The 144,179-nt window shown below is 40.4% G+C and overlaps 6 protein-coding genes, 1 long non-coding RNA gene and 1 other non-coding gene across 14 annotated transcripts in view; 5 read left to right on the top strand and 3 right to left on the bottom strand.

The window, feature by feature from the left end:
• The window catches only part of LOC131474056 (C-terminal-binding protein 2-like), a 77,684-nt gene extending 60,605 nt beyond the window's left edge, over nt 1-17,079 (top strand). For 4 of the 6 annotated variants that reach the window (XM_058651786.1, XM_058651785.1, XM_058651783.1 and 1 more), the window contains 8 exons: nt 4,509-4,663; nt 8,555-8,699; nt 9,931-10,137; nt 10,645-10,859; nt 12,492-12,622; nt 12,729-12,856; nt 12,953-13,076; nt 15,339-17,079. In XM_058651786.1, the coding sequence (XP_058507769.1) occupies nt 4,509-4,663; nt 8,555-8,699; nt 9,931-10,137; nt 10,645-10,859; nt 12,492-12,622; nt 12,729-12,856; nt 12,953-13,076; nt 15,339-15,525 (1,292 nt within the window). In that variant the 3' untranslated portion in view covers nt 15,526-17,079. Of the gene's footprint in view, nt 1-4,508; nt 4,664-8,554; nt 8,700-9,930; nt 10,138-10,644; nt 10,860-12,491; nt 12,623-12,728; nt 12,857-12,952; nt 13,077-14,005; nt 14,107-15,338 lie in introns of all 6 variants that reach the window. The other 2 variants (XR_009242262.1, XM_058651784.1) reach the window with 2 other exon arrangements.
• Nucleotides 17,080-28,391: 11,312 nt separating this feature from the next.
• LOC131474241 (ubiquitin thioesterase ZRANB1-like) lies at nt 28,392-48,909 on the bottom strand. Its single transcript, XM_058652006.1, has 10 exons — nt 48,536-48,909; nt 44,694-45,739; nt 40,199-40,386; nt 38,478-38,631; nt 37,634-37,705; nt 34,915-35,113; nt 33,309-33,429; nt 32,806-32,935; nt 30,643-30,872; nt 28,392-30,204 (listed from the first exon to the last, which is right to left on the bottom strand). The coding sequence occupies exons 2-10, from the start codon at nt 45,652-45,654 to the stop codon at nt 29,986-29,988; spliced, it is 2,274 nt and encodes a 757-aa protein (XP_058507989.1). The 5' UTR covers nt 45,655-45,739; nt 48,536-48,909; the 3' UTR covers nt 28,392-29,985.
• Nucleotides 48,910-50,743: 1,834 nt separating this feature from the next.
• Nucleotides 50,744-62,160, bottom strand: abraxas2 (abraxas 2, BRISC complex subunit). The gene is made up of 9 exons (XM_058651548.1): nt 62,046-62,160; nt 59,703-59,793; nt 58,605-58,641; nt 58,075-58,141; nt 57,531-57,721; nt 56,379-56,501; nt 54,984-55,068; nt 54,760-54,877; nt 50,744-54,476 (listed from the first exon to the last, which is right to left on the bottom strand). Exons 1-9 carry the CDS (start codon nt 62,115-62,117, stop codon nt 53,917-53,919), a joined length of 1,344 nt encoding a protein of 447 aa, XP_058507531.1. The 5' UTR covers nt 62,118-62,160; the 3' UTR covers nt 50,744-53,916.
• Nucleotides 62,161-62,387: 227 nt separating this feature from the next.
• Nucleotides 62,388-69,354, top strand: eef1akmt2 (EEF1A lysine methyltransferase 2). The gene is made up of 6 exons (XM_058651549.1): nt 62,388-62,550; nt 63,594-63,659; nt 63,777-63,891; nt 64,037-64,144; nt 66,291-66,507; nt 67,488-69,354. Exons 1-6 carry the CDS (start codon nt 62,441-62,443, stop codon nt 67,583-67,585), a joined length of 714 nt encoding a protein of 237 aa, XP_058507532.1. The 5' UTR covers nt 62,388-62,440; the 3' UTR covers nt 67,586-69,354.
• A 4,115-nt stretch (nt 69,355-73,469) lies between these two features.
• On the top strand, nt 73,470-100,273 carry LOC131474323 (protein FAM53B-like). Its single transcript, XM_058652134.1, has 5 exons — nt 73,470-73,652; nt 88,287-88,546; nt 89,482-89,536; nt 91,299-92,173; nt 99,009-100,273. The coding sequence occupies exons 2-5, from the start codon at nt 88,466-88,468 to the stop codon at nt 99,369-99,371; spliced, it is 1,374 nt and encodes a 457-aa protein (XP_058508117.1). The 5' UTR covers nt 73,470-73,652; nt 88,287-88,465; the 3' UTR covers nt 99,372-100,273.
• Nucleotides 100,274-116,055: 15,782 nt separating this feature from the next.
• Nucleotides 116,056-129,393, top strand: LOC131473595 (uncharacterized). 2 transcript variants are annotated; one of them, XR_009242195.1, is made up of 4 exons: nt 116,056-116,190; nt 116,430-116,622; nt 124,104-124,205; nt 129,265-129,393. It is a non-coding gene; the product is annotated as an uncharacterized LOC131473595 (long non-coding RNA). The 2 variants fall into 2 exon arrangements; XR_009242194.1 differs by lacking the exon at nt 129,265-129,393 and adding an exon at nt 125,179-126,760.
• Nucleotides 128,747-128,818, bottom strand: trnaq-cug (transfer RNA glutamine (anticodon CUG)). The gene has a single exon. It is a non-coding gene; the product is annotated as a tRNA-Gln (tRNA).
• Nucleotides 129,394-140,321: 10,928 nt separating the features above from the next.
• Nucleotides 140,322-144,179, top strand: part of nkx1.2la (NK1 transcription factor related 2-like,a) — a 4,319-nt gene continuing 461 nt past the window's right edge. Inside the window, exons 1-2 of the mRNA XM_058650825.1 lie at nt 140,322-141,420; nt 143,158-144,179. The exon at nt 143,158-144,179 is cut by the window's right edge and continues 461 nt beyond it. Of these exons, the coding sequence (XP_058506808.1) occupies nt 141,198-141,420; nt 143,158-143,747 (813 nt within the window). The 5' untranslated portion in view covers nt 140,322-141,197 and the 3' untranslated portion in view covers nt 143,748-144,179. The remainder of the gene's footprint in view (nt 141,421-143,157) is intronic.

The raw sequence follows: 144,179 nt of genomic DNA, 5'->3' as shown, positions 1-144,179 counted from the left end.
GTGGACCAATTTTGGCCCACGAGCCCCACTTTGGGCACTTCTGATCCAAACATAAAGATTTATTATCCAAATTCACAAATGTCATTCTATATATATATATATATATATTTATATGTATATATACATATATATATATATATATATACATATATACATATAAATACTTTTTTTCTGTGACTGAGTGACTCAGAGAAGATTTCTTTCTTTCTTTCTGTCAAAACAAAACACCCTCCTGCAGAGCACTCCTCTAAATCACCGGTCAGGTATCCGAGTCATTAGGACCCTCATTAGGCATTAATTATCCGGGGATTCATCATGAGCTGGATGCAGAGCCACGTTCTGCCTTATTAGGCTGAATAAAAGCCATTAGCCACCAGGAAATAATTAATCAACAGCATTTTGACCCACTTCCTACAAGTGACACTGCTTCTTTTTCTTTCTTTCTTTTTTCTCTACCACTACCACCAGCTGCTTTCATTTCTGTAAAGTGACCAAGTGGCTGTTTTTCTCTCCTTTCATCCCTCTGTCTGTGTGTGTGTGTGTGTGTGTGTGTGTGTAGCTGCTGTATGATAGAGGTATTTTATTTCTCACTCCGTCTGAGCTGTGATAATGAACACTGCAGGAGTGTGATTGGAAGGTGCAGAGAGAGCCGCGGAGCCACAGGTGCGTTTGGTGAACGCTCTCTTCTCCCCAGAGCCGCCTCACTGACACTCGTGACACGTGAAAACACACACACACACACACACACACACATACACATACACATACACACACGTACAGAAAGAATATGTTCCTCCCTCCGCGGAGATAATTTGTGTTTTGTCACTGTTTACTCTGAAAAACAGCAACAAATAAGTGAGGTCACATCTTCCCTTTTAAACCTTTTCTTTGCTTTCTTCTCCTTTTGATTTGCGCCCTAGGCTTTTACTGCTTTTATTTAAGGATCACTGCACAATAATTAATGCCGATATAAATAATGGCTGTGATTTAACTACATATTTCCCTCATCTTTTAAATAATTTTGTGAGACAACGTTGTAAAAGGACTGGCGTCGCAGATATTAATTTTCTTCAGCTCATAAAATAAATACACAAAACACCGGAAAATGATTAAGGGGACACAATAAAACTGAGCTTAACATTTGTTTTAATATCGATAAATATGTCTTATGTTCCACAAAATTGTGTTCAAATGTTTCCTAAATCTTCAAATGTCTTGGTTTGTAGAAGAATAAACTAAAATCACTACAAAAATAACTGCAGAACAAGCTTAGTAATAATCTGCAGTATATTATAGTTTTACTTAAAGGGAGGAAAAAAAAGGAAAAATATCTGCATTACACATGAAGAAATAAATAAAACATCAGCATGAAAGTGTGATCAAAAACTGAAGCAGCAGAGGTGGAAATGTTCTGTAAGAAAATCTATTAAATAGGTTACATTTTTTTTAACTTAAATGATTAATCGAGAACCAAAAAAAAAATAAAAAATCAGCAAATGAATCGCTGATGAAAAGATTATTAATTTGACTGCTTGGGATTAGTTATTATTGACTGTCTGAAACCAAAACAAATCAGAATTACATTCAGCTGCTGCAAAAATCTGATTTATATACGTGGACATGTGAGAAGTTAGAGGTGAAATTATTGATAAAAACTGCAGAGGTCAGGTTGTTTTTGTTAAACCAGTACAAGAAAATATCTTCTTAAAATATGGATTAATAATCACTGAAACACATTTCCATTTGTGAAATAATCCAGTTTTTTTACAGGTGTACATTGTATATAATATTTTTTTTATTTTCTTGCATACTTTTTTATTTATATTCTATTTTTTCTGAGTATTGCTGCATTTTATTGCTTATTTTATATTTTTCTTTGCTCTGTGTGACAAAGAAATCATTAAAACTGAATCATTTCGGTTTCGGGACACACAAATCAACATTTCTCATGATTTTTTGGACATTTTACAGACAAAACATGTACTCAATTAATCGACAGATCCATTGAGTATGGAAATAATCAGTATTATACAGTGCTGTGTGTAAATGATGCTGCAGTTGTGTCGTTCACAAACATCCGTCCTTTATTCCCCCCGAAAAACTCAAGGAGTTCTAGAGAGACACAGAGAGAGTGAACCAGGCTTGATGTCCTCTCCAGCAGCGCAGATGCCACTAAATAAAATATTTCATAATCCTGCCCAAATCCTCTAATCACCATGACAACAGGCAGCAGGGAGCCCGAGAGTGGTGATGGTGGTGGTGGTGCATGGACCCCACCCCTCCTCTCCTTCTGCCTCTTTTTTTTAGTGGAATTCTGAGTCCGCACTGTCAGATTTCTTCCTCTCCTCCTCCTTCAGCAGCAGCGTCCCACTGGTTTCTTATCACACGAGAACATGTCGCATTGATTGTTAATTGGTGCTCAGCGAGAGTCTGACAATCAGTCAGCGAGTCAGATAAGACGCTCGTTTTTCTCTGCGTTTTTTTTTTTTTTTTTTTTGCCACTTTTCCTCCCTGAAGGATCATCACATCATGTCTTCAGAAGGCGAAGGCGACAGATGAGGGAAAGTCACAAACTCACTCTCAACCTATTATGCCGCTCTCCAGTTGACCAAGTTGGAGATGATCTTTTAAGATAGAGCTTTTATTTGAATAATAACATGTAGATGATGTGATTTGAGACACTTGTGCGCCTCCCTTTTTAGTTAACTAACTACTAACTACGAGGGCTGCAACTAACTAACTATTAATTCTTGATTAATCATGTGCTTGTTTGGTCTGTAAAATGTCAGAAAATGTGGATTGGTGTGGATCAAACCTGGAAATGATGATTTTCTCTAATGTCTTGATTCAATTGAAATGATTTATTTTGTTATATGGTGCAAAGAAACCAGAAATGATTCCCATTTTGTGTGTGTATGCAGTGCTCTGTTTTGTTCTGTTTGTGTGAAGCACCTTGTGTTTCATTTTATCTGCATGAAAAGCTCTACATAAAAAAAAGAGAAAAAGATTAATTGATAGACTGATTTCACTGGTGCAGAAATTGCCTCAGATCATCTGCCGTGCATCTGTCTGTGCGTGTGTGTGTGATGAGAGAGAGAGAGAGCTCATAACACAGAGCTGTGATCACAAAATGTCAGTGTTTTTCACAACCTGTGGATAAAACTCACCAATCACAACTGTGTTTCTAGTGAACCTGCTCCACCGCAGCTTTAAGTTTATAAAAACTGCTGTGGGTTTTTTTTTGTTTTTGTTTTATATCCTTTTCAGTGCTGGAAAAGAAGTTCTGTTGAGTGCTTACACATTCACACACATTCACACACACACATTTACACACAGGGGCACACATTTAAGACGTGCCAGCTTCTGTACAATGATAGGATAATGGAGGTGATGACCTCATGGGGTAAAAGGACCTGTTGCCTGGTAACAGTGTGGCTAACAGCGAAAGAGAGGGGTAGTCATATCTCTGGCGTTGTGGTATGTGTGTGTGTGTGTGTGTGTGCTTGTATTTGTTGCCTTTTCAGGACGTTTTCTGGCATAAACACCGACCTTGTCAGGACCAGTAGTCCTCATGAAGACCAAAACCTGGTCCTAATGAAGGCAGTACCTCATTTCTGAGTTACTTTTTAAGTTTAGGGCTAAAATTTGAGTTGTGGTTCAGTTAAGGTTAGGGTTAGACATTAACTACAGTAGTTATAGTGTTTAGTTTAGGCTGTCTAGATGAATGGATGTCCTTATAGCTGCACAAATCTGTGTGTGTGTTCTTGTATTTGTAGCATTGTGAGGACCAGAAATTGTATAAACCATACAGAGTGATGACATTTTGGCAAATTGGCTGTTCCTCACATCTTTAACCCTCTTGTGACCGTCATAAAATTCAGACCGCCTGGACTTATTTTGAATTTATGGCTGTGGAATTGTCAAAAATTTTTCCAAGATAACGTTCACTTTCAGTATCGGGCAGTTATTCAGCCGTTGAGGAATTACGGTACTGAGAAGCTGACGCCACAAACGTGTGACACGCTGGTGAATCTCGTCTGTGATTGGACGGTCGTTCCGCGGGAGTCCTGATCCTGAGGGCTACCGTAGTGACAAGTACTTGGGCGCAAAGCTCTGTTCTCTGCTTTCCGGTATCCTTCCATCAATCTTCTATCGTTTTATCCTCCACATGAGGGTCGCGGGGAGGGTACTGTGCCAATCTCAGCTGACAGATCGCCAGCCCATCCATTTTTGAATTTTCTAGATATCACAGTCGGTAACGGTCTAGGAGTTAACAGGCTAAGGAATGCATTATGTCTATGAGGGTCCACATTTCAAATGCTGCACAAAAGTGTGTGTGTGCCACTGATTTAGCCTATCACACAGGCAGTACACACAGTTCCAGTCTGGGTAAACACTTCCTGCTCTGGGAAGCATTTTCTACATTATTGCGATCTCTTTGCAGCTCACTTGACTGTGTGTGTGTGTGCCAGACATAAATAATTAACTCTCTCTCTCTCTCTCTGCAGGTATCCGGCCCCAGATTATGAATGGGCCTATGCACCCACGCCCCCTGGTGGCGCTGCTCGATGGGCGCGACTGCACTGTGGAGATGCCCATCCTCAAAGATCTGGCCACCGTCGCCTTCTGTGACGCCCAGTCGACACAGGAGATACATGAAAAGGTAAGGATTTTTATTTGGCACATCGATGTGAGCATTTATAAAAACAGGTCGAGGAGCGAGAATCACATTTTAGCCCCACCCCCTGAGGGTCTACCACTGTGGCTGCTTATGTTGTTTATTTAGTTTTTAAACTTTAATTACTTCTTGTTGATCTGTTGTCGATTTTTAGATTCCCTGTTTTGCTGCTTTAAGCACCCTGGAGCTTGTTCGTATTAATTTTAGAGTGGATAATAACACAGTGTGTCACGGCGTGTGCTTCTGTACCAAGCTAATCCTGTGATACTGGGCCATACGTTTTTTTATTAATTGTTATTAACAGTGAGGTTTGAATCCTTCTGGGCCTCATGCTGTCTGTGAGGAAAAAACTGGTGTTTTTTTTTCCAAGCTTGTTTCTGCAGCTTTTAAGACTTTTGTTTTAAGACTGTAAATCATTTTTTAAAAGATTTACAGTCATGAAACTGCATAGAATGAGCTGAAAATGTTTAAATGAAGTAAAAAGACACAAAAATGTCACAAAATGTCCTCGCTTTCTGTGGTTTATAATTTTTTTGGTCCTTGCCAACATGTATTTACAAGTTCACACACACACACACACACACGGCAATATCTGGTCAGTAAGACGATCTCCTTGTGAATACATTATATACTCACAAAGGACTTTTCAGCGAGTGTACTTGTTGGCAGAGTTCCCTTAACTATATCTTTACACTGAGGGTACAGGTGGGGGAGTCTACACAAACACTCACTAATAACATCAGTGAAAGTCTCGGTTGTGAAGTTTTGCTGTATTATGGTTTATGGACTGATTAAAGGAAACTGTCACTTTAATAATCAGTGGAAAGTGTAACCAGTGGCGACCTGCAAAGAGTACAAATGAAGTGGAAAGCACTCCTGGTCCTTAAACCATTGTAACACAGTGCTGTCCTTGGAAAGACAAAAAAAGGGGGCCTTTTGAATCACTGAACGATAGAGTGGTGTGTTTTACAAGAGTCTCTGACATCACTGTATCTGTTATCTGTTAAGTGCTGCTGTTTAGTGCAAAGTGAAACTGGTTAAAAGAACAGGAGTTGGGAATGTAACAAGAATTTCTTTTCTTTATTTTTACATTTCCTTTTTGAGGAAAAGGTGTATTGATTGATTGTAATTTCTGGTCACAATCCTGTGTTTGGAATAATCTTACATATTAAAGTGTTAAATGTGTTAATAAAATATGGTTGACAATGCAGCTTCAGATATTTCCTCTTGAACTTGGTAGCATTTGATCATATACTAGACAGTGGTTCTCAAACCACTGAGAAAATATTGAGATTTGTTTTATTTTTTAACGCATTTCCTCAACTCCACTCCAATCCCATACCCAGTAGAACAGTATTTCTCAAATTTGCAAAAATTCAGTGCCAAAACAAACGTTTATTTAGCCAGTCACCAATGAAAACTGACATGTAAAGTAATATACACATCCAGTTACTTCCAAGATCAAATTTAGATTAATTGTTCAGCCCTTCTGTGCAAGTCATTTTGGAGCCATTTTGTGGCTGGTAGAGCTCTTTATCGGACCAATGTTACCCCTTGTCTAAGAACACGATTTCTTTAGCAGTAAAAGCCCATTTATACTCCATTTTCATCCATTTTGTCCCTCTGTCCCAAACTTTATCTCCATCACTACCCTACATAACTCTGCTTTGGGCTACTTCTGCCATCTTTCTGTCAGCTGTCACTACCACGTCTTTCCTGTGTACCATGTAACGTTCCTTGCTACCTGCGTTTACTGAGGGCGTTTAAGCAGTTCCACACAGGTCATCCTTAAAAAAAAACAAAGCTTAGACTTACGATATCATTAATTTTATGCGGGGAATGTTCAAAAAGTCTGTAGGCCTAAACAACCTCATTTTAAAGCAGCATATTTATAAACAAGGTTTAGCATTTTGGTTTAGGTTCTCATATGTAAATGCTAACCAGCTAGCAAAACAAGAGGAAGTGTCATGTCATGCTCTGCTCAAGACATTAGCACTACAATTTATTTAACTAGCTAACATTAGCTTCCAGGTATCAAAATTAAAGCACAATTTTCGCATGAGAAGATTGATAATATCTACATGGTAATAATTAAGCTAATTATAAGGGGGAAAACAGCTAGCCATGATAATCCCGCTAGCTCTAAAATTCACTAAATATTAGTTGTAGATGGAGTGCGTGAATAGCTTAGCTTAGCTTAGCTTGGAGACAGACAGCCGGGTGAATAAAGCCGGGCTAAACCAGTGCTCCAACTCTAACATGTAAAGCTAATTATAGTTAAACTGTATATTCACACCTACTTAAACCACACAGGAATATTGGAGTATGACTTAACAGCTTTGTAAATGGGCCAGTACACTAGTGTACCATTAGCAGCAGAGCGTTGTTTTTGTTAACGGCTTTATGTGCTTTCTTTGCAATTTCCATGATTCCTCGCTGTACCGTAGGTAATTACACTGTGCTTGATAAACAACGTGAACTTACACATGTGCCGCGCCACGCCAGCACAAACTGCAGAACACGACTTCGACCAATTAGCGCCGTACAAATTCCATTAGCTCATTTTTTCCACTCCCGGTTTATGTTCCTGTTGCTTAACAATGTGATTCTGTGTAATTTTTCCAGCATTGTCTCCTGTAAAGCCTGCTTATTGACCTGCTCTGCTCAAGTAATAATTACATTAATGCCCGAGGAGAGCTTCAACCTTGATTCTAGCGTCCACCTTCCTCTATACGGCAATAAAAACGCATGAAAATTCATGGCTATGCTAATCCGGCTTGGTTAGGTTAATTCAGTTATCAGGTTGTGAATTTAAAACTGTTACGTTTAAATGGCCGTTGCCCGCAGAAGCTTCTTGCTTATGCTTTGTGGTTCCTCAGCAGCTGTCAGTTTACTTTATGGTGCTGCCCGCATCCACTCCGGGCTTGTTTGCATACAGTGTGAATGGATTGTGACAAAAACAAGCTTTGGCAAGCACTCATAATAAACAGGCAGCCACTTGTATTTTAGAGCACACATAAACAGTCCATTTGCATTTAGATGGAGAATAGCAGGCAAACTTGGGTCCAGGAAAATGAGAGGTTGGGAACAAACTCTTGACTTGTGTTGGTCGCGGCAAATCGCTAATACGTACTGTTGAGGAAAAATCATGGGGCTGATGACATTGTGAATATAATAATACAAAAAATGCACATCAAAATACAACAAACCATCCCTAACACAGCATGATCACTGAGGAAATACTGCTACTACTTCTTATAATAATATTAATAATGATAATTAGAGCTGCAATGGATTATTATTTTCCTAATCTATTAATCTGCGGATTATCTAGTATTTATTTGGTCCATCAGTGTCAGAAAATGTTAATTGTGATTCCCAAACCTGCAAATGATGATATCAAATGTCTTGTTTTGTCCACAAACCAAAAGAGGGACGGTCACTAATGAATGAGGGCGCTTTATTATTTGTGGTTTTATATATGAATCAAATTAAAAATCAGTTTTAAAAACCAGAGGCTGTATATAAAGATGGAGTTAGTCTGCTGGTTGCAGGGACAAACTCTTGTTATGAAGCCCTGAGGTGACTTTGTCCATTTTTACACACAGTCTGTGCAGGTAACCAGTGCAGTGATGCAGGCAGAGAGTATTGTGTGTATTGCTGTGCATTGTTTAAAAGTCTGGCTGCAGCATTTTGAATGAACTGTAATTTTCTCATGGCTCTCTTCTGCAGACCAGTAAATGGTGAATTGCAGTAATCTAGACAGCCTGTAATAAAAACACGTAGCATTTCCCCCACATCGTTATGAGTTTAAATGGTCTGATTTCGCTAATGTCTCTGTGGTGGTGGTTGTGATGCTCTCTAATGTCCTCTCAGGTGCTGAATGAGGCCGTAGGAGCCATGATGTACCACACCATCACTCTGACCAGAGAGGACCTGGAGAAGTTCAAGGCGCTGCGCATCATCATCCGCATTGGCAGCGGCTACGACAACATCGACATCAAGGCTGCCGGCGAGCTTGGTGAGGCTGAGGGACAGATGGAGACAAAAGAGGAGGAGGGGGGACGGATATAATAATAAAAACAAAAAAAAAGCTGTGATCGTTCAGTGGAGGACAGTTATCATGTGGAGAGGATAATGAAGGAGGAGGGTCATGTGTGCACATATGGCTCAGTCATGAGAAGAAATGAAGAATTAATCGCAATATGCATCATGGATAAGGGAAAGTGCACGTTTGGATTGGGGCCAATCCAAATGTTGCTTGATGTATTAACTTCACATAAATAACACATGTAACAAGCAGTATGATATACTGTAAACAGAATATGTAATGTAAGCATTCGCATGTGCAGAGCAGATGCTGTGACTGATATGGAGCTCAGATTCCCATTTGGCTTCTTTCTGCATATGATTGGTTTGAGAGGAGGAGGAGTTCAGTCCTCTGCAGTGTTATTTGAGATCTGAAGCCTTCATTATAGACACATTTACGTCCATTCGTCACAAACATTATCTGCGGATAATGCCCGACAGCCACCTCAAATTGAACATGCCCGGCAGTCACTTCCTGTGTGGACTGTTAGGAAAGTCCAATTTCCGGGTGTTGAGGTTAGAGAACGGCTTCAAGATACATTCAAGAAACCTTGTAAATATGATACCTTGTGGTAATAGTTGCACCAAAACATTGAATGAGCATCTTTTCACAGTCACACTGATCGTTATAATCAAAATGATTAGAAACAAATGAATACTCATCCTTATCTAAGTACAGATAAATTCACTTCACTTGTAAATCACATCTGTGAAGCATCTAGATCACTTATCATTTTACGCGTTGTGCCTTTTCCACTCGGCTAACATCTAAGTGTGCAGTGGAAAAGGATATAATTGGCTTTAATTTCCAGGTCAAATGATCAGTAACATACGTAGCCGTGAAACCCACGTGGATGTGCAAGTTTGTGTTCTACGACTTTATTTTGGTTCCAGAGTCAGCGCCTTTTTCATTGTGATGTTTTGATCCGCACCGTTGAAGCAGCAGTATAAAAAATTTCACTTTGAAAGAAGAACTGAATAGAAAGATATAAAAGTGTAACCACTGTAACATTGCCAGTGCTCTCAGTGGTATTTTATTTTTTATTACTGTGCAACCTTGGTTGTTTGTAGCATATTTGTGACTTAGCACACTGGAGGACAAAGCAATCTCTGGTTTTGCTTTAAAAGAGGCACATCTGTCATTGTCATTGTGTGTTTTCCAGGCATCGCAGTGTGTAATATTCCCTCAGCGGCTGTAGAAGAAACGGCAGACTCAACACTTTGTCACATCCTCAACCTGTATCGACGGAACACCTGGCTGTACCAGGCTCTCCGGGAGGGCACACGGGTCCAGAGTGTGGAGCAGATCCGCGAGGTGGCGTCAGGGGCAGCGAGGATCCGAGGGGAGACGCTTGGCCTCATCGGCTTTGGTGAGTCTACCTTCTTTATGGCTTTCACTGCGAGAGGTGATGAAGTCTGGAAGGTGCGTGCAGAGGCGTTCAGAGTTTATAAGAGCGCATGGCAACATACCATACGTGGGAGTGTTTGGACTTCAGGAACGAAAGCTGAGAATGTCCCAACCTGACCTGCTCATTGTGTCTCATCCTGAGAGGAGAGTGGGCAGGTTTGTTTTGACGACACCAACTGTATGGCGACGATGATCAGCAGAAACAGGAACGGCTTCTGTATCTTTTGGCTCTTATCTAAAAATTCCACTCACACATGTTTTTTGTTTGCAGTGGGAATGTATACAATAGGCAATATACTCAGTCAAAATCTGCAAGAGAAGCATGTTTTCATAGCTTCTGGCCATTAGCACAGGAAGGCGGGGGTGCTGCCGGGGCTGTGGCCCCTCCCCCGCCCCATAATAGCGTCAGTTTGTCATGAAAAAGACGACTTTGATCTGACTCCTCTCCTGCATTTTCTCTGCATCTCAGGTCGCTCAGGCCAGGCAGTGGCGATGCGCGCCAAGGCGTTCGGCTTCAGCGTGCTCTTCTACGACCCCTACCTCCAGGACGGGTTGGAGCGCTCGCTGGGCGTTCAGCGCGTCTACACGCTCCAGGACCTGCTTTACCAGAGCGACTGCGTCTCCCTGCACTGCAACCTGAACGAACACAACCACCACCTCATCAACGACTTCACCATCAAACAGGTCGGTCCCAGAAAGAGCTGAAGAATCCGCTTCCCTTTTTTCTCTGAGACTGAGGTGACGGAAGGTAGAGGAAACAGATTTTTCTGCTTCCCATTAAAAAATCCAACTTTGTCCGAGAGGCTGTCAGAGCGGGCAAATTATCAAGAGCTGATAAGCTTTGATTTGGCAATCGTTCTCTCTCATTACCGTCTGAAGCTGTGTGCACATTCTTTTTACGGAGTTAATGTTTCTCTGAGGTTGGTAGAACAGCTTTATGCCAGCGAACCGTTAGCTGACTTGGCCGGCCACTGGCATTCTTCGGCTGCCAGCGCTGCTTTGTTGGCAACTTCCAATCACTGGCTCTTTAACATGAGTGGTAAGGTACTTGGAACAACAACATGCAAAGAAACACAGGGGTTTAGAAAATCTCGGTGGAATTAGAATGAAAAGCTGGTGCGGGTGGTGGCAGAACAAAAGTAAATGTGTGCTTTCTTTGTTTGCAGAACTTTGTTTTAAAAGTGTGTGATTAGTCTGAGCAGCCTCACCACAACTGCTGTCAGTTACCAACAAAGCTGTCGGTGACAGAATGAAGGAATTCTACTGACCTACCAAGTCACAGTTGCCAGCAGACTGAAAACACGGCCAGTCTCTGCAGCTCAGTTAATCCTGGTGTGCACTTTAACCGCCAAAAGTGTAAAGGCTTATGATTTGGACACTGACTTTTTTAGTCTCCAAATTGGACGTTCATTCATTCACTTTCTACCACTTTATCCTCCACATGAGGGGAGCAGGGGGGAGCTGTCACAGCGGTCACACCCTGGACAGGTCGCCAGTCTATCACAGAGATAAACATTCACTCTCACACTCATACTTACGGTCAATTTAGAGTCCAAAATGACCTCTGCATGTTGGGAAGAAACCGGCAGAAAGGCCCTTTGTGGAACCGGGATCCACTGCACCACCATGTGTCCCAAATTGGACACGAGCCCCCACAAATTCTGCAGCTCTATGACAAATTCAAGGACCTGCACAAGTAAATCTACACCCTTATTCTCCTGGTCACTGCTGCCACCTGGAGGACATAAACAGAAGTGCAGATTTTATTCTCTTTGAGCAAAAGACACCTTCTGAAATTCATAGATGGATAGAAAGTGTGTTGAATATTGAAGCATCCGGTGTGAGATCTTTGTCTTTTTGTTAAACTTGTTGCCTTGTTAGTCTTTTCATGTACTGTTTTAATATTTCATATATATATCATATATATATATATATTTTTGTACATATGTATATGTACACATATATGTACATACATATACATATATATATATATATATATACACATGTATGTATATTTATTTAATATATCTGTGAAGCCTAATTAAGGACAAAGTTGGAACTGAATTCTTATATGCCACTTTTAACAGTGTAACATACAAATCAACGTTTTGTTACTTGTTCTTGGTTATTACACATAGTATTTTTTTTAGATTTAGGTATTGACATGCTCCAAAAAATGTGACAAATTATGAATTTTCAGTCAAAAAATTCCTCTCAACACAGAACTGAACCTGTGTGAGTGTCTATGGAATGTGACAGGTACATGAGAGAATAAAAATGTAAGTTATTTTTCTTTGCGTGTGGTTTTGTGTGTAGATGCGTCAAGGTGCTTTCCTGGTCAACGTGGCACGGGGAGGTCTGGTTGATGAGAAAGCTTTGGCTCAGGCTCTGAAAGAAGGCAGAATACGCGGCGCCGCCCTGGATGTCCACGAGTCAGAGCCTTTCAGGTGTCAACGATCACACACTTTCAGACAGTTTTAAACTCTTTTGCTTCACTGTTCAAACATTGTCTGTGTAAAAACACTCAATTCTGTTTGTTTTTTGTTGTTGCAGTTTTTCCCAAGGTCCCCTAAAAGACGCCCCCAACTTGATCTGCACTCCACACACTGCCTGGTACAGCGAGCAGGCGTCTCTGGAGATGAGAGAGGCCGCCGCCACAGAAATACGCAGAGCCATCACCGGTATGGAGACGTCTCTACGTGCACTGGTTACCTTAATCTTTTTTGTTTGTTTTTTGGTTCAGCCACTCACCGGTGTTCACTCCCTCCATAACACAGGCCGCATCCCGGACAGCCTCCGAAACTGCGTCAACAAAGAGTTCTTTGTCACCTCGGCACCGTGGGGAATGATGGAGCAGCAACAGCCTCAGATTCACCCTGAGATCAATGGCGCCGCCTACAGGTAGGAGTTGTATTTAGGTGAAGCAGGCAGGCAACTCACACTGCACAGAGATCACCTGTGTCATCTGCAGTGGTGGAGGTGTGGTCCAAATGTTCATATTTTTGACTTTCTCCAGGGGTTTAGTTGAGGTATTTTGAAGTGTGGTTTTATGAGGTACTTGAGGTACATAGTCAGTGTCTTACAAACAGCTGACTAAGCGAGGACTGGCAGGCACAAGCTCAAAGAAAACATTTCAAAAAAAGCCATTTAATGAAGGCTTTACCTGATAAAGTAGTGTTCACTACTTTAACTTCTTTATCCTACCATTTGGCAGCCTAAAGCAAAATCAAACTCAAGTCTTTGTTGATTTGTAAAGAAATAATTTTCCCACACCAAAGTCCATAGAGAAAATGAGTTATTTTAGCTTTAGCAGGACAATGGATTTCCTGGTCTACTGCTGCCTCATTTTATAAGTTTATGTTACTCACACAGTAAATTCACACGGACAATTTGAAACACCAAAGTCACAAAATGGCACATTCGAACTTAGTAATGGAGTCAGAAGTGGATCAGCAACTTCTCTGTGCTGTGATGTAAAATTGCTGTTTTTCTCTATGGGCTTTGGTGCAGGTTTGCAAAGCAACATAATCTTCAATTTCCTCAAGTTGTCTAATAGCAGGATAAATAAGTATGTTGAAGATTATTTAAGGTAAGCCTTTTGTTTAGTGGCTAAAATAAATGTTTTTCTTAGGCTGGTTCTCGATGCAGGGAGTGCGCAGAGCGCTGATTATGTTCAAGTACCTCATACGACCACATTTTAAATAACCCAAACTGTCCCTCTAATTGATCATTAGGCTGGGTCCTAGTTTTTTGTGGCACATTTCTACGTAGAATTTGGCCCAAGTGAAGTTATCCACTGGTTTCTCAGTCTCTATAATTGTCTCAACCAGACTGAACTGCTTCTCTCACACAGCCGAGTGAACCAAACCATGGTACAGGCCATAGCAACGGGGGGAATGCAGGACAAATTATATACGTAATTCTCAACCAGGTAAATGAAAACTACCACTGCTGACCCCACAGGTCAGAGAAAATGAAAAAAAAATATCATGAATAAAATCCCAAATCCCATTGAAATCTCTCTCTATATATAGCCCTTTTTTCCTTCTTCACTCTCATGTCCTTTTACTGTTCCCCACATCACTCAGCATCTCATTAGTGCCCCCTAAACTACCCCAGCACTGACCTGAAACACGACCACATCATCACTGTAGTGACGGGACATTTTTATTAAGACATTTGTATGTTTAAAGTTACCCGACACATTGGAAATAAAGAATTGAAATAAGGATCTTACTCTAAACTGCCTCGTTTCAGAGTCACGGGTAAAGATGGAGTGAGGGTGGGTCTCACATCATAGTTCACAACAAACTTCACGCTCCACCACTTTTAACTCCTGGTAGTGAAGGAATGGTTCACCCAAATTATAAAAAGAAAAATTCTATTTTGCTCAGCCATTTGGATAATATTTCTGCAAGTGTAAAGTAAAAAAGATGAAAACTGAACAAGAGATAAAAAGTTTCCATTTCAACATAAAAAGTCTTCTATTATTATATCATTATGAAATTACAGTTTCAACAATTATGACGTTAAAAATTTAAAAATTGTCCTCTAAGATGATGACATGATCAGATAAAAAGTCATTATTATATGTGACAGTTTCATCTTTTTCTCATATTTATGACTTTCTATTGTAATTTTGACTTCTTATCACAAAATCTCATCATTTAGGTTAATCTCATAATTCTGACTTTTCATCTCATGACTTGAGAATTTGAGAAATTTTACTAAGAACAATTGTTATCACCAAAATAAGTTGATGCTGATTATTGTGTTGATTTATTTTCTAAATACAATTGGAAAGAATGAAGTATCAAATAGAACCCAGATTGTCTAAAATCCCAAAGTAATTCAGTGAGAAATGATGTGTTTTTTTTTGTAATATGGGTGAATTTGGTCCTCTACAGCAGATTAGGTCCCTAACATTGTCTCGTGTTTTGCCTTCATACTGTTTTAACTTTGCACCATTTCTGTTCTTGTTTCACAGAGGTGATGATGGTTAGTAAGTCCACACATTGACTTTTGTAATCCTCGATAGAGCACCATTAAATAAAACTGTTGTTTTTTTTTCCATCAGATTCTGTGCTTTTATTGTGACAGGAAATCAAAAATGTGAACGTTTTCTGTTTCTCTTTCGCTAACCCCTTGTTTTCCCACCTCCAGATTCCCTCCTGGTGTGATAGGCATCGCCCCCGGTGGGATTCCTGGACCTATGGAGGGTTTGTTGCCCGGGGGTATCCCCATCACCCACACCATGCCGCCTGGCACCCACCCGTCACAGGCCACCTCCCCGAACCAACCCTCCAACAAACACGTCGACCCCATGAGAGAGCACATGACTGAGCCGTAGCCGTAACAGAGCGCTGGGGCGGGGAGGGTTAAAAAAAACGAAAAAAAACCGACATATACCAACTCAACCATCTCACCGTATGCTTGACTTCAGCCACCTGAACCAACCAGCACACACACACACCTTTTCTTTTTCTATGAAACCACTAAGCCCAAGTGAGGACAGTCGATGTTCACGAGCTGCCGCACTGAGATGGGACTGAAACCAAAACCCTTTCCTCCCTCCATCATCTCCTCTCCATTGATTCACATCGAAACATTTTCCTTTTTAGTCTCTATTTTCGAGTATATTTTAGGGAGATTCCTCCTGACGACGTCTGGGACACGTTTGACACGACCACGTGCAGGAAGGAAATCTACCCCACCCCTCCCTGGTAGGAAGAAAGAACTTGAAAGGGCAGATAGACTCCATTTGTCGTTCCTTCCTCCACAGTTTGTCTTGTTATTCTTTTTTTTTCTACTTTCGTCTGTTAATCCTCTACTCTGTGTTTCTTTTGCAAGTTAATATCTATTCAGTTCTGTTCCTCAGTGTGTGAAAATGAAAGGATTTACAGTTAAATGTATCGACGAGAAAAGAAAACGTCAACGGACGACGCCATCGCTAATCTGGACTCCATGTTTGGTGTTTCATGACTATGACCATGGCCCCTGAATGTGAGGCAGGACATGTGGTCTACACTTGAACATGTTTCAGATCATAAGGTTTAAAAAAACAAAACAAAAGATCATGGTAAAATGAAAACAAGGAGGATTAGGGTCAAATGTGAAAATGTTCTGGAAACAAAATACAAACATTTAAAAAGACAAGAATTCTGAATTAAATCTCAGATTTTTTTTTTCAGAATTTTTTTTTTTTTCCTCAGAATTCTGAGATTAAAGTCAGAATTCTTATATCTCGGAATTCTGATTTTTTTTCTCAGAACTCTTCAATCTCAGAATTTTGAACATAATCTCAAAATGTTTACTTAAAGTCAGAATTCTGACTTTTTTCTTTTTAAGAATTATGAATTTCGAACTAAATCTAAGTTTCTACGTTCTAAGTTTTACTTTTTTCTCAGAGTTCTAAGAAAAAGTCAGAATTCTGAGAAGTCAAAAAAAAAAATCTCAGAATTCAGGCAGTTTTTCTTTATTTAAATTTTTTTTAAATTTTGTTTCCAATATTTTTTTTTACATGTGGCTCTCAATCCTCTTCCGTAGGGACAAATGTAATTTGTGGTAATTTAAATGGAATAAGTGTGACACCTCAATGAGTCCTTTGCTCAGCAGCCGTTTAAATCTGTTTTAGCAGGAGTAGCACTGGTGTTAGACGTCACATTAACATGTGGCTCTGTTCAGTTCACGCAAATCAGAAAAATGTCACAGTGAACCAGCGTGCACCCTGAAACTGGCGAAGCTAAATGGATCTCAGTTGTCAGTAATTAGATTATTTACACCTGTGATTTACCTACTGTGACCTGTCAGAATAGCTGCTGTGCAGAGGACCCGTTCCATTTGTAACTTTTTTCTACTCTGTTGGGACTGAGATACCTACAACACTAAATTGGTATTTGTCATGAACAGTTCTGTGTGGACGTTGCAGCACTGACGAGCGAGTTAAACAAACAAACAAACAAACAAAATCAGTACATTTCTTTGTGACTCAGGAAAACAATGATTAACCTTTGAATCTGATAAGGAAAAAAAGTAAGTCTACATGTTTGGCTTTTCATGTCTCCATTGTGGTATATATTTTTTTTTATATATTAAATGTATGTTTATTTTCCAATGTTGGAGGTTTTCAGTCCTGTTAGGTTTGTATTGCCTTGATAAATGTTCTTATAATCATAGTCTTATGTGACCGACCCCACCCTCTCTTCCCTTATAGTTTCTTCTTTTTTTTTTTATTAAAATCATTTTTTTTTGGTTGTTTGTCTGCTCTAATGAAAGTCAGCTGTGGCTCTTTGGAGGCACCGTGCCCTCTGTGAACAGCAGCAGCCACGTCATCCCTTTAGCTCCACAATAATAGCAAGAGACGGCTGCTAGCGGATTGTTTGGTTTTTAGTGTGAGTATTTGTATTTGTTTCTTGTAAAAGGTGAACATATAGTATACAGTGCAGCTGGAAACAATAAATAAAAAAAAAACTTGCTGTTCTGATTGATGATCGGCTTCATGGGACTTTTCTCTTCCCCAGAGAATTTCTTTTTATCTATTTATCCCCTTTTTGTGTGTTTCAAAATCATTTAAAATGCAGCTTTATTCTCTTCCACAGAGGTTAATGTTAGTGTTATTGCTGTAGTTTGCTAACTAGCAAGCTAATCTTGTCCATTTATTTAACACTTTACCAGGTATTTCAAACATAAAAACACCATAGTGTCATGTCTTAATAACCAATTTTGAGTGATAAAAAAGTGTTTTGTAAAGTGTTTAAAAATGTGTTTTTAAATATGTAAAATTCAGCTTCATTCTCTTCCAGAGTTCTGTTAGTGTTATTGCTACGTTTGCTAACTAGCAAGTTAATCTTGTCGATTTATAAAAACACTTAACCAGGTATTTCAAACATAAAAACACCATAGCGTCATGTCTTAATAACCAATTTGGAGTGATAAAAAAGTGTTTTGTAAAGTGTTCAAAAATGTGTTTTTAAATCATGTAAAATTCAGCTTCTTTCTCTTCTAGAGTTCTGTTAGTGTTATTGCTACCTTTGCTAATTAGCAAGCTAATCTTGTCCATTTATATAAACACTTAACCAGGTATTTCAAACATAAAAACACCATAGCATCATGTCTTTATTTTGAGTGATAAAAAAGTGTTTTGTTAAGTGTTCAAAACATTCAGTTGTAAATCATGTAAAATGCAGCTTCATTCTCTTCCACAGGTTAATGTTAGTGTTATTGCTAAGTTTGCTAACTATCGAGTACATTTGATAAACATATGATGCAGGATTCTACACATAAAAACACCATAGGAATGTGTTTTTAAAAACACAAAGGACAGTACTACGTGTATATTGAATAAAATAATAATAATAATACTAAGTGATTAAAATTAAAAACAACTCTTTTGACTGAAGTTCGATGCTAGGAGCAGCCATTTTGAATTGTTGGATGTATCTCCTGGTTAATGTTAGCATTATAGCCAGGTTTGCTAACTGGCTAACTAAGCATATAACACCATAGCAACATGTCAAAGGACACCAGGACAATACCATGTGTACATTGAATATAAAAATCATTTTTTGTTGGTGTTATTTAATGTAAAAACTACTGTTATTGAGCTAGTGGCAGCGATTTTGAGAGTTTTTGAGAAGTTTATACCTTGAGATTACAATTTGACGATTGAAACTACCTGCCTGTGACTGGGATTATACTGTACATGTATTTTTATTTTTATCATAGTGCATAATCGTTGCCTCAAATGTTGCAAGAACTGAGAATGACATCACGCTGGACTAAGGTGAGTTCTTATTTCCATGGAGGATAGATAAATGTCAATGTTAGCACTTAGCTGGTTTTGCTAGCAACCTGGTCAATTTGATTGCATGGTATTTCATACATAAAATCAACACAGCAACTTTGTGGTTTTACCTAGGTTATTTTAGTTAAAGAAAACTGAAATTGGAAAAACATATTCTTTAAATGAAATAAAAATAAAAACTAGAGTAAAAAAAAAGATAACTAACTGAAACTGAATTGTGACAACTAACTAAAATTGTGGCAAAAATGTGCTTAGTTTTCGTCGGTGTACATTTAACAAGGCAATCAGAAATGGCTGACTTAACAACAAGCCTCTTTTAGCAACTGTTGGTCATATTGGCAAGTACGGAAACTCAAACAGACAGAAACACAGAGCCACTAAAAATAATACTTCACTCCCACTCCAGTGACATTTTTCTGCAATTTTGGACAAACTAAGCTATGACATTTATTGGTGATTTAGGACGACATACTAAACTATGACTTTTTTGTCCCATTTTGGATGACATACTAAACTATGACTTTTTTTGGTGATTTAGGACGACATACTAAACTATGACTTTTTTGTCAAAATTTGGACGACATACTTTTTTGAGTGATTTTGGACAACATACTATAGTATGACTTTTTCTGGTGATTTTGGACAACATACTATAGTATGACTTTTTCTGGTGATTTTGGACGACATGCTATACTATGACGTTTTTGACCGATTTTGGACGACATACTATACTATGACTTTTTTGACCGATTTTTGACGACTTACTATAATATGACTTTTTTGACCGATTTTTGACGACATACTATTCTATGACGTTTTTGACTGATTTTGGACGACATGTTATTCTATGACGTTTTTGACCGATTTTTGACGACATACTATACTATGACATTTTTGACAGATCTTTGACGACATACTATACTCTGACTTTTTTGACTGATTTTGGACAACATACTATACCATGACTTTTTTGATTGATTGTGGACGACATACTATACTATGACTTTTTTGGGTGATTTTGGACGACATACTATACTATGACTTTTTTGACTGATTTTGCACGACATACTATACTATGACTTTTTTGACTGATTTTGCACGACATGCTATAGTATGACTTTTTTGTCAAAAATTGGACGACATACTATAGCATTATTTTTTTGTCAAATTTTGGACGACATGCTATAGTATGACTTTTTGACTGATTTTGGACGACATACTATACTATGACTTTTTTGACTGATTTTGCACAACATACTATACTATGACTTTTTTGTCAAAATTTGGACGCCAAACTATAGTGTGACTTTTTTGTCAAAATTTGGACGACATGCTATAGTATGACTTTTTTGTCAAAAATTGGACGATATTCCATAGCATTATTTTTCTGTCAAATTTTGGACGACATGCTATAGTATGACCTTTTGACTGATTTTGGACGACATACTATACTATGACTTTTTTGACTGATATGGCACGACATACTATAGTATGACTTTTTTGTCAAAATTTGGACGCCATACTATAGTATGACTTTTTTGTCAAAATTTGGACGACATACTATACTATGACTTTTTTGTCAAATTTTGGACGACATGCTATACTATGACTTTTTTGACTGATTTTGCACGACATACTATAGTATGACTTTTTTGTCAAAATTTGGACGCCATACTATAGTATGACTTTTTTGTCAAAATTTGGACGACATACTATACTATGACTTTATTGTCAAATTTTGGACGACATGCTATAGTATGACTTTTTTGTCAAATTTTGGACGACATACTATACTATGACTTTTTTGTCAAATTTTGGACGACATGCTATAGTATGATTTTTTGTCAAATTTTGGACGACATACTATACTATGACTTTTTTGTCAAAATTAAAACGACATGCTATAGTATGCCTTGTTAAAATTTGGAGGTCATACTATCGTATGATTTTTTTGTCAAAATCTGGACGACATACTTACCTATGACTTTTTTGTCAAAATTTGGACGACATACTATACTATGACTTTTTGACCGATTTTTGACAACATACTATACTATGACTTTTTTGACTGATTTTGCACGACATACTATAGTATGACTTTTTTGTCAAAATTTGGACGACATGCTATAGTATGACTTTTTTGTCAAAAATTGGACGACTTACTATAGCATTATTTTTTTGTCAAATTTTGGACGACATGCTATAGTATGACCTTTTGACTGATTTTGGACGACATACTATACTATGACTTTTTTGACTGATTTTGCACGACATACTATAGTATGACTTTTTTGTCAAAATTTGGACGCCATGCTATAGTAGGACTTTTTTGTCAAATTTTGGACGACATACTATACTATGACTTTTTTGTCAAAATTAAAACGACATGCTATAGTATGACTTTTTTGTCAAAAATTGGACGACATACTATAGCATTACTTTTTTTGTCGAATTTTGGACGACATGCTATAGTATGACCTTTTGACTGATTTTGGACGACATACTATACTATGACTTTTTTGTCAAAATTTGGACGACATACTATACTATGACTTTTTTGACCCATTTTTGACGACATACTGTACTATGACGTTTTTGACCGATTTTTGACAACATACTGTACTATGACTTTTTTGACCGATTTTGGACGACATACTATACTATGACTTTTTTGACCGATTTTGGACGACATACTATACTATGACTTTTTTGTCAAAATTTGGACGACATACTATAGTATGACTTTTTTGACGACGTACTATACTACGACTTTTTTGACCGATTTCTGACGACATACTATACTATGACTTTTTGACCGATTTTGGACGACATACTAACCTATGACTTTTTTGACTGATTTTGCACGACATACTATACTATGACTTTTTTGACCAATTTTGGACGACATGCTATACTATGACGTTTTTGACCGATTTTGGACGACATACTATACTACGACTTTTTGTCTAAAATTTGGACGACATGCTATAGTATGACTTTTTTGTCAAAATTTGGACGCCATACTATAGTATGACTTTTTTGTCAAAATTTGCACGACATACTATACTATGACTTTTTTGTCAAATTTTGGACGACATGCTATAGTATGACTTTTTTGTCAAAAATTGGACGACATACTATAGCATTATTTTTTTGTCAAATTTTGGACGACATGCTATAGTATGACCTTTTGACTGATTTTGGACGACATACTATACTATGACTTTTTTGACTGATTTTGCACGACATACTATAGTATGACTTTTTTGTCAAAATTTGCACGCCATACTATACTATGACTTTTTTGTCAGATTTTGGACGACATGCTATAGTATGACTTTTTTGTCAAATTTTGGACGACATACTAACCTATGAGTTTTTTGTCAAAATTTGGACGCCATACTATAGTATAACTTTTTTGTCAAAATTTGGACGACATACTATAGTATAACTTTTTTGTCAAAATTTGGACGACATACTATACTATGACTTTCTTGTCAAATTTTGGACGACATGCTATAGTATGACTTTTTTGTCAAAAATTGGACGACATACTATAGCATTATTTTTTTGTCAAATTTTGGACGACATACTATACTATGACTTTTTTGTCAAATTTTGGACGACATGCTATAGTATGACTTTTTTGTCAAATTTTGGACGACATACTATACTATGACTTTTTTGTCAAAATTAAAACGACATGCTATAGTATGACTTTTTTGTCAAAAATTGGACGACATACTATAGCATTACTTTTTTTGTCGAATTTTGGACGACATGCTATAGTATGACCTTTTGACTGATTTTGGACGACATACTATACTATGACTTTTTTGTCAAAATTAAAACGACATGCTATAGTATGCCTTTTTGTTAAAATTTGGACGACATACTATACTATGACTTTTTTGTCAAAATTTGGACGACATACTATACTATGACTTTTTTGTCAAAATTTGGACGACATACTATACTATGACGTTTTTGACCCATTTTTGACGACATACTGTACTATGACGTTTTTGACCGATTTTTGACAACATACTGTACTATGACTTTTTTGACCGATTTTGGACGACATACTATACTATGACTTTTTTGACCGATTTTGGACGACATACTATACTATGACTTTTTTGTCAAAATTTGGACGACATACTATAGTATGACTTTTTTGACGACGTACTATACTATGACTTTTTTGACCGATTTCTGACGACATACTATACTATGACTTTTTGACCGATTTTGGACGACATACTAACCTATGACTTTTTTGACTGATTTTGCACGACATACTATACTATGACTTTTTTGACCAATTTTGGACGACATGCTATACTATGACGTTTTTGACCGATTTTGGACGACATACTATACTACGACTTTTTGTCTAAAATTTGGACGACATGCTATAGTATGACTTTTTTGTCAAATTTTGGACGACATGCTATAGTATGACTTTTTTGTCAAAAATTGGACGACATACTATAGCATTATTTTTTTGTCAAATTTTGGACGACATGCTATAGTATGACCTTTTGACTGATTTTGGACAACATACTATACTATGACTTTTTTGACTGATTTTGCACGACATACTATAGTATGACTTTTTTGTCAAAATTTGCACGCCATACTATTCTATGACTTTTTTGTCAGATTTTGGACGACATGCTATTCTATGACTTTTTTGTCAGATTTTGGACGACATGCTATAGTATGACTTTTTTGTCAAATTTTGGACGACATACTAACCTATGAGTTTTTTGTCAAAATTTGGACGCCATACTATAGTATAACTTTTTTGTCAAAATTTGGACGACATACTATAGTATAACTTTTTTGTCAAAATTTGGACGACATACTCTACTATGACTTTCTTGTCAAATTTTGGACGACATGCTATAGTATGACTTTTTTGTCAAAAATTGGACGACATACTATAGCATTATTTTTTTGTCAAATTTTGGACGACATACTATACTATGACTTTTTTGTCAAATTTTGGACGACATGCTATAGTAGGACTTTTTTGTCAAATTTTGGACGACATACTATACTATGACTTTTTTGTCAAAATTAAAACGACATGCTATAGTATGACTTTTTTGTCAAAAATTGGACGACATACTATAGCATTACTTTTTTTGTCGAATTTTGGACGACATGCTATAGTATGACCTTTTGACTGATTTTGGACGACATACTATACTATGACTTTTTTGACTGATTTTGCACGACATACTATAGTATGACTTTTTTGTCAAAATTTGGACGCCATACTATAGTATGACTTTTTTGTCAAATTTTGGACGACATGCTATAGTATGACTTTTTTGTCAAATTTTGGACGACATACTATAGTATGACTTTTTTGTCAAAATTTGGACGACATACTATACTATGACTTTTTTGTCAAAATTTGGACGACATACTATACTATGACTTTTTTGTCAAAATTTGGACGACATACTATACTATGACTTTTTTGTCAAATTTTGGACGACATGCTATAGTATGACTTTTTTGTCAAATTTTGGACGACATACTATACTATGAATTTTTTGTCAAAATTAAAACGACATGCTTTAGTATGCCTTTTTGTTAAAATTTGGAGGTCATACTATCGTATGATTTTTTTGTCAAAATCTGGACGACATACTAACCTATGACTTTTTTGTCAAAATTTGGACGACATACTTTACTATGACTTTTTTGACCGATTTTGGACGACATACTATACTATGACTTTTTTGACCGATTTTGGACGACATACTATAGTATGACTTTTAGGTCAAAATTTGGACGACATACTATAGTATGACTTTTTTGTCAAATTTTGGACGACATACTATAGCATTATTTTTTTTGTCAAAATTTGGACGACATACTATACTATGACTTTTTGACCGATTTTTGACAACATACTATACTATGACTTTTTTGACTGATTTTGCACGACATACTATAGTATGACTTTTTTGTCAAAATTTGGACGACATACTATAGCATTATTTTTTTGTCAAATTTTGGACGACATGCTATAGTATGACCTTTTGACTGATTTTGGACGACATACTATACTATGACTTTTTTGATTGATTTTGCACGACATACTATGGTATGACTTTTTTGTCAAAATTTGGACGCCTTACTATAGTATGACTTTTTTGTCAAAATTTGGACGACATACTATACTATGACTTTTTTGTCAAAATTAAAACGACATGCTATAGTATGACTTTTTGTTATAATTTGGAGGTCATACTATCGTATGATTTTTTTGTCAAAATCTGGACGACATACTAACCTATGACTTTTTTGTCAAAATTTGGACGACATACCATTCTATGACTTCTTTGACCCATTTTTGACGACATACTATACTATGACGTTTTTGACCGCTTTTTGACAACATACTTTACTATGACTTTTTTGACCGATTTTGGACGACCTACTATACTATGACTTTTTTGTCAAAATTAAAACGACATGCTATAGTATGACTTTTTTGTCAAAAATTGGACGACATGCTATAGTATGACCTTTTGACTGATTTTGGACGACATACTATAGTATGACTTTTTTGTCAAAATTTGGACGCCATACTATAGTATGACTTTTTTGTCAAAATTTGGACGACATACTATACTATGACTTTTTTGTCAAATTTTGGACGACATGCTATAGTATGACTTTTCTGTCAAATTTTGGACGACATACTATAGTATGACTTTTTTGTCAAAATTTGGACGACATACTATACTATGACTTTTTTGTCAAATTTTGGACGACATGCTATAGTATGACCTTTTGACTGATTTTGGACGACATACTATACTATGACTTCTTTGACCCATTTTTGACGACATACTATACTATGACGTTTTTGACCGCTTTTTGACAACATACTTTACTATGACTTTTTTGACCGATTTTGGACGACCTACTATACTATGACTTTTTTGTCAAAATTAAAACGACATGCTATAGTATGACTTTTTTGTCAAAAATTGGACGACATGCTATAGTATGACCTTTTGACTGATTTTGGACGACATACTATAGTATGACTTTTTTGTCAAAATTTGGACGCCATACTATAGTATGACTTTTTTGTCAAAATTTGGACGACATACTATACTATGACTTTTTTGTCAAATTTTGGACGACATGCTATAGTATGACTTTTCTGTCAAATTTTGGACGACATACTATAGTATGACTTTTTTGTCAAAATTTGGACGACATACTATACTATGACTTTTTTGTCAAATTTTGGACGACATGCTATAGTATGACCTTTTGACTGATTTTGGACGACATACTATACTATGACTTTTTTGACTGATTTTGCACGACATACTATAGTATGACTTTTTTGTCAAAATTTGGACGACATACTATACTATGACTTTTTTGTCAAATTTTGGACAACATGCTATAGTATGACTTTTTTGTCAAAATTTGGACGACACTATACTATGACTTTTTTGTCAAATTTTGGAAGACATGCTATAGTATGACTTTTTTGTCAAATTTTGGACGACATGCTATAGTATGACTTTTTTGTCAAAATTTGGACGCCATACTATAGTATGACTTTTTTGTCAAAATTTGGACGACATACTATATTATGACTTTTTTGTCAAATTTTGGACGACATGCTATAGTATGACTTTTTTGTCAAATTTTGGACGACATACTATAGTATGACTTTTTTGACTGATTTTGGACCACATACTATACTAGGAATTTTTTGACTGATTGACCAAAAAAGTCATAAGTATGGTTCCAAAATGGTTTAAGTATGTCTTCCAAAATCGGTAAAAAATGTCATAGTATAGTATGTCCTCCACAATCAGTCAAAAAAGTCATAGTATAGTATGTCGTCCAAAATCAGTCAAAAAAGTCATAGTATAGCATGTCGTCCAAAATCGGTCAAAAAAGTCATGGTATAGTATGTCGTCCATAATCAGTCAAAAAAGTCATAGTATAGTATGTCGTCCAAAATCGGTCAAAAAAGTCATAGTATAGTATGTCGTCCAAAATCGGTCAAAAAAGTCATAGTATAGTATGTCGTCCAAAATCGGTCAAAAAAGTCATAGAATAGAATGTCGTCCACAATCAGTCAAAAAAGTCATATTATAGTATGTCGTCCAAAATCGGTCAAAAAAGTCATAGTATAGTATGAAGTCCAAAATCGGTCAAAAAAGTCATAGTATAGTATGTCGTCCAAAATCGGTCAAAAAAGTCGTAGTATAGTATGTCGTCCAAAATCGGTCAAAAAAGTCATAGAATAGAATGTCGTCCACAATCAGTCAAAAAAGTCATACTATAGTATGTCTTCCAAAATCGGTCAAAAATGTCATAGTATAGTATGTCGTCCACAATCGGTCAAAAAAGTCATAGTATAGTATGTCGTCCAAAATCTGTCAAAAAAGTCATAGTATAGTATGTCGTCCAAAATCAGTCAAAAAAGTCATAGTATAGCATGTTGTCCAAAATCGGTCAAAAAAGTCATAGTATAGCATGTTGTCCAAAATGCCTAAAAAAGTGATAGTAACTGTGAGGGATGGGATTTGAACCAGTGTCAACTATGCAGAGTGGTATCCAAGAGGATGCTCCTTAGACCGCTGGGCCAATTGATAATATTTCACAGTGGATGCACAGTATAATTTGTCATCTAAAACGCCACCAGATCGTCATAGTATAGCATGCCGTCCAAAATCGGTCAAAAAGTCATAGTATAGTATGTCGTCCAAAATCGGTCAAAAAAGTCATAGTATAGTATGTCGTCCAAAATCGGTCAAAAATGGCATAGAATAGTATGTCGTCCAAAATCGGTCAAAAAGTCATAGTAAAGCATGTCGTCCAAAATCGGTCAAAAAAGTCATAGTATAGCATGTCGTCCAAAATCAGTCAAAAAAGTCATAGTATAGCATGTTGTCCAAAATCGGTCAAAAAAGTCATAGTATAGCATGTCGTCCAAAATCGGTCAAAAAAGTCATAGTATAGCATGTCGTCCAAAATCGGTCAAAAATGTCATAGTATAGCATGTCGTCCAAAATCGGTCAAAAATGTCATAGTATAGCATGTCGTCTTTTTTGAGTGATTTTGGACGACATACTATAGTATGACTTTTTTGAGTGATTTTGGACGACATACTATAGTATGACTTTATGTCAAAATTGGGACGACATACTAAACAATGACTTTTTTGTCAATATTTGGATGATATGCTAAAGTATGACCTTTTTTTGTCATATTTTGGATGACATACGGGTTACTTACTTTATTAACATATAAACAGCTTATTAATAACTTTTTACAGTTGTTGACACGTTGGTCGTGATAAGTTTTAAACCTTAAAACATTAACAAGAAGAATATCAGACAGGAAACAAATGAGTTGGACATTCAAAAAAGGTTTTTCCTTTATTATTATTTTTTTTCTCTTATTTTACCTTTTCTCTGCGTTACACTCCATATAGTGAAGTCAGGCCTAAATCCACAAACCATCAGTCACAACTGCAACTATTGCATAAATATAAAGCAACATACAGGTGATGCTCAAATGCTCATGACTCGATGACACACGAAAGAGGTTACAGTACGCAATGAACAACAAAAACAAATTGCAAACATTCACAGCAAAAAAAAAAGAAATTAACATAGAAGGAAAACTAATTATTTGTTTTTTTCTGTCAGCTTTGGTTTTTATATGTTGCAGCCTCACAACAACCTTAATCATGAACTTAAAGGGAAAGTGAAGTAACGTGTACCATGAGGGTGACAAAGAAAAGAGCAGACTTCAGTGACACAAGCGAAACGCTGGGTTTATGTCGACAATGAAACGCATCTCACTCCTGCAAAACCTTAAAACAAACAGACAAACAAGAGCACCAGATTTTAGGCATCCAAATGAGGTACTAAATCGCACACAACACCTTTCCTCACAGCAACAGTGTTTTCTGTGCAACATGTCTTCATCAAGATTAAGAATAATTAACAAAAAAACCACAAAACAAAAAGAAGAAAATATACAGAAAGCTCTTATTAGCTCAAATAAGTTTCCAAACAATAAATATGTAGAATAGGTTCAGAGAAAAACAACCCCAAACACACACACACACACACACACACACACACACTCTCTCCCTCTCGCACACACACACACTCTCAGCTCAGTCAGTCTGGGAAAAAAAGGTAAACCAAAATATCCAACATGATGTTTGTTTGTGTGCTAAAAACCTTAGTGAGATTTGACTCGTCTCCTTTTCACAACAGCTTCATATAATGACCTTAATTCAAGCAATGGTACTGTATTTATATAGAAAGGTTTCTTTTTAATAAATGTGCAGTGCTTAGTAAGAAGGATTAAAGTCATTTTCTATTCCACAACCTCCACTTCTCTTAAGATAATGATATTGGCTTTGTCCCTGCCCGTTAAAAAAAAGAAAAAGAAAAAAAAAGAAAAAGAAATGATAAGCAAACTTGTACAACTGGAAAAAAAACACCTTATTTAGTAAGTGTGCTTTTGTCAGTGCCCACACTGAACGGATATAAAGTTGATTTGAATCAATGCTGGTATATTTTCCTTATACTCTTTTATTTATTACAACCACATGCATTTTACATCTATAGATAAAGATTCCTTTTTTCCTTTTTAAATTTTTCACAACAAATCAATAGGTTGTTTTATTTTTAGCATTTGTAAACCTTTCATTCTCTCTCTCTCTCTCTCTCTCTCTCTCTCTCTCTCTCTCTCTCTCTCTCTCTCCCCCCATGATTCTATGTTTCGCAGCAGTGGAGTTTTTGTCAGTCTCAGTTGTGGCGTGAGTGTGTTGTCTTTTAAAAGGTGGATGTGGTTTCCTGTCCTCTCCTGAAAGGCCTTCACAGTTTGTCCGTGTCAGGGGGAAAAAAAAATAAAATAAAATTCTGTAATGGAGAAGAGGGGGATGAGTCCTGCACCCCCCCTTCTCCCTCTGCTTCAGTTTAATCACTCGTCGTCGTCCTCCTCCTCCTCCTCGCCGTCGGACAAAGAGGCGCAGGGCCGGATCTGCCTGTAGCCGTCCAGCCACTTCTCCACCATCTGTGTGACGAGTGGGTGGTTGCGTCGGCGGGAGCTTTTCTGAAGAGCCACCAGGACTCCGCCCTCAGTCACACAGCAGTCCAGCCACTCCCGCAGCAGCTTCTCCTGTTGCTCTTCATTTCCCATCTGAGGGGAGAAACATGGGTAACCATCAGACGGAGCCACATCACTCGTCTATATTCAGTACATCACGCTCTCCCTCTTAAAGTGATAGTTAAGGTGTTTTGAGGGGACCGTGAAGTGGTTAATACTCTTGTCTGAGCAGCAAGAAGACCCACAACCTGGTCGGAACAAGGGAAAGTGTGCATGTTCTGGAGTGTGCATGTGGGTTCTCTCTGGGTTTCCTCCCACTAAATCAGCATTAATAAGAATATGTTTGCCACTTTATCTTACCATTAGACCGCCTTTTCTAACTCACTCTACACTCATTTACAAAGCAGTGTGCGTGCTACATGTTCTAGGCACGATCATCTGCATGTACTACATCAAACAACCCCTGAAACTGTCCTTTTGAACTACTGTTGACGTAGAGAAACGTTCACAACAATGGGTTACGGCACTTACTTCCTGCGCCGAGAGGAAGTGAATGTGAAGCAGCTTCCTCTCGCTGTCAACCAGCGGCAGGAACGTGACGGTCACGTCGTCGTCCGTGTTCAGGTTGGCGCCCGCGCCACGATTGTCAAAGCCGTCGTTCTCCATGGCCACCAGTGCTGAGAAGTGGCCCCGCGTGTAGCCCAGAGCGATGGGACTCTTCCAGCAGAAACTCTGCTCCCACAAGAGGGGCAAGTACACACCTGAAGAACAAACACACATGTTACGGTTGCTGATACTGCAGTACCAGTTACTACTGCTATTACAGGAACACGATTATTGTTAGAGTTGAACTAAAGACGATGATAGCCGTCTAAATTAAATCAAACAAATGTGGCTGGCTGTGACTGTTCCGTGAGTAAACAACTGCTTCCTGTTTACATGAGCATGTCTAATGTACCTGCATGGTCACATGTCACATTTGACATCAAATTCAAGGACTTTCCAGGACCAATTTCCTCAAATTCAAGGACCAAATGTGCTGACACAGCTTAAGATGAGAGGGCAACTTTTAAGAGTCCACTTTTTTGATTTGCAGCATGCTCTGCATCTGCAAAATCTTGACTTTGTCCAAGATCTCAAGGACAGTCTTTGTAATTTTCTTTGGTGAGACAGAGATCTTGAAATTTGCATTTCCCAGTCATCACGTCATTTACTCTCTCTTGATTAATGAGAGACAGTGGACAGTGTCCACAACACTAGTAATAACAAGTCAACGTTTGTTCTGCGAAGGCCTAGTCTATGTACATCAAGCAATGCAGGGCATGAAACAGTAGGTGGCGCCATAACAAACAGGGAGAGATTTACCTAAATATCAACTTAACTTTTTTTCTTCCACAAGAAAGCAGTTTCAATGACCCATGTCTGTTTAGTGTGATTTTCCAAAACAATTCAAATTCACAAACTTTCAAGGATTTCAAGGACCTGTTAAATGCTCATTAATGCAAATATCTAATCAGGTATGCAGACATGGTGGAGACCACCTGCAGAAGTTCAAACCAAGCATCAGAATGGAGAAGATAGGTGATTTGTGAAGTTGTTGGTGCCAGATGGGCGGGTGTGAATTTTTTTTTTTACAGGGATTTTCACACACAATCATCTCTAAGGTTTACAGAAAATGCTCAAATGCAAAAATGTCTTGTTTATAACAGAGGTCAGAGGTGAATGAGCAGACTGAGGCTGCAGTATCTCAAACACGCACTCATTAAATCCAAAGTATGCAGAAGTCCATCTCTGAACACAGCAAACCTTAAAGCAATGGCTGTTTTATTAGGTAGAAGAAGCCGGTGAGTGTATACTTCACTAATGAGGATTACATTTGTTAATGGTTTCAAACAAAAAAACGTGATGTAGCCCGAGACACTGTTTATAGACGAAACAGTGCAGAAAACACAATCCAGACAGCATCTGTGTCTCATATGAGATGAGCGCTCTGCGTGCAGCTGACTCTCCTCTCCAGTAACCATGTAACCATTGTGCTTTTACAGGGTTCACTTGGTCACCACTTCAGCTGAAGCGAACCCCACCCCCACCACCCCCCTCCCGTCGCTACAAGCGCCCATATGCCCGCCTCCCCGACTGTTTTACGTTGGCTCCTGGCAACAGTAAATCACGGAGCCATCAGACAGGCTTCACCACAAGCAGTTGGCCCTTGCACAGCACTTTCATCATCCCCTGCACAGCGTCACTCATGAGGCAAATTGAATCCAGACTGTTTTTACTGCTGGCAATAAAGGTGGATCCATAGGTTTGTCTGACTCTAGGTTCTGATAGTTTACATGTGTTTAAATGGGCTTGGGAGGGTGTGTGTAACATTTCCCTGCATCACAACACACACACTTGTGTGTTCCCATGACAAAGCGGGGGCTTTGTTTTGATTTTAGAGGTTATTTTGATTCCCCTGTGTTCTAAAATACCACTTTTTTTTGACTCATGCATATTGTAAATAGCAATTACTGACAGAGCAGAGGGGCAGTTATGTCAGCTATGTCAGCTATGCAGACACATGTAGGCTGGAGCTTATTCATAAACCAAGCCCGCTCCTTCTACGCCCACTGGATCGGGAGCTGCACTCGACATTTCATGATATTTGACCAGAACAATACACCAGCACAAAACGGGCGACTGTGCACTCACCTTGAAAACGGGTGTACCCGAGTGTTTCTCCACGGAAACTTTTGTAATACTTCACCCCGTAGACAATAATGGGCCTACGAAGTATGTGTGCAAGAACAAAAATGTGGGTCTGCTCCAAGCTGGATCCCGGCTGTGAGAGACAACAAGACAGAAAAAGGTAAGAAAAATGTTTAGAAAGTGTCTCCCTCTGCCAAGTTAGCTCAGACAACTCCCTGGTGTTAAAGCTCAAAACACACACAGTTACCGCACTTTCACACCCAAGCATAATAACAACGCGCCCAAATACTTAGTCTGTGAGGTCACACAGAGAAGCAAGAGAAGTGCTCACGACAACCAGGCTGCACTTTCACAGAGAGCATCGCAGATTAAGTAAGTACCATGTGGGGTGGGGGGGTGGGGGGGCAGTAAAGCTTGTTGCATAATTCATGTATCATTAGTATGTCGTGTTGTAAGCACATCAGCCCTCCATAATTTGCGTGTTGTTTGCTTTCATGTGCACGTACCTGACTGGCCAAGGAGAGGATGAAAGCCCAGTCCTCCTGCCACTGTTCCTCCCGCAGTGAAAAGTGCAGGCCGAAGCTTTGGGAATACCACGACTCCCACTCCTTCCAGCGTGTGTAAAACCTACAGACCACACAGACACACAGACACACAGACACTGGTTTGTTCATGACATTTTAGATCTTTTGCAGCTGAGTTATTTTCTTCAAATTAGTAATACTCTCACTGAAAAAGCTCCCCGCTTCTCAGAAAAAGAGATGGCTTGTTCTGGTGATGCAGAAAATTCTCTGGCCTTGAAAGCGTTTCAGCGCTTAGAATTTCCAGATCAAAGTCTGACGCCCACAATCCAAGCTTTGGACTTTTATAAACTTATAAACCATGGCCGTGTTTCTGGCACATCTGTGCCATGTTGGAGAAAAACAAAAGCGTAGCTTGAGCCTTTTGGAATAGTGCATTAACTTGGGACTTTGATATTTTGTTATAGGAACACAATTCTGGATCAAGTACAACTGTTTGCACCTGGAATTTACACACGTCCTGGATGATGTTGAAGTGTGAAAATACTTCAGTGTTACAGTGAGACTGCAGCAGGTCAGAGGATGCCAGCAGAGGAGGCAATTTTTAAAGCATCCTGAAGTGGGATTGTGTTCATGAACTGTTAAGAATGTGGCGACATGTGTCTCCAAACCATCAGTGTGAACACTTATTGTTTTGCATTCAGACCTAAATACTATCGTGTGTTCCCATTTAGGTCAGATGTCAGGAAATCCCAGTTGAGAGGGGCAGGGACTCAGAAAGTCGGAGCAGCCTCACAAACCCCAACTGCTATTTTTACTGTTAATTGCACGCCTGTCGTATTTGTTTTAAAGTAAATCAATTGTTTTATCCGTGGAAATTATGGTTTCTATTTTCTTCTTCTCTGTATGTATGACATTTTGTCTGTAATCTTCTGAACTTGTTTCTGTACACGTGACACCTACTGCACGGCCGTCTGTCCGTCCTGTGAGAAGGATTTTTGGGGGGAGTTTTTCTTCACTTGGTGTGAGGGTCTAAGGACAGAGGGTGTCACTTGCTGTAGAGAATCAAAGCCCTTCGAGGCAAATTGTGTTTGTGATGTTGGGCTATATAAATAAAACTGAATTTAACTGAATTGAAAATACTATGTAGAGCGTTGTTATTAAATTCCTGAGTTGATAACAGTGACTAGACTAGGATATGTTTTTTCCAACTTTTCACCTGGAACACACCTGGATTCGGAAGTGACGTCACACCCAGTTGTGACTTCTGATGTAAATGAAACGCAGCATTAGAGCTGTCCACTTATGACAAGATCACTCTGGACAATAATTCTCACTGTAATAACTGTGATAATTACAGAAACTAGATGAAAATATGTTAAATTAATAGCGACACAAGCTAGCATAGTTCTTCATTTTGTTGTTGTTGTTCTTAAATCAGATTTTGTAAGATCATATGAGGTAAATGAGCTTTGGCTTCAGGCTACAAACCTTTCAGGTTTACCACTGAGAGTGTAGATGTTTATTTGTACCTTGTAAAGAACTATAAAGCTGCAATCCACACTCATTGGCCTCTGTTTGCAGGACTCACCAGTGAGAGCAGTCATGCAGGCTGTCGTGCAGGGTCTTGCGCAGCACAGAGTCCTTGTCGTAGATGCCCCACGTGGCCTGCAGCACGGAGTCGAGCAGACAGTCCCCGGCCGTGCGGTTCCAGAGGGCATACAGTCGACTGTCTAACCTTGTCCCGAGCTCCAGGGACCAGTTGATGATGGGAGACTCCTCTTCAAGTTCTGGACAAGAGGAGAGCACAAGTGAAAGGCTGAGTCTCGTGTTACTAACCTTAAAAACACTCCGTTTGACCTTGAATCAACATACTAAGAAACACCAATGATAGTGATAACATTCAACCAGATGACTGTGAGAAATCAGGAGAGCTGAACTGTCTGTGCTCATATAAATAACAGAGACATGTAACATCACAACATTATCTGTTGCCTTTTAAAGACCAATCACTTAAAGTTGCATTTCTGCTGACAACTCAGTATTGACCATTCTTCTTTGTTACGAGCCAATCACAAAAACATTATTTGCATTTATATAGTACAAGTGGAAGTCAGTATTGAATGCATTGTAAAACTGAAAGTGACTCCTTTACTGCTTTAAATGTATATACATTATATACTGACATCTAATCTGACATCTGCCCAAACCTATACAATATATTTGGAGCAGCACTGTTCTACTTGAATGTGTTTACTGTCGTTTGCTGAAAGAAGCTTGTTAATAATATGCTAAAACCACATAAAAAGGCTTTTTTAATGTTAGGGCTCTGAGACTGCTGGAGCGCTGAGACAAATGAGCTCTGTAGTTGATGGGAACACACTATTTTCTTTCCGTGAGCATGTGTTTGAAATTCACAAATGACCTTTTGTTTAGCTGTGGAGTGATTTATTTGGTATTTGGGTGTTTTTTTTAGTCTGCGGAACCAACAACAAAACAAAAATCAGTCTTTGCATCTTTGTGTTCAATCTAAGTCGCATTAAAAACACATTCGGTATTTTGACATTTGGCCGTGTCACGGTGTGACACCACACTGCTGCTGCTTAATGTGTAGCTAAGTGTTTGATCTGCGAGTTTCAGACAGTGAGTGGTTTATAATAGCCATTCATTTAAGGGTTTGAACTGCATTATCTGGTCTTATGGTGCATTCCATTTCAATTGAGAGTAGGAAATTGGGGTGACGTCACCTCAAAGTTAAGTTGTCGAGAAGTTGGGGAAAAAAACATGGTTGCAATTGTATCTCGGGTTAGCCATTGCTAGACACTAATCGCGATACTAGTCTATAACAACGCTCCACAGTATTTTGCATGAGGCAATGTGTCCATAGATACACATATTGTGTATGACTGCTCAAATTGTATCTTATTGTGAAACAAATAAAACAGAAGTGCAATATTACAAGAGTGTTTTTTACGACGGATGCCAATACCATCTTGGAATCCTATTTCAGGGTTTGTGAGATTGTTCCCGACTCTACGAGAAAGGAATGAACGACCTGAAGGGGTGTTCCATTTGGAACATCTGACGACTACTTGAACACACCATTAATCTCTAAACAAGGGACACGGTTTGCTGTTCTCTCCCGAGACATTTCATGTTTCTGCCAAAACTTCTTTCCTTAAGGTCAAGTGTTGTAGAATTAGTTTACAATAAAAGTGATTTGGTTTTCATAGCCTTGTAGTAATAATAATAATAATGTACTTAGGCAAGTTGCCTAGGCACTACTAGGCAAGGATCTTGTTTACAGAGGCTGCCATTTTGCACAGCCATGTATGTTTCTGCAGAAGTGTATGTTTACATTTTGAAGTGGAAGCTGACGACACAAATCAAAACAAATGGCATCCTTTCTGGTATGTGGAGGCCACTGTAGTTCCATGATGCACTTGGGAAAGGGAGTTAGAATCTACAAATTGGTGCTAGGGCAGCTAAGATTATTGTCAATTATTTTGATAATGTTTTTTATTGGTTTGAGTGATTTTTTCAATAATTAAAACGAGCTTTCTGATTTTTCAGCTTCTTAAATGTGAATATTTTCTGGTTTCTTTGCTCCATGTGTAACAAATAAATCATTAAAACTGAATAAGAAATTTGAGAACATCATGATTTCCAGGTTTGGTAAACACAGATCAACATTTTCTGATATTTGCAGACCAAACAAGTGCTCAATTAATCAAGAAAATAAATATTAGCTGCAGCCCTAATTCTTGCACAGAGCACATTTAAATAGAAACACACACATAAAGGACCCTGAAGGTGAAATATAATTTTCTGTCTTTCACGTTGCACCAGTATGTGACACACTGGACTGATTAGACAGGGCACACAAATAACCAGCACATAGGAAAGAAAGTGTCGCAGACATACGATGCCTTTTGAATGTGTGTGTATGTGTGTGTGTGTGTGTGTGTGTATTTTTGGGCTGAGCGGAGTTGCAATAATTCAGGACGGCTCAGAGAAATCCCTAAAACTCAATTAGGCTGATTAGAGTAAATGCAACTGGTGCACACGATAAAGATAAACCTCCTGGCAGAGACTGCAGCAAAGTCTGCATTACCAAGGAGGAAAATACAAGTAAGATAACACTGCCAGTACTTGGCAGCCTTCCTGTTATACTATACCATTTGTGAGGGGGGGGGTTTGTTTTCCTTAGATTTGTTTTCCAGTTCAAAGTGGTTGCATGTAAACATATACAGTACAGTATGTAAGCACAACATTTGATACATTTGAATTTAGCAGTGAGAAGATCGTACCCTTTTGTACGTCTCGGTCCAGCACCTCATCAAAAAGTTTTTCCTGAACCGCAGGGGGCAAGTCCTCAATGTCTGAAACACAGAAGGAAAAAAGAGAAAACAAATGAATGACAGAAATCAAAGTAGTGGGAGGTTATTAAAGAATAAAAGGGTGAAGGGAAAGTCATGTCTCGGTTGTTCACATATTTTACTTGATGAATGCATTCATCTGACATGTATTTTTGTGGTTCATTTCAACTCAAGCCATCATGTTTTTGTCTTTTTCACACTGGCTTTCACTGCATGCTCCGAGCTCCTGTCAACACAGTAGCTCATTCTTCTGCTAAAATAAATGGATACATTGACTTTGTGGAACCCAACAGAATGGCTCTCTATAGTGGCCCGAAGCCAAGGTCTGCATTGTTGTGAACACTCTGCACAACAGAAATCCTTAGCTTAGCTACAGGCAACAGAGTGAAACACAGTAACATTCCACACAGTGAAATTCAAAAGAAGCAGCACATTTTACAGAGAGATATTGGCAAAAAAAGGTAAATATTGTTATGAAGGAGACATGGACTGTTCGGGGATACTGCAGTCAGCATGCAATAACAATACTTAAACTATACAGAAGCCTGAGGCTTCTGGCAGATGAGAGATGACCGTGGCATTATGTCCCAACAACTGAACAACAAGTAATTTCAATACGCCACAAGTGAACAAAACAAGCATCTGTCACACACTCGGTAAGCCACAGGTCATGACTGCTGAGTTTTAAGTTACCCTTACACAAAACCCTGAAAGTACACACTGACAGATTTTGGAATCTGTGTTGTGTTTATTTGCTGATGGGGTAAGTGCTGACCTGCAGGCAGGGTGAAGGTCACCAGGTCAGTGAGAAAATAGCAGGTGAAGTCGCCCTTGCGCTGGTGAAGAGAAGCCGCTACCTCCCGACGGATCTGCTCCGTTAGCTCCGGGCACACCATGGCTGGTATACACTTGGCTGCCTGCTGGGACACCTGCAGGAGATAAAGGGAGACAGATGCTGAGTTTAAGAGAGTGTCTATATTTCACAAGTAAAGATAGGGTGCATTCACCTCTTCTAAAGCCAAATTCAGGCACTGTCAAAGTCCATTTTCAAGCTTTTACAGCCCCTTACTGCTGTGAAACAATCACATTAAAAGAGTTATTAATGGTTTAATTTCTTGTTATTTTTTTTATCTTATCTAGTTTTACCTAAATATTTTTGGTTTAGTATCTAATTCTATTTGTAGTTATTTAATTTAGTTTTAATAATCTTTAAGTCAAATATGTCATTTATACATTTTGATTTCTGACTTTACTTTATACCTTACAATGTGTGTTTAAATGAGACAGTTTTATACCTGACAACTGATTTACCTTGTTATGGCTCTGAAGGAAACAATCAAAAGTATAATTTTATTTTTAAAAGAAGAAAAGACAGAGACAGTTATGCTCTGAGCCTCTAAGCATCCAAAATTCAATTTTGTATTAGCAGAAAGATAGAAAACTGAAAAGAAAACCGTTTTATATTTCTAAACATGTCCCCTGTCTGAGAGTCCAGACTCTCCAGATGGAATGGTTTTCATTTTAGAACTAATTTTGATTTCTCTATCTGAAAAGCTCAGTCAGCTATTTGGTGTGAATGAAATGCAGAAAAAAATTCAAACATTTTCACACACTTCATACAAAATGCAAGCCTTGAAAACACAGCATTAGAATTCAAGCACCCGTATGAACTCTGTAACCACTACATGAAAAGTCACAGGACTGTTAAGTACAACATGTCTTTGATGTCTCTTTGAACCTGAATTTAAAGCACAGTTGAAGCCTGAATGTTGAATAAAAGCAGTTGTTTTTGTATGTGTTTGATTAGATGACTGTGATATAATTTTTTTTTTTTTTACTAATCTTTTCACTGATCTAATCCAGTTTGCCTCTGGGACAAGAGTGTGAAAAGAGCTGTGTCTGTGTTTAATGTTGAAGCAGTTGTAAGCTTTATTTTTTTTTCAGCAGAATGATCCAGTGGTTGCTCACTGACCTCCTCTGAGAGCAAACTGGGACAGGGACTATGTGTGGGAGGAGAGGTGTGCGTGTGTGTGTGTACAGATGATCTGGGATCACAGTGTTCAGCTCTTTTTTACACAACACTTGATACAAACATCACAAACAATGTAGACTATTTGGAAGTTAATCACACTTCACTTTGGTTCTAAGTTTAAAACTAGAGGAGGCATAGGACATGAATAGAAGTACAAAAGGCATAGATTGTATTGGCAAGTTCCAGTGTGATTTCTCTCAGCTCAGCTCATTGGGCATTGAGATTGCAAGACTTCTCAAGAAAATGTGGAAATCAACTCTTACATTTAGTCTGACTCATACTACAGCATGCCTGTAATCACAGCAGATATGTTCTCTCACTAAAACAAGAGTCAATAGATTTGACTTTTTTCTTCCCAATACACAAACGGGTGAACATGCAGCACTGAATTTTGTTTTAAAATACAGGTGGAACAGGAGAATGAGACTGATTTAACATTACATCTTGTACCACTCTCTACTGACCTCTGTGAGTAACACAGCCAGCATGTCCTGCCTCTGGAAGCGGATGGCGAGGTGAACCAGCGTGAAGCCGTCGTCAAACGCCGAGGGCCGATTTAATAGGCGCACCTCGTCCGACGTTAGCTGCCGTGCAATGTCTCCTCCTGATGACTTGTAGGCTTCCACAGCTGCCAGGTCGCCTTCTACAACACCTGTCGGACAAAGAAAATGGTCCCATTATTAAGAAAACATTTGTGTTGACTTTATCTTGCTCTCGAGGTGTTTACACAGAAGACATTTGACTTAATAGAACCAGTTGGACAGTACACACAGTTGGAACAAAATACCAAGTTCACATTTGCGTGTTTTATGGAGAAGGAGCAACATAGTTTTAATGTTATTTGTAGAGAAACCAAAATTGGTAAAGAATAAAAACACGACATTCTCCTCTGAATCTGTGCTCAATAACAACTTTTGAGAGAAGGGGAAAGGACCAACTATGTCATCTATTTTCGGTTGTATGTTTGTCTTAAGGCTTAGATCTTAGTGGGAGGGTGGAGGGTTGTGTTGAATCCTATGTGGATGTTTCCTTTTTGTTATTTGTTATTTGTGAATTTATACGCATTTGATGCCCAGAAAAGTCAAATAATTACAAATAAATTCTGTTTTAATGGAGAAGAAAACAGTGGCGTAATGTGGCTGGTGTGTGCCTGTGCAACAGTAAACTTTCCTGAGAGGCAAAGGAAAGAGGGCATTTTTAGTCCAACGACGAAACCAAAGCAAATCCACTCACAAAAGAATGAAGAATGAAATTTGGATGGTTGTGTAATCCGCTCCAGACAAACAGAAAGACAAAAAATTCCAACATAATGAAACCAGTTTTTACCCGTTGAATGAAAATGAACCATTTAGACAAGTGTGTCAAAATCATGCATAGATTTCAGTTCTACACAGCCACGAAAAACTGTCTTTCCATTTCTAGCACAGCAAATGTGCGTGTAGTATTCTCTCGTACTTTTGACAGCATTAAAACGCTGCAGATCTTTTGTTCTCGTGTCAATAGACCACACACAATGCTGCGCTGCATAATCTGTGTGAGAGGGAGAAAGAGAGAGACGTGGAGTGGGTGGAAGGACTCGCTGTATCATGTGGAGCCGGCCCACACTGTAAGAGAACAAGACAGGAGCCACACAATGGCCGTGCACTGTGATAGAAAGGGATCACAACCACTTTCCACACAACACTCCATTAGTGTGGGTGTGTCTGTGGCGCTGCAGTCAGTACCACATTCATAGATCCCTTAGAAAACACAACAGGTGCAAACAAGCAAACAGGCGTACACTTACAGGTGTGCCAACGAAAGAAAACGGATCAAACTAGGAGGTGCTGGTCTTAACCTTACACACAGTTTGTGTTCTTTTTATGGCTTACACACTATTTTTTTCTAAATCGCAAAAGTAATTGCAGTAGTTCAATAGTTTTTAATCACAATAGCGCAATTCACAAGAGTTTATAGGTCAGTAAACCAACTCTTGCCACTGTATCTTGATTGGGTATCAAATGAATGCAAAGTAAATTACTTTATGAACTTGACTCATTAGATTTATTTGATAATTACTAATTAAGAGAAGAGCAATAAGGCTGAGGAAACACAGTGGCTGTGTCCGGAGTGTGTAATGAGTTCTACAACTGTGGCCAAAAAATAATTAATATGAACTTTTCTATTTTTTGTGTATGGGTGAATGAGGGAGCTGTAGAGCTTCAAGAAGCGATAAGAATTGGTGACATAAACGGCAAGTGTAGTGTACCGCCTGCTGGAATTCATTAGACGAAAAAGAAGGGGGATTGGTGACGTAACCAATGGGGTTCACAGCGCCTGACTTCCAGATCCAGTCCCATAAATGGGACACAGCTAATATCTACTTCAGCAACGTTAACCCAACATCATTTGCACTTTGCAGCAGTTCTAGTATAGTCATTGTGTGTTTGCTAATTCTTGTGTGTATATATACTGTATAACTGACTGCCTATACATAGTCATAAGTTTTGTACCAAGATGTGATTTTTGTCCCAAATCAATCAGCCCAACTTAGTACCATCACCTCTCTGAAAGTAGGACACAGAAATGTTTAGCATTTGTTTTGAGTGTTTTCTCCCTGTGCTTCCTTTGACATGGCTCCTGTTTCCTTGCAGGAGCACTGGTGGAGACACTTTGAGATGCATTTCATGCAGGTATTCATGAGCTGTGAGAGGGACTGTGAGTCTATGTTTTCACTGCGATGGCTTGACAACATATCCAGGAAAGTTCCCAATCGTAAGATAAGTCAGACCTCAGCACACAAAAAGATTGATCACAAATTGCAAAAACCCGCTTATCTCAAGAAAAAGATTACTTACTGGCTATGGCTCTTAAGAATTCAACCTTACCCAAGGCACCTTGCCAGTTATCTTTGGTCAATAAAAGTTGTGACAATAGGGCAATAAAACTGCACAAACACAGACATAACATAATATGAAACCACTGTCTTCTAAAGAAATTCACTTTGTGAAAGATTGTAGTCAGAGCAGATTGGTTGGCCAAATGAAACATGAAAACCACTCTCTGAAAACAGGTTACTGATCATAATTCAGGTCATGACCTCATAAATAGGGAAGATTGTGATGCAATGCCACTGGGATGTAAGCAACATGAGTTGAGAACACAGAGTTGACCTTGGGTCATGCACAATGTCTGGGCAAAGGTCAATACCGTTGCCAAAGAGTTGCACAGCTCATGCTATTTTAAGTGCCAAAAGTTCCTTAGAGAACCAAAGGCATGAAGCAGAACTTTGGGGCAATCGTTTACAAACACTGATGTCCGCCAGCAATGACAGGGAAATCCACCTAGCAACACGTTCCCTTGTCTGAATTTGACTCAACTGAGCTATGCACTATGTCCTTTGAGACTGCAGTGTTGTAATACCTAGCAAACAACTGCAGATAAACAGTATTCAACTACACAGTATGTATGAAAGCAACACTTATGCATAACACTATAAACCCTATTTAAAAACTGCATACATTTTCACAACAAATTGAAGACTTTTGCACAATACTGGACCTTGATACAGCCTACACTAAAGAGGGCAGATCTTGCTTGATTCAGGAGCTTTAAACTTTACCACTTCACTACATCCGGATGGACTGTTGTTAAAGAAACTTTTTTGACCTCGGGCCAAAATTGTAAAAGCTGCAATGTCACATTGTGAAATTCCTTTGTCTCAGTTATCTTCAGACACTCAAAAGCTCTAGAGTGGACACAACTTGTCAATGAATCTGCTAAAATGATTTCCTCATTTTAAGTAAATTTATCAAGCAAAGCCTGTCTGGTTGCAGCTCCTCCTTTGTTTTATGCTTGTCATTTTCTGTCACAATTGGCTTAATATTTATTGATTTTGAGCAAAGAAAATTCATATGTTTACCTGTATTTCGTAAAACTTAGCTGGAGTTTAGCTGGAGACCTGAAACAAACTCTCCATTAGCACCATCACTCAAGTCTGGTACTTTATTCTTGCACTTAGGTTTAAAGGTTTTTAAAGTCTTGTTTTTACAGTGTTATGAATCACAGGTTTTGCTTACAAACATCTTGAGGCAGGTGCAATAAACTTGGTGGCAAATAGGGATAGGATGATATCAGCAGTGGCTTGGAAAAGGATTTCCTTCAGGGAACAATGGATCGCATATATGGAGAGTGAATATTTCAATGGCCAAAAATAAATAAAACCCAGATCATAAAAATCTAACCAGATTAGACTTGGACTCAAGGGGATAAACAGCACAAACATGAGGGAGTTCACCATGTCACATGCAGTAAGGAACTTAGCTCCTGTGATATTTCTTGGACATTAAGACATGGGCCTCAGTGTGAGGAATGACGTTGCATGAAAAACCCTGTAACTTTCATTTACAGATGAATAAAAGGGCTTAGCTGAAAATATCAAATAGATGTGTGGCTGTCAAATTAGTGTTGTTGGTGCAACAGAGAATAATCTTATGTGAAAAGCAGCTAGGAGGACGAGTGGGTGCACAGAATACACTCTACATAGACATGGCAAAGGAAAAAAGAGTGAGATAGAGTGAGATAAAGGCAATCACTAGCTTTTCTTAAAACGTCCATCTTTCCTCCCACTCCACATTCACCAGTCTACAGTGTGGGAGGCAGGACAGTTGCTGCATGTGTACGGTGATTTTACACCCACTGGCACTGAGTGCTGAGAATTTCTAAGCTCACATAGTAAATCAGCATCAGCGGGATGTGTTTCTGAATAACTGCACTTGGTGCTGATTAGTGGATTGCAACACCAACTTCGTAGTTAGTAAAACGATAATAACCATCCTTACAAATTTGGGGAAAACCCAGTTCCTGGTTGATGCATCTTAAATTGCCAAGTTCACTCATGACCCCCTCTGCGCACCACACAGCAAAAATCAAGGAAAGTGTTTAATATGCTTCATGAAGTTGTATATTCTTGAGACTCACCAACACAGGCATTGAGGAAGAGCCAGTCAGTCCTTCTCATCCTGTTTTTAATCTGCTTCAGTTTTTTGAAATCCACCTCCAGCTCCTCTTTACTCCCAATTCCAGCGCCTGAGGCCAATTCAATTCTCTGAAAGTCCATGTTCAGCTCCGATTCCCGTTTTGATATCGGAGGAGACCTCCGTTGGCTGCTGCTACAACCCCCTACACTACCTACCACATTCCCAACTACTTGCCCAACCACACCTCTCCTGTTGTCTCTGTCCTGTTCATTTAGTTTTGAGGAAGGTTGCTGACTCTCAGGCTCTGAGGCAAGTTCGATGGGTTCCGTTAGCAGACTATTGGGTCTGGGATGGTCACACACCACACACTTTTGTGCCTTTGCCCAGTTCTCATAAGTGCAGGCAGTGCAGGTCCAGTGCTGTGCGTGAGTGTTAAGCCTGTTTCGATCATTATATTCCTCACAGGGGTCTGTAGTGGTGGCCAGGGGAGCAGGGCGACATCCAGAGCCTGAAGTCTGGGGTGACTCAGTGGGGCTGCGTGGCTGGTGGGTGTGATGTCCTTGATGTGTTGCATGCTGCCCATGCTGCTGCTGTTGAGCGTGCTGCCTGTGGCACAGGCACTGGGTGCAACGGATGGCCCGAGGCCAGTTCAAGTAGGTACACATATGGCACGACCACTTGCTACTGGTCTCAGGTACATCAGCAATGCGAACACGGGGTCGGGCACTGGAGTCTGGACAAATAAGTAAGCTGGAGCCTCCCTGGGGTGGACTGTTGCTAAGGCCTGCAGGGTCCCACTGGTGCAGACTAGCATCCAGTGCAGGGCTGCTCTTGAAGGGCTCCTCAGTAATGATGGCACCCCCGCTGGGCCTCTGAGCGCGGCACATGGTGCACTTGATGGCTGACGGCCAGTTCTCGTATGTGCAGTATTCACAGGCCCACTTGGCAACCAGCTCGGTCATCGTCGCACCGCCGCTGAAGGAGGCTTCCTGCCGTTCAGAGGGGCACTCAGCACGGCAGATCCACTCTCAAGGAGATCACACAGCACTAGTTGACAAAGATAGGGAAAAAAAACAGGGTGTTTTAGCAAAATGCTTAAATGTTACACCAAATAAACAAATACAAAAATGTCATCCCAAAATATATTATGCCCCAGAGACAGTTCTTAACTTTGAAAGGTTTTTAGAAGTAAAACACTTAGATAATCCATTGTTACACAAAATACAAACAAAGCAGCCTTTATTACAGCCATCTGTGCCATTCAGCAGTTGGGCCATTCACGGTCTGACACTTGCAATAATCTACAGTGCTGTGGCTCTTTGTCTGGCACTTAGCTATGCATAAACTCAAAAGGACGATCATACAGTGCCAAGGCAATGAGTACAACAATGAACCTATAAAGACCCACTGGCTTTAAACATATACAGTGGGCAAGTGTGCCCTACAGCATTGCTAGGTAACAGGAGACAAGGGCAGATGAAACAAGACACCAAGCAGGGAGGTGCGTGACTGGTTAAGACACTTCCTAATGCACTGAAATTGAATTTGACCCAAAGCCATTTACCTTTGTATGAAAGTAAAGAGTCAAGACTTCATGTGCTCATGTTGTATTATTTAACAAAAGATAAAAAAGATCAGGTTATTGTTAGCCTGCCGGGGGGAAGCTTAGAAACTATTTGGCTCTGCTGTGTTTACACCACGCCTCAAAGTTTACTAACACACTGTGAAAAATTCAACACATTTGTGAGGGAGCAGTAGGTGTCGGCTAGTGCAGACACATTCAACCTGTTTATAGACTTGTGACAAATCACTATTTCATCCACACAATTCAAATATATGTGAAATTAGCCTCAACATAACCTTGTTATCCACCATAGTTCATGCTCAGACCTACGTTGGTTTCAATCAGCCTATTTTTATGCGTTTTTATGCAAACCTGAATGGTAACACAGCACTTTTTTTTAATATTTATATGTGCGTTTTTATACTTGAGGGAGAATGAAATGTTTGCATAGCGTTAAAAGCAAATGAGAGCAACAGAAACAGATTCTGATACAGTGGTGGGTGAGTGTATAATGAATTTAAGACAAGATTGTTTTGAAAATCACGTGACTGAAATGCCACTGCAGCTTCGACATTTCAAGAAAATCAAAACATTTCTTGATATTTCTACAATAATAACTAAAGTCAGCAACCATCATCCTGTTTTCATGAGTGTTGGATTAGGGTTAGAAAATCCTTAAAAGTCTTGAAATAACGCACTTACGTTTTTATGATTAAGGTAGGAGGGAATACTGGCTTATCAATTAAAAGGAAGACGTTTCAGCAAACAAACAAGGGCGTTAAGAAATCACACCTGAAACATCTGCATTTAACTGCATTGAGGAAAAAGTGTGTGGCCTGATGAGAATTATTGTATTGTATTACTACAATAACGGGTAAAATCATTAACATGACACCACCAGGTATCAGCTGCTAGGTTGAATTCTATAAGGCCTTTTTATAAACACCTCAATGGAAACACAGAAAATGAAAACCAGTTTTGTATTTCAAGTTTTTAACTTCAGGAAGGAGGGAAAAGTTGGGGACTCTAAAATTGTAGATGGAAATTAGTTCAACAGAAGAAGAAACCACTAGACTGATATATTATTCCACGTCCACTACACTGGCAACATTTTATAAATGGCAAAATTGGCAGACAAGGGGATAAGTAAATTACTACAATATAATGAAATGAAATGCCACCATGAATCAATAGGTACTGACGTTTTTCATTTTTGATATGTATGTTGTGTTCCAGTTATCCTTGAAAGTCGGAATTTCTGAGTTGAGGGGACGTTTTTACAGCGGTTTTTATTTTATTTTATTTTAAATGGTATTGCTAACAATGCCTAGCCCAAGATATGTGTTAGTCCATGTTTTCCTCCGAGGTGACATCACTCTGATGTAAATGGAACACACCTGGGGTTGCACCATCTCAGTGTTGCCAGATGTAAAATACATTTATACTTTAAAAGTATCGTATTTTAACAAAAAACATCGTACATGGAAATGTACATACGGAGATTTTGTATTTTGAAGGCAACCGCTCGTCCGTCTATAATCACACATCAATTACAGCAACCACATTCGATCCAACCCTACACACACACACACACACATATATATATATGTAACCCAATATAAAAGCCAAAGGGTCTACATACAGCGCCGCTGCTTTTTACAAAAGTTAAGTAACTCAGAGCTGTCAATACAGTAACTCCCAAAGTACATACATTAAGGCAATTAACGCCTACTAAAAACACAAATAAGAGCACAAAGAAAATAATGCCGACCATAAAGAATAATTACACTACTTAAAATAATCAAACTGCTGCTCCAAAGTTTTTGATGTGTGCCGCCTCGTGGGGGTGTACGGTCAAACTTATCATACACTTCGTACATCTGGCAACACTGCAACTTCATAACATTCAGTGGTAACCCGAACTTTTTAAGCCATTCGATGGAAACACACACGTAGATGCACATTTTCTTTTGTCAAATATTGTTGGGGGGGGGGGGGGGGCATTATTCTGTGATGGTGCCCATGATTTCTAGCGACGCCCCTGTGACAAAAACAAACAAGTAATACCAACATACTAGCGCTATATCCTGTGTAAACAGGACGAGCTGTAATGACAGTGACTTATGTTTCACGACAACTCGGTTCGTTCGGTTGTCAGCCAGAAAATTACAGACAAGCTAGCTGTGGCTGAACGCTACCCAGGCGGGGATAATGTTTGCCCGCCCGGAGATGTTCACAGGCCCGTAACAAGTCTGCCGTACGGTCGGTGAAATCCTTACCTTAGCTCTGCTGTGTTTACACTCCTTACTTTCACACGGCGGCCAAAACAAACGGAGCTTCCCCGGAGCTCCCCCGCCCCCCCGGCCAGAGAAACCCACTCCAATTCGAACTCAGGCTTCTCTCACTTGGCCAAAACAAGCCGCATATTAGTCGCCAGTCGAAGGTCCGTCCGTACATTCCCCCCCACCCCAAAGTCCCGTCCCTCGGCCGTCTTCCTTTGACGCTTTAAACCATTTTCGCTTCTTCTTCTTCCCCGGTTCCCAAACACCGAGCTGACGGGCTTTAATGGCGGAGCTGTGGGAAGAGAAGCAGCCGAGGGGGAGGCAAGAAAATACACTACGAGAGGGCGAGAGTGCACAGAGCTCCGGGGCCGTTACTGTTCAGAGGGGCGGAGTCAGAGTTTACCACCTGAATCTGTTCACCGACCTGATTGGTTGTTTTTTGTTTATCTCCCGACGGCGACCAATCAGATTCCACGTCTCACGTTGTCACTGTTAAAAGGCTCCGTGGAACCAAAACAGACCCGAAAGTCACACTGGAATTAGATTATTTTTTTAAAAAGACGATTCTCTCTGGATCTCGGGAAGCACACTCGATCACGAAATGACGCGTCACTTCGGGATTCGAATTCGTAATTTATTGCATCTCTGGCCGGTGACCACGTGGTGTCTTTTCAAAGGGGATGATGTCATCGTAAAAATACTGCAGCAAGCAGTCTGCAGTAATACATGACAGCTGGAGCCACAGTTTAAAGCCAACATTGTACAATTAATATGACAGCATTTAATTATAATTTATGGATATTTGTACACAGAATTTTAACTCGATCCGAATGAAGGTTACTATATAATTTGATTATCGTGGATTTTGTTATGCATCTTTGCAGCTCTCATTTAGTAGAAGTCCGTCCCACTATGCTGTGACGTCACCAACATTACAGAGATACACGCAACCACAAATGCTGGAGGTATTCTCACATTTTTTGGAATTTCCTAAACGAAGTAAATATCGATGTATGCCTCTATCTAGTTTTAAAAAAATACATTTAAAAAAATCTTTTAAAGCTTGAAAATTATGATTACATGTACCACATGTACTGGCACATGTACCAGCAGTAGTACACAAGCTTCCTCTGGTGGTACTTGGGAGGAAAATCAGAAATACTGTTCTACTATATATACCAGGGTATGAGGAATTTTGACCAGAGAAAATTAAACAAATAATTAGTCACTTTGTCTCTCACTCCATCTTAATCTAATTTCACTATGCCAGTGTCTGAAGTATATGTGAGGAATAGTGAAAAGTCCATAGTTCACTTTGCTCGGCCTATTTAACCCACTGTATTTTAACATTGGCGATAATGGTGTCACTTTAAGAGCTCAATATTTCTCAGCTGGTACTTGGTATAAAAAGGTTTGAGAACTACCACCCTAGAACATAATTTGTTCACCAAGAAATGTCCATCCTCATTGAATAGAAAGGCAGTCGTACGATACTGATGATGTCACCAACACAAGCACCACTGGGTTTGACTCATAGACATATACACACAAAAACAATGCATGAGTCACAGTTTCAGTTTCCTTATGTTGAGGGATATCTATCCAGTTTTAAAAAATGACATGTTAACATTCTTTGATGCAATTCCCAAAATAAATCACGAAAAGAGCAAGTTAAACGTTTCTGTGTCTTTTTCTGCCATTCCCGTAACACCCAAACACTATTATTTATTCAATAAATGACTCACAACATTTTAGCAAGTCATTCATTATGTATATACAAGAATCTTGAGTAAAAATCCTGGAAGATTTTACTGCTAATTTATTTATCTTTGGGTCCCAGCCATGTTTAAAAGCAGGGGCCTCAAACTCAAAATGTCTTGGGGGCCACTGAGCATCTAGTCTGGTCAGGATGGTGCCGGTCAAGTGGAAAAAAAAAAGAATCCAACTTTCTGGGAAAAAGCAACTGTTCAGTAGGGAGTGGGCGATGTGAGCTTAAAATTATACGACAGTATTCCATCATGATATAGCAATAACAATATTTCTGATGATGATCCACAGAATTTCAAAATAAAAGCTAAAGTTTGTGTGGCTATGGAACGATATATAAAATTAATCTTAGTTAGAAACATACATAAATAACTCATTATAACTTGAGTTTGGGACCTTAATGTGAGTGTAGAGCACTAATAAAACAGAAGCACATCATACCACATATGCATGTCTCGTTTATTATCCCCCAGTTTTAGAACCACATCCTCTTGAGATTGTCCAACCAAAGTCCCGTGTCTACTTTCATCAAGTATATAAATCCAGGTGAAAGCTGAGAGGACCTCAGCCTCGCACTGGACTTGATGCTTCAGGGAGGTGTTGATGTTGCTCAAGTCCACGTGGGGCACGGAACAACGGAAGGGTCACCCCATTCAGCACAAGTGTATATTTGTATGATGCTGGAACTTGATAGGGATATGGCAGTCCTCCTCTCACATACCAGACATCCTCAGCATTGTCACTGAGAACTGCTGCTTTATACCACAACACTCGACTGAGACAAGCCTATACAGTAAGTGCTGTTTAAATGCTACCCCCACACCTTATCTACTATACATTCATTATTATATTCCAGTACTCGAAGGAAATCCTTGCACACCGATTTTGTCATTTCATTAACATGGTGTGACTGTGTTACTCTCTCTGCGATTATTATTAAGTGACGTGATCGAGTGCCAGTTCCCAATCAGTGACGCTTTACACATCAGGGCAATTGAAATTAAACCTTATAGGCAAAAAACAAAAAAAGCATGACATACAAACAGACTGTGTAAATAAAGCAGAGCCTGTCTATCAAGTCTCTCATAACAAAATGCTGATGCACACAATGTTAGACGCACCTCAGCTGCGGTGCAAACATCTGTCCATGCAGAATACCAAAGTGTCTGGACAGGAACTGACCAGTTCATGCAAGGAGGGTGTTGTTTCCAACATCCAGCAATTGATCAATCCTCACTTCAGTTATTTTCTGTCCCCTGTACTTAGTTGGTCACAAAATTTGAGGACATTTGCTGCACAACTGACTATATACACGGAGCACCACTTACTGTACTACTTCCACTAAAATATAAGCCAGCTCATTTACTTACATCCGTTAGTAGCTGTATTAGTAGTTAGTCCTGAGGGGTTTCGAAATGGCCTTAAAATGAAAATGGTGTTTAAATTGAAGCATAGTGAGGAGATAGTGTCGCACTGCTGTGTCGTTCTGAGCACCTCTGCAAAATTCTATAATTTGTCACTGAACACTCTTGGTGACTTCTTCAGACACCGTCTGTAGAACATCTCTGCTCCGTTGGCTGACAGCTTACCAGAAATAGACGGGCTGGTTTATTGAAAAAATCCCGGAGCGAAAGCAAGTAATTGGGTCATTGTTTTTTCAAAAGTATTAGTATCAGACCCACATACACAAGAGCAAATTTAGGAGAATTATCAAAAGTTTTGTATCATATCTACTTTTGATCCATACAGAGCTGGCTAATTTACCCTAATGGGAAACCGATGTTGTCATGGCCCCGCATCTCAATTTTTTGTGTTTTTCTGTGGCAGCCCCGGCATTTTCACGTTACAACAGACAGACAGAAAGAGATTTTTTAAAAACTTGTTGTTTTTGGGGCTCAAACATGCTAAGATAATGAACATAGCAGGTGGATTTTGGGCAGAATTTAGAGATTTCTAAATGGAAACAAAGCAGTATGGATGTAGTCAAATTACCTCTTACTTTACTCACAATTCCAGTAACAAATAACTCAGCTGCAACCGTGAGATTCAAGTCCAATTTGAAGCTATCAGTGAAAATTAAAAAAAAAAGGTTTAAAAAGTAGGTTTAAAAAGCAGGAGAAATGGTTTCAGGGAGGGAAGACATAAGCAGTTACTGCAAACACAACACAGTTCCTGTTACCTTTTCAGACAGAAACTGCCCTGAGTGGAAGGCACCGTGTACCAAAGCAAGGTCATAACGCTGTCACATTATCCAGGTCCACACACACACACACACAACACTAACCCAACCAGGTCAGTATACATGAGGTCTGCTGTCAACTACACCGAGACAGGAAGCTGCTCTGTGCCTGCTCCGTTATCCCAAAGTTACAATGCACACAGACACACTACAGGCTACTGTCAGCCTTTTTGTTGTGACTTTAATAGAGAACAAGACATGTGAGAAGTGTGCTTGAAGTGGTCATGATGATAACGGTCAGTAGTATTAGAGACAACCAGCACTCTGAAGTGAAAGTAGCAGCCAGGTTTTTGTACGAACATCAGAAGGATGCAGCTATTCTTTTAGTGGTAGCTCGTATTGTTGCAGCAGCGGCAGCAGAAGAAGAAGAAGGGAACCTAAGCATCTGGTTAGTAAAGCTATAGTACATTTTTGTTTGCCCTGTACAACGCACACAAGCTGAGCTGAGTTTGGCTCAGCGTGGTCAATGAGGACTAAGTCAAGTGGCACAACATGACAGCATTGGTATAGCAACAAAAATTATAAAGAAATCTTACATTTTTGTTCAGAGCAGCAAAGCGCATACAATTTCAGTGCTGTCCAAGAAAAACTAAACAATGATATTCTTGTCAACTGAATTCAATTAAGTGTTAATAATATGTAGCACCGATTACAGAAGTGACAATTGTTTGAAATCTATTAATTTCATAATTTAAACAGGCAACTGTATGTTTAGACTGAAGAAAAGAAAGTTCTAAACAAAACGTAATTCCAAAATAAAGTCAAATATATATTTCTTTCTTTGCATCATAAAATAAAAAGTGAACCATCTGACAATTTAATTTAGTAAAATAAAATAAAATAACACAAAGGCTGGAGAATACTTTCCCATTGCTTTTCTTGGAAGGTTTGTTTTAAAGGTGGCAAAAAATAGTGCAAGAGGTAAAAATGCAAGAGTGGATGCTCAGAGTGGGTGATGCAAAACATAAAGAAACAGCTAAAGTGGAGCAGGCTCTGTGTTACAGGGAGCCGATTTGCCAACCAGTTGGCATACATTGTGTTGTCATAACCATTTATGACCCTGAATCAGACAATCCACACGGAAGGACACAGACAAACCCTCATTCAAAAAAGAAAATGATGAAAACATGATTTTTTCCCCCCCGGTGAGACACACCTGTTAAGCCTACAAAAGCCTGGCAAGGTTTCTCCATAAACTGGAGATCAGACTAAGACAAGAACAATTACACACAGCGGGAAACCACCTGCACATGCCTTTCACTTCCAGGACTGGCACTTCTTTTTGTCTATATTTGTATTATCTTTGATTGCTTGAGATGCCCACCTCTCAAGGTGCATCACTGTGTCCCTGCCACACCCTGTGACAAAGCCTCTATGTCGTCTGTGAGCCACGGGCGTCCCCGTCGGGACTGAGGGCAGCTGGTCGGCCTTGAGCTAAAACGCTGGCAGTGACCATTGGCAGGTGAGCTGCTTCACTCACTAAGTTCTCATACTCGCTACTGTCTTCATCTTCGTCATCGTCATCTGCATCGTCCTCCTGCCCTGCTGCTTGTCTGTCTAATGAGTCAGAGCTCGAGCCGTCACCATTACCGAGGTACGGGGTGCTGGGAGTGGAGATGGGATTGGAGCTGGCGCCGAGGCCCAGACCAAGGCCCAGAACCATTCCCAGAGGGCCAGGCGTCGGGTGCCCGGGTGAGCCCACAGCCTGTGGCCGAGGCAGCAGAGCAGCACTGGTGGGTGGGGAGGAAGAGGAGGGCAAAGAGTCGTCCTGTGTCAAGAGGTCAGCATACGGCGGTGGGTTAGGTGAGGTACTGGGTCGCTCAGGAGCAGAGGGTGTATGGAACGCCATCCTGGACAAAAGGGAAGCCTCAGACGGCTCTGTGTTTTCTTCTGGAGTGGAATGGGAGTCTGCATCCTGGGCTTCACGAAGCACTATAGCGTACAGAGAACAAAAAGAGTCACTCTTGTAGGTAAAGCCTCAAAATGTTTCTAAAGTGATCAAATATTTACAACCACATTTGGAAAGAAGAAAAATGGACGCACAGTGGCTTAGTAAAATGATTTTGGGTACCTTGAAAGGCACTCTAAAAGTCTGAATTATTATTATTGTAATATAAGCTTAACAGTTCTTGTTTGGCATCAATCTTGATATTGATCTTTGTGATTTAATTTTATTGCACAACTACAGTTTATAGAATGCAGAGCAGGTACGTACTCCTCTCCTCTTCTGCCGTCTTGCGTTTCCTGAGAGCAATTTGTTGTTTGAGTTTGTTTACATCGTCTTGAATCTTCTCCTTCACACGTTCACTTTGTTCTACTTCACCACACACGGCCTAGAAGAGAAGACGCAAGTAAAAAAGGGGGGAAATCACAAACCTCAAATTAATCTCACTACATTTCTTCACGTAAAATCCATCAGCTACCTGTCCTCTGGCTCACCTGTACTTTATCTTGTAGTGCGCTGTAGACTTGGAATATTGTTCGGATATCCTTCATCACACCGTCTTTGTCAAAGAATTCAGCCCTGGAGACATTTAACATTAGTGTGTTAATGTGTAATAAATCACATCATATAGTACAAGCTCACCCAGTTTGCTTTTTTTTTTTTTTTTTAAACAGGTACAGCAGACAGGAATGCTAGAGACAGACACACACATTTCTAAAGTGACAGGTGATGCGTGGTAATCTTTCCTTTCCTGAAGTGTTCTGACCAGTTTGACATGCATTTTGTTGCATTTATTGTCCAAGTATCTTCTTTCTTTTTTTTTTACCCTTTCTAGGTCACTTAGTGTAGTGTGTGCAGTCCTTTAAATACACTAAAGGGATATGAACGTGTAGCAGAAAAGCCAACAGGAGTGCACTTTAATGCAGTGAAGGACTTTCCTTGTGTTGACTTAGTGAGGCTTAAAAGCCAGATGTACAGCATTACTGCTGTTTGAATCCGTCTGAAAATGAGGCGAGGTGCGGTTTTGCAGTCACCACGACAGAAGACTCTCTCTGAACTGTCCTTTTATAAGACAAAGTCTCCCATCACAGAGGACAGATTTCTGATTGGAAACAGAACTTAGATGAGGTGCATATAAGGGAATCAGTCAGATACTGATCAAAATGACTAGCTCGGATATCGGAAAGATAAAAAAATTATAAAATCCAGTAGACCTACATACAGCATGCTTCACTATGCACACAGAAAAAAGTAAATAAAAATCTGCAACAGCATTTTAGCTGATGTTTTAGCATTAGATTTAGCTGTGTAGTTTAAAAGAGAAAATAAAAAGTAGAAAAACAACAGTGAATATGTCTAGTTTTCACTTTAATAATTTGATTTAAATTGGGTTTAAAAATTATAGCTCAAACATATTATGCCTTTCAACGCTTGAAGAAGGCTGTCACATAGGCCTGCAGTCTAAATTACACTAGAGAAGAGTATTTAACTTGTCTAAGACAAAAACACTGAGTGTATGTTTAGACACAAGGACACAGAAGAGCACGAGGACAAGCACTGAATGTCCTGAGTGCCAGGGCTCGCTGCTGCACACCAGCACAGCCACTAAGGTTAAATCCCCACCAGCAGAGCATCCTTTCAAGTGTTTGAGGCAGGGAATCAACTACTTAGTAGAGGCACCACCATGGGTAATGGAAAGGGAATTGCATGTGCTACCCCCTCAAAGTGCAGCTATAGAACGCTGTAGGATGAAAACAGGTGGCTACAACAAATCCACACAAATGAGGGGATACACAAGGCCGTCTAAAACAACTTTGAGCTGAAATGGGAGAGGCGCAATGATACGGGGTTCAGAAATGAAAACAAAAGTTGAGAGTTCAAAACCTTACCCATGCTCTTTGATGACCTTGGCATAGCTGACTGAGGTGTTGGGCACTGAGGAGACTTTGTATTCCTGCTGGCTTGTGTTGCCAAGGTTTGGGATTGTGAGGGTGATCCTCTGGTTGTACCTACTGTGTGGAAATGACAAATACAGTTTGACTACTACTAATACAAACTTTTTGTTTAATTCTTTGTCTTATTACTTAGCACTTAATTAGTGAGACAGAGTTTTACTGTGTTTTGGGCCTTTTTTCACTGGCCCCTGATACAATGAAGGATTTTTCTTTTTTTTTAAATACTTGCCATTGTTTTTAAATCTTTGAAAGATCAGGGCTCCATTATATATTACTGACATGCTTAGCGAGTGAGATCAAACAATAGTCTCATTAACATTCCAGGAATAAATTGTAATTCAGCTTATGGTGACTTCAGCCACTATGGTCCAACTCTTTGGAACTCTGTGCCTCATGCAGAGTGATGTGCTGCCGTTGTGTCTTCTTTTAAAAGCAAACCTACTACATATGTGTTTTCAAAAGCTTTATATTTTTAATTATTATTTATTGTGGTGTTTTTGTTCTACAGTTTGCTTAATAATATTAGATTTTTGCTTTTATCTCAAGCACACTTAGTAAAAAACACTTTTTATAAAATGTACATAAATTAAATGATTGACTGATTAATTCTTTATTTACAGTACTTGTCATGCACATAACTGGCTTTTTAATAGTGTTTTTAAATGAGGGCACCCACTTTTTAGTGCCTGCAGCTGCAAGGCATACTAGTTAAAGATTAAAGAAACAATTTCCAAGAGATTTATGTTTGATTAATTAATCACAACTCCTTTTCATTCATGTGATATTAAATAACTCTTACTTAAAAGGCTGGAACAAACATTCAGCTAATTTATTGGGTGACCCAAAAAAAAGATTTATTGGGTTAATGTTTACATAAATGCATTGTGCAAAGTGCATTAAAATATGGCACCTGAAACAATAATTTTCCTTTTTTCAGAAATCAATTCTTCATCTCAACACAGACACGTTTTAGACAACTGCCAATTGTGGTTCTTGGTAAAAAAAAATGATCTTAATCAAGTCATTGTCTGCCCCAAAAAAAGCAAACTAATTGTAGTAATCTGACATGTGTGAATGTGTTATTACCTGCGGTTGGGTTTGAAGAGCACATACTCCATTGCGTGTGTGGAGCTGTTCGCGGTGGAGATGAAGCTGAAAAGAAGGAAGACGAGGTCGGGCACACCGAGCAGCTGAATCAGCTGTTTGTGGATGATCTGTTCCCTGAACGACATCTGTTGCTGTGAGTTCCGCCTGAACCGGTACCAACCAATGATGTTCTACAAGACGAGCGCAAGAGACAAATCTTTAAAAAAACAAATCAAGTATGGATAATCCAACCTAATTCAGGACAAATAACAATTGAGGACACTACTCCCTGAAAATCAATATACATTACAGGAGGAAAATTCCTTATAACTGTGAAACTAATTATTAGTGCTTCAACTAGAAAGGGTATTAATTAAGTATTAATTGAAATGCAATGGTACATCTTGTTTTACAAGGTTAAACTTTACACTTACATTCAAAACACACCGGTCAATTAAAAATTTAGTACTACACCTGAAATTAAAATAGACCAAGAGGTTGTCGCTGCATGCTTGGTTGACTAAAAGAAAAAAAAATTACTCACTTTCCGTCTATCTTTGAGAATGCTGTTGAGATTTTCTTCACTGACTTTGCCTGCATAGTCATAAAAGCTGTTGACGAGAGAAAAGAAACAAAGGATATCAAAGTCATTCATTATGTTCTACCCCCCCCCATGTTCCTACCCAGTCTTGTCAGATGGAGCCATCTACTGTCCAATGTTAATCTAATGCAGTCTGTGCTAAAATAGACATAAAGATAACTGACATTATCCATTTAAATTCTTTCAACTCAGCAGAGATACACCTTTTACTGTATGATAGATGCTTTAAGATTTTATTAACCCTCATAAAGTGCCACTTTATTCTCCCTTGCCTCGCCAAGCATTTTACAACAATTTTTAAGTCAGGATTTCCTTGCTCACACAACAAATTTCATTGGCTGACATTTTTAAATCTCCAATAGCATCATTTGTTCGACAGATACTGCACAGAAGGAGACTTAAGACACACCACATGCACTAATGATAACTGTCAATTAAATAAGCCGTTTCAGAATGAAAAGCGCATATCTTACCTAAACAACTGTGCACACGGGTCATGATTATGGATTTCTGTAGGAAAGAAATCGTGACATGTTTCACTTACACAGCTTTATAAACTTCAATAACCATTAGGTAACTGTAATTTACAGTAATTGGCTAAAGAACCTAACTGTTCATGTTTCAATGGCTTTAAATTTCAGTTGTCTTAACTTACAACACAACGCTGCACACCATGCAGACTTTTGTTCCCAGTAAGCATTTAGAAAAGAGGTTATCAAACAAATCTGCAGACTTCTGTGGCAGAGTAAACTCAAAGTGCAAGAGCAATAAATGCTCAGCAAATCTCTTTCAACATTATACTTCACATTCAGATTCTCCTGATACCGACTAGACAAAGACAAATTTAGGAAAACCCAAACAAGTGATCAAGTATTAATATTTTGTGTTGATTGCCTTTAGGGTGCCAATGATTATTCAACTAATAATCCATTGCTAAATGAATTGTTTTAATCAGTTTTCAGAGTTGTTGTTTTTTTAAATAATGAAAACAAGCTTTAAGCTTCTCAAATATGAATTTTTTTTTTGGGTTTATTGCTCCATTTGACAAAGAAATCATTAAAAATTTAAAAGGATTGGTTAGTGGACCATTGAGGTTTGGGAAACACCAAATTAACTTTGTATGGACCAAACAATGCCTTATTTGGGCAGATTAAAGTGCATGTGTTTTATTTTTCACATGTTTGTTTCAAGTACTTTGTCTCACCTTGTTTGAAATCTTTTGTTTTTGTTGTCTCTTTTTCCCCACACACAGACTAAATGTTAGTTTTTTTACAGCACACAACTAATTATAAGACAAAAAACAGTTGTTTTGTTAGAACACTACCAAATACAGTGTTGATTGCAAATGTCCGCTAAATGGAATTCAGTCATCATTATTTTTTTATTGCTGACACCTGTGCTTTTCTAGTATTGCCATGACAAAAATGTTTCTCAGAGAAAGGAACCACAGAAAATTTGAACTACTGACACTTCTATCTCTCCAGGCTGCTGTCACAGACTGACAGAATCCAGCTGTTACTTCATGGTAAAGATGCCACAGATTCTTTTCTTTGGTCTGTTTCAGGGCTTACCTACGACCTGGAGCAGTTCTGAACTGCTTATCTGTGCGTCACTGATGCTGACAGTCTCTTCTTGCCTTACTTCTCCAAACAGGAAGCCCTCCTGTGCAAACACATTTTCAAAAACAAAACAAAGCTGTCATTATTGTACAGCACAGACAATGAGTCAACAAAACAGTCAACATAATGTAAATATTATGAAACAAATAAAAAACTTTGAAGATAACACTCACACTAACAATACTACTACTACCACTACTAGTAGTAGTAGTAGTAATAATAATATTTTTTTTATATAAAGCACCTTTGCAGGAATAGTTACAAAGTGATGACAAAGTGAAGACAGATATCTCATCTAGGAAATTCTGACACATTTGGATTAATTTGAAAACGCTTTCATGGATTTACAATAATGTATAATTTGTCATAGATTAATATAATGTGAAAAGACACAGAATACCGGCCTGTCAGACTAATGATATGGGCTTTATTCACTTCATAAATGGAAACAATAGAAGTATCACAATCTCAATCAAGACACTCATATATCTGATGAGAATCTAACATTTTTGCTCTGGTGGCAGCTGTCACTTAACACAATGCTACCATGTATGTGAGGAATGCAGGAAATATCCAACTGCTCTGTTTGACTCTTAACAGAGCTTGAAGTGGGCAGCTACTGTCTGGCACACATTACCGGCAATTTTTAATTTTACTATTTTAAGCACCGGCACTTTTATTTGCGTACCAGCACTCTGTTTATGGCAATACATTATTATGGCTCAGAATAATCATTTTTCAGGGTGCACTACCTGATATTCATGCATTTGTTTCTAGTGCCTAGAGTTTTTATTTTTTATTGTTAAACAAGAACAATATCTATCAGGCAGATGATTCACTATGGTGACTCACAAAGGGAGGAGCCGAAAGAAGGAGGACAATATCTTCTAAAAGTGTTCAAAATTTTTCATTAATGTTTAGTTATATTCACTGACGTCTTGCCACATTTGTGTCATGGAGGACAGGACACCAAATGAATTGGACTGTGTTCTAGAAGTTTAAATAATTGTTGGAAATGTAAAAGATAATCTAAATATACAAGTTGGCAAAATGTTAAACATGAGTCCAGTTTTTTAGTTATTTTAATAAAGACTAAATATTTAAATAAACAAATGTTGTGAAAATCACAAACCTCTTGTGTAATCTTTTACTCACAGAAGATTTTCATAACTTAAATGACTTAGTGACACTGAGAGACATGCATGCTTCATATGAATAAGGGGAGAACTGGCATTTGTTTTTTCCCCCACTTCAAGCAACAACTCTAAAGTAAAACAGATGTAAACAGCTTGGTTTCCATGAGGCTTGCGTTTATGGCAAGCGGTTTTAACATTTAATAGTAGACAGGATTTTCACTACTGATATCTGCACCGTCTGCAATTTAGTTGCAAAGGGTAGATATATCCAGCGTCAGATATCTACAATAACATGATTTGATGACTAGTCACAATTTAAGTTCAAGATATCTTTAATTGTCCTCAAGATTAAATATCAGATATTCAGAATTAAGTTGTATCTCGAACTTGACTAGATATTGACAATGACAAACCCCGTACACATGAATGCAAATGTGACGTCACTCTGACAAGTAAATACTGACTACAAATCATACTAGTCACAAATTAAATTACTAGTCAAAATGACGTCACAGATATCTGTAATGGTAATTCCAGACCGTCAAATTTAGCGATTAAATGTTAAAAAGACTTGCCATAAGATTGCGTTTCTCTCCCTTTGGTTACGTGACATTTTCTTGAGTCTACACAACAACTAAAATAAAGTCAACATTTACACACACGTTTACCAGTGACTTCGTAAACATGTACCGACTTAATAAATTCAAATCGACTCACATCGCAAAAATAAAGAGGGTCAGTGCTTCCTGGTTTGTTGAGACTGAACTGCTATCGGTTGTAATCAGGTCAGCACCAACACACGGAAGTAACTTGACTTGGTAGCTTAGCGAGTATGCTAAGTGGCTAACACCTGACTATTTCCTGAAGCTCATGAAATTAGAGGTTATAACTTGACATTTTACGCCCGTGTGAGCCGAGTAACGCGAGATTATCTTAAAATACCCTCACGTGTCTACACAGGTGCATTAAACGCTCGTCGCCGGTAAACAGACGGGGGCCAATGCTAACTAGCCAGCAACAGGATGATGATGAAGATGATGACACTGGAAAACAACACAAACTCATGACGCCGGTGAACGGGCGAACACCGCCGCGCTCCGCACACGTTCACTTCAAACACCGAATTCAAGAGTTCGTCAGCACAATTTCGAACACTCACGTGATCTGAGTTGCTGTTGGCGCTGTGATAACACACAGAACTAAAAGTATAGCCTGAAATGTACGCCGCCATGTTGGAAACATCCCTATCAATCCCGATGCCCCCTGCGGTTGCCAGCGCAAGCAGCACGCTCCTTGAGCGCGGGGGCTGCTGGGAAGTGTAGGCGAAGACCGAAAGGACGTAGCAAAACCGATATTTTATATTTTATATTTTCTATATCTATTATTATTTATCTATCTATCTATTGATAGATAGATAGAAAGATAGATAGATAGATAGATAGATAGATAGATAGATAGGTGCATTCCATACCAGTAGGTGGCGGTAATGCACCAATATGCCACATTCATCCCGAGACGAAGAAGAAGCGTAGACGAAGGCTTGAATGTAGCAGCATGGATGACACCACAGAAGACCCCCATGTCTGTGAAAACATCTCAGACGAGGAGGAGGACAACTGCTCAGACAACGATTTTGGACCTTCAAAGCTGGGAACCAAACAATAGTAAGCGTTTCGACCCGCCGCTGTTGGCGTGAACTCATAATGTCCGCGTGTTTCCTGTCAAGCTCCACATCCACGAGTGACAGTCAGAATTTACACTTTTTCTAAATTTGAAGACCATGTTTCCAAAAGCCGCCTTTTGTGTTGGAGTGTTGTCCACCTGGCTTTATGTTGTGCAGCAGTAAATGTCCTGTTGTGAAGTCAAGCAACGTGTGTTTTTACTGCACTGTCATGAAAAGTAAGCCGGGTTGCCAGATTTGCGTGACGTAGTCAGCCCTACCAAAATTAACCACTGTTACCACTAAAAATGTTCAGTACAACTGCCAAACTGTCTTTAAGTCCAACAACAGCACAATGCCAGTTTTAAAATGTTTAGTGTAAAGTAGCATTAAAAGCACTTTACCCTAAACCCATGGTTCTCAACCTTTGGTTCTACTGTACAGTATTTCTGTGAGAGAGATTAAAAAAGATGCAATGTGAATTCTACAGAATACCAGATTTGTGTACATAGTAAACCGATTAATGTCCTCCCAACATTATATGTACTGTTTATATAAATTATGGTCTTGCAAGGTTATTAATTGTTTTAAATAAGTTTTGAATCTGTATCTGGATTACTACCAAAATTAGGGTCATAAACTACTGTATAATCCTAGACAAACTCTGTTCAAACCCTGTCTGAATGACATGAATTTGCTGTTTATGTCACATGCATTTACTGTACACAGATGAGCCACAACAATGAAAATGTTTGTGAATTTATATACGGTATATCAGCTGAAATAAGATTTTGTAAATGCATATGATATACAAACATTTAAGTACAAATTGGCTGTGTATTTCTTTAATTAAAAATAATTTAAACTACCTGTTCATCTTGTAGAGACAAAATATTTACTATTACAATTTTCCAAAGTTGTAAATTTGCGTGCTTTGGGATCTCTCACTGCAAAAGTAGCCCAATTTCACCTGAAAACTACAAACCTGGCAACCCAGTGTTTAACGTTTGTATACATCTAACTGTCAGTGACTGTCCTTCTCTGCAGTTGGGAAGACACGTACCAAAAAGAGCTTGAGACGTTCAAAGACATCGGCGATGTTGGTGAGATATGGTTAGTACAGTTTACTGTTGTGCTCACTGCCAAAATTACCCAAAATTTTTCACTGGTTACATGATCATTTGTCCTGTTTTGTGACATAAGTCTGTGTGTTTCCATCTTCTTCACAAGGTTTGGTGAGGAAAGCATGACACGTGTGCTGCGATGGATGGACAAAGTGAAGATCCCAGAAAAAGCTTCCATACTAGACATCGGCACAGGAAATGGAGCCTTTTTAGTTGAACTGGTAAGTAAATTGGATTTGATTTAGGTACTTGTGTTGAATGTAGGGCTGCAACTGGGGGTTTAGTGGAAATATGTTTGTGCTACTGACAGTCAGCTGTGGTGACCTACTTCATTTATTTTCTCTCTCGCTCTCTTCTTTCTTCAAGGCAAGACACGGATACAAGAATCTGATGGGAATAGATTATTCTCCTGCATCTGTAGAATTGGCCAGAAATGTGTTGCAGGCAGAGGGTTTGACAGATGTCACTGTGAAGGTGGGTTCAGACATTTTCTGTGATTAAACTGCAGTATTGTTGTGTTACAACATAATTAAAACACCTTTAGCAGCCACAGGAGCGAAAAGTTTACAGGTTTATTGTGGTAGGAAGTGACAGACAGGAGTAAATGTGTACTAGCCATATTTTAACTGGAATTTGAAGGTTTATGGGGTTTGTTGGGCTGTAAGACTGTCAAGGTATGTCACTGACATGTTGAAAAGTCTAGTGTGTCAGAAATGGTGACATCTAATGGTGAGACTGCAGAGTGCAAGAGCACAGAGAACAGTGCTCACCTCTCCCTTTCCAAAGCATGTCGGATAACTATGGTGGCCTTCACACACCAGAAAGGATGCTTACTAAATTACTAAATTAATCGTCAACTATTTTGATAATCCATTCTGATTCTTCAGCTTCTTAAATGTGAATATTTTCTGGTTTCATCTTTCAATTTGACAAAGAAATCATTAAAACTAAACAATTTTGCTTTTGAGAAACACTGATCAACATTTTCTCACATTTTGTTGCAAAATCTTGGCTAAAATATAATTTTATTTGCATGTATGTCTGCCTGTGACGAAACAAAAGGTATATGACACGGTGTCTCTAAATTATCCAACGTCAGTTCTCACAAATTCCCATGGAATGTCAAAAAAAAGAATGTTTCTGGAAATGTACAGAGAACGTTCCAGTCCTTTGCAACTGTAGGCCCTTGCCAAAAGCACATATCTTTTATGTCTTATTCCAAGGCTACAAACCTAAACAGTGTTTATTTTAAAGCGAGTATACACTTATACAAACAAACTCATGGCTAGTATATTAAATTATCTGCCAATAAGCGCTGCTAAATGTTACACACTTGACTTTTAAGTGCCCAAGAGTAGACTGATAATGGTCTCTTAACTTTTATTGACAAATCATCATATTTTTGAAAAGTAATCTTTTAATGCATCTGGTGAGTCGTGTATCATCAAACATTAAAACCGAAATGAATGAGTGTTAGTGACACAATAGTGCTTTCAGCGTGCTGTGAGTGAGTGAGTGAGTGAGTGAGTGAGTGAGTCTCCCTGGGTCTTGGAAGGTTGGAGGAAACTCCCCAGTGTGTGTTTGTTTACCATGCGGGAGAGTTGGATAGTAAGAAGGCCCTGAAAGAGTTTGGAAGTGGGCCGACCATTTAGATGAACCCTCCACAAATCCCAACTGAGGTGGCAGGATACATACACCTATATATGTGTGTGTGTGTATATAGAAAAATGGGTCATAAATGCTGGCTGTTCCATTATGGATGTGATGAGTGAGTTTCCCTTTCCTGTGTGCTTGAAGCAGTTGCATGTATGTTATATGCATAGCACTCCTATGATGGTGTGTGTTTTGCTTGGGTAGAAATCCTGCCATCGAAGTCAATATTGACCTTAGCCGGACAGCGGGAGCAGAGAGTGCATTTGTGTGTGAGAAAGAGCTGGTATGTTGGCACATTTTCTTTTTTCCAGCTCTTCAGAATGTCAAAAATGATTTGTGCGAGTGTGCTTGTGTCTGTGTGCCCACGTAGCCACATAATATAAAAGGTTTCCCCCCATCGGGCTTTTACCTCAGAGGTCATTCTTTGGTCTCAAGTTTATGCCAAGTTTCCATTCGTCACTACCTACTTCTGCTCTGACACTTTCCTTTTTTACGTTCCCCTGACATCTTCCCATTTTTTTTATTTTTTTTTTTAGGGGTCACACTCAAATTGAACCCCAGGTCAGCTGCTTCAATATATCAACATATCTGTCTCCAGTGAATCACTGTTAATCCCCCCCCTCATAAATTTAGTGACCCGTGATTTGTGAGTTTGTGGCTCTTGAGCTCACCCCAGAGGTCTGGTGTTCTGCCCTCTTGTCCCGATGAAGGGCTCCTTTCACTGGCGATAAGGCCAAGCAACTTTCTCAGAATCCAACGCTGTCATGTCGACAGCTGGAATTTAGTTTTTAAAGGCGAACCACTGAGGTATAACACACTTTAATATTGGCTGATGCTGAAAGACAGTTTTGCCCAGGTAACTACGTAGCTTACCCTTCAGGAAACTGAACACTCAGTGCCATGTTTTAAGTGATTCAGAGCTTTTCCATTATTTCTTTTGACTTTTTTTTCTTCCCTTTGATTCAAGGAGATGGATTTCTTAAACTGTCACGGGGAGCTAAAGGATTTTGATGTCTGCATTGACAAGGGGACATTTGATGCGATAAGCCTAAACCCTGACAAGGCCGAAGAGTGCAAAAGACTCTACATCCAAGCTTTAAAAGATGCTCTCAAGGACCAAGGAATCTTTGCTATCACTTCCTGTAACTGGACAAAAGAGCAGCTGCTAAACAGATTCAGTGAAGGTGAGGTAAAACTGGTCTGAAAATTCATCTTTTATTCTGATTATATTGAATATTTAAGTGGGAGCTTTTTGTCAGTGTGTGCACTTCGCTTTAAACTAGGGCTGCAATGATATTTGATTACTAAATTAATCTTTTGATAATTTATTAATTGGTTTGATTGTTTTCACATTTTCCTTTTGTTGTTTATTTGCTCCATGTAACAAAGAAAACATTAAAAATAACAAAACACAGCATTCAAGAACATCATCATTTCCAGGTTTGGTAAACGCCGATTGACATTTTCTGACCAAACAAGTACTCGATTAATCAATTATGTTCATAATAGTTAGTTGCAGCCCTACTTTAAACCCACTGATGTGTCACTGTCATTAGACATCAATATGTTAATTGAGATTACATGAGTTTTTAATGCATATTTGATTCTGCTTTTATCCAAAACCTAAATATATGGTCTGTTTGTTTAAGTCGTTAAGTTGTGTTGAATGTTGTAATTTGGTTGAAACACTTCAGGGGAAAACATCAGTCACTGTGATTTATACTTTGTCTCTGTGAGTTGTTACACGTCTGTGTGTTTTTGTTGTCTGACCATCAATGAAAACACAGGCAACTCCACAAGCATGACAGTTACCTGGCAAGTTCAACAGCTGCCTTGTAAAGTCACTTGTAGAGTTTTTTGGGCGAGCATCCATTTGTTGTAACTCATCCCAGTGTAGTCGCTCCAGAGAGCCTGCAGGGGGCCAAAGGGCTGTGAGGTCTCATCTGTCACCCTGACAGCCTGTCTTTTCAAGGCCCCGGGAAGCAGCACAGATGGTGGATTGATAGTTCTTCAATTAAAGTTCTTCTCCTCAGTGCTCTGTAGCCATAGTCCACGAGACGGGACTGAAGGAATCTGTGTTTGAGAGAGTGTGTTGATGTGTTCTGCTGGTATAATGCACATGTCTTAACCTGCACCCTTTTTTCCACCCTGTGTTGCCACTCAGGATTTCAGTTTGTGCAGGAGTTGCCAACACCCAGTTTCCAATTTGGAGGCAAGATGGGCAACAGTGTGTCAGCGCTCATCTTCAAGCGAGTAAAATGATTTTCATGTCCCCAGAAAATTGTCCCACTGTTTTTTCTTTTACTATCTCTGTACATTTTTTACACAAGCTCTTGGAGTGGAGTAATGAGGCAGACGTGCGCTGCTTTCAGACGTGCACTCAAGTCCACACATTCTCTAGAGCCATGGTTCTCAAACTGTGGTACGTGTACCACCAGTGGTACGTGAGCTTCCTCTGGTGGTACTTGGAAGAAAATCAGAAATGCTGTTCCACTGTATTTACCAGGGTGTGTGATTGGAGTGAAGCTAAGGAATTATGTGTGTAGAAAATGGCACAAATAAAAAAAAAAATCCTCCTGTCTAAACCCAGCTCACCTGTGAGAATATTGACCGAACCCTTTAAACAGTTAAAGTGAGCAAAAACGTTCTCCTTCCTGACTGTCACGGTGGTTTTAGCCTTAATTTATGGTTACGTCAAATGACAAAAGTTATTGACAGAACCAACAAAGATGTAGGCACAGATACACACGGGTTACACACCTCCTGAGTTATCACCAGCAAGGTGTCACCATTAACGGTCATTATCAGCTCTTTATTAACTCTTGTCGAACTGTAACCTCTGATAACTGTTTACATAATCCAACCGTCGTGTTCGAGTTGTCGGTGTGTTGTGTTCAATGTGCCATTGTAAATAGTAAACCCCAGTTCTAATCAGAAACATTAGGTCAGTCACTTATCAGTGTCTTCTTGTTATCACTGATTTATTTTTTTTTACTGTGCAAAGTCACAGGGCACAACCAGCTTTGCTGTTGTCACGTCTGTGGTCATTGGCATCTAGATTGGAATCACGTGACTGGACGTTGGTCAACGAGTTTAACTCGCACAGCATGTGCACGTAACGCTCGAGCATCTCTGTAATAAACCTGGTGTTTTTCCACAGCAGGTAATTTTCGATATGAAATAGTAGGACACACAGATTTTACTTATCACAGGGTTCCATATCAGGTTTAAGAGAGTTAGGTTGTGCTATATTTCCATAGTAAGGGTAGGTCACACTAAGTTTTTTTTTTCTTCTGAAAATTAAAACTGCATACACCCACATTCCAATAAAGTGATTGAGAAATACTTGCACCATATGGTCATTATAGCTTTGCTAAAACAGCAAAGTTCTATGTTTATTAAATGTTTTACGCCATAATTTCAATAAAGGAATATTTTTTTTGGGGAAGAAAGCCACTTAAATTCACCGTGTTTTACTAAAAGAACTTGAAATGACCGTGTCAAATGACCTAACCGAACCCCAACCAGAGCGCAACAGGCTCGCATCAGGTGTCCATGTTTTGAAATTGGTCATACAGGAATATGAAAAAGTAAAATCTGGTAGAATCTGTAAAAGCTTCAGTAAATGGGCAAAATCAAGTGAAAGTAAAGCGAGATGATCACAGTCATTGTCATGTGACAAATATCTGCTACAGTTGTAACGTGGTTGTAAATGCAGCAGCACAAATGTCTTAATCACAGCTAGGTTATCTAGTAGAGGTAAAAGAAAAGAATTGTGTGAGAGAATTTCCTCTTTTAAAAGAAAAATGTATAAATAATTTTGGTGTCATACTGATTTAATACTGACTCACTGTAATCAAGATGTTTAACACATCTGTGCAGATGTTTAGCACAAACAATTGTTGAATCCAGTTTCAAGGTTGTTTTTGTGCAAAAAACTTGCTTCTGTGTGTTGGACTTTATTGAAAACTATGTCAACTCTTTTTCTCGCTCTTGCTTTTCTAGAAATAAAGAATTGTTTTGGAAAGTTGTTTATTGATCTCACATTGGAGGTGTTTTAAAAAGTGCATAATGGGAATTAGTCGAGAAAGACGAACAACGCAAACAAACAACTGATACTTTGGTCACTTGAAAATTCGATTTTGGATTAACGAGAGACGCTTTCACATGAAACTGTTTATCTCTGATTACCAAGCGTTCTCCCTGGCCTTTGATGTAATCTATAGGTTCCCATGCCTGTGGCATTAAAGGCCTCTAATACGTGAACTCAGCATCGTCTCTGTGCACCCACTGACACTTGCTTGACTATAACACGGCTTTCCTCAGGATATTTGTGTTAACAAGCCAGACGGCAACGATCCTTGGCTTTGTTTCTTTAAGCTGATTATTTAACAAGCAAAACAAAAATTGCGCTGAACACATTTCCCCAGTTCATAAATCATGGCAAACCCTCTTGAATGACTTTGTAAGGACCCTGCCGGGTGCTCTGACCCACACATCTCACACCCACTCTTCTGTCCAACCACGTCCTTAATTGCATCCATCTTTCACATCATGTGAAAAATAGCGCCGACCTAATTGGTTAAACTGGAATCCAGCAGAGCCTGGGGTCCCAAGGACCATGATTAAGAGCTTCTGACATAATGAATAAACAAGAGGCCATGGCATCTGTGAGCAGAGGAGCTTGTCTGCCATTTCCTCTCTCAATGGCATCATTAATAACTGCCAAGCCCTGGATCCTAATTGCAGGCTGGGCCAGTGGCCCAATGGGAGCCTTCGATGTTGAGCATGCTGTTGAGTAAACACATGCAAGCTTTACAAGAATTACTGCCTGGAATTTTACAAGGCGCTGGATATCCTGCCTGGATGTGCGGAATATGCCCGACTTATACAACTCTCTCAGAGATTTTCCCATGAAGTGAAATCTCCTCCACGGGAGACAAATACCTCCTCCTCCTTTACATGTGTCCACTTTCACTATCATCATGTCATTGGGTACTTCTACGAGAGCCACGGTGTCATTGCATTTTTAATATGTATGAAAAGTCACCGTCCTGAATGTGCTGTGGTCCACTCCTTTCCACTACACTGGGGCTGTTGCTAAGAAACGGACTACACCACACTCCTGTTTACCTCAGTCAACACTTTCATTTCGGTCAGGTTTTCCATGAATTGTAATCGTGGATCCTGCACTCTTACAAAAAATTTAAAAAATACAGCAATATGTTATTTTTTCACTAAGGTTTTGTCCACGAAGAGCTTACAAAGTCACTGACTTTTCTCCAGGGTTCCACAAACTCTTATTGCAGGGTTTGCGGTCAAATATGACCGGGTGAATGTACACTAAATGGACACAAGTATGCGGGCGCTTGACCATTAAATCAACAGGGACAAAAATGACGTATTTAAATTACAAATACAGAACTTTAATATGGAGTTGGTCCCCCTTTTACAGCTACAACAGCTTCCACTCTTCTCGGAAGACTTTCCTTAACATTTTGTAGAGCATGCATGTATGCACTTGTGTAAATGCAAAGCAGCTCACTTGGGAAGGTATGACATGGCCCTTAGTCTGGACAATATCATCATCAGACCTTGAGGCTGTGAGATTAAAAACACAATAATTATGCTTTTGGAAAGTTGTGGTCAACCTAGTGCAATATCTGTACCTATTCTCTTACATTCTGTATTTAAAAAAACAATGCCAAATGTCAGCAGTGCACACACTGGTGCCCTTAGGAGATTTGAAGCCATGTCAAGTGACCCGTTGGACAGATTCAGAGACACACAGATGGCCCTTGTATAGACGGAACACTCGAGGTAGGTTCAGCTCTTAATATGTCTTTAACTCTGCATTCCATGTTTAACTCGGAACCTTGAACTCTGTAGTGGTTAGCACTCTTTGCCTTTGCAGCAAGAAGACCCGGCTAAGCGACCCGGTCAGAACAAGGGTCCTTTTTGAATGGAGTTTGCACATTTGCCACGTGTGTGTGTGTGTGTGGGGGGGGTTTTCTCTAGGTTCTCTGGTTTCCTCCCACAGTCCAAAAACATGTATTTGGGGATTAGTCAAATTGGACACTCTAAATTGACCGTAGGTGTGAGTGCGGGAGTGGATGGTTGTTTGTCTCTGTGTGGCCGTGTGATGGACCGGCGACCTGTCCACATTGTACCCCGCCTTTTTGCCCTATGTCAGCTTGGATTTGCACCAGTGACCCTCGTGTGGAGGATAAAGTGGTAGAAGACGGATGAAACCTTGATCTGTGTCCAACACTGACTTTGACTGTAGACTCATTCAGGAAATCAAAACTTTCTGTCCTACTGAAAAAAAGGACCCATTTCTATATATATGAAAAAAAAGGAAGTTGGAATGGTTTCATACAAATAACATATTTTATTGCTGTCCACCACGAAGACAAATTAAACAAAAAACCCCATGCATCTGGCTGGTTGAACTGAGCCGTCAGCAGTTTCATGTTTGAAGCTGCACTTTTTTATTCCACTCATAATGTTAACCTATGGTTTCAGACTCACTGCCATATCCCACCGGTTTGCCCGAGCAGCATGACTACCACACTTTCATTTTAACCTCTCAAGTGTGATACTGCAAATATTTATATATTCCTTTTTTTTTTTCACTCCATCGCCCTGGAAACACATTTGAAGGTCTCCTAATGGGATTTTCGTTTGAGTGAATTACTCCACCATGTAGCAGTGGAGTTTTCCATGGCACCGGTGCCAATGTGGACATGGGAACGACGCCTACTGCTTCAACACTTTTCACCTTTTCACTTTGACTTATTTCAGCAGTGACAACTGCTTTTGCATTATAGCAGAATATGCTGTACATGTATGAGTGATGCAAACGTTTATTTTATACTATATAAATTCCCCTAACCCACTAAAGTTTACTGACTCATTCAATATTTCATCACAGTGTTTCAGATTATTTTACAGCTACTTTGGTCAGATTTTTAAATCCATGGGACTCCTTGGTAAATAACGGTTAAACAAATACATTTAAATATTTTTTCTTTCTTACTGGGTCATCAAAGTGAAAGTTGATTGTGTGAAGTGCGATTTTATTGTGACATATTACACATTACACAGTGGAACACATAAATAAAATAAATAATACAGGAATGTATAGATAAATGAAAGAACAAATAAGTAAAAGAATAAATGAATAAATCCTTGAAAATTTATTTATCAATGGTTTCTTTGATGGCTGACTTTCATTTATTCTTCTTATTATTATAATGTAATTTATGGTCCACCATACATATGGTCTAAAATAACATGAAGAACAGATTTTAGCCACTTATTAATAGGCTCACCCATTGTTTTTGCTTGATGGTATGTTCCATTTTTGTCAAAACACAGAAGTGTTAATACCTTATACAACCATACTTAGAAAAACAAAACGTGAACCATTTTGCTTCAGTGTAGGTAGAAAAGCACTGATGAGATTGCTTTCATATGAAGTGTACTCCATTAATGATGTGTAATAATATTCCCATTGTTTGAATTGAATTGAATATTGGCATATTTACTTGTTAGCTGGTTCATTTAGAGCAGGGGTTAGATTTCGTCAAATGTTTCATTTAATTTCACACAAAAAGTGTTTCCTTTGATAAAAATAAAGCAAATTGAATCTGTAAATACTCCGTTATAACTTTATTTGAAGTGGAGGGGCCGCTTGAAATCGATTGGTGGGCCACAACTGGTCCTCAGGCCGCAGGTTTGAGACCTCTGATTTAGAGTAACAACGGTGTTTCCTGGTTGTAGTGGGACGTCAACTGTAATTTGCACTATGAACATCAATGGAAATCACACTATGAAAAACACAGGAGGCACGAGTATTGTAAATGCCTGGAGGGAGGAACCAAAGCGGAGCGTACCAACTCAATAGGGGTGTTACTTGTAAGTCAAACTTCATCCTGAATGAAATAGTAACAATCTGAACGACTTTGTTTTTTAATTGTGAATAAATATTCATATACTAGTTGGATAAGGAGTACGCTGGTTTACTTTTTTGGTAAACAACTCAGTTTCCTTGTTGTCCTCCCCACTAGCGCCACCCCCTGTCCCGGTGAACGTGGTTCGTCCGAACGCGGATATTGTTACAATCAATGCTGGAGGAGTAGCAGCGAGCTCGCAGCTGCTCGCAGTCCAGTCCAGTGCAGTCCTGTGCTGGCGGCTGCTACTGTCACTTTTTATTTTTATTTTTATTTTTATTTTCCACTCTACGAGTCACCCCACTCCCCCACCCCCCAAACACACACTTTTTTGCCGAAGATGACCTAACTTCGAAAGAGCCTCTGCTGGTCAGGTAGTAAGACATTTGTTCTCAAACGTAGTCTTTCATTATTAACTGTGCTCTCACATGCATCATCTTTCTTCTTCTCATCTTCCTCCTTCTTCTTCTTGTGTTTTTTTTTTTTTTTTGCCTCAGCATTACTGGAAGAAGTTGTCTGTCAATCTGTGCTGCCTTTAAAAGGCAGATTACAGAAATGAGTTCCCACTTGGCAATAAATCAGACTGTGATTAAGAAGTGCAGCTCAGAGGCATTTAGCACAAACACACACTGTGTAAATGTGACTGTAAATTATTTACTCCAGCTTAGTTATTACACCACAACAGCTGCGTTTGTGAAGTGTAGTGTACTAGTGTGTGAGTGTGAATATGAGAAAATGTGCAGTGTTTGCTTGTCCAGCCTGACCAACCTGTTGCTGTATTAAATTGTTCTGCCTAATAAACCTGCTGTAGAAGAGGGTGAACATAAACCCTCTATGTGTGTGTGTGTGTGTACATGCCTTGAATAAGCTGTGTGGACCAATTGTCAAACAGTCCTATCTTTGTGAGGACATTTTTGCCTGGTTCACACAACTTTAACAGGGTTGTTGAGGGTTAAGACCTGCTTTTTAAGGGTTAGGGTCACGTTAAAGGTTAAAGTTAGACACTTAGTTGTGATGGGTACGGTAAGGGTAAGGGGCTAGGGAATGCGTTATGTCTATGAGTGTCCACACAAAGGATAGTAACCAGCGTGTGTGTGTGTGTGTGTGTGTGTGTGTTGCCTCATTTCTCTGGCATAAACACTGAACTTGTTAGGACCGGTAGTCCTCTTGGGTACCAGACCAAAGCTTAAGGCTAAGATTTGAATTGTGGTCAGGGTTAGGCATTAACTGGTTATGGTTAAGGTTAGGGACAAAGCTTTGGTTAGGCTTTTCCATATGAATGGAAGTCAATGAGAGTCTTTAAAAGGATAGCAGTGTGAACCCGTGTGTGTGTGTGAGAGAGAGTCAACATCTACATGTATATGTCAGTCATACTTGATTATTATCTATTGATCTGTTATTATTTCCTGTTTGGTCAGTGGTGAAAAAGTTGATTGAAGTTGTTTTTGTCATCAATGAATTTCAATTTATATTTAAAAGGGTTAGTGTGTCCACTACCCATACATATGTTAATGTAAGTGTAGTGTTGTCATAGCTTTAAAATAACCCTCATCATATGTGTATATATATGTAGGCAAGAACCTTGGTCTATGTAGGCCGCTGTCTTGTGCCGCCATATTTCTATAGCAAACCAAATTCTTTCACACTGGACCCTTTAAGAAGTGGAAATGAGAAACTGAAAAATGGTCAAAATGACTCATTAATGAATTACTTATTAATCAGTTGTTGCAGCCTCAGTACTTGTACTTGTAGACTCTTTTGGACACACTGTTATTTTAACATTTAATTGGTTGTTTTGTTAATTTTCTGGATTGATCAATCGCTTAACTATGCATAAAATGCACAAAATGTTGGAAACTATCCAGTGGTGTTTTCCAAAACCTCAGAATGTGCATACAAGCCTGCGGTTCAATTCATACTTAAATGACACTACGCATCAGTCCACTGTTGCACTAGACATTTCTCACCAGGAAATCGTCCTCTTTTGTAAGTCCTTTTTTTCTATGAGAGCTGACTTGTACGTGTGGGTAGTGGCAGAGTTTCCTATATGACTTCAAGCAAGTTTCCATGGTTACATCTTCTTTTTTTTGTCTCCTTTGACCCAAAAAATGACCGTGCCACCTAGTGGAATGAAAAATGTTGGGCTATGTGGAATCAAAGACCCCCAAGACCCAGGTTTTAAGGCACATGTCTTATTAGTCTGTACCACACATTTAGAGTTTTGTTGTTTCCTCTTTAAATGTTGAGCACTGCGCTTGGTTCAAAGCATAATGCACTTTCTTCTTCCTCAATTTAGTTTCTGTTGCCATAGCAAATACATAAGAGTGTCTGCTTATGAGTCCGGTGATAGTATAAGTGCATTTTTATTGTTATTATGCCAATGCCACAGAGAGTCATTTGCACTGAATTTATGTTATTTTTGCAGTCATGAAACGGACCTCACCCGCAATGATAAGAACTGATAAGAGCATCTATAAATTGAACTTGTCTCATGCAGGCATGCAGGAGAGTCTGCCCACGATAAGTCTACAAATGTTTTATTGCCGAGTGAATACAGGTGATTTACAACTTGTATATCTCTGTATTTGTCAGTGGGTGTTTCAATCATGGTTCACACTCATTTTGCAACTACCTAATGGCCCACAGGTTCGAAAATGAAAACCAGTTAGTCACTCTGAAAATGGGCCACTGTGGCTATGAAGCTGCTTATTTTGTCAGCGTTTCATTTCTCTTGAGGTTAACTGTGGGTGCTTACCCTTTCTAATATTGCACGGCAGTCGGTTGATCTTTGTGGACACCGTAAACAGTGCCACGCAGAACTGGTTTGATACCAGGGCAACATAATTGGAAAATACCTGCAAATGTTTTCTGCTGCCACCATAGCAGCGGCTGTCCTTGGCTCTCACGCTGTGCAGATGGCTGGTTTGGTCCACTAAACAGGAAATGTCAGAAGTTGTTGTACTCAAGATTCCTTCTCTGGAATCGCCCTCTCGGATGCAAAGTGCTGCTGAATTACAGGTTGGGAATGGAAGTCAAAGGCTGGGTATAAAGATTTCACTACATGTCAGGCCTGGTATCTAATTACAAAGGGGATGTTGATAAGGGTGCCTCACAAATGCCGGGCCAGGTTCAGACTGAGGAGACATTTTGAATCGGATGCTGGTCTAGTTTTTGAGAAGATTGCGATGTCGATACCTCGCTTTGATTTCTAAAATAGACCAGTACTGGAATGTCACAGCTTGGTGTGAACAAGCAATTAAAAGGATCACATTGTATCATGCGAGTCATCAAAGTGTTGGCGTTAACTGTTGGTGTTGTGTTTATCACCCTATGGCCAGGTTAAGTTACTGTAGTGACAGTTTATTTGCAGTGGCACCTTTGCAACCAACCTCTGTGTTGTGCAAACAATACGAATGCAAACACAAACAACAAATTAATCAGATTTGGAGCTGAGCTATTATACATTTTCAAGCAACACAATACAATTAGATTTTCAATAATTAAAACAAGCTTTCTGGGTTTTTTTCAGCTTCTTAAATGGGAATATTCTCTGGTTTCTTTGTTCCAAAACAACAACAACAAAGAAATCATTAAAACTGAATCATTTCCAGGTCAACATTGATCACCATTCTTCAACATTTTCTGATATTTTATAGACCAAACAAGAACTTTTTTGATTGATTGATTGATAGTGACAATGATCGTTAGTTGCAGCCCTATTTTTAATTACGTGTTTGACTGAAATAAATATCACAACTGAATCCACTTTATTTTGGACATATTTTGTTTTTTCTTCAACAAAACCTTTGTTTTATTTTGTATTTCACAAAATCCACCATGCCTTGGATCTCTAATGCATTAGCGTGTAATACCATCATAGCACAAATATAAATATTCAGTAACTGAGTAAACAGGAAGAAGCAAAAAAAAAAAACTTTCTCATAACATTTGCTGGAAATCCCTTTGGTTTTCCTAGTTTGCTACTTAGCAGCAGCAGCCTTGGCATTGTTGGTCTACACGCTTGTTTTGGACATGCTATGGACATAATTTATGGATGCTATTTAGGCAGCTGGGTTTTAAAGGGGGATCACTCTGCGCTTCAGTATGTGCTTAAGACGCACACATTCGCAGTGTCTTTGTGTTGCAGGCAAAGGCCCTGTTAGAGCTCCATTCTGTCGGTGCGCAGCTGTGTGCTGAGCGAGCTACTGAGCCATTCCCCGACCGTGTGCACAACTCTTTACTCTGCACTGGCACACACGCTGCCCTCTGTATGTTTCAGTCTAAATTTTGTCTTGCTTTTCCTCGTTGTTTGTCTTTCTGTTCCTCTAATACTGTGGCTCTCTTTCTTTCACTGGCCCTGTGGGCCCGGGGCATTATGCAAAGCTGTCAGAAAAGGATTGTTAGCCATGCCTGCCTCTGCCTCCATGCTACTCTATTCATTTCAGAATCTTCTGTGTGACCTGCAGTCATAACAGCTGCTGCCCCAGAACGCACTGAAACTCGTGCAACTTGGCTCCAGGCAGTGAAAGAAGCACGGCCCTGCACTTTTCATTTCACAGCATATTCCTCATTTTGTATATTGCTTCCTCATTAACATGATAGATTTGTAGGTCTGGTGTCTTGACTCCCACAGAGCCAAAGACCTGGAGAATGAAAAGAAAAGAGGCATTCTCACATACACCAGAGAAGCACTCCCCCAACCCCCAAGACAGGCACCAGAATCCACTTAGAGATGAAAGGCATTCTGGGATGCAATGGGAAAACTCCCATCAACACGTCCCACTGTGATGTTTTTGGGTGGTGATAGTGAGGAATTAGCTTAACTTTTTGTTTGTTTGTTTGTTTGTATTTGGTTTGGGGTCTTAGTGCTTTATATTTCACTCGCATAGATTTGTTATGCAGATTTTCTGCATAGACTTGATAAGGCCAAATGGCTACATCCACACAGCTTTTTCAGATCCGGATCACGACGAGCGTTTAAGTTCTGCATCCGATGTAATCTGCATCCGCAAATTAGTATCACATGACCGCTGTTTGCTTAGTTTCAGGAAAGACTACTATTGTGAAACTACAAGGGTGAAAAATAAGAGTTTCTGTTATGAGACTGATGACACGGTTGAAACTGAGACTGAAACATTTTTCAAGACCCTTGAAAGTATTTGAAAATCACTTTCAATGCAAATAAGTCATTGAAAGTGCTTGAATTTTGTACAAGAAAGAAGTTAAATTGATATTTAGGTAAATGTCTCCCGCCACTGATATGCTCTTGTTTGTCATGACGCCACATACTGTTTTATAATCTATTAGTCAGTCAATTGAGTACTTGTTTGGTCCATAAAATGAAGAAAAATGTAGTCCTGTGTTTACCAAACCTGTAAATAATGATGTTCTCGAATGTCTTGTTTTGTCCACAGCTCAAAATGTTTCAGTTTTTACGATTTCTTTGTTATACGGAGCAAAGAAACCAGGCAATATTCACATTTATGGAGCTGAAAAATCCGAAAGCTTGTGTTAATTATAAAAAAAACAACAACATTAAAATAAATCCATGACTCGAATAATCGCCGCAGCCCTTCACAGCAGGCATATCCGCAGTAGAATTGATGCCTTCTTAAATGAAAACATAGTGTGAATGTGGCATAAATGTTGCATTCAGAAGGCGTGCGTGTGTGTATAGTGCCAGGTGAGGTAAAGTTCTGTTATCATAATACTTCTGGCTGGCATTCTTCCATTTACAGTATTTTTCTCACCTGCTGTGCATTGGCTTCTTCTCAAAATGTCTGCCACCACATTGTGGGTTACTACCACTTGTGTTTTACATCAACAGGCCAATTTAATGTATTTTTAGAACCGTGTTCCCGTAGTTTGGACCACCATTAAGTTTCCCCTCCAACGTATAGGAGTTACAGGTGACTGCAATGCTTTACTACCAAAATCTTTTCCTTATGCCAGCATGACGCATAATGTGTTAGATCTGACATAACTGGTTCTTTGTGCAAGTCCAGGCTCATGAAGTGAAACGCTGTGTCTTCTTGACAATCCTGTCTGCACAAAGTAGGTTGTTTATTTTTATTATATACGTCATAAGTCCTTGGTGTAACGTGCGGTTGTATATTGCTTCTCTGGCATGGGATTTGATTATGTCAGCATGTTTTACATACACCTGCAGACAAAGATTGGCAGACAGTACATTTAAGATGGTGCAGATGGAGATTTAATTGCTCTTATCTGACAGTTTTAGACATTTCTACCCCTACTCCAACTTAAGCAGGTTTCCAACATGAACTCATGTTTGGAGAAGCGAGTTTGAGCGCTCTCCTGAGTTTGCTGTTCACGCATGATGAACGCAGCAGGAGATTTTCTGAGTTAGACGTGCTCACAAAAGCAGGAGAATCTATGGAAGATGGGGGGGGGGGGAGGGCATCTGGTTTGAGCTTACACTCTGGGACATTTTTCAGAGATCAAAATAGGGAAATTCTGTGAACAGCAGCTTGTCACTCTGGTAAAAGTCAAGATGGGCCAGAAAACAACACAGTGGCAGCATAAAAAGGTTCAGTCCAACAACGGTTTGGATTCTTTGGAGCCTTTCTGCAGTGATGTAGAGCAAATAATATTCTGTGCCCGCAATTTGATTTGAATTGATCTCTCTGGTGGTCTCATTGCTATCATCTGTTTGTAATTCTGGGAAACTGAAATAACTTTCATATTAAATTTGGCAAGTTGGTTGTGCGTCAGAATCCATGCTGTATTTAAATTGGGTCAAAGGCCTAATGCTAATGCGAAGAAAAAGCATTGCTGTGTTTACCTTTTTACCAAATTGTTTCTTAATAATTTTTTTTATCGTTTTATTCTTCAATAGAATCCACCTGTGCGTAAAATGTAAGACTTTTGAGTTTAATAAACAAAGTTTTGAAGACTTCATCTTTATCTGGTGAATTAGATATAGCATGTACGGATATAACATATAAAGCACAATGAATGTCATTTCTTCCTGTGCAGCTCTGCTGAATGCAATGTTCAAAAACACATTTCTATTACTATTTTTAGCCATGTAGCTGTGGTTGTGTGAGGGCACAGAAACATGACACACCTTATCTTTACTTAGAAATGTTGCATTGATGTTTTGCACCCTGCTACACCCTACACTGAACAGTCAGAGGGTCCATGTCGTGAGCTTAGCATTCATTAATTAATCAATCATCCAAGGAATTCTGTGGGTAGTTTTCTTTCTCACGTTCTACCATGTGTACTACGCCTCCCAACTTGGTATTACATAACTGCACAAATGTCCCTTTATTGGTGTATTGGTTGAAGCAATTGTATAATATCGCTTGCTTACACAATATACGAGCGGGTCTCTCTAATTGAGCTGAGCTGGGCAATTGCAAGCGGCTTGCTCGCAGCGCTGGAGGCTCCCATGTAATGTATCCCTGATGGATTAGGGCTCTGGTTAGTGTGCACAGTACAGAACAGGCACTCATGGATAACAGTAGAAACCACAGGCGGAAAGGCAAGGATTGATGTGGGGGTGGTAGTGTAATTAGAGGGGTACCTGATATATGCAGAGTCTTGGCATGCAAGGGTCACTCCAGGGGGGCAAGAGGCCCCATAGGTTCCTCCAGTCAAACTGAAACACCTGATGCTACGCCTGTCCAACTTGTCAAGCTTTTTCGACCAGAGGTCCTGCTCTGAGAAACAGGGGTGTGTATTATACTCACCGGCTACTTTATTAGGTACACAGGACACATACGAAAGTGACAGGAGTGGCAGACTGTGTGGTCTTCTGCTGCTGTAACCCACCTGCAGAGACGTGTTGTGTATTCAGAGATGGTCTTCAGCATACTTTGGTTGTGAAAAGTGGTTATTTGAGTTACGGTTGCCTTTATGGCCACTCTCCTCTGACTCCTGGCTTCTTCCTTCTGACAGTTCTCTGTAAAACCTTCTCTCTGAAATTTTCAAACCAGTTGGTCTGGCACCAACCGTGACACATTCAAAGTCACTCAAATCACAATGTCCGTGTAGATGCTTTCATCCAGGTCATCGTTATCCAAAACACATTGAGTCGGTAGAAACTGGACTTGAGATTTCTCTTGAAGATGTTTCACCTCACAGAACTAAGGAGGCCTCTTCAATGGGAGGTGACATGTCTTCAAGAGAGACTTCAGGTTCACAAGTTTGGATCACTGGTTGGTTTTGAATCTTGATCATATGCATTGAGTTACTGCACTGTGATTGGCTGATTAAATATTTGTGCTAACATGCAGGTGAACAGGTGAACCTTTTAAAGAAAAAGATTCTCTTAAGTGTGTATGCAAACATAGAGAGGGGGAGAGATTTGACACTGTTATGTGTTGTTTTGTGTTTGGTTGCTATGGCTACTTTGAAAGAGTGTCTAACTTGGCAACTGCTTTATGAAGTAAGTCAAAGAGAAACCGGACGCCAGTAATATCTATGAAAACCCTAACTGAACAAGATGTTGTAACCCTTGGTGGTGTGACTATAGCTGCTTTCAGACAGACAGCAGGTTATCCAGAGGTGGTGCAGACTGGAAGTGAAGAGGCAAATTCTTTAGACATTCTCCTACCAGTTTCCTAGTCTCCAAATAATGACCAAGTGTGCTCATGTGAGGACAGAGACTCCGGATAATCCTCAGTGAGTGAATGGGTGAGTGTCGTGCCTCCTGCATGCTTAAGCCAGATGCCACTTCCTCACCTGAATTCTCCATAGACCAAACTCTGATTAATGTCCACAGAACAAAGAAAGTTAATTTAGGTCTAATTTAAGCCTCATCTTGAAGCAATTACATTTAAATGTTTAGTATGTAAAATATAGGTGAAATTATGTTCATTTGGCAAACATTTAGGGTAAAACAATAACACTTTTACGATTACCTGATTGTATAAATTGCTCCTTTTCATTACTCTAGAGCCAGAGTTTTGTCATTTTGGACCACTTTGTTTTTAAAAGGGACAAACTAAACATATTTTGAGTTTTTATTCTAAGGCAGAAGGGCTACATAGGTTTTACAACACATTTGAGTGAGGGATATTTACCTGCGACATGCAACTTCATCAATAAATATTGCTAAATGTTACACTCTGTACCTTTTTAAGTCAACAATCCTCTTACTAGGTCAAGCAAATTCACCACTGACACCACTGACAGTTTACCTCAGCACATGTTAATGTGCACTGATGTTTGTTGCATTAGTTTATTGTGTTTTTTTTCCTCCTTGGAGGGGTCAGCGAGGCTGTACGTGTGAAGTCGACACTGTGTCACAATGCTTTGCAGAGATCCCTTGTGCTTTTCTTTCTGCATGAATTTGGTAATAAAATCTGTACGTTCCACGCCCTGCTCAGCAGCAGCGGCGGCCTGTGACCACAAGGGAAGCGGCACCCATATACTGCAAAGGGAAGTGTGCTTTCATACGGGCGTTGTGTTCGTGTGTCTTCGTGCCTGCTAAGCAATGAGAAGAAGAGCAGTGTGAACTGCTCTGTCAGCGCAGTCAAGAAGTTGTTTGAGTCACAATTCCCATCTCTGTTTTCACTGCAGAGGTGTTGTTATGGGTGACAGTCAAAATAAAGCGAATGATCTTTATAAATTGCTCATTTAGCAGGTACTCCGAGTGCCGGCTGTATTTATACAAAGGTCGATGGTCACTGTCGTTAGAGTTACGTTCAGGGGAATCTGCAGGAAGAGGCCAGAACCTGACAACTGACGACACATAAAGTTTGACTGAATGAGCACTTCAGTGTTTATGCACATCTGAGGATCGAGTGGTGTGATGGCGTGTTGTTTTTGGCCAGTGTTCCCCTGCCAGTGGGTACTAGGGTGATGGCCAGAGGAGTCACTGGTATGTCTTGACCTCTCTAGGACCATTTTTACGACCTCAGTTACATTATAAGAAAGAGGGGTGGCTGTGTGTTCACCCTGAATTAACAATCCACTTTAACAAAAGAATAACTTTAACTTTTACTCACCCCCACCTACAAAACAAAACTGAGTGTGCAAAACCTTTTGATCTTTTACTTTTGTTTCCCATGGCTAAGCCGACTACGTAACTTGGATGTGTAGCATCCTGCATCTTAGAATGTCAGTCTGGTTACAAAAAGATAAGGAAGAAAATCTAAATAAATATCGGTTTTCTCTTGTGTCACACATGCAGAATCGTGTTTGTTTGGTCCTCGTCGTTTCATTAGTATGTAATGAGTTGCTTTCTTTCAGCTGCAGCCACAGATCAAAGTCTTGACACCAGACGCGCTCTGCACAAGTATGCAGCAACCAGAGCCAATTGGTGATGGACACCAAACACCCCGTCACAGAACTTTAGGGGGCCCCAAATAGGCTCCTATTCATCTGCCTGTACAAATCACAGTCTGGGCAACGAGCCACATTATCTTAGCTGCCCTTTCGAGTGCCCTCCTGAGTCGTAGCCTATTGTGAAGCAAGAGCTGCTGTCTGCACCACTGCATACACAAATCTGACCAGAATTACCATTAGGCATTAGTCGACGGAGGGGGTCAGCTTCAGTTACAAGAACCTACAATGTTATTTTTGCCCAAACAATGGCATGGTGTACATTTAGTGACGGCAGTTCCCCTCATTTTTGTGTTCAAATCAAAAGTTATACAACTGCATCCTGCCTGGAAAGGCTGAGCAGTCATCACTGGGAGTAGATATTGTTTTACTCTGGATCACAACTTGAAACTGTCAGATCATTGCAGCTGTCCAAGAAATGTCAGTTTTGTATAGTTAAGCGTTTTAATTACAGTGTGGTGGTATAGGCAACAAAGGAGACCATACTGTTCCATTTTCGTTCAGTAAATGCATAAATTATGCTCCGGATATTCCTGTCATCCACACTACCCCAGGGTTTTAGAGCCCCATAAACTGAGAAGTTAAAAAACACTCCTGACTCCATTTTAATCTGAAAAAGACTGCGTTACAGTCTGAGTGGGCAAAAACTGAGACCTTTGGAAAAGATGTCACTGTTACTCGCGCTCCCTTCCCGATTTGTTGTTCTCGACTATGACTCGTGAACACTTGCTTACTGTTGTCAGTTATACTCGCAGACAAGTACGGAGGAGGGAAGCGACTTGTTTTTAACACTGGCACGAGCATGCCCAGTCAGTGCACCTGAATGGTCACATGATGTACGTTGTTAAGTGTGTTGGTTATTCAAGGGATTCAAAGGCTTTATTGTCCTGCAGACATTTCTGACATGAACTCGTAGCGGGAGCTTCTCTGGGTGAAGCTTGTTCGCAGCCGCAGGAGGTGATGCTGGGTTTGTAGACGCAGAAAGCGGCACACTCTAGGGATTTTCGCCTGCTGTGTTCTCACATGAGCTCACAACTGCAGATTTGACTGGAATCTCTGTGGATAGTTCTGTAGACTCACATACAGCCTCCCTGGAGGATCTCCTTAGAATCTCCAGAGAGTCAAGTGCATGTCTGAAAGCAACTGTGGTCTCTCTGAGAATTGTTGCTGACCATGTTTATTCCTTCATGGCCACTTCCATGATGATATGGCATAAATATTGTTTTATCTCTGCAATGAAATTCCTCTCCCCCCCCCGACACAACTTGACCACTTACAATAAAATTAAGACCATGTGTTATGAACAGAAAAGAAATAAAAGATTTGCAGCACGTGAAAAGAATGGGCAGTATGAGAGTTATGTGGCGTTGTAAATGGTACGCAGACAAGGTGTTTAAAAGCTCATCTGGACACAGATAGTTTTGTTTGTGTGTAAGTGTAGCAGTGTGGATGTAGCCTCATTTAAGCAGAAACAAATCTTATCTAATCAGTAGAGACTCTTGAGCACATTACGCTCCGGTTTCCCCATCAAGAGAAGGCTGAATTCACACTCGCTCTGCCCTCTCCCATGACCCCACTTGCCAGTCACCACACACACACAAACACACACACACACAAGTGCAGGTTTGCATAAACACAGACATACAGTACATGTACAGACACACACACACACATACACACCTTCTTGTTCTCACTGACTGCTGAGGTGCTGTTTTAGCCCTGGTGGAACACGTCACACTTCCTCAATGTATCAGCGTAACAACCTTGACACATGCGCTAACTGTTATGCTCCTCCACACACACACACACATATAGACACACAGTTTCACACACCCACACGCACACACACCGCAACCATTACTCAGTGTCAGTCCTAATCAGTGAAGTAATCTTCAAAACTGATCAAGAAGAACGTTCTCTTCTCCACTGACTCCCACTGCCGACACCAGCCCCTCTTGCCTGAGGAGGCCCAGTTGTGCTCCAGTGACTCTCTGGGATAAATGGAGATAATGGGAGTCATATGCTAGCAGTTGGTTTGAGGCAGGCCTACATGAAACATTTATAGTCCTCATGTAGTCATGGGGCTGTAGAAGAGGGAAGGCATACAGATGACATAGTGAAATAACAAGATGTGACCAGGCTGGATATAAAACTGCTAAATCAAATCTGTGTGAACAACACCCCGTCAACATCCTTTCTTTTATGTGTCCCCCTCCATTGTGTCCAAGGACTTGTTTAGACTGCCGCCCCCCAAATCAGATTTTTAAGCATATCCAGATTGTATGGAGCGTGATTTTGGCAGTCTGAACAGCTATAAAACTCATGAGATCCCATTTTTCCAAGGCTGATTCAAACCACATACGGAGGCGGTTTCTGATCCGATTCTGATGAGATTTTTTACAGAGCTGTTTCAATCTGAATGTCTTGTTCAATGATAGACACAGGGAAAGACAATAGTTTAAAGGCACGGATTTCTGTCATCCATTTAGTTTATTTCGTTTAGATGACTTGTTTTTCTGGGGCGTGGCCTGTAACTATAGAAATCCATGTGGAAGACTAGACTAGACGATGTCAATATGGACACATGCAGATTGGATCTGATCACTTGCAACATATAATGTCAACAGTCGGTCAGGAAGATCAGATTCTGATCAGATATGCTTACAAATCCAAACTAGGCCCAAGAAAACCCATGGGCCGCTTTCATCCTTCTCCCTAAAGCCTGTTGTATAAGTGCATCAGCCCACACTTACTGTGAAACCACATGTTAAACAGGCCGAATAACATAGGAAGGTCTGGAAGATCCATTACCTTCATGTGTTGCTCCACAGCAGAAAGCTGTCATTAGGCAAAAAATGACTGGGGGGAGCTGAACCATGCGCATACTCTCTAATTCAATGTGTCAGTGTGTTTGCTGGTTGGCTAATGAAGGAAAGAGACTCCAGAGGTCCAAGGTCACTGCAGTGGTTCCAGCCTTTACCCTTCACATTAGGGGCAAAGACGGCATGAACTGAACCTGCCCGTCATTTAGCAACATCTTTCCCATGCATCAAGCAGCATCAGAAGGGCTGAGTGGAGCGGACATGACAGAACATGTTTGTTCAGAAAACAAAGCACATGGACCATCTGCCTCGCATATTACTTCCTCAAAGCATTTTGGGGGTTGGTGTTTATTTACTGCAGCAGGAACAGTCTGCGCGTTGCCATCTGCGAATGTGCAGGCGGTGGATGAGGCGACCGCAGCGCCATACAGTATATATTATGTCCCTTTCTGCTCATGTTTCTCAGCCATATGCGCAGTCATTTGATGTGAGTGATGACGTTTCCAAGATTAGCTGGAGATGGCTTTCTGTCGGAGCTGTGGAATATGTTGACATTGTGCATCGTGTCCTGATGTTTACAGGGATACACACTCAGTTTTCCCAAACCAACTAGCAAAAAACTATAATTAAGGGTTTTTTGACCATTGGGAATGGGTTATATAAGTGTTGTCAGTGATTTTCCTCATGGGAATGTTTGTTTCTAATGAGTAAACTCCGTTTCTAATGAGTGCACTGAGGTCCGGATATTCTCCAGTGGCTGTTCGTGAACACGTGTCTGTCCACAGGAGTGACTCTTACATTGTCTGGACATTCTCCTGCTCGCTCACTGGTTAAACTTCTGGATACTGTCTAAGTGAGCCCATGTGAGAACACAGCAGGAGAAATGCTGGATAATTCCACAGTGAGTGAACTCACAGCATGCTTAAACCTGCGGCCACCTCATCAACTTGATCAACTCTGGAGATTCTCCTGCTGCTGCTGTGAAGGCATCGCTCCAGCTGTGTTTGTCATTATGTGAATGCTAAACCCTGGACAATGTCTGGACCCGATTTCTTGGGCAAATATCTGGATTTGATGTCTGAAAACGGCCAGTGTGGACTAACAGGGCTGCTTCAGTAGATACTTTATGCCACCACACAACATGTGGATGAATGAAGGCACTGATGTGTACAGTAACTACTACAATTTCCTTTTTGAGAAACATGTGTTTTAAGCTGAAGCTGTAAATTGCCATTTGTTTATTTTCCCCCCTGAAAAAAATACTTCCTCTTCCTCATGAATATGTAAATAAGTATCACTGGCTAACCCAAGATGCCTTAACGTCAGAGAAAAGTCTCTTTGCAGAGGATGTGCTCATGTTTCCACATCATACTTTCTGAATCACCGCTGGCTTCCAAACTAGTTGTAATGTTACAAATATCCTGCTCATATGTGTACGCCTTGAACCGGGATTTAAACTCTGCACAAATATTATCCCACGCAGTGAAACTCAAAACTTTCAAGAAAAGTAACAATAAGCAAGGGTCATTTTTGAGTGGTGGTGGTATATGTGTGTGTGTGTGTGTGTGTGTGTGGGGGGGGGGGGGTAGTTTAAATGAGGCACATTATAACATTCATCTGTTCTGTTTCAAGCAGAACTGGCTCAGGACGAGGCTCAGTGGCTGCTCTGTATGCTTCCTTTTCGTATTTGGCCGGTTGTGGATGACACAAAGTTGAATTTATAGGCTTAGTTACACCAGATTGTTGTCTAGATTTATGACAAGCCGTGTCATACTGCTGAACACGGAAGCTGTACTTGGGTGGAAAATGTCTGTCAGTGTCCTAAACGCAAAATAAAACTTATTTTTCTGTCTCTTCCGTTTGACACAGGGATCTGAAGTGCGAGACACCCTCCTACCTCCACCAACCATCCTCAGCACTTGAAGTCTGCTCGGCAGATGGGAGGTCACCAACCGGTCGCCTACTTTCTGCCCTCCGCCCTCATCTAAGATGGCCGCCTGTGGCCTCCTTCTGCACCTAAACAGACTGCAGCAGAGCCGCGTGCTACCATGGTGATCATTTTATCCAAAACACTGGAAAAGAAGAAGGGTGTCAATGATGTAAGGCCCGAGAACGTCGAGAGACGGCTGGTGAGCGAAACGTAACCTTTTCGAGTCTCGCACAAAGCGAACCGGTTGGTTGTGACCTGCGCACGGATCTGCCTGCAAAGTGAATAGGGCCAGCGATTATATTACATTAGTGCATAACCAAAGATAGTCATCATGTATATTTAGTTTCTCAATTCAACAGAGCACGTCAGACCACAATCGGATTATCTGGTTGTGTAATTTTATATTTACCTGTCGAGTCGTTAAAGTCACAGGAGAATAAAAGCAGAAGGATGGAAAAAAACATCACAAATCCAGATGAAAGTAAAGTAACTATTTTGAATATAAATTTTATTGGTGGTTCACCATGAAACATAGTCATTTTATACTATTTTGTTATTAAGGCAGATTCATAGTGTCCTCAGAGGTCCATTACTCCACTGATGTGCAGATTATACACATCATACTGTTAGTACTTTATCAAACTGTGAGATCAGATACTATATGCCTACGTGGAAACACCAGACCAAAGCATATCCTGATTTTTACTATGAATTCCACTGTAGATAACATGTGCGTGACTTTCTGGAGACGTGGGATGTGGGAAGTATGCAGAGGCCTTTAATTTAGAGGCTGGAGGTTAATGTGCAGCATTGGGCAGGGCAGTATATGGTGTGTATATATATATATGTATATATATATATATATATATATATATATATATATATATATATATACACTGTATAAGAGTTTTTATACTCATCACTGGTTTTTAAACTGTTGATTATTAATTATCCTGTGGAGTGGAGATACAAAGTGCACTTACATTTTAAACAGAATGCAGTAGACTTGTTGGATAAAAGGGAAATAAGCACTGTTTCAGTTCTGTGGGGCTATTAACCATATATTTTCATTTCTTATTTGATTATTCTTCATCTCCCTGACTTAAGACCCCTCTGTCTTTGTTTTCTTCACAGCGTGAGCTCCACACCATGAGCAAAGGGACCACCCTCTTCTCCTGTGGACCTGTGGGTGAGTTATCTTTAGCTTTGTTTGTCTGTTTGCCCCTCTCTGTTTTTGCTTCCCCTTTCTCACAACAACCGTTCTCAACTGTTTTTGCATTTAGTCGAGCTCTGGACAGAGCTTATAAGAAAATTTCACAAGTGTAATAGGACGACTGTAACAGGACTGGACCACCAGACTCAGCCAACCCCACCATAACCGCCTCATTGTTTGTCTCCTCGGTCTTTCACTTCTCCCTTTTCTCCCATCTGTCACTCATCCTCCTCTCATGATCAGGGTGCACCTGCCTCCACACTGCATTGCACACCATTCTCATGGGAGTGAACAGTAATTGAATATGCTGTTGTCTATGTCAACAATGTCCCTGTGGCTCTGCTGGTGTTGCAATAATTACCCTCCCCGTGTTAAAAGACTGGCTTCTGTAAATACTGTCCCCGTTTTCTTTTTACGGCTGAGATGCGGTGACATCAGGGGGAGGAGCGCAGCGCGCTGTTTTCCACTCTTGCTGTTTAATGTTGACTTTGACATTGTCTCGCATGTCTTGTTAGTTCAACTGGCACTTTGTCTGCTGCTTCCAAAGGGTGGCCGTTTTGAAGTTCATCCCTTTGTCAAGTTGTTTTCCTAACATTCCAGGCAGGTCGTCACTGTAGCCCCCGTGCATTGTTTGTCCGCCCAAAACAATGATTTCCGTCCACCAGTTTGTGAGCGAGCATGCCAGAATTAGAGACAGGCATCCAAAAGGGATGGGATTTAGATCAGCAAGGGTCCTTTTCTGACAAAAGCTTCAATAGAATCGCAACTAAACCTCTTTGCTTTGTAGCTCCAGCTGCTGTGGCACTTTACTGTAGGTGTTTTATAGATTCTTTTGTGAAGCAGCTGGCAGTAGTCACAATACTCTCTGACGCTTATCCATTTTCCTTGGAAGAAAGTGACTCGCCTTCTTTCTTTTTAAAAAAAATATATATTTCTAGTTTTTCAGCTTTCAACAAATTTGCAGATGAGCTGCACAGGTTTGAACTGTGGAGCTGCAGTGTAAATTCCTCCCAGCTTAATCTTGTCATTCATCCTGAAACAGATGAGTGATGACAACTTTGTTTTAACTGCTGTGAACTGCCAAGCTCAGGAGATCTCTGTGCTTTTTATGCATGGCAGTCTGTACCTGCCTTAAATGACCTCAGGTGCGTGTTATGTATCAGTTGTTTCATTATTAAACCTAAGAAAGCTTCCTTTTTGAAATAATTTATATGCTCATAGGCTAATTTCATGTTTGTCAGTTAAGAACCCTAATGTTCCTCTCTTTGAACTATTTGGAATATCTAGGCTAATGTTCTTTATTTTGTTTAGTTGTGTACTTTTTGACATGAGACAAAACAAATGATAGGGACCTGATAATGACATCTTCTGCTTTGTGGAGCTGATGTTGTTTAACATAGGGTTTGCCTTTGAAAATCACCATAGATAATGTGCGTTTAAACACTCTAAATCTTCAGTGTGAGGCTGACCATGCAAATATTTCTCAAACTGTGGAAAAAACTGAGCAGAAATGCTACTGTGCTTTTACTTTGAAATGCGATTAACCAAGGCAGTGCCCTGCAGCCAAACTAGGTCTTTTGTTATTGTTTTGATTGAGAGAGCGGTGCATTATTGTGATTATAGTGTCATGTCTTCTATCTTAAGAAATACATTATGCTCTAATCACCTCACTGCAAGCAATATAGAAAGAGAAAGAGTTGCTGTTGGGTTGTGAGAATATATGTTTTGAACATTTCAGAGGCAGACAGGTGGCTGGACCTCGGGCGAAGCTGTGCCATCCAGCAGAGAGCTCCCTGCCAGTCCAGTGCCAGTCTGCGGGATGTGGGTCCTGAGCCCGGAGGCCAGCACTGGGCCAAGGAGCCGGGCAGCGCCATTGCGATCACAAGTCTGATTAGAGATCTCAACCTCGCCAACTGCAGCATGACCAGCGCCTGCTCCAGCGCCACGCCCACCACTGCCCACTACACCACTACAGCCACCAGCCACGCTCCCACTGCACCCCCGAGCAAACGCCAGTGTCGCTCCCTGTCGTTCTCCGACGAATTAAGCGGGTTCCGCTCGTCCTGGAGGCCTCAGGGCTCCCGAGTGTGGACGGCAGTGGAGAAACGTAGGTGCCACAGCGGTGGGAATGTGCGAGGCGGAGGAGGGGGTTACTCTGGTGGTCATTTTCCTCCCATTCAGCGTAGCTCCAGCTTCAGTTTTCCCTCGTGCTCCAGCATTCACTCAGACGGCGCCCTGGACTTGCCTTTCTTCAATCAGCGACTGCCCCTGCACCCTCAGTTCACTGCCTCTCCAGTCTCCCCCACCTCTCCATCTTCACATCACCACCACTCCTTTCATCATCACCACCTCCTCCGGCCTCTCTCGCTCTCCCACGAGCAGATCAGCCTGCCAGAGCTGCAGAGGGAAGAGACAACATCGGAGGCCAGCTCTCCCGACTCCACCCCAGAACTGGGGCGGCGAGCTGGCCAGAGATCGGGGGGCACAGGATGTCTGTCTCGGAGCAGGTCCCAGCCCTGTGTGCTTAATGACAAAAAGATTGGTATGAAGCGCAGGAGGCCAGAAGATGCCCAGGAGCAGCGGCCGTCCCTGGACCTGGCAAAGATGACTCAGGTTAGCTGGAAATGTTGACCACATATTGACACACACACACTCACACACTCACACACAGCCAAGCAACGCACACTGGCATTCATGCGAATTTGACTCATTTCACAGAGTTAAGGATCACTGGTGTGCACTTATTAAAAATAAATCAGCATCAGCTTATTTCTAATTTTGTTTTGCTGACGCCAAATGGACTCGATTACGTCTAGTTAAATCCTGGACCCTGTGCATTTACCACACAAACAAATACCTTTCTGTTCTTAGGCCAAAGGCAAATGAGTCTCTTTATCTCTCTCTCTCCCTCTCTCTCTCTCTCCCTGTCCCTGAGTCTGATCAGGAACGGGAATGATTGGAGCTGAATTAAGTTTTCTGGGTTTCTGGTCCGTGGCTTCATGGCTAAGTGATCGCAGGTCTCCTTCCTTCCAGCTCAGGGAGTGGTGCTTACTAAACATGCATTCCTCATGTTCGGTCACGCTGCCTCGCACCACATTCTAGCAAGCCTGACTGCAGTGTGTCATTTCATTTACTCTTACACTTCATTTGCTGAACTCTGTATGTAAAGGTTCGACCACTTGCACTTTCACTTGCTTCCCCTCTGCAACTCTGACACTTTATTTTCGCCTTGAACTCACTGTACTGCTGTCGGGCAATTTTAAGCAACCTAAAATGTCTTCTTCTTGCTTCCCACACAACAAGACATTGTTGTTATATGAGGTTGTGGGGGTATAAATGATCCTGGACAAAAAATCTTAGAAGTATTTTAATGTACTATTTTGATGTTTGGCAGCACTTGGCTGTTTTCATGGAGCCTAGAAAAATCCTGCTTTAATTCTTGTATTACATCCTGCTTCATTATTCAGTTGAGCGCTCTTGAAATTCACCAAAAACAGCCACGGACGCCGAAGCCAACATGTCCTCGGAGCTTTCCTGCTCCCGTTACATTAAAGCATCCATGTGATATGCTAAAGTCTTCCTCCAGCATACCTTCTGTCCAGGAAATGTTGTCCTTTTGCTGTTTCTCTTGTTAGAAAGAACCATCAGTGCATCCCTCCGCCCTCCCTTCCTCTTCACAAAGATTTGTGTTCCCAGCCTTTCACCCTCAGGACCTAGCCAGGGTTGGATCAACAAGGCTTTGGTAATGGAGCCTAGCAAGCATGTTTCCTCTAGTCATGCCAGCTGCTAAGAGGGGAAAATCAAGCACGATGATGACACATACACGCACAGATACACAAACACACACACACACACACATGGGGTCGGTTTTACATTACCTCTAGTTGCACCAGTGTTTGGATGCGGGAGCAGATGACTGTGTTCGAAGTATCTGCTCTTGGCACCACTGTTTGTCATCTCAGTTTTATCAGTCGTTTTGTTTGTTTATGAATGGACATGCACGATTGCACAAGTTTTGGACACACTCATTTGCTTCTCTTTCTCACAAAACTCAACTTAGTGGTGGTTTCTGCAACTAGCAGAGCGAAGGCGCTGTTCCCTAAAGTGAAACTCGTGTCAGCCAGTCTAAGGTTGACATCGTTGTCAAAGGTTAATGTGGTGGTTTGTCTCCGTTAGAGGAAGAGAGGAAAACTCGTAGCTGGCAAAGCTTTTGGAAAAGGATGTGATGATGTGGAAACATGGGGCTGGTTACAACTTGTGTCTGGTCTGTCGAGGACTTAACATGAGAATTATAGGCAGGGAGGGGAACACGTATGACTTTCCCTCATGGGATTTTGTGTGATTTGCAGCTGTAAATGTCAGAATTGTATCGTGTTTCTTGCTTCTGATGATCTTACTTAAGTTCTTTTAGGGCACACTTGATATTTAACAATCCACTCTTTCAAGAAGTGGCTTACTCTCATCACAACACTCTTAGGCTGAATAGATATCTGTCCGAGTCCTGCCTTAGGGTGTCAGTTAAGCTTTAGTACTGCTTCTCACAACCCACCACACTTCCTCCATTTATATACAGTATGAGTGGAGGGTCGGTGTTTTCCAGTGTCATTTTTAGACGTCCAGGTAAATGCGAACACATTTTACATTCACAGTAAATAATAAAGTGCTATAGGATTGTGAGGGTTTGCACACAACAATGCTGCAGTGTTTGTTGTCAGTGGAACACGGTGTAATCTGGCCCCGGGACTTCCTTGACCGCGTCAGTGAAGGATGGTGTCAATTCTTGGGATTCATGTCATGCTAATCGGCTATAACAAGTCTACCACTGGGATTTACCCTCCCCTTCACTTGTTCAGTGTCAGCCATGTATATCATTTCACTACTCTATTCACTGCCTCCGGTTTTTTTTTACCTACCTCCATTGTTTTTTTCCACTGCATAGCAGCATAATAACCTGTCAGGCTGGGAATGTTATCTCTTCATTCTAGAGCTACATCCACATTTCTCAGGGTTTAATTGAAAAGGCAGAAATTCTGCACGAGATACGCCTGCCGATACACGCGACCCCATCATCTAAAGCCCCGACAATGTAGTAAGTTTGAAGACACTGCTGGCTCTGTTTTGCTTTGAAACACTCCGAGTCTGCATTTTTACGCCTGGTCCTCACGTAAGTGGATATTTTTGGAAACTGAGGTTTTTCTCTCACGGTTTTAAAAATAAAACCTACTGTTCAGTGCTGTTAAAATCACGCCATGTGAGCAGATGGTGATATAAGTAACTGTAAAACCTGTGTTGGCTTGTCAGAAGAAAGACTGATAGAAAGGCATGACCTGTTCCAGTAGACAACCAACAAAAATCAAAAATAAACACGCAATATGCTGACATTAGCGTTTGCAAGGCTCTGTCTGACGCCATTACTCAACTCTTTTCATGTGCAAAAAATGTGGTGATAATCCAGAGTCTGGACGGGCAGAAACGGAGAACTTTGGAAGGGATTACACATTTGCTTCATTCACTTCCTGTTGTTATTGTTTAAGTCACAACTCGGCGATTAGCTGTGTGTGTGTGTGTGTGTGTGTGTGTGTGTGTGTCGACAGCTTTTAAATATATATTATTTTCTGGAAGCGATCAACTGTAGAGGAGGCAATCAACTTCCTGTTAACACATGCACGCCGCGCATGGACCTAATTTGTCAAGTGACATGCTTTTTTTTCCCTTCAGCATCAGATCTATAGTGCAATAATCCACCATGTACAGATTTCATTTTTTATCAGATATTCTTAATGTCATGCAATCATGCACAATCTGAAAGAATGGGGCAGCTTGTTTAGGCACATCATTGTAACGATCTTAAATCAAATCTTTTTTAAACAGAAAGAAGAGCGACGTTGCTGCATTTAAACATGCTTTTTGTGTATTTGGCAAAAAAGCTTAACAACTGTTTGCCTTTGAGGTTTTTTGTCACTAAAATAAACGACTAACCCGACTCCTGGTGCTGTCAATTGTCAGGTGGATGTCTAGTGTTTGTGTTTCTAGTGTCTTTATAGGTAAAAATTAAAGAGAACAAACAATGATGCTGGCTCATCCTCTAAATCCGGCCCTCCTTCTGTGTCTTAACATTTCTACAACTGATCCCGCAGCACTCAACACCCCACGCCTCCATCTATACTACTATTTCATCTGTCTGTCCGCGTGTCCCAAACATTATCTCCATTGGTGGGGACATTACGCTATGAATCGAACAGTAAACACGTGCCCAAATGGACCGTTCCACCCCTAGGACCCTAGGACCCTGACTGCAGACGCAGATCACGCTTTGCTTTTGATGAAACGGCCGATGTGGAGTGGGCTGCTCGGCTTCTTAGCCTCAGAAGAAAATAAATACAAGCTTTGTTTGGTTTAGCCGTGTTAGCAGTAGAGGTGGGAAAAGATAGCTTGCTGAAAATGTGAGTGTGTGTGTGTGTGCTTTCAAGAGAAAAATGTACGGGTAAAGAAAGCGGCTATTATTTCTGAAGGGAAGCTGCCAGAGAAACTCCTCACTCCTCTCTATTAATATCTTCCGCTGCTCTGCTCTTCCCCTGCTCTTTCCGCGCCGGTCCATTCCTGGGATGGCAGACATGGTGATCATAGCTGAGCGTCGAGCCCCACGGGCCTGTGGGAGCACCTGGGTGGGTGTCTCGAGGTGCGGCAGTTGCCATGTATATCGCGACTTGTATTGGCTCGTCACAAAGGTCGGACGCACATAATACCTGCTCTTGCGCAACCTTTGCTCAAAGCTTACACGCTGTATTTATCTTTTTGTTTCATCTTACGTCAAGGCATCTCTCTGTGGTACAGTGACCGGCAGAAAAATGCAGAGATCAAGTGTTAACACAGTGAGGCGTGCACCAGTGTCGTCTGACTGTTGACAATGACCTACGCGTTTGTGTCTCAGAGTGCACCTCTGGCATCGCCTGTGTTTTACTGTCACTTGATGTTGGGGGGGATGGTTTTGTCCTCATATCAGCACTGAGCTAGCTCAATTTTAGTTTAAAGACGAATATGTGCATGATTGTCACTATACAGACTTATACTGTATGTGTGTATTTGTGCTCTTGAGCGCACAGTCGTGCCAAAGCGCTCTGTAGGGGGTTGTTTGTCGCGTGCCCTAATTATCAGGAGGATATTTGTCTAACCTCATGGCACTTGCACTTCTGCTTCTCCCCGAGCAGCTGCCTTTTGATACAATCAAACAGAAAAACAGTGTAGGGGCAAGCGCAACATGTGGTAATCACTATTGGGAATTATGGATAATCCATCCATCCATCATCTACCGCTTTATCCTCCGCATGAGGATCGTGGGCGGGTGCTGTGCCAATCTCAGCTGACATAGGGGTGACAGTTGGGGTACACCCTGGAATAATGGATAATGTCTAATAGAATACAAATGATGTGTTTACAGGACAGTTTCTTGATATATTTTTATGATTAAACCACATAAATATTGCTGGTGTCCCATCAAATATTGCACATACTGTATGCCTACCCTCTCCCCAGAGTTTAGGATTCTCCAAGAAATGAATTAAAGTCCCCAAATACTATTAAAAAAAGGCATTTGAAAAAGAATAAACAGAACTTCCATGTTTGATATACTGTAGTTGGGTAAGATGGTCCAAAGTTTTGGTGCATAGAACCTAAAAGCAGTTTCTCTGCTGGTTTTGTGGGCTACTTTGAGTTCTGTTTAAAAAAACCCAGCAAAAACAGACCCCTTTTGACCTATTTGAGTTACTTGAAAGTTTTTAAAAAATCACCCTAAACAGACATGGGTCATTGAAAGTGCTTGAAATTTGTGCAAGAAAGAAGTAAAGTTGATATTTAGTGCCCTTTGAGGGCAAAAGTCCTTGAATCTGATGTCAACCAAGGTTATTCTTCTGTGTACCAGCTTCTTCTATCATTTCCAGGTTTTTGGTTGGGTTTGGCGCATGTGCAGGGCAACTCTGGTCCAACCGAAGTACTTTTTGGGTCAGACTAACATGTTTTCATGTATTTTTAAAGTCCACTAACACAATAATTAGTTGTTTTTTTCCTCCACTGTCGTGCAAACATACTGACTGATGTCTGGCTGTTGTTTCAAACCAGTTTGGCCATTTTTACTCTGACCTCTCTGGCATGTTCGATCCCAGTAGATCAGCAGTGTCTGAAATCCTCAGTGCAGCCTGTTTGGCACCTACAACCAAGTCATTTAAATCATCTTTCTTCTCTATTCCGATGCCTAGTTTGGCCGATTGTATCCCAGACAAAGTCATGGTGGGGGTTTGCTTATAGAAGTCGTGCACACAGCAGAAACTTTCCCCCTTTCCCCCAACCTACCACCACACCCATGCAAATCCCAGCCAGCCTCAGTGGAGCTTATAGAAAGCATATTGTGGAGAAACTGCCTCTGCCCCCCTCCTCTCTCACTTCCTTTCGTCTCCTCCTCCTCCTCCTCTGCTGTGATAATTAGTAGTGGGGTAATACTGGGGGGTTGAACAGAGAAAGCAAAGGCTCAGAAATCCCCCTTTTTCCCTCTCCTGCTACACGTGATCACCTCAAGCATTTGCAGATGCCGTACCTGTGTTTGAGCATCTCGCATGTAAATTTTAAAATCCAGCAAGAATGAGCAGACCTTCAACTCAGACCGACAAAACCTCTTCATTCTGTTTTTCTTTTAGACCGTGCTGAGTCACGGCCATCTCTCTAAAATGAGACTTCGGAAAGGGAGACTCCCACCTCATTGTAACAGGAAAAGCAGTGTCCAAACACAGGCAAGGGAACATTAGACTTGTCCATCATGAAAGCCGAGGCTCTATAGTGAAAACCCTCATCTCTATTCACCTCCATGCCTCACACATCTGCTGCTGGGGCACTGCAGAGATCATTAACCCCTTCACTGCATTCGCTGCATGGCTGCTCGTCTTTGTTGCGAAGAGGAATTCGGGACGGACGGAGCACGGAAACAAAAACAGGAGACAACTTGTTAGTGAATTAAATCTCCATAAGGTCAAAACAAGAACATCGGCCGCATGTAGCCTATGGTGTGTTCTCTCAGAGAGTACGGAACTTGAAAACTTCCAAACAACCCTTTTTCTCTACTACACAGCACAGAGTTACCTGTGACTGTGTGTGTGTGTGTGTGTGTGTGTGTAGGCCCAGGGCACAGTTTGAAACAAGATACCTCTCCGGTTTTCAGCTCATCTCAGTGTTTTGTGTTTTTGCCTCAAACAAATGATAAGGGTTTTATTTTCTGTGTGTATGTGTGTGTGTGTGTGTGTGTGTGTGTGTGTGTGCATGTTCACAAGAACTCAATCTCCAATAGATACTCAAACTCCCATCTTACACATTCTCCTCCTCCTTTTATTACCAGAATGTGAACTTGAGCAATGGTACCAACCAGCATTTGTCTCTTTCTTTCTTTTTGTCTCTCTCCATTCAGACACTTCAGACGTTTCAGAGCTTGAGCTGCCCCGGATTCTCACCCACCGACAGCTACCCGTCAAGCCTATTGCTCTCCTCCTCCAGCCAACCAAATTCTGACTTCACCGCTGTGTCCAAACTAGGACTGGAGTCAACACGGGAAGTAGCGGGAGACGATGATGACGAGGAGGAGGAGGAGGAGGAGGATTTCTCCTACGAAGAACTGGACAGCGATTCGGCGTGCAGCGTGGACTCGCGGCCCGGGTCTCCCGTTGGCGTCACTGGCAGTAAACGCACCCTCTGGAAGGGTGAATGTGTGACACAGAGGGACATTTTCCAGCTGGGTGGAGAGCTGGACCTTGACCAGATTGAAAGAAACTGAACACTTTGCAGGAGACGATAAAAGACTGTGTCTGGACTGTCGTAGAAGGTTATTGGACACTGACGATGTACGAGAAGATGGGTTGAGCGGGGAAGTCTTGTAAAAAGGGAAAGATGCCGTGAGGATAAAGGATAAAGTATGTTGCGGATGACTGGTTTCTTAATGGCGTTTGCCTTGAACATTCTTACTGTTATAATATAAAAAAAAAAAAAAAACAGTGACAGTTTTTTTGTTCTTTTGTTTTCTGAGGGGATATTCAGCTTAACTCAGGAGTGGGGAAGTGAAGGTTAGTCTTAAGAAAACTCCCCCAGCCCTCACTGTGTTTTCAACCTGATGACCTTTCCAAAGTCGGCTAACCTTAGGTCTGTAGTACTGTAGCAGTAGCTGGACGCTCCTGTATTTGAGTGTCAAGGAAATTGGGTCAATCAGGGAAGAGTAAACAGAAGAAGAAGAAGAAGTGTCTTCTCACAGACTTAACCTTGACCTTGCTCGTCAGCTTTTGTGCACACGTGAAAATCTCTTCTTTTCTTTTTTCTTGTCTTTCCTGAATGTAGACTCAATAAGCTTTATGAGAAGTCCGTAAATTGACAGTGCCTTCTTTTTGGACGTGTGTTTCTCCCCCGGGTTGTCGTCAAGAAAGGCCACAATTTCTGACTCGTTTTCTAGTTTCTTAATATGCAAAGTGTATATTTGAATTAAACACTGAATCTCAAGATTTTCAATTCTAAAAATCAGTGTATATTTTTCTAAGAATCTGTTCCACGTTTTTTTCAGTTCTAATACCAGTGTATATTTTTCTAAGCAACTGTTTTTTTTTAATGAGCTGTTTGTGAAGGAGCAAGAATTCAAGGCCTTTCTTCTGACGGAATGGACATGAAATAAATTTACAACCTGCACTCGTACGCCTGGTTTAATTGCTGCTTATTAATGAGAGTTATTGCTTTGTACTTTGAGTTAAGTTGCCGTGGCGACATATAGGGCTGAACGATATGGACAAAATTCCATATCTCGATATTCATGCCAGATATCTCGATATCGATAGGATACGATATGACTACGGGTTCGGTGAAAACCAAGCATTTTTCAGAAAAATAAAAACATCATGATACAAAAGACTGTGGAAACTTTCCAGATGGAAAGTGTAGTTTTATTGATGAGAACTCACTGTGAGACTGTGTACACGGGTACCATGTCTTTTGCAATGTGGTATGTTATAGCGTCTGTAACGCCTTTATGTCCGGTGGACGTCAACTCAAACGGTGTAACGCTACGGAACGCATCAGTAAACACACTTTGCTTGGGCTTCTTTTGGGATGACTGAGAAGTCCCCGGTGTTTCTCTCATTGTAATACACTCTTCGTGCAGCACGCGATGGTGTTGTTTCAGGTGGTGAAACATGTTTGTTGTGCTACCTTGCTTCGTCGCAATTTTCGCTAAGCACGACCTGCACAACACCTCGCTCTGGTTGACATCATCCTTTTTAAATCCAAAATACGATGATTTATGTTTTGGCACAAAATCACCACCGGCCGCATTATCTTCCGCGCTCATGTCACTTTCTTTCCCGCTGTGTATGTCGTGTGTGTGTGTGTGCGCGTCTCAGTGTCCGTCTACCGCCCGCCCTCCTATGTTTGTCATTGGTTAGCTTCAGCTGTCGATCCACAGCAAGCATGAAATAAGGTTTGTGGTTGGCTGGCCGTAGTGGTGCATTCAAGTGCAATCGTAAAAATGAAGTTTACTGTGACCGCCAGAGCTGTACATGCAGGGCGAGCGAGGGGGAAAATCTATATTGTTTATATCGTTGCTTTTTCGATATTAATATCTTGAATGTTCATATCTCGATAGCGATACGATAACGATATATCGTTCAGCCCTAGCGACATATTGTCAGATCACAGGTCTCCTGATAGTCTTTAGAAGTTGCACTCGCTCCCCCACTCTCACTTCCTGCAACACATTTAATTGAAGAGCTTTCAGTGAAACCTTTTTACAGCTCGATGAGTTCAGTAAATTAGGTGAGTGTCTTTGTTATGTCCTCACGTTGCCCTTCAGTCCCACACAAAATGGCAGGAAGTCTACATGTGGAATATCCCTGGTCAGTAACCCAGCAGTGACCAGAGACGTGCGAGGCAGACACAGACACAGGGATTTCCTCTCGTGTCTCTCTTATGTCTGACAAAACACATGCCACGTTTGTCTAATAATGACTTCCACAGGGTTCTCTTGTCTTTTTAAATGCTCGTGATGTCATTGTCGCTGGCCACATGGGAGGCTGAAATAAAAAGACAGGACAGATTGTTTTTTTTCTTCCCCCTCCGACACGGAGAGGAAAGCTGCATGACCGTGTTTACGTCCAAAAACAGGATGTTCCAGGCTGCTGCAGCTTTTCCTTCGATCACGGCCTTGAAGGCAGGTGAACGCACACACGCACACATGCACACACACCATTTACAGGCCCTGAAAATGTAGTTTAAACTCAGCGTGGTATGTGTTTACACGCAGAAAACCTGTCCCCTGGCCTGAAAATCTTGATTAGCAAATCACACTCATTTCCACTGAATGACACCTTATTTTTCTCATGTTTTAAAAAACAGGGTTGAGCTGAGGCGACCGAAGGCAGAGGGCTCACATTTTTATAGGATGGAAAACAAAACCTGGCACAAGCCGGTGAGAGACATCTGCTCACACCTCGCTCCTTCAACATGACACAAAAGGCTGGAAACACAAAATCCCGTTGCTATCAACAGTAATCTGGCTGCTCACTGCTCCCAAAGGTCAGTAAAGCACACACACACACACATGCGTTTCCTCTCTGGCAGGAAGTGGCGGGCTAAGCAGGAGAGAGAGTTCATATCTGAGGTAAAAGTGCTATAAATAGGGACCATTGTAGTTGTGTTGCACATGCAGACGGCGGAGAGAGGGAAAGAGGAAAAGGCAACTTTACACAAATTTACAGCGGCCCGCTCCGCTCGGCCTCGATGACATGCGAGAAAACATTGGCCGCGTTTTCAAAGAGAGCCGTGTTTTCACGCTATCAGCTAAATCTATTCACCGGTCCTCGGAGAAAACTTCAGAGGAGGTCAGAGAAACAGTGCAGCCTTTTTTTTTGGCAGCCTGTTAATGCGATGTAATGTTGTGTTTATGTTGAGCTGAGAGGGAATCATGCATCGTAGATCAAGAAGAATGTCACATTATGCTCCTATGAAGTAAACTGCCTGAGGCCTTTTCTCCTCTGCGTCAACTTGTGTTTTTTGGGATGTTGACGACGTTTGCTCTTTTTTAATGTTGAGCAGATTTTCACGTCAAAAATAGAACAACTCCAAAACAACAGGAGAGGGAGGGCCTTACGTACACGTCTACTGTAATTCAGCCCAAGAAGGAAGGAAGAGAGATATTGACTTTCCATGAAATGAATTACAGTACACAACCAAGATTTTACAGTAAGGCTTCTCACATCAGTAATAACTGGACTCTCTTTCACTGGTTTGCTCACCTGGGTTAAAACTTCCCAAGGATCGGCCAATCAAATCACACCATGCAAATATTCCCAAGCACAGGTGACAGCTTATCAACGCCTGTTCAACATTTATCTCAAACACTGCGCCGTGTTTGAGGTAAACGCTCTCAAACAAGGTTGTTGACTTTGCAACCGATGCACATCCATGGTTCTCAAACTGTGGTGCGTGTACCACCAGTGGTACGCGCGCTTTCTCTGGAGGTACGGGGAGGAAAATACAGAAATACTGTTCTACTGTATATGCCGAGGTTTATCGTAAGCTGTTTGGTTTTATTTTGGTGTGGAAGGTTGCACATTTATTGCAAATCTGCACATCAGTTCCAAGTTTTTAAAAACCAAAACCGTTAAACTTGTTAAGAAGTTTGCAGCAAATGCAATGTCCGCTGTTCAATTCATGTTCAGCATCACCACACTTTGCTTCACTTTGAATTAAAACAAGGCCATTTCTATCAATAATAGTCAAATATAGGCAACTTCTTGGTGGTGGTCTGCTTAGGGCCCTATAAAGGCTTGGGCCGGCCCTGTGTGTCTGAACTCTTGTGAGTTTTTGTGCATGTGAAGGCCGTGAAAAACGCGATTTGGAGAAATAATAATAATAATAATAAAAAAGACACATGTTTTACATTAGATCACGTGATTTACACGACTGTGTGCTGTAGGTTAGTTAGCATGTGGCTAAAGCTGCTGTCAGCGACATTGTTTTTGCCTAACTTGCCAACAGTTGCTGTTGTTGGCGTTCTCCCCCCTCATCTTACAAGAGTATTCACAGACCAGCGACCTTGTTTCCACCATGCAGCTCCGCAAGGTATGAATTACATTAGTAAACCCGGATCTGGCCTGTGTTTCCATCATGGGGTTCGTTGGCTCGATAGCATTACATTCAATTCTATGCCAGTGAAATAAAGTGTGGCCACCAAAAGGTAGAGTAAAAAAACAGGAACATGACACTGAAAGCACTGCTGCATGCTGACATTACGCTGCTAAAAATGAAAACATTACCATTGCTTGCATTGTGTGTCTAGCTCCATGTTTTATGTACCTGTACTTACAGCGTAATGTACCAAACTGGATCATACTAGTCCAGAACGCTGCTGCACGTCTGCTGACTGGAACCCAATTTTTTTTACTTATAAAGCCTTGAATGGTCTCGCCCCGGCCATCTAACCTCATATTCACCGCCACGATCACTGAGGTCTGCAGAAAGGTCTCTTCTTGTGGTACCTACAGTAGGTCGAGATTAAAACACCGGGGAGGCAGAGCCTTTGCTGTGGTGGCTCCTAAATTGTGGAACTAACTGCCCCCACCAACATTAAACTTGCTCCCACACTGCCTGTTTGTAAAACCTCGACTAAAAACCCACTTCTTGTCCTTGGAGCTTGCAGTCTTAGTGTTCTATATACATATATTTATATTTCTTATTGACTTTGTTTCTGTGTTTTATTGGTTTTACATTCCGGTTTTATTGCCTTGTTGTGTTTTGCTTTTAGTCTACATTGTTTCATATCCTGTTTTCTGTCTGTTATGCAATGTACAGCACTTTGGTCAACTCGGTTGTTTTCAAATGTGCTCTAGAAATACATTTGGATTGGACTGAATTGGACACGACTTGGTGGAAATAGTGTGGAGTTTCTTGGAGACTCAAAACGGTTCCATTAGATTTACAGTCATTTACAGTCGTACCCCCGAGACCCATGTCACTGACTCACAGCTCACAACTCAACAGCTATAGCAGTTGGAATAAAGCGCTAACAGCAGCTTTGAATAATTATCAGAGGAAATGAGAAAGAACTCATCGTTCATTAGTGGAAATCATTTAGCCTGTTAATAATACATCAGTGATATAATAACTCTGCGCTAGTATGAGGCACTGGATACAAACCAATATCATGTGGGAAGTCTGTATTTACAGTGGAGTCCAAAAGTCTGAGACTATTTCCCCGGTCCCTGACACCACTCCACGTACAATAAACAATAAAATATAATTAGTATATTAATATACAGTAATGTAAACTATGAATATAACACAAATGAACCAAAGTGAAAACCCTTGTGACGCCATCGTTGCTCCTTTATTAAAAGAGTTGTGAGACAGAAATGCTGAGAGTGGCTCCTCCTGTTTACTGAAGGGACACGTTGTGCTCTAGGCTCAACAAGTTAATCATCCTGTCCAGGACAGCTGCGTTTATCTGGGTCTGCATGTATGCTTGCAAGGGCATACGTGCGTCAGGATACACCTATCATCGTTGGACAGGTGGCCGGCAGTGTCACATGTCACTGATTGACTAGTTCTCCACGCAAAGGTGACAGAGTGCAACCCAACACTTTGGTCACCCTGGTTTCCATGAATGCTGAGCCCTCCCCTCCACCTCTGCATCCCAGTGTGATTTACATCTTCATAATACACGGTAATGACTGGTTTCGTTGTTGGCCAGCCACCCAAGAGTAATGCAGAAATCCCTGGAGCACATGTCTACTCGTCTTTCGCTCTGACGCAGCACGTTTCAGCTGCTACGCTCCACATCACGCAAATAGTTCTTTCTTCTTTTTTTTTGCCGGAATTAGCATGAAAAAGATACGTTGAATAATCACCAGGAGCAGGTAATTTAAGAAGGTGGAACAATAGCCATTGTTTAGGCACTGATGAATAATCAACACGGACTTAGCTGTGCCTTCTCCCAGCACGGAAACGGCCTGACACGAATGTCGGGGCCTCGCTGAAAACATGGCTGCCAACTGAGACACAAGGAAAACTGATTTTAGCCACTTAGCAAAGGGGTCACCTTATGAAATCTACATATATATTTGAATTTTTTGCTTTTTGACAGTGGGAAACTGAAGTTCCACTCACACCAAAGTCCATAGAGAAAATCAGCATGGGGACACAGGAACTCATGGTCTACTGCTGCCTTCTTTGGTAATTTTGTGTCATAAAACAAAATTAGGTCAATCTAAACAAGGATTTGAAACTTCAAACAAAACAAAATGACAGTTTTGAACTCACTCCTGTGTGCCTTAATGTAAAATCACTGATTTTCTCTATGGAATTTGGTTTCTTGCTGTCTAAGAATAAAGCGGCAAAAACATATTCCTAATATGTAGATTTTATTGAGTGGCTAAAATCCTGACCAAGGCCATGTTTTCAGTTGTCAAGTCTCCATGTCTGGGGTCCATGTGACTGGATCTGGCGGCTCACTGCGGTTGCACACGGTACGCTCAGCACTGACGACGTGTCAGTACCTCATCCACACGCTCACACGTCCAAACAAATGTGAACACATTTGATGGATCCGCATCAACGTTATTAACCAAACGCAGTCTCCGTCGTCAGCTGCTGTCAGTTAATCTAAAGCGAGGCAATGACGGGCAGCCTGATGGACTTCACCTGTGTCGTTACACGTTGTTGACTCGACCGAGATAAACCCTGGAAAACCCAGACTGCGTGTTGTTACGCAGCTCGTAAATCTGGCCTGAGTTTATGGGCAGCAGATGGTGACATTGTTTGGCGTTGATGTGCGGCGCAGTATTCACAGCAGCTCATTCAGATCAAGTGCTTTTCAAAAAGGCTCTCGTGTTACAGGACGGAGGAGTGCCACGGTGCCACGGAGCGACTCAACGATGCATATGCTGCTACATATTTTATTTGCATGTAGGGAAAAGCATTGTGTTTCAATGTATGTCCATGGTGTGCTAGAGTCTGTGTATTAGAGAATATAAGAGAGAGAAGAGCAGTTTTATTCAGTGGAAGGACACATGCTTACACCGGAAACACATGCCCCCCCTTTTTTTTGTCCTTTCAGTTCTTTTTCTTTTGTCAGCTTGTTTTCCAGCTCCAGCTCGTTCTGATGTGACAGGGTTGACTCAGGACTGGACTGACACGGTCGTGATTTACTTACACCGAGTTTCTGCAGTCAGTGAGGACGCAGCCAGCACAACTGCGACCTGCCAACATATACCTTTGACCTTGGCTTTAAACGTACTAGGGGGTTCTAGGGGGGTCTTGCATGGTCAAGGCCAAGAGAGGCTGAATTGGTGTGACTACCACCAAGGGGGTGATGGATGTGAAATGACCCCTGTCAGTGACATCAGCAGAAATCATTGTTCACGTGCATTTGTATGATAATGTTTTATTATCATCAGCTCGGGCTGCTGGCGTGGAAATACATTTGTGTGGATACAGCATGTGAACTCCAGGCAGCTCTCCTGTGACAGTTATCACACTTTTAACACCTGAAGGCTGCACATGCTCTTTGAGGAACTGGGAAGTTAAGCTGAAGGACAAAAACTGAACTGGTGGCTCCACCCACGACAGACAGAAAAACGTCACTCCTTTGCGATGGTTTGACTTCTTTTTTTATTTTAAATCTAACAAGTCGCAGCTTTCTGGAATAACCCTAACTACTTTCCAAGAAGACAAGAGACCAGACAATGTTCTATTATTTTCCCCAGGATTACGTTTGTTTTTGAAATATCACAGAAGTGATTCACGTGTATTTGAGCAAAATCCTTCCCCTGAAGGAGGACGGTGGCATTTCACACCAATATGATGACATCCACTGATGCAACGCAGTGTTTCTTAATCCACTGTGGTTCTTGAGGAGAAAATATTGAGGCATGAGGTATTTTCTTTTTATTTTCTTGACTTTTACTTAAGTTTTTGTGACTAAATCGAACCCCAGTCATAACCAGGAAATGGACATTATGCATCCACAAGTACCACAAGTGGTTAAAACACAACTGTGCTTATGACACATTGGTTAAACTAATCTGTAAATCAATAAATCTGTAAAAATGTCTTACTATTTGAGAAAATATGGACCTGAGAATACAGGAATTTTTTTACGGGTATAGTTTCCAAGAGATGTGCTATTTGTTGATTCAGCACAAATAAAAGATATACAGATACAGTTTGCATGTTTATACTGACATAAAAAAAAACCTCATGGCTTATTAAACTCATTTCTTGCACACAACAGTGTGTGTACGGCAGCTTGTGTAGATTCCACGATCAGAGAGATAATCATAACCGTGACGTCCCTCAGATCAGCTGGGTCTGTGGGTGCACACAGGAAAGGCGCCTGCCGCGGTTATGCATGTGTAAACACGGGCAGACGAGTAGGCAGCAGTCGCCGATGTTATCTCCACAGACATTAGGTGCTGGGCAGACAACAGATGGACATGAAAATGCCACTTGGGTTCAGATCAGGTGCCGAGATAAACTGGTTGGTAAACTGCAGACATTTGAATATGCGTGCAGTTTACCCGACTGCAGGAACTGCAGCGTGCTCTTCGATGTCAACACATCATTTAAAAAGGTTTTTGGGTTTTCCCCTTAAATGCAAACGTTAATGCTTCCTAACGTTACGTTAAAAAGATGTTACTAAATGATTTGAGTGTTTTACCAGAACACAACTACTATACTTAGCATGCAGGTTATGAAAAACCCCTTTTTCTTCTCACACATCTCATACTGTAACTGTAAATAAATGCAACTTTGGGCACAAAGGAAGGAGGAGTCAAAGCCACAATGCATTTTTCAAAAACAGCCTAAAGATTTACTGGCAGCCACAGAGTAATTGGGGACTGTAAATCATGTAAATTAGCTAAAGATGAAATTTTTGGTTCTGCATTTTGAACAGGAAGGAGGACGCCTGTTTTTAAACTATTGTCAGACTCCCATGTTGGTGTTTTCTCCTGCTGCTCATTGGAAAACACCTTTTTCCTGCAAGACAATTAGAACCAATCCAGAGCGATCATGAGGGCAGGGAAACAGTAGTCACGGTGATTCAGTTTGATTAGTGTTTTCCAAAGTCTGAAGGGAGGAGGAACAAACAGGATCTTGGAATGCCATCAAATCCTGTGGGAGTAGATATTCTTGATGCGGCCGCTTTCAATGTTTCAGGTTCCCACCAAGCACTGACAGATTACTAATCTGTGTGAGCCAGTGTTGCTGCTCTGCTGTGGGTCTCTGTCAAGGAGAGGCAACAGATAGTCCTGTTTGATCTCGCTGGGAAGAGAGAAAATTAGAATCTTTGGTTCAGAATCAAACTATGCAAACTACTTTTCCCAGTCAAGCAGATGAGGTTTGTTTTAATAAATAAATAAATAAATAAAAAACAAAATGAGGAAGGAAGGATCTTATTGGTGTTTTTTTTTTTTCTGTTGTAAAGGATGTAACTTACCATTTATGAGAAGTGTGAGTTCCCATTTCAAAATGGCTGTGCTGAGCATTATCGGGAGGAAAGATGTTATTTTTACAGGGTTTTTTTTAAACTCAGTGGTTGCATGCACAACACTGTTCTACTGACATCTGTGACTGTGAGCATGTGGAATATGGTGCTTCTATGTGTAAAACACCTGCACTTATGTATAAGCATTGCTTGTTTTTCACTGTTTGCGGATTTGCATAAAGTGATTCGATGGCACTTGTTCTCATGCTGCAGCGTTAGTGAAGCAAGGCAGAGCAAAGCAAAGCAAAGCAATGGATCCACATTGCAGTTCAAAGTGAATGAGCAACACGGATGAGTGACCTCTCCACATCTCTGACTGTTTTTAAACCTCTTTTATTTGCGTCTCATTGTTTTTTCTGCATTTATTGTAAAATGTGTTTTTTGTTGCCGTGTTTGCAGCACTTTGGGCTGACCGTATTGTTTTTTCAAAGTTCTTTATATGTATATATATATATATATATATATATATATGTATACAGTATATGTATATATAACTGCATACATGCGAGTGCAGATTTACGTGCCTGCCGTGTCTGTCTTCGGTTTAAATCCCACAATATCAAAGTTTCCGTATGTCGGTTCAAAGAAACCCACGCTAAGTCGGCCATTGTGTAGAAGTTCTGCAGGACGGACAAGTCCAAACAGTTGGTGTCATTATGTAGTGCATAATTGTACAATGATGAAGATATGAGTAAATGAGAAAGTCGGAGAGGACAATAGAGCTCTTTGTGTCAGCAGAGACACGGCTGGTGTGTGTTATTTCTACCTCCCTGTAGATTTCCATGTCTGTGACAAAAGAGAAAGGCCTCTTCCTCTGTTTGCACAGTGAGTGCCCTGGTTCTTTACTGTTTGTGTGTGTGTGTGTGTGTGTGTGTACGCCTTCCAATGATCAAACAGAGCAGTCGGTGTGTAGGAGTCAGTCTGTGTTTGTGTATCGTACGGAGTGAGTCATTTGATGCCCTTCATACTTGTCTATGATTTAGATGTTTCCTCCTGTTCTTTTTTTTTTTTTTAAAGTCACTCCCCTTTTTTGACATACACTCATAATCAGTAAGATGAAGGGATGAGGGGAGTGCAAGGGGACGTAGCAGAGATCAGGGGTCTCTCCTGCTTTTCTCTGTTCCCCATCACCGAGCTGTCTGTTGTCTCCTCTCCGGAGCACGTGCCAGTTCTCTCGCAAGGTTAAGGAGCAAAGTCCACTCCGAGGGGAGGAAGTCAAGCTGTCACCGGTGCTCCGATTTATCAGCTTCCCTTGAAGGTTCATGGCGTTATCGTGGACCACTCCCCGTACCGGAGCACGGACAGAGAGTGCGGCACATGCACAAGGACATATACTGTACATGCATACTGTAGGCAGTGACATGAAGACATACCACAGCCACTCCATCAGATCGACGTGCACATTCTCCGCTTCCACTTCTGTCTGTGAGAAAAGAGGAAACCAGACAGAGAAGAGTTGTGAAATAGGAGGGAGAGTTGAATCAAGGCCTGAACCAAGAATGCAGCAATCAAACACAAATGGCTGAAATTCAAACAAATCCTCCTTTGTAAGTTTTTACCACTTGTGCCACAAAACCTTTGTCAACTTTCGTCATTAAAGGCTACACGGTTCGTCAGCTGGAGTAAATCTGGGTAAATTCAGCACAATGTAGTTTACAAAGACCTTGTAAGGAGTTTGGGTTTGGAAAGCCCCATAGCCTGCTATTCATGCACTCGCCAGCCCACTCCACCCGGCTATTATGGCGCAGTTGCACTCCAGGGACCCCCAACACAGACGCAAGTTTGAAACCCCAAGCGAACATGGCCAGCCGCCTGTGTTTCGGCGAGGAATAAAAAGGGGAAGGAAAGGCCGCAGAAGAAGGAGAGAGCAGCCTTGTCCCTGGCTGCATCTTCCTGTGTCTGTGATTTCCCCATGCTGCGAATGTAAACAAACAATGACATGAAAGAGGAAAACTCCGGCGGGGGGAGGAGGGAGGAGGGAGGGGGGGGGGAATATAAGGAGGAGGAGAAACAGGAGAAAAAGTCAGCAGGCAAAACATAACTTGGCATGAGGCGTGAGATACAAGTCAGCTCATTTACTGGTACTGCTGCCAGACACGGAGACAAAAAAACACAGCAAGGCAGCAAGAGAGCTGGCTTCCAGACATACTGGCAGTGAGACTGCTGTCTTTGATGCTTGTGACACACATCGGTTCAAACTCTGTGCACAGCTGCAGGACAAGGATTTTTGCTTTGATGATTTAAGACACTTAGCCTAATGTTTATCTTGAAATTATGTGTCACCTGTCACCAGAAAACAAGGAGCATTGTGCAGGCCCCTCGCAGCCGCCCCCTGCTGTGTCCCTGACCCAGTTTTTCATGTGCTTCATGTTTTCTGGTTGAGTCTCATATCACATGCAAAGTCTCAAGCAGATCGATCAATCATGTACTGCAAAGTTACTTCCTGTTTCGTGGCAAAACGGCGGGTAAATTCGGCAAACTTCTGATGGTTGCCGTGGCCACGCCTTTTTGAATCTGTGAGACCTTTTCATAACTTTCACCTTTGATGTGTCCAGTACAAATTCTTTTTTTAAAACATTCTTTATGTTGGTGCAATTAACGTGTTCAGACGGGTTCATTCATTTACAAAATGTGCAAATCTTCCCGTCTCAAGACTTTTTTGTTTGTCTTGAGCTGTGACGTGTTCCCACCAAGTTTCGTGGAATTTGGTGCAACATGGTTTCAGCTTTGTCCTAACAGGTTTCACCTTTGGGGGGCGTTACTGAGCCATTTTGTGCCACATGTGTTTCCCTTATTTTGTCAAATTTGTCACCAGTTCTGATTTACGTGCCAATTTACGTCCATTTTCACCAACGTTTAGAACCTCAAAAATGAAAATGTCTTTTTCCTCGTACCACTGCGTGTGTCCTCGGGCTCTAAATATAAACATTTTATTATATTTATCAATTATTAAGAAGCTATTCGGTCAATTCTGTGTCACAATTTTACTACAGAAACATCTATTTAGCTTTGTCCTCCATCACCTACTATGATGCAGTTCTACACAACTGCTCTGTGGCCTTTAGATTTGAACCACTAATGCAGAGACCCACAACTCAAATATGGGCGTGTGAGTATTGTGTTTTAAAAAAAAGAAAGAAGTCAACATTAAAGTTAAAGCAGATGGCTCAGCGGTGTCAGACTTTCCCACAGCAGATTCTAAAATAGTCCTGGTTTGTATTTGCATTTGCCAGGTGATGAAAACATGTCGGGAAACATTTGCCAACCTCGAACAAGGTCACATCTACTCACAGCGCCAACGTGGAGTCGGTGAGTATCTCTTATGACAACATCTGTGCGCAGATGTGGAGGAGATGAGGCCACAAAATGTGTGGAAAACAGTCCGTGGTAATGTCAGGTATGTGCGCACGAGCTCTGGATTTTAAAGCACTGGATTGATGCATTTAATCTTGCAAACATTACATGTAAATACAGCTCGTAGGCACTGAAATTAAGTTCAATCACAACAAAGGGATTTATGGTAATGTGACTGGTTTTTAATGCGATCCGTTTCACCAGAACGACAGATGAATGGCAGTAGCTGTGGGTGTTCGGACGAGCACTTTTATGCCAGTTAATCGCAGGATAACACGCGGATAACAATGAACTTCTTCTTGTCAGCTAATGACAGCTTATGACATCCAGGCCGACTGCAATAACACACGGTTGCATAACCTGTGCACAAATGGTGCGATGTGAAAAGGCTTGTGTTCATGGGTGGACCTGCAGAGAACAGGGCGTCGGGGACAGATTAATTGGGTGTCAGGAGAGTAGGAGGAAGGAGCTTTATGAGCTTTGAGCTCCAGTTTCTGTTTTCAGCATTAGTCACTATTACTGCTCTCTCTCTCTCTCTCTCTCACTCACTCACTCACTCACTCTCTCAGTGTGTGTGTGTGTGTGTGTGTGTGTGTGTGTTTTCCCCACTAACTCCTGTGCTTCCTTTCATCATAACTCTTGAGAAAAACAAACAAAAGAGGTCTTGGTGTTAATAGAGCAAAACCTCACATGTGAATTGCCTGTGCAGCTGTGTCTTATTTCGGGTTTTGCATTTGTTTGGAAAATTGGCTTTCCATAAAAAAGTGCCATAATTGATGTTTTCCCATCGCTCTCCAACAGCACCACACGCCCAGTTTGACCTCCTCCAGCGGGGGAGATTATCAGTTCTGCTTTCCTGTCCTCTAATATCCTTCACTGAGGAAGAATGGCAGATATGTGCACGCCAATCTGAGCCCCTCGCGGAACCATCTCTGCTCTCACAACATAAAAGTGTTTCATTTGAAGCAATTTCCTTCTTTTCTCTCATTCTATTTTATCTCCCCCCCCCCTGCATACCATAGACGCTATAGCGGTGTTTCCAGCTGCCAAAAGTGGCCGCAAAGTGCTTTCAAATCTGCGTCACATGGCCCGTCTCTGCTCTGCTCTCCCATCGTCTCGCCACTTAAAACAGTGGAGCCATAGCAACATAAAGGTGGAACGCACTTGATGTGCTTTCTGTTTGGAGAGATTAACGCTCAAACATGAGTCGATCTGCCTTGTAATATTTGCACATCTGTAATTTAGCTCTACCTAAATATTTACTGAGCGCTTCTTCCTATTCAAGGGATTTCATCTACAGGTCGTTTGGGGAAACTCACTCCCATGCATCATAGTTTGGAAGGCGGCCAACCATTGAGACAGCTGATGTGGCGGGTGATCTGGTAAAGAATGTGAGAGAAGTGCATGTTCATGTCCCTTTTTTAATGGACAAGAGCACAAAAACAACATGGTCACCTGATGAATGCATATCAATACTCTTTACTTGATTCAGTAAAGGTGGAAAATGCGACGATGGAGTGCCAGCACGTCAGACCGAATTGTTCACAAAACAGCCCGCGTAAACAGGAATTGAACATCACGTATGCATCAAAATAATTGAGTCCAGGAGGTGAAGAGATTCTGTGGAAGGAAAACCAGATGCTTCACCTTCAGCTAGCAGCCTGTGAGTTGCCGAGTCTATTCCTGTGTTCAACTAGAATGCATGAAATTTTAATAATGACATGGAAAGTTGACCACAGCAAATTCCATATGAATACAGCATCTATACAGGCTCCAGTGATTAAGATCAGTGTTTCCAATCGTACCAAAAAAAGCACCAGGTACCAGGTACGATCTCTTGAAACGAGCTAAGTCATGCTAGAATTGCATAAAGGAAAAGCCCCAATAGAAAATCTTTCGGGGAGGTAACGCTTTCATTGCTATTTGGTTGTCTTTCATCAGGATTACTCAAAAACTTCTAAACCAATTTATTCCCCCCCTCTCATGGTGAAATAGGGCGTTATCCTTGGCAAAGAAACACCATTCTATGTGTGAGTTCATCGCTTTGGCCACCACCTTCCACTTTGCACATTCTGAGCAATTGTTGTAAAAATATTGATGAGCGTGACTTTACAGTTACCATGGTGCGATCATAGATTAATGACAGCAGTGACAGGTTTACAGATTTTATTCTGTGTTTTCCTTTGTCATTATTTCATCGATGATTCAGTGCTGGATGGGCTCCAGACTTGTGACACAGCTGGTTTTTGTAGATGACTTTTATAGACTTTAATATATATATTACTGTATGTTATGCTTAGAATTACCTAAACAACATCCAGTTAGTGACACAAGACCCTGTGGATTACAGAAGACGATTGTGCAACAGAGACTGTCAGTCAGTCAGGGAAAAGGTATTCAGTGTTCACATGGAAATTGTGAGTTTATGAGAGAGGGAGTGATCCAGGATGAAAACAAACATTACTCTTCCTTCTTTTGTGAAACTCTAAAAGGAGGTTTCCCCTGCATAGTTCCAACTTTAGGCTATAATTCATGAGTCAAAGATCACATCGGGGTAATCCCTCATTTGTTTTTCTGGTGAGTTGAAAGACAGTAGGTTGATCATTCACTGTGTCCTGCTGTAAACCTCAGGTCAGGACAGGTCCTGTCATCCTCATGGTGTAAGGTTTCCATGCTCCATCTGCTCCAGCTCTCTCCCAGCCCCTATCACCTTCTTTTTTCCACAAATAGCTGTGCTCAATAAATATAAAAAAGAGAAGTCTGTCTAACTCGTGCACTCGACTGACCTGGTTTGACACACACTCAAATGTTAGGATAATCCAGTTAAACTAATGCTTGATCATGAGAAATTCAATTAGGTCGTCTGACTTTTTGATGTTTATGAGTTGAGTTGATGAGAAAGTGGTATCTCTTATTCCTGTCCTTTTGAAATGTTTATTGGCCGGAGGTCTCCTCACTCTGTAAATATTCTTGTCTCGTCCATGTGTTTACTTTTGTGTACTGATTGTGAGTCATGTGACCTCAGGCGACGTTTTAAAGTACTCACATGTATCTATATATTGTATGTATAGATATATGGTCAGTGTCAGTGTCAACGTTATTTATATAGCACATTTAAAACGACCTCAGTTGACCAAAGTGCTGCGCAGGCACAACAAATCCACAGCAGAAATAGGTGAAATAAGTCAAAGTACAAAATAAATATAGAAATAGATAATATTATGAAATAAGTGTAGCCCGGTCTAAAATAACATTAGGTTGTAAATAAGTTTATCTGTTCAACAAATAAATAAATAAATAATAAATAAGTTATTTTCATTAAAAAGGTACATTTGACTGTGATTCATATGTTTGTAATATTATTTGTAACTATTTCCTTTCATTGTGTCATTCATTTCTGTAAAGCTTGTCAATTGGTCAATTGGTGGGACATGCATATTTATATATATATAATTATTATGTATTTATTTATTTATTTATTTTTCTTCAATTTTTAGTAATCAATCCGTAGGATTGACATTTCGATCCACACTCCATACCAGATGGTGGCGGTAATGCACCAAATCGTTGTTTGCCAACCGCCATTAAAGCTCAGAAAAGAAGAAGAACGTCAGAAAGACAACATAGGTGATTTGCTGTAATGCTGTAAGAGTATTGTTCTCTTGCCACTATAGATGCAGAATTTGTCAACGGTACATGAACATACAAAAGCATACAGAAGGTAAATGTTTATAATGTGGTAATCACGGACTGTGTTACTGCTAGTAATGATGCTATGTGATTAGCTCGCGCTAGCATGCTAACGGTTGTTTTACAAATGTTAAGCTATTGTAGCCTCACGTTACTGGTTTTGCTAATTGTGTGCTATTGTTAGTTTGCTATGTGAACTCGGAATAAGCTCATGGAAGCGCATAGACTGTCGATATGACTGGTTAAGGGACATGTATGTGTGTTCGCCAGAGTACAGGACCAGAATGAACTTCTTGGACCTTGTTAGCCCTCGGAGCGGTGAGCGGCAGGTATCGGCTGTGAGTGAGAAGCTACGTGGGTCAAGGCCGCGGTCACGGGTTTTCTGTTTCCCTCATCGTCATCCATCCATAACCTCCCTACTCCCCTCCCATCACCTACACACACACCACAGAGGATTGACAGTGTGAGTAACCTAATTGTACATACAGTTATTTATTTTTATTTTACTTATCTGAGTGACGCGGTCACTGAGTTTTTAACTCACTGAACCCGAGCATCGATTCTGGCCCGCATTGTTTTTTATTTCAAAGACTGTTTAGAATTTAAGTATGGTGTGAATATAGTCATTGGTTTGGGCATTGAACTGTTTTTTTATTTCAAGAATATGTAAATGTTTCTGAAAGATCTGTGAATATATGGGAACATTTAACAAGTGCTAAACTTGTGTTGTGTGTAATACACTTGAGTTATTTTTAGTACTGTGTGTGAGTGATAATTGCAATTTATTATACATATTGATTGGGTTTAAAATAAGTATTATTGTGACAGTTATTTTAAGTTGATTCGGCACCACAAAACAAAACTAAAAGGACACAGAACCCGCCCAGAGTGATGAATTAGAACAGTCACATGGGTATGGTGTTACATAAGAAAGAAGCTAAGTGATTCTAGTAGGGACTTAAGTTTCTAGAGTCTGGGCTGCTCTTACATGACAAGGTAAACCATTCCAAAGGCTCGGTCACCTCTGGTTGTGCACCTTTTCCTAGGAACATTTGAAAACACTTAAACAAGGTTTTAATCTTAAAATCAACCCTGAACTGGACAGGAAGCCAGTGGGAGGTGGACAAAACTGTTATGTGGTCAGGTTTTATTTTTTTTTGTTCGACTGAGACGACAGGGAGACAGCTGTTCTATACTCAGCAGTCCATCTTGACGTGGCAATAATTATGAATAACTCTTTGTGGGGGAGGTATATAGTATATGCAGTACATATATATGTATATATGTATGTATATATGTGTTTCAATGAGGGCTCCTGAAAACCCCTTCAGGTTCATGTGTCTGGAGTTTGCTTGAACGCAGTAGTAAACACAGGTAGTACAATAATGAGCTATGAATGGCGTGCAGCCGAGTCGTGTTGGTGCAAGCAAGATGGCCACCAGTGGTTCAAAGAACCAAGGTGACTCTCCAGATTTACTTTCAAAGAAAGACCAGTCTTTGTCGAAAAAGCCCTCAGAAGATAAAATCTGAGTTAATAGTGGTCTGGCACACCACTGTAGTGAATATACTGTTCTATACATTAAAAATGATACCAGCACAATGAATGAGGGGCTGATACACCTTGCTTGGATTCTGCAAAAGAAGTGTAGATACTTATCATTGTGCGTTTTTAATTGGTAATATGGAGATCCTGTCCCCTTTGAAGTCAATACCGGGCAAACACATGTACTGTAGTAGTCTACACCACTAGTCTGGCATTTCTGCGACAGGAGAGCAATCTGAGCCTCAAAAGAGCTCCAACATGACATGGTCTCATAAGTAACTTCACTCGTATGTTATTACCCTCTTCCTACTGGTGAATCAGAAAAATATACTTTATTAATCCCTGGGGTTAAAGTAGTCCACAATGTGGTGCACAGTTTTGCACTTTGTAGCTGACAATTAACAACAAAGAAGATTAAATATCATGTATGTCTTTAATGGCCATACACATAATCCTTACACATGCAAACAGAAAGCAAAAATAGGTCAATTTTTACCACAATTCTAAGAAGTTATTTGTATTGCAGGAAGTGTGCGTGTAATGAAGGAAGCCTTATGAAAAGATAAACACACCACACCTCGTACTGTCTTGTCCTGTCAGATCCTGTCTCACTCTGCCTGACTTTTGCTGCTGCTACAGAAACTACTACTGCTGCTGCTGCTGCCTCTGGGTCAACAGGAGTGGCAGCTGCATGCGTCTGACTTCTAAATCGCTACAAGGCTCGACCTTTACTGTTGTGGAACCTTCGCAGGTGTGTTCAGCACACACAGTTACATCAGTTTTGAAAAACGAAGAAAGATGCACGGACACTCCTTAACTTTTCTCACGCTTACTAAACAATTATATCATTATAGTTTTTTGAAGACTAGATCAGGTCAGCGTCACCTCTCAGTCCGACAAATTCACAAAGACGTCAAGTGATCCAAAGAGACGGAAAATGCGAAAAGAACTGTGTGTTTACTTTATCAGCACGTTGTGGCATGACCTAAACAAAAGACCCTGTTTTTGGCCGCACAATGCTCCGCGCAGGTTATTTCTGGTGCCCCGACAGTGCAGAAGGATGAAAGACCGGTCACAAAGGAAAGAATGTGGTTCCTGTTGTGGTCTTATGGGGTCATGGGCAAGTAAATGTGGGGGTGGGGTGTCTGACTTTTTCACATTGGGTGGCCCCTGGGGTGCATGAGTCAAGTCTGCAGTGGGAGATGATGGGGCGTAGGGAAGGGGTTGGGATGGTGTTAAAAGCTGAGAGCTGCAGGGGTCAGAGGAACGTGGTAGGTTATGAGAACAAGATGATACAAAGGATAACCCCCACCAACAAATCAAAGATCAGTGTGTTTGAAGGAATATGCTCACACATGGCACTGGGGTCATTTTGATGCAGAAATGATGATGGAAGTGGGGTTTGCTATGGTCTTGCTCTCATGCTTTGACACAACATCAGTATGTTCCAAAAGAATCCAATAAATATGTACTACTGTTTTCATCATGGTATGGTTTGTTTTGGACTGGTTAAGTCCTGTGTTTTCGTAGTACCTTTACTTGGTAGGTGGGGTGTGGACTGTGGCCGTGTAGCATTGTTGTACCGGTGCAAAGACAACAAATGACGATATTAAACACGACACAGCAGACGACAAAGGAGAACATCCAGCAGCTCTATTTCCTGCTCGGTTTGTCTTGTGGCTGTTTGTCTCAACAAGACGTCAAGCCGTACCATTATACGCTGGTACCCCAAGGGAAGGGTACCAAAGAATGGAATGGAAACATGGCTTTAGTCCGACTAAAATCGGACCTTTAAAACACATGTAAACATAATAGACCAACTGAAATTGTACTAATTTGAATTTGGAGTTGAGTTAGGTATACGTTTAGCTGGTCACAATTCCATCCCGGGGTTTGACAGGAAATAAGAGAAGACACTTGTATACATACAAAAAAACAACAGTTTACAGAAAAACAAGGCAAAATCCAGTGCAAGTTGAAGTTAATGGATGGTTAAAAGACAGTAAATTATGCTCATTGTGGTACCAACAGCTAAAGTTGTTTTTGTTTGAGATGTAATAGGCCAACCAGAAAATGCCTAATACTAACAAGCAAAAAGGGGGCATATCACCATCTAGTGTTGCGGAGGCAGACAATTTTGTAGTGCTTGTATCCCCGAGCAAGAACAGTAGTCCAATTAAACGGCATAGTTGACCTACAACTGTGACTTGATTTGCACAGAAACTTAGTGACTGACATCCCTGTGAGTTCAATATGCTTCAAGGAGAAACACACACTGTAAATCCACGAGGGAACACAATGTACTGTACATTCACTTTGCGTACGACAGAGTTTTATGTTGTCCCTTCCAGGTATAACTTAGTGAATGTCATGGGCTGTGCAGTAAAAGTAACATTTCTACATCTAAGTGTGTTTTTTCTCCAGGTTTGTGTTGACACACGCCACTTTTTGGCAGACTGCCATGTGTCATCAAGTAACGATACCACAGAATCAAGTTCTACCACTGTCTGTCTGGCTGTCTGTGTACACTATAGCCTCAGGGCTGTCATTATCGCAGTGACAAAGGCCCTGTCATTAACAGCTGACTAAAGATTTTGATCTGATCGCTGTATAATAGTGTGTTCCACTTGTAGCCTACTCGGAGGTCCTAATTTCCTAGTTACGGGTGGGAGCAGCCCCCTAAATTGTAATTCCTTGTTAAGTTACAGCTCCTCATGCCCTGAGTTCATAATTCAAGATGACAGCTCCAAGCATCAATGGCCTGAAAGCTTTGTTGTTTTCCTTTTAGCACTTTTGTCTTTTTTGTGTTTAAAGTGAGTCATAAACATCCTTCTGTCCAACTAGTCTTTGTGGCTATGGCATTTTTATGTTTCTCTGAAAAGATTAGCTTGCTGGTTAGCGAACCTAGCAGTAATGCTAACATTATATTACTCAAAAGTATGTGTGTACTTCAGGCAAGAGGCTTGTTTTATGAAGCTAACTACGCTAACAGGGAAGTAAAGCTATGGTTGTAGCTTATGCCTTTTAATTGGACTTATGTCTTTGTCCCAGTATACAAGTACTAGTGGGGAATTTATTTAATAATTGAGATGTGTCTCTCTCTGCTCAACAAGGGGGTAAAACACCACATTTTTTCTTGTAAGTATCAGGCAATTAACAGTTTTGCATGCAGCTAGTTGTTAGCATTCAGAGTCTTCCTACCACCCATCAACTTAAAAATGTCCAATTCTTTAAACAGAGCATAGTGTTGAATAAGTACCAACCTGGATTTTGCCATGTTTTTAATCACATTTTTATTTTTGGCTTCTTTTATTACTAGCAGGTATTTCGACCTAGTGTTTTGTACAATAACACATACAATAATTTCTTTATTTTTCTAATGCCATGTACAAGTACTGAATAATTATTACACACTGGGCCTTTAATTACAGAAAAACCTGACTTGTGAAGTGGAAACTGTGTGATGTCATTCCCCAGGTTTGAGGCAAATGGAATGCACTACACGCAGTTTTACAGACGACAATCAAAACAAATCAGCCGGGATAAAGAGACACATACGAAGCCTCTCATTTAGAAAGCAGAAAATAACCTGTTCATTCAGTGAGCTGACACAGCCCCACCTTCTGTGTCTTTTGTGTACCCATTTTTTTGGACTTATAATGTTCAGTGACTTTTACATATACATATCTTTTGGGATTATAATTATAATGGCAGAGAAAACTAAACAAAAGCCAAACATTCACATTCCATTCTTAGACTCTTCTCAACAGTCGTTACTTTGCCATGTCTGTGTCCATGTGGCTTGCGTGCGTGCGGTCTTGCTGGCACAGCGGTCTGAGACCCTGTGGCTGACTGTTGACACAACAATACAGGAAGCCAGCACTTAAAGTATCTGGAAGTGTTGGGGTGGAGGACACAGCATTAAAGACAGTCAAAATGTAAACACCTTTGTTCATTTATTAAATAAATCATCTATGCTGGTGTGGATTTACGGTTTATATTATTGCAGTGTTAAAGGTCCAGTGTGTAAAACGTTTATTTAGCTGGCCAGAAATTGAAGATAACATAATTATACTTTTTTTTTTTTTTCTGGTTTTAGTTTGGGTCAGCGCAATGGAGGCTGCCACTTTGGACCACCATGTTTTTACAATAAATGAACAAAATAAGCATCGTTTGAGTTTCGATGCTAACTGAAGGCTACGTAGGGGGGATATTCAGCTGCAACATGCAACTTCAATAAATGTTGCTTAATTTTACTTTTAAATAAGCATTTTTTTCTTTAGTTTTTAGCATGTGTCTAGTCAAAAACAAGGTGAGGACCAAGTTTTGATCCAATGTGGATTTTCCTCATGTATAATTTGACAAAAATGTTAAGAACCACCCATATAGAGTTTAAGCACAATGACCACCCACAGGTTGAACACCAGGTGTGGTTTATCATTTACTTGATTTTTTATATTTCTATATACAATACACACTGTATCTGTATAAAAGGAATAGCGTAATACAATTAAACATACATACAAAAAAAACAATATCCATTGATACAATATTCAGCATCACTATCAGGATCTGGTCAAAATCACTGGATAGGATATAAGTGAAAGGAAAAATGTAAATTCTGATATGATCCAAAATCGCATCACAAAAAAAAGCAAAACATACAAGAATAATTTTGTAAAGAAATTGTATCAAACTGATACAGTGATGATTATCAGGCACAAATGTGGTATCAAGCCATCCATACATAGAATTCATCATATAGCAACATGCATTTTTGGATTTATTTAGGAAAATAAATGTTTAAATTATCTTTTTTTATTCAGACCATTTACAGCTCAGAGCTGAAGAGTATTACTTGCTCACTGCTATTGAATCTCAGAGAGGCCACAATGTCATGCTTTCACTTATAACTCAAATGATTTTCAGTGAGAGTGATTTTATTTGGTGATCTAAGAAAAGTTACTCCCGCGCAAAACAAGTTTGGCTCCTGACCAACAGACTAACACTGTTAACTCAGGTGACGCTGAAAGATAATAAGCAAGACTTCATATCTGTGAGGAATTAATTACGACTATAAATCACCCAGTTTTAATGAACCACTCATCGTTGTGTTCTAACTGTTCGTGACAAGTTTTTATCGCGGGTGTTTGTGTGTGTGTGAGACAAATGCTGGCACATGGGTTTACCTTTACCTCCATGCAAACTCCGCTTAGATAAGAAAACCTGCTGAATTGCTTTGACGTGTTTAACGTTTTTTTCTTCTTCTTTTCCTCAGCCTGGGAAACATCAACTGACAGAATGTGTTGATGTCAGTCTAAACAATGAAATGATGATGGGAAAAGCAGTCTCCCATGTTAGCCACAAACAATGTCCACATGAAATACTTAGGGATCTCTGAAGTCTGAGACATGGTGATGACATTCTTTAAATGCTTCACAACCTGGACAACATTAAATCCTCTGTCCTGAGACCTTTGATTTAAAGCTGCAGTGTGTAACATGGTGATAATGCTATTATTCTGCCTCTGTTTGGTTTTTATTATGTTTATGCTGCGTCAGTCGTCTGAAAACGTGCACGGCTGTCAGCCATGACCAAGGGAGCGTTTGTGTGTATACAGCAGCAGCGCAAGGGTGGGCGGGGACAAGAAGCTTTTATTCTGTTAAACTGGGTTAATGAGCAGTAGAATTCACTTCCTGAAATTTTTGCGTGCACTTCTTTGTATCATACTCAGTGTTGTAATGTAACAAAGAACAAATACTTTGTTACTGCATTCACTCATTCACACACTGCAACATAGGTTAAGTATCTTGCTCAAGGACACAGACTAGCAGAGCCAGGAATTTAACCCACAACCTTCCAGTTAAAAAACAACATCTGAGCTCTGACCCTTCCCTACACTCCAGCTTCGTAGCCTGTCTTTAAACCGTTCCCCTCACAGACACCTCTTTATCTTACCTTCAGCACTTCAGTTGTGATCGGTCACCGCGGACAGTATTTACATTGGTGTTTTATGTTTACCCTTGTTTGGATGTCTCATCATGTCCTGTCTGTGTCCTGTGTGGTGTTCTCTGTGCCTTTTAATTGCCCCCTCGGAGACAAATAAAGTGTTTTGAATTGACGTCTTCTTCAACTTCCTGATTAACTTTTCCTTTCCTATTCCAGAGAACACTTTGACATTACGAGGAAAAGCTTTCTAGCTATTAAGGATAGTAAACACACGACTGCAGTCTACAAGGACAAACATTGGAAAAACCTTCACGAGCAACAGTGAAAGGATTCTTTCTCCTTACACTCCTTTAGACATCTGATTGATCTGAATTGATATCAGAAGACTGTGTGCTACTCTTTGTAACATAAGTGAGGAAAGTCAATCCAAGGGAATGTCAACTGTCTTCCAGGTGGACATAATGAGGAAGAGACGAGGTGAGACTGTGGGTGTCTTGGAGCAGCAAACGGATCCAGATCCAACATTTCTGGAAATGAGCAGTAACAGGAGTCAGGTGAGAGGTCAGAAGGGAAGAGAAGAAGAAAAGAAAAATCTGGGGAGAGAGAGGAGAGAGGCAAACAAAACAAATAAACTCACATTTGGAAAATAGCTGTAATTCTCTGAGGTCAGTCCATCCTCAAGCACCCTGAGCCTCTAGTAATCTGATACAGACTCCCTCCACCTACAAGAACCCCTCAAAATAAGACACCGAAATTGACTTTCTCCAAGCAAAGTGGTTATACTATTATGTTGAAAGGCTGCGTAATGGTACTAATAGAGCTGATGGTCTCCATGTGTTAGGGAAATTACACAAAATAAGCAAGTTGCTGACTTAGTTAAATAATCTCTAATGCCACTCTGACTCTTCAGAGTTTAAAAAAACACACCGAGGGCGACGGAGAGAGCAGAGCAGAAATGCATAAACAGGTTTGCACATCACTGTTTATGCAGCGATCCACAGCTTCTGCATCTGGTGTCGAGCAAATAAAAAACACCTCGCAAATTGTGTTTGAGTGCAATAATGTACATAATGACGCCGTGCATTCGCAGTTAATGTAACATCCCTCCCCGTAATGCCATTCGATTGCACCGTGGCTCGTGTAAAACAAGCTGTCTGGATGCATATCTGGCAGAAGGACAGGAAATTTGAGAAGCCATAACCCAACCAATAAGCCCAGCGATGATTATTAAACACCCTGCCTCAGAGACAGCTGTCTGGGATATTTAGTCAAACACTCCCGATGGCTTTGAACCTGGACAGAGCCTTCATGGGAAAACAGAGATGACGCAGAACGGAGAGGAACACGGCTCAGTTCATCACGGCAGCTGCTTGTGTGTGTGTGTGTGTGTTCAGCTAAGGCAACAATTTGACAGTCCGTCTTCCTTTAACTCCCTCACAGAGTAGCACTGCTCATGTTTAACAAACAGCTGAAAGGGCGTGTGTGTGTCGATGTCCTCTGATAACCCCGTCCTGACCTTTCCATCAGGGCCGCCTTGGTGTCCTCAGCTTGAGGGAACAAACTGTGCAGCTGGTGACAATGAAGATGTCCAGTGGCCGTCCCCCTGACACAAATGTGCAAATCCGTTGCACACGTTTCAGCGACATTTTGGTGGAGTTTCATGGCTTTGAGTAACGCGGAGTTTGTCAAGTCGAAATCTGGTGACTGTAATAAAAAATGATCCCTGTCATAAAAATCATGTAAACGGTCTCATTACAGAGCTACGCCAGCAGATGGCACCATTTCACTTTTATATGTGCAGAAGTGATGATCCACTAATGCACAGCTACAGCTTATAGTTAGTAATGTTAATATAGAGTTTTAGCAGATTATAATATGTTGATTCATAATCCTGTCACTTATTTTCAGGTTGCTCATGTTTTGTTTTCCTAATCTTATTCCTTATTTTCTCAACTTAGTGTTATTTTAATTCAAATATAAACACACCCAATTTCCTCCGGGGGATTACTGTGTTAAGTGTTCTGATTCTGATTTATTAGTTTTTATTATGTTGCATATATAAAAATCTTTTATAATCTTTCACATTCCTCATACTTTTGGACACTGTAATTTTCTTATTTAATTAAATTTGGAAGACATGCAGATCCCCAGTGAGATTTCAGACGTGTTTGAAAAGCTGTGGTTACTTTTTTAATTTCTGAAATGGCATTAATAATGTGGTTAAAATGAGAAATTCCTCAAAGTCCTGTGGACTGTCTTTGTGTAAATTATGTCCATCTCCTTTTTGTTTATTCTTTGTCGGAGCCAATACTTTTTTGAAAAAAGTGATTTGTGTTATTCATGTGGAAATAATCAGAATTGCGTCTCATTATTTTCCTTTGTCATTTGTGTTTTAACTTGAAGCCAAACTGCCTTGATGGAAATTCAGGTTTGAGATCTCTGAGGACACAGCTCCCTCTTCTGACACAGAAAATCACAAACAGCTCATTACGCCATGTACCAGACGTGTAACTGAACGTCAGCCTTTGAAAACAGGTCTCAGAAGTTTGTTAAAATGCCATGTTTCCGCTTAGAGGTTTTGTTTAAAATGACAGAGTTCACCCTTTACAGTCTTTGAGACTCTGAAATTGTCTGTTTGACATTCAACAAAGAACAGGACATGATGTAACTCTCGCCTGAGCCGAATCTAAAGCAAGAACACAGTGTTTTCATATACTTTAAGTCAAGGCAAACGGACTACAATGTACTGAGCTTCAGTCTAATATGTAACCTCTGTCTGATGTCTTTGTAACACTTTAAAATACGACGGTTTCTTCCATACAAAACAAACATTTATACAGTATAATTAATGTGTGTAGTCAGTAATAGTTCAAAGCTGCTTAGACAGGAAAACAGAATAAATATGTTAAGTAAATAAATGCTTAAATGGTAAAAGTAACAAGGTATCACAGTGTTAAAATACCAAGACTCTGATAATAGAGTTCTTTCATTAACTTATTAATGGATGTTTAGTACTTCTAACTCACTCTTTTTTAAAGATTTTATTAAAAAACAAACAAAAAATAAATAAAATATATTTTTTGACGTCTGTTCTGCAGGTAAGATGTCAGTTAAAAGGAAACCTCAGTCTTATACAAAAGAAAACAAGTAAAAAAAAAATATTTCACCTTTTGGAAATTGTGTCCTGCTTTTTTTTTAATCAGTCTTTAAATTATTTATTTATTTTGTATGTCATTTTTATGCTGCACTAATTCCAATTTAAACGACAACTCATCATACGATGCGCCAATCATGACAAGTATGAGTCGGCAGTCTATCTAACGGTGTACGCCACACCAGCCCCAGTCTTTTTTGATGAAGGACATGGACCCTAATTTATCAAAAACTGAATGTCTGCCATTAATTGATTAATAGTGGGATGACAATGGGAGGAAAATGGAGCTGCCGCCCCCCTGAGTCCTCTCTGTGTCCCAGAGGTCTTATCGTTTGCCCTCCTTGTCCCTCACGCTGCCCTGTCCGCCGCCGACTGTCACGCAGCCAGATTGGTGGAGGTCTAATAGAGAGGCCTGCTCCGTTAAGTGATTGAGCTGTAAATACAGATTGACCTGAACTGAGACTCCCATCATCTGTAAACTCATTCAACACCCTGCGTCCTCTCCCCTGACGTCTGAATCATTTCCATCACTGATCATAGGATGGAAAGGGAGTGAGAGGAGTGAGCCACATGGCTCATAGTGTGTATAGATATCAGTGTGTGTGTGTGTGTGTGTGAAAGGGTACTGAAGCGTCAAACGACAACCCCCGAGATGATCTTTTCATCAGCCCCACCGAGAGCAGAGATGGTCCCAGGCAGAATTTATGGAAATGGTCATAAAACGTGAAGAGTTCAGTAATGGGATATGTCGATAAAACCCATGGCGACGCAATCTACGGCAGTTTACTGAGGAGATGAGTGGCCCGACTGTTAGACAACTCAAATCTAATTTTCTCAATAAAGCCCTGTAAGTCAACAACCCTAAAGGTTCCATGAATCATAATATAGGACAGATTCATCAAGAGCGTATTTATTGTATTGGCAGCGTGCCACTGCAGCATTCATCCAGTCCCATGTGTTTGTTCTGTGAGGGTAAAATTAGCTGTGTACACAGAAAAACCTAAAAGGTGAGTAGTTTTCACAATTTTTTAACATCAATATAAGAAAATAAATGATAATTGTCAAATTTTCAGAAAAATAATCATCAGATTTGTAATAAACTGTATTGTCTCCTTCGGGGTTGTTGATGACGATGTGCATTTATGAAGCATAATTAGTATATCGGGGAATTATGAGACACCAGTGATTGGTTACATGCACAATGACCTCAAACTCTATTTTGGCACTCTCTGTTTTCAGCCCCAACTCTGTCCTGTTACAGCTGGGGTGAAATCAGATCAATAAGGTTAAAAAGATTCTTTATGTAAGACATTTATTGTATTAAGTCATAAAATCAGAAACGTGTTATATTGAAATACAGGCTTCATCGATTAAAAACGGTACAGCCATTTATTTTTTTGGCCTGTTGTGCCTCTCACCACTACCCAATAACACTGCTCGTATCAGTTCAACAGTCACTTTGCCAAATGTTTTTTTTTTTGCACAGCTGTCACTGTCAAGTGGTAGCAAAATCAGAAGAATGGTCTCGTGTTGATTATCTCTTCATCCTTCATATGGCACAATACTAAAAGGTGACAATAAAATAATGCATAAATAAAGAAATGTAAATGTAACAAGATTTAGTAACAATATGTTAAGAACGTTTGTAAACTATTTAATATGTGCAAAAGACTCACTATTTTTGTCATGCACAAACAAATAAAATAAAACAGTAAGTTAATGAAATGCTCTATGGGGCCCCCTGGTGGCCTGGTGGTCATGGGGTCCTAAATTATGCCTTTTTCTGGCCTTAGTTTTATTTAGTTGATCTGTCTGATAACTACATATACACTAGGTCATTAGGTTCATTTTACAAGCTTCATACAGTGAAATAATCAACTAATAACCAGGTCCCACATTAGTGGCAAACAGATTTTTTAGCCCAAAGGTTCTTACAAAACCAGGTTCCACCGAGATTTGAACTCGGATCGCTGGATTCAGAGTCCAGAGTGCTAACCATTACACCATGGAACCACATGTGTGAACTCCTCACGTTACACTGTTTCGTGTGTGCAGCATTCCTGTCATGCTCTCTTCACACAGACCGCTCTTCACCCCTCAGGCTAAAACAAAATAAAATCATTGGCAGACGTGACATTTTTTACGTAGTTCACAGACAGGACGCTAAAGATTTTTACCCCTCAGCTGCTGAGACGTTACAAAACATTTTTAAAACAGGATGATGGTATGAAAATGCAGACGTATGTAGAGATATCAATCCAAAAAGATTCATACTGTCTTCTGGGTGATATACTTTAACTTTATTTTCCCAACAGGTTGCTGGCTCGATGGTTGATGGGGCCTGTTTCTGGATCTCGATCTCCTGATCCTTGATGTTTATTACTTTCAGAGCTGATGACTTTGGCCTTTTCCCAGTCCATGATGTTTTCCTTTTTCTGTTTTCTTTTTGCACCATGCAGGAACTACTCAGTGCCAGACCCACCCGGCCTGTTTGACGGTCATGTCAAAACATCATGGAGTTATGATGTAATATGCAAGAAATATGGCTGATTTCAAGTTTTCGAAAGTGGTCGAAACATGTCAAGGTAATCAAAAAACTTTTTTTTCTTTGTGACTGAACTGAACCTAAACTCAAGTACAGATGTCTATTGTCTTAGGTCGTTTTCACACCTAATAGTCCGCTAGACTCTGCGGTGCTGCATCAACAATTACTGAAGGAGTAGACAAGAGAACAATGAACAAGAAAAGTCACTCATCTGTTGGTTAATGCAGTACAACTTCTGTTTCCTCCACATAAGAGCAAAACATTGTTTTATGCGAATACATACGACACATAGGCTGCAAAAATGGGTTCAGGCATTTCTCCCAGCACACGTTCTACACGTTTGTATGTTTTGGTTGTGTTTACCCACAATGCCCTGCGTTGCAGTCCGCTTCCTGCATTTGGTTGACTTGATGCGAGACCAGAGTTGGCTTCTTTGGTGCGGATCAGAGTGCGGTTGCGCATGCACACCTACCCAAACGAACAAGACTTTCCGAGCAAATGAACGAGGATTCGATTTAGAAGAGCTGGTGTGAATGCACCCTTAACTGCCTTCTTGTTGTTACATTTGGATATGATTTATATATACTGTGCATCAGCTGTTAAGCAGAAACACATCAGCACGATATGTTGGTGTCTGTGGGTAGACAGCTGAGTCCTGACCTGAGGAGTTAAAGATAATCCATCTAAAAATGCAGGAACTATTAATCACATAACTGTCTTATGGGTCACTTGACAGGTTTCAAATTTGGCGGGTTACTTACTAAGAGCACCAGTGTGCTCAGTGCCACTGTTCGGATAACAAATGTAAAATATATTGATATAAATGATTCCATTCTTCTTTTTAAACCAGTAAACCAAAATTTAGAGATGAAAGAAATGACAAAAACTCTAAATTTTAGCTTTGTGGGACGTGCAATGTGATGCCACCGCTATGAAGTGTATTTACCTGAAAGACACTCTCACAATTGGCATTTTATTTTTTATTGTCAGCCCCCCAGGCCACCTTCATGATTGCTGATGCTCCACATGAGCGGTGATGCCTGCGGAGCCAGACAGACAGGAAAGACGCCTTATGAAAGCAAGTGACTCCTCCCCCCCTTGGGGAGGAGAGAGGACCCACACCGTTTTACTAGCACAGAAGGGGCAATAAGTGCTAAAGGAAAACAATTATACCCCAATCATTTCCGATTCTTTGGCTGTCATGGGCTAAAAACAGTCTGAGGATGAAGGTTACAGGGCATCAGAGGGCAACTATATATATGAGCACTGAGTGACACATTATGAGTTTAGTAAAGAAATAGATTATGAAATTTAAAATATAATTTTTTCTTTATGAAACAATAGATAGCTACTCTAGGAGAAGGAAAACACCAGTCAAACTACTAAGGTAACTGTTAAAAAGTCCATTGTGTTAGATTTAGCAATATTGGGTGATTGCACACCCATAAACCCCCCCAATAATTTTATGGTAGATTTTGACCTGAGTGAAACCTGCTGCCTCTGAATTTTGTTCACTCAAATTTGCAAAACATTTTCAGGGTTTTTTTCATCCCAATTATTCAGCAGCAACACATAAACATCCCTGCACCTCTAGTTTTCAAAGAAAATATTACATTACATGTAATATTTTCATCAGCAAAATATGAAAAGGTTGATATCTGGTGAAATAGACAAATATAATCAAAATGTGTCCACACATTTGAATTGTGAAAGTGGTTTTCTGCATTTTGAGTGAATTGACCCTTTATGAGATGCATCAGAGGAGCTTAATAGGGCTCAGATGGTCATTTTTTTCTATACTGCTTGATTATCATTTCAAAATCTGTGACTGTCCTTGAAGATGCAAAACTAAAGAATACGACTCAGCTGCTCCGTCTCACAAACATGTTCAGGTCTTTATTTGAGTCAGTGGTCGTGCTCAGCATCCTGGGGAATCCAGATCCTGGATCAACAGTAATCCGTGTCTCGTCGAGGTCACAGTCTAGGCAAAGGTTCCCTCTGCAGTTTTGCAGCCCCAAACTTCCATTAGCAATCTGTTAGCCGCAGTCCATTGAGAGAGGACTGGAGCGCACAAACATACACACACACACAAACACACACTTATGGCACAGGCCTTGTTTGATGAAAAAGAACAATTAAAGGAGAAATGAGGGAGAATCATCAGGGGAAATGACTGATGAAGACTTTATTGATTAGAGGAGCTCCACTGATCCAGCTCTCACTGTAGCAATTACCACCAACCACCCGCTGCCACTGGGGGGGAGGAGGGACTAACGGACGCAGTACAGGGCCACATTTGAAGACCATGACATTAAATACCAGACCCCGGGAAGCATTTTTAGGCTATATCAGAAAAATAACTGTGAGCTTTATTTGTTTGCATTTGTTCACTGAACAGCTACAAAACCAGAAAAAGATGATAGATACTGCTCTTCCCATCAAATCCAGCACTTTTAAATCAACCACAGTGGACCAAAGTGCTGTATAGAATAAAACATAAAAGACACAATGTGAAGTGATAAGATAACTCTAAAACATGCTCTTCCATTTAATTTTTATCCAATATTGTTCAGGTTGTGCTTTTATGTAGTGAGCTGATGAAAGGATTAAATGCAGGTGTGGAGAAGCACCAGGATTGAGACACGCCCACCTGACACAGGGAGGAGGAAGACACACAAGAAAGTGGTCATGGTAGGAACACTTAAAATTACTTTAAAAAAAATAAAAATAAACATACAAATGTGCACAAAATAACATTCCTAATCACAAACACTATATAATACTCTGTTGAGTAAATAAATCCACCAGTTCCAAGAGATTTGTTTGATAAATGTCTCCTGCTGCTCATCTGTGCCTTCAAACCAATCTCTGGGATTAACTAGTTTAATTTATTTGTTAAATTTTGTCCTATTTTTTTCATGTGTAACTACACAGAGTTTGGAAAATAAAAGTCAGATTCCACACATACAATGGCAATAAGATCCAGGTCATACTCACATACCGTGTGGATTTGTCTACGTTGTGTCTGCCTGCCAGTTTGATTTATATTGAGACAGAGATATTTGGCTTCAGAAGAGCCTGAAGAAGCTTCAGAAGATGTTTATGTCGGATTTTTTACCCTGCTATTCTTGCTATTCATTTATTTTTAATAACAAATGTTCCTGTCACTCTATTTTAACATTTACCAGAATATGGCTTGTGGTGTATTAACAGCATACATGCAGCTTACTGTGCAAACTTGTTTTTATATCTTACTGAGGACACATTCATCGACATATTGCATTCCCTAGGCCCTTACCCTATCCTTAACCATCACACCTAAGTGCCTAACCCCGACCCTTAAAACCAGGTCTTTAAAAGCCTTTAAATTTGTTGGACCCAGACAAAATTTCCCCACAAAGACAGGTTTGTACATTTTTGGCCCTCACAAAGATATAAATACAAGTACACACACATAATGTTTCGTAGTGAGGACATAATGCATCACCTAGCCCTTTACCCGAACTTTAACCATCACACGCAAGCGCCAAACCCTCACCCCTATAACCTAACCCTAAACCCAACTCTAAACCGAACCCGAAAACCAGCTCTTAACCCTTTAAAAAAAAAACCTTTAAAGTTACGTTTTTTGACCTCATAATACATAACCTAGTCCTTTACCTGAACCTTAACCATCACACCTATGTGCCTAATCCTAATCCTTAACCTAACATTAAACCCAATTCTAAACCTAACCCTAGTTTCAGCCCTCACTGTCACAATTGTATGCCTAACCCTTGTCTTAATCCTAATCTAAACCCTATTCTAAACCTAATCCTGAAACCTGGTCAAAACCCTCAAAAAGCCATTTTAAGAGGTGACAGAACATGACGACCAGCCAAAATGTCCTCACTCCCTATGGTTTAGTCCTCACTGAGATACCTTTATAAGGACACACACTCACTCAAACAGACACACACCCACACCAATGATTAATTCAAATCCCTTGTGAATAAAGCAATAAAGCCTAATGCGGGCACATCTGAGTCAACATGCCTCCGTACCTACAGCAGAGGCCAGTTTGTTTGTTTGCTCAGCGACGACAGCTTTGTATTTGTATTCAAATCAGACGATTGTGTCGTCAAAGAGCCAAAGACACTCGTCTGCACACAACTGAAGTGTGTGTTGACTAATCAGTGACGTCGTTTAACGAGCAGACACCGTCACTGGATACGACCTCTTTTGTTGAAATGTCTTCATGAAAGAGAATCGGTCGCATCTCATTTCGGTATTATCTCCGTGCACGGTGAGGCAAGTGAGTAGTGCCGGCATCTTCAACCCTGAAATGCCAAGTTCAGAGTTCAGATGAGATGACCTCTGGAAAACGTACGTCTAATGAGAGGCGAAAGGACAGCGGTTTTAAGGTGAAGTGTGACCTGGTGCAGAGAGTGGACAACATGATGGTGCTCACAAAGCATCCTCTGCAGACTGACCCAAAGGTAGTACATCAAATCTAAAATGTTAATAATATATAGCAATACCCACACAAAAATAACCAAAAAATCTCATTTGAAATTAAATACTATATTAGATTCATGTACATTTATTCAGTAGTTAATTCATTTTCTATTAAAAATGTACCAAACTAACTGTTCCACATGTAATAACATGATAGTTATTTGCGGGAACACTACCAACTGTGAATAAATGGGATTATTGCGAGCTGAATGGGATTTTTTTTTAATGTTTGCAATAAAATCACATACAAAGAACTTACAGTAAATTGCAAATGCATAAAAACAACAATTCCTCTTAACTTTCCTTTGGAAAAATGACTGGTAATACCTGATGTATTTAAAGGTAAGCAAGTTGTTTCTAGTTAACTAGTTAACCGTAGTTTAAATGAACCTCATCAAGTAAAGTGTTGCAGGTTAAAGTATTTTTTTAAGGTCAACCAGCATGAGACAGGCACTGAAATGCCCTATCTCACTTCTCGCCATTAGACAGTCTTTTCTGCCCCGTAACTATAGTTTTGTAAACCTCTCACTCTCCTGCACCAAAGCCCATTAAGAAAATCATCAATTTTAGCACACGGGCACTCCAGAGCTGCTGGTCGTCGTTTGTGCTTGTTGCTTGTTTAGTACATTTGGGTCGCTGAGGTAAATCTGAACAAATGATATAATCACTAAAATCACAAAATTACACATTTGAACTTGTACTGATGGAGGCAGGAGTACAAACAAGTCATGTGTGCTGTGATAGAAAATCAGTGCATTTCTCTATGGACTTTGGTGTTGGGGGTAAGCAGTTAAAAAGCAACTCAAACTTAATTTTCTTGTTGTAGAAGTTTGTTTAATGGTGAGATAGAACGGGGAACATTTTCCTTTTCATATCGCAAAACCAAGCAGGTGTAGATTTTTTCCTTGTGTCCCTGCTGGCCGACATGTTTTCAGTGAGGACAAGCGTCCGTGTCGGAGGCTCGTTCTCTGTGCTGGGGGTGCACACAGCAAAGTCAGTACTCCATACACTTTTACACTGAACTTAAATATCTGTATTTGAAATAAAAGTGACTAAACCAGAGATAAAAAGAAAAAAAGTAAATCAAAATTGCAGCAAATCCTGTTCAGTCCTTAAAAGAACTACTTCTGTTTGGCTTTCTTGCAATTTTTTTCAACCCACCCGTTCCCTCGGTAACAGACCTAATACTTTTTCAGAGCTCTGTTGACAGTCTGCAGCTCACTTACCCAAACTACAGCCTCGCAGACTATTTTGGCAAGGGCACAGAAACAAAAAAGAGATAACAGTCAATGGAGAAGTATAAAGGGACAAACACAATCTGTTTCTGCAGTAGATTGAGATGAATGGGGCATAATCCATTTGCCTTCCATCACATCTACCCAGTCTGCACAATGGCTGCTCCGCGCTTAGCCACAATGATGATTAATCCTACACACACTATTTATATTTCCTAATTGTAATTAGCACGAATTATCAATTACGGTTAGGGCCTAATTGCCCTTCATAAAGACAGCTCCCCAGGTTTAAACGGGTCCATTTAAATAATGTAACTAATAGCTCTTGCCTTTACGTTGCAGATACATCTTCATTGTTCCACGCGTGAACCGTGATGGTTGCTCGTAATTTAGCCGGGGCAATCGGGGGAAGGAGTGCAGGTGGCACTGCAGGACTAATTATTGTTAATGAATTATGATGTGACCTTCTCAGAACAATGGCTAATCAATGCGGGTGTTGAGTGACAGTATACGCCGCGTGCAGATGCCAGGGACCGCAGAGGTCTCGTCTTTGTGGAGAACGGGCAGCTGCAGCTCTTCCTGTCCATTTCCTCCTGATCTTTCTCATTTTTTTTGTGTACAATCCGCTCCACAACACAACACTCACCTTCCTGAGTTGTCCAGTTTACACCCTGACCATCAGGCCTAGATTATGACCAGGTTGTAAATTAGGTTATTAACAAGATAAGACTGAGTATAAAGCTGCAGTGGGTAAATGGCTGTATTTCATCTGCACGGCTCTTGCTTTATACAACAAATGACCGATCACATGATCTCTGAAACTCCAATGACCTTAACCTTCATTTTTTTTTTTCTCTAGGTTTCTTTGCAGCATAGGCAGTGATTACCAGTGTAGGTGTAAGGAATGATTCTTGTACGCAGAGCAGTTGTTGTAGAACAGCCAATCACTTAATTTACATTATGCTGAAAGAATATAATAGAATTCTATAGAATCATTGATCAAGAAAAGAAAAAGAAACACCAAAACAACAGCAAAACACACAAAAAAACCTACTTTACCTAAGTAAGGAGTGGACTCATCTGAAACACTTTGATTCTTAGAGAGATAAAACAAGATGATTGTTTAATAGTCCCACCACACAGCAACACACATAGTAATAAAAAAAGAAAATCAATTATTATCCATTATCAACACAAGTAAGTGTACAAGTAGAATAATTTAAGTACAGTGCAAAAGCCTTAGATTTTTTTGGTTTAGCGATGCTATAATGACTTCACAGTGGAATTATCTTTATTGTAACACGTCCAAAAAATATGGGAAACAGGTACATGTACATGTATGTAATTTAACATCATTTTCAGAAAAAAAAAAGTTCTACAGTGTAGAGTATTTAGTGCGACCGACACTTACTCAAAACCATGATCCTGGTTGTGGAGTGGAACCATAATTAATGTCAGTAATAAAAACCTGTGTTTGTAATATTAATTCTTGTTGACGAATATCTGCTGTGAAAAAAAGTTTATTACGCCAGATTTACTGTATATATATTTGACTGTTTGCTAACATATAAGACCAACTTCCAATCCCATCATTCCAATCCAAATGCCAATAATCACAGTAAACATTACCATTCTTGACCAGTCACCTAGAACTATAGTCAAAACTAGGGATGCAGAAACAAAAAATGTCCCCTTTATCTCCTCTCATAGGTTTGAGTGCATTTCTGAGTGTTTCCATTTTTAAGTGAAAAACAGATTTTAAACATTAAAGAAACACCATAGCGATCAAATCCAAGACTTAACATGTCCAGTTTTCTCGTGGTGGAAAGTTCACTGTCACGACTTGACTGTGAGTGGAGATCACCTGTATTTGAACTGACCTTTACCTCCCTGTGACGGTGGGGCCGGGTGCAGCATGACTGACAGTGTCCCTCAGCATAATTTACCCCCACCCACCAACGCCCTCCATCTACTCTGTGATGCAGTTGACCCCTTTACAAATCACCCCCAACTTTACACATCTGCTGCCTGTCAGCATCTGCCAGGCGCACTCACCCGTCCCGCCCGTAATGAAAAACTCTCATTACTCGCCTCCACCCAACAGGTATACAGGCCGTTAGGACAATTACTGGGCAATGCCACTGACCTTGTAGTAAGAGAGTCAAACAAACACTGAGGTCTGACTGAGAGGTGCGCTGGCAGCAAAACCCGGAGGAGAGACCAGGTACAAAAACGACGGGAGCTTTAAAAACCGAAGTAACCGAAGATTGTACTGATCAACACTGGCATGCATCTGTTCCAACTGCCTCCGTGTTACAAGTCTGACAAACGGGATGATTTGCATGCATCTGGGTCTATGTCAGTATTTTGGAGCAGTGGAAATCACCAGAAAATCCCCTTTATTTGTGTTTCCTTGAATCGTTTGAGTGCTGACTTCTACATGTGTAGGTCAGGTGGACTTCCTCATATCACCGCAAGAAAGTTTCCATGGTTACTGGGTTCTTCATTGTCTCGTTTGTTCAAAACGAGAGTGTGCCACCAACTGGACTGGAAAGTCTTGTGCTATAGGTGGTTTGTGTGGTCTGCACAGAACCGAACTGGAGCAGATGATGAAATTTAAGGCACGCGGACCTTAGCAGTCCTGGAAAGTGTCGTGCTTCATGTGCAGTCTGTGTATACAGTATGCGTGGATTTGTCTGCATAGGTTCCAATGGGACCAATTTGAAAATGGGCAGATGTCAAAAACTTACATCACATGATGCAGAAAGTATGAGTCAGCCCATAACACTGTTTGACTTGATATTTAATATTCCTAAAGTGAGTGATATCAGAAAAAAAACAGGGGATCATCAAAGTTATTTGGATCACTTTGACCCCTTTGTCCATCCAGAGACCTTTTTTGTTTCCAGCGCGTGGAATGGTTTCGTTTTGAAAAGACAAAAACCTGCCCCAACCATTACATTTTTGGGCACCTTTCCCTTGGGGTACCACAGTAAAATAGCACGGCATCTCAACCATTAAATTTTTCGGCACCTTTCCCTTGGGGTACCAAAGTAAAATGGCACGGTATGGTCATGGTGGAGCGTGACCAGCTCCACTATGACAGTAAGCCGATTGAGCCGGCAGAAAAACACCACTTCCTTGCGATCAATGTAAATATTCCATGGAAGTCGAAGCAAACACCCACAGTTTATTCTCATACAAAACTTCTTGAGACAAACGGCCACAAACCGAGCAGGAAAAAAAGAGCCACTGAGTGTCCTCCATTGTTGTCTGTGTTGTGTTGCGTTCGATGTCGCCGTTCGTTCGACGTCACACTATGGCCAACGGGCACAAACTGCCTACCAAGTAAAGGTAATATCCTCAGTCAAAACTCAAGCCTGACCCAGGGCTTTATTCACCATACTATGTCTCGTCATCTCAGAGAAATGTATTATTATTTCCCCGACCCAAACGTGCAAAACCACGTCTGTTTCTGTTTCTTAGAAACCACAACAGTTCCAAGGAATCTGACACCGAGGATCTAACAGCCTCACTGAATGGTCGACCCGGACACTTTCTGATCCTTTGTTTGACTCCCACTTTACAGGAGAGCTGTGGAGACAGTGGAGGATTGGAGAGAAAACAATAGACACAGTCGTGGAACTTCAGCTCATAATGCCACTCCTGCCATTAGACAAATTATCTGACATTTAGCAGACTGGGGTCAGCCTCCCTGTGAAGTGATGACTTTATTGACCCTGGGGGGGCCTTGGATGGAAGTGTGTCTCTTTGGTTCCCCGCGGTGTCCAACAGGGAAGACTCCTCCGCTCTGGAACCTTGTTCTGGCCCGTACACCCTCAAAGCTGAGGCAGCTGCTGTTCCCGGTGTCTGAAGTCTACCTGAGGGCCCCTTTGTCCTCGGGGGCCCGTCCCTTTGTTCCGCTGACGCACACAAACAGATGTCCGGCCGATGGGCTTTCTCGTAGGAAGTTGTAAACCTCCAGTGTGCAGTGGGTGCTATTCATATGGAGAGACTACAGCAATGCCCGGGCAAGTGCCATACACATGCTAATGCAGACACGCTGACACCCCATAGGGTTAACAAATGTTTGACTATGTAACTACTGCAGGCCACGACAGTCCAGCAGACTATGGCTGCGTCTCAATGAAACCTCCCTGTAGCAGAGTAATCACCATGAACTGTGTCAGTGACACAGGAAATTGTGTAGGGAGGAATTTGAGAGACCTTTTAACAGTGTGTAAACACGATCACATGCTACCTATACTGAACAGGACTCAAATCAGAGTAGACCTCACAGGGTTCAGTTGTAAAATATGCTAATGCATAAACAAATGGAGCAGCACAGTAACATGAATCAGCCCTCAGAGGGAAAGTATCCAACTTCTGCTCTGTTACTGCCAATCTGAATACTTTTGTGATTAAAAGTTACTCACTACATTTGTAAAATAGAAATAATTTGTGTCAGTCGAGGACCGAGGAGTCAGAGGAAGCTCCAAATAAAAACCCTCCTTGGCTGTTTCTGGTTTGACTTTCCAGGATCCAAAATGACTGTTTGTCGCATTAGGTTTTTATCTGTATCGGACACCTGCTGGGAATATTGATCCGGCGCTGGTTTCACCATTTTAGCCATCACAGGGCATCGAGCTTTAAACAACCCCGTGTCACTCTTTATTGAATACTAATAATAAAAGCCAGGGCGCTGATTGATTGTGAATATAAATCTATCACCTTAGGTGAGAAGACAATCAGCTGCATTCACTGAACTGTACGGCCACAGTTCAGCGCTGAATGCCTTAAAGATGCACCGAGAACAGTGATTTGTCAAGGATCCTTTTTTTTACTTTCTTTAAATAAGCATATTACTATCATTTGTTAAAGAGTGTGATGCACAAATCTTCTATTTTCTTCTACTTAAAACAAACAAAGGAAACACATTATATCATTGAGTGCTGTGTGGAACGTGTTGCAGGGTAAATGTAATACTGGAAATATTATTATCGTGAAAATAATTCACAGCCGAATAATAACGAGTGTGCCTTCACCCACACAATCAAATAGAAAACATTTTCATTAATTATCATTAACATCTCAGGACTAAACCACTATCTACTCATACTGTACAACAACCCTGCAACATTATGTGCACTTTCTTTTATATTTTTATACATCTATTATTATGTATTGACGTTATCTTACCATATGTCTAAATTCTGTTATTTGCCTATTTTAATACATATTTAATATTTACTTTTTTACATCAATACCCTAAAACTTAATTAAAAAAACTTAAAATACACGGTGTAAGTGAGTTTCCTGGCTTCGCTTTGATTGTTTTTGTGGTAAATCATATAATGAAATGTGGAGCTGCGATGACAAAAAAGACAAAAATTAACCCAAACATTTGTCTGACGATAAAAGCATTAATGACTTATATCTGTATTCTAAAGATGTAACAATGAGTGTGTACTGTTTGTGTGCATATATGGTGGTTTTGGGGTCTTATACAGCAATTTTTGTTGCACAATTTGTGCAATAACTAAGTTTTTTGCTATAGGAAACGTGGTGTGGCAGAAAGTCCTTTAAAAGTCAGCTGTTTGAAACATTCAGTTTTTCTGTAGCTCATGAAAATATCCTTCCATCCTGACAGTAATTCATCTTAAAGAGTTTTTCAGTGAAGACAGCATGAGCTCTATTTCTCTCTCTCTCTCTGTGTGTGATTATAGCTCCAGTGCCATCTGTGCCCAATTTACTTTCAGGACGTGGATTATTGAATTTAATGATATGGGTGATTATCGACGAACGCTTTGAGCCCATTAGGTGGTCGTGTGAAACACTAATAGTGTTTGTGTCACGTGTCTGCCTGGCTGGGGGGGTGGTCAGACGCTTTAAAGCGCGCGCTGCGGTCATCTCAGTCTCCATGACTGACATGAGCTGAGGCGCCAAGTCCACACTCACAGGAATCATCGCCACTTCATCCGATGTGATGACGAAGCGTGAAGACACGACAAGAAGTTCCTCTCCACGCGCGTAATTACGCACGACTCATATTTTGTGGGGTTTTTTTGGTTGTTGTTTTTTTTTTGCCTCTCATACGGCGTTTCATGCGTAAAGGATGTTGGACGCCAAGAACTGTGGAGTGACAATGACGTCCAGTCATAAGATTTCTTTTTCAATCCTCGACATACTGGATCCAAACAAGTTCAACAGCAAAAGGGTGAACGAACTTTCCTGCGTTGACGAGAAGTTTTCTGTGCCAGACGCAGACGTAGCAAGTTTGGAGACGGACAGCGACGCAGCAGCAGCAGGAGACGTCAGAGGGGAGCGCACAAAAGCAGGTACAGAATGAAAGCAGACAATTTTAGAGCACAGTAAATCAAGCATTTAGCACAAGTATGTTTTGAATTTTCAAACGTAAATGTAAAAAAACAAGAGCCTAAGAATGAACAGAATCCATGGTGCATGTTGTTATATTTTTGTTTTTATCATCGGGAAACGAGGCGCTTTTTTTCTATCAGATTTACTGTCATCTCTGTGTGACCTTCCCTTAATTTTCAAGGCTTCGTTTCCTTTCACGGGAGCCACAAAGGTTTGCTCCCAGAGCCCCCGCGTGTGATTGGCACTGGGACAGGCAGGCCGGATAATTGTTTAAATCGTCCCATTGAGGATGCCTCTGCGCGCTTTGATCGATATCCCATTACTGCATCCTGCATATCTCCCTCTAACACCTTGCAGGTACAAACTTCACACCCCATCCATGTCTAATCCTAAATATCGTTCGATTAAAACTTCCCTTTAAATAGATGACATTTATCGATCCCCGCGCAAATATGAAACTCCATTAGCGCGTCATGGCTGAGGTGTCGGAGCTGGATTTAGACGGGATTTCTTTCCGCAACATGACATTTGAGGCGCCGTGTGGTTTATAAATTATTTAAGGATCAGTGACCGACTCTCCCTCCCTCCCTCCCTCCCCCCCCCTCTGAGTCTGTGCTGCGCTCCAACGACCTCAGGATCATAATCAAACTTCTCACACATGTCAGTCATGTGTTGTTTGGTGTCCAGACAGACTGAACCAAAAGCGGATCATCATTTTACAGCGAGGATAGACTTTTTAATCAGGTGTGTTCAACTTCTAGAATGTGTCTGTCTCCATGAACCAAAACCAATTCAGCTCCTATACTGTAGTAGTAACACTGTATCCAAGTACAACATGATAATGGTGATAATTATGTAATAATGAGGTAATATTATATGTCACAATTGAATTATAATGCAATGTTCTGCTTGGTAATAATATTAATATTGGATATATTACAGGACAATCATGTGATACCTTCAAATGAACATTTTAAATTAATAATTACCATATAACACACATTTCCCATTGTTATTACCAAGATATTAAATGGTTTTCACTACACAAATGACATAATATTTCCATAATATTCCCTCCTTATTACACAATTATTGCCATAATTTGATCTGTACTGTCTTGTTACTGTGAAGTTTTAACCTTTAGCTCAAAGCAAGACACATTCAGTGGGCAGCTTCTGTTGATCTTTTATTATTTATTTTAGTTAATTAAATATGGATAAACGCACCATACCTATAGGCTTATAAAATCACAGTTTTTAATTCACTTTGAACCTTGAATCGTGTTTGTACAGACTGACCCTCACTGTGTAAGTGAGGGAACATTTTCTTTGCCAAATAAACAAATTAATAAATAAAATTAAACTATTATTAAAAACGCTCCAACACAGTGGCGTGCACAGACATGTCAGGGAAAAGGGGCTAAAGAGGAAAACAGGCACCTCCTTATAGTTATTTAGTTAAAAAAAACAAAACACTCTTGTGGCAAATCTTGTACTTATTTAAATATGTTTTATTCCAATAAATATGCACTGATTTATATGTTTACAACTATGTAACTTGGGCATTATGACAGACTTTTAATTAAGAATTGATGCAATAAATAGAGTGAGATTGAGACCTCTGCTCCACACCAAGTGATTTTTCATGTGATGTTGAATCTGAAGCTGATTGTTGACAATAGTTATCATTATTTTCAGGAGAGGATCAAAGAAATGAACTCTCAGCCTCCGGGGATCACACAACAGTCGTCACTGACCCCCTGCAGACCCGGGACTCAGAACCCCGTCTCACAGTGGAGCAGGACGACGGAGAGACACCGCAGGCCCCGTCCCCGCACAAGCGGCGGCGCCCGGACCAGACCTGCGCCAAACCGCGGCGCGCCAGAACCGCGTTCACCTACGAGCAGCTGGTGGCTCTGGAAAACAAGTTCCGTGCAACTCGGTACCTGTCGGTGTGTGAGAGACTGAACCTGGCCCTGTCCTTGAGTCTCACAGAGACCCAGGTGAAAATCTGGTTCCAGAACAGGAGGACCAAGTGGAAAAAGCAGAATCCCGGAGCGGACAGCACCTTACAGCCCGGGTCCAACTCTCTCATCAGCGTCAGTCCAAATTCAGCCGTATGTGCGTCAAGCTCCTCCGGCTTCCACCAGACTTTCCCGACATTCAGCTCCGGGAATGTCATCTTCCACACGAACGGTGCTGTTCCACTTCCGTCCACCGGAGGGCTCCTGCATCCCTTCGTGTCCAGTGGATTTGTGCAGCCAACTTATTTTAACCCACATCTATGAAAGGAATCATGACTGTCATGTTGCTGCTGGTGGGCAACTTGGGACTTAATTGGACAAATAATCAGCAGAAATATCCACTGTTGTTAATGTGCCATGTCATGTTTTATAACGTTTGTTGTAGGTTAATTGTTTCATTTCAAATAAAATGTGTAAAAGTGTAAAAAGGTAAACACATTCAAACATAGTAAAATACAACATTAAAACAGGATATTTGAATGTGCAATAAAATCAGGTGATGTTGGAAGCTTTAATGAAGTGTTTTTCAAACTTCCTACACAATTGCCCACTTTTTAAAGATGGAAAACTACTGTGACCCAAATCTCAAGCAAATTTGGGCCTAATATCAACTCATTTACAGCCGTATCTGTGACACCTAATATTGTCAACTGGTAAAGTAATCATTTCCATTAAGATGTTTGGTAAATGAAATTT

This window comes from Solea solea, chromosome 15 (genome assembly GCF_958295425.1).
Source record: "Solea solea chromosome 15, fSolSol10.1, whole genome shotgun sequence".
In the NCBI taxonomy this organism is placed as follows: Eukaryota; Metazoa; Chordata; class Actinopteri; order Pleuronectiformes; family Soleidae; genus Solea; species Solea solea.
Note: the sequence above shows the minus strand (reverse complement) of the source record. Positions and strands in the feature narration are given on the sequence as shown.

Bases quoted from the DNA above. Each gene is read 5' to 3' on its own strand.
- LOC131474323 (XM_058652134.1), top strand. From the start codon at position 88,466: ATGGTGATCATTTTATCCAAAACACTGGAAAAGAAGAAGGGTGTCAAT. The intron at 89,537-91,298 runs GTGAGTTATCTT...TGAACATTTCAG, and splicing joins CTTCTCCTGTGGACCTGTGG to AGGCAGACAGGTGGCTGGAC. The intron at 92,174-99,008 runs GTTAGCTGGAAA...CTCTCCATTCAG, and splicing joins ACCTGGCAAAGATGACTCAG to ACACTTCAGACGTTTCAGAG.
- abraxas2 (XM_058651548.1), bottom strand. From the start codon at position 62,117: ATGGCGGCGTACATTTCAGGCTATACTTTTAGTTCTGTGTGTTATCAC. The intron at 54,878-54,983 runs GTGAGCCAGAGG...CTTCTCTTCTAG, and splicing joins CACTACAAGATAAAGTACAG to GCCGTGTGTGGTGAAGTAGA. The intron at 54,477-54,759 runs GTACGTACCTGC...TGTACGCTATAG, and splicing joins GACGGCAGAAGAGGAGAGGA to TGCTTCGTGAAGCCCAGGAT.
- LOC131474241 (XM_058652006.1), bottom strand. From the start codon at position 45,654: ATGACCGAGCTGGTTGCCAAGTGGGCCTGTGAATACTGCACATACGAG. The intron at 37,706-38,477 runs GTCAGCACTTAC...TCTGTGTTTCAG, and splicing joins GACCTTCACCCTGCCTGCAG to ACATTGAGGACTTGCCCCCT. The intron at 30,205-30,642 runs GTAAGTGCCGTA...TTCTCCCCTCAG, and splicing joins ACTTCCTCTCGGCGCAGGAA to ATGGGAAATGAAGAGCAACA.
- eef1akmt2 (XM_058651549.1), top strand. From the start codon at position 62,441: ATGGATGACACCACAGAAGACCCCCATGTCTGTGAAAACATCTCAGAC. The intron at 62,551-63,593 runs GTAAGCGTTTCG...CCTTCTCTGCAG, and splicing joins AAGCTGGGAACCAAACAATA to TTGGGAAGACACGTACCAAA. The intron at 64,145-66,290 runs GTGGGTTCAGAC...CTTTGATTCAAG, and splicing joins TGACAGATGTCACTGTGAAG to GAGATGGATTTCTTAAACTG.